Genomic DNA, 144,179 nt, shown 5'->3' on the forward strand with positions numbered 1-144,179 from the left:
AAATAAACCGTTATAATGACGGACTTCAAATTCGTTATTACGGATTCCCAATCCGTAAGTATACGTTCTCACAAACCGTTGTTACGGATCCCCAATCCGCAAAGACGGATTTTGAATTCGCATTAACGGATTGTTAGTCCGCAATGACAGTTTATGTAATCACAGATTGTGAATCCACGATAACGGATTGGAAATTTAATTTTGTTTGCGCCAATAATGGGCTACCGTGAAAAAAAAACCCAAGAAGTCAGACCCTTAAAATTATCCATCTGAACCCTCGGATGTATCAATTATACCAAATCCAGTGGGTATATAGCCAAACGATACATCACATCTAATGTACTTTTCTAAAAAGATGTGAACTATCGGTGACTACAAAATATGACACTAACTTCCCCGTAAGGCATCTCCAGCCAGCGGTTAATCAGGCCCTTCGCTTTAATATTATCGAGAAGGGCAGAAAGCAGAGAGAAAACCTCGCCAGGGACTGGCGAAGCGAGAGAGAAACAACCACTGTAAAATATTGGCTTCTGAACCGACTGGAAATTGTAGCCGTGAGGAATGTATGGGGGAGAGTAAGCAATGCTGGAGAACAACAAAACACTCTGGAACGGGGACATGATTTTTATTGTCGCATTTCGCATTTTTCTGAAAGCAACTTTCCATCTATATAATTGTTTACTTAAAATTAATTTTGGAAAACAAGACACATTTATTTACCGGAATATGTGAATACAAATGTTGGTGCTATCCCATATAGTGACCCTGTATGTTGCATAACCAAAAGAGTATTAATTAATTCAATTCCATTATGATGTACTATGTGCTTGACTATTTCCACGTTTGTTATGTTAACATGGAAGCGGTGGGGAAATAGTTCAACCAAACAAGTTTAACCTTTTGCGACCATGTTGGTCGGTGGTGAACGTTTTTTTTTTCGAGACCAAGGATGTTTTTGCAGATCCTTTGGTATATAAGATCAAAATAGACACAAACCCACCGATTATCAAATTAATCAGAATCCTCAAGAGGAATATTTGTCATCCCGAAATACCCACAGAGTCGGGGGGGGGGAGATGGCTTTTGAAGATCTCACAAGTCACCGTTGCTCTTTTCTGCTTATTGCAATCGGATTAGATGTACTAACCTGCACACACTTCCCGACAACAGCTGTGTGCTAGTTCTTCCCCCAATGAACCAATGAAACGGAATTTAACAAGAATTGTACATGTTATGAGATGCGTTAGTTGATTTATGGTTTATGGTTTATGGTTTATTTCTTGAAAAATGTCGTCGTAGTGCTGAACAATTGCGACTAAATTCACAAGGGTTAAACATTACACTGGTTATTAAATAAATTACAATATAAAATACAATATGAAAATTTGACGAAAACCCCAAACAAAGGTCTGGCAGAGATGTTCTAAGAATTTTATTATCTATACAATTAAAAAACAGAGAATGAAACCATGGTACTTTAAAATGTGATTTAAGTGTTCAGAGATTGGTGGGGTTGCGCAAGGGGGCTGTTTCGAAATCTGTAGTTTTGGAACTATGATGGGAACGAATTCCAACATTAAGAAAGCATACAACCCCCCTTGACACAATTACGATTTCACACACGAACTGAAAGTCTTCAAGGTGTTGTTGTGTAAACAAACATCGAACTGTAAGAAAACAAGCTTTGAAATTTATTAAAACAATTCTCCCCACTACCATGGCCCGAGATGTTGTCTTTAACTAATTACAATTTAGCGGCGCCTACGGTATTCGCTTTCACATCTACGCATCGAGGGGCTGTCAATTCGATAACGGGCCCGTGAAATCTAGGCCAATGTATGAACAACCCCCGTAGAAAGATGCAGGAGGCAGACATGATAAGGGATGGAGTGTTATAGTGTCTTTCGTCAAACTGTCTCTAACAAGTTAACACTTGGATTTTTTGTTTTGCTGATCGGAACTATCTTTGTTTTGAAATTGATATTGTTAAGAATAACGAGTGTCGTGACACGGTGGTGCTTTTTTTTAACGAACAGATCACATGGGAGTAAGAAGTCTAATCGGGATTAAGGGTGTGGGCACAAGTATATTGTTACAGTCATTCTGTATTGTGTTGTTCACATCAATGCAATAATGGACAGCAAGTGGGACGCTCCGAACTCTCCCCGAAAGCATCTCCAACGGGATATTCGTATACAGAGCTGTCAAAGAGACAAAATGCAAAGTGAAAACGGTCAAATTACCCGCACAATATGAATTTGAACCCTATTTTTAAGTTTGTTTTGCCATGTTTGTTTCAGTCAGAGTGGCAACATGATCATGAAGACAAAATGTTTAACATGTGTTGGTTTGAACAAAGAACAAGTTATTGGAGCGGGAATTGAACCAGCGACCTCCAGATTAACGTATCGGCGCTCAACCAACTGAACTATCCTTCCCTATATTTGCGGTCTCCCTATTAGTGAATATCTGTGCACTTAAAGGTGTTTACAAACTTACAAGGTAATCAAGCTAAGAACGATGATTAACACTGAGAACAATATGACAACATACGAAACAGGGTAAACGTTATTGAGGTATCCCTCGACAGAAGTGACAGAACCCACGCCCACCCCTCCGATTAGGCAGAGCATTGAAAACACTCTTTGGAACATAAGGACACAAGGGTCTTGCCACACGAGACAATTTACATCCAGCCGATTTCAGGCAATCTCCATGTAGAACATGCATTCACGTGAATGTTCGCATATATTTCTTGGGGATCGCAAGAATTGTTTTAAATGTCACTGAATGTGCTACGAAAGTAGTCCTGCAGCAAACACTGCAGTTGGTTGCCTCCAAGTTGCCTCACGTGACAAGGCCCATACACTCTTACGGAGCGGCGACTGTAAACTTTTGCAGGCAACCAACTGTAGTGCAGCTGCAGGACCAATTTGGTAGCACTTGAGTATTTTTTCGAACATTGTCTTACAATCCACAAGAAAAATATGTAAACGTTGAAATGTGAATGGCTTTTCTTCTTAGAGATTGCATAGAACTGAATACATGACAATTGCCTCATCTGATATGACCTTGACACTCCTCCGACACCTAAGGCTTGATCAGAAGGGAAACAAACACAAATCCTGTCTCTCCTCTCAAAAGATACAAAACTAACCGAGATTTAAAAATTGTACTAATAAAGGGTAAGTAAATTACAGAAAATATACATTGATTAACAAGTAATCAGCGAGTATAGAAGAGATATCGTGTCGGGGACTGAATCACACATAAAGAAGTAAAAGACAATTAAAAAAGTCCAACCCTTGGGGCAACACATACGCTCTCTAATTTGTAATTAAAAAGAAATTAGAATTGAAGTTTCGTTGACAACACCGAGCCCAACTCACACAGTCTGCTCCATAGGCCACAGAGCCCCGCCATGCCAAGACTGGTGAATTGGTGACAATCATGTAAAAAGAAAATCCCATCTCTTGCTCATCATTATATTTTGTTATCCTTTAATTAAAATCGCGAAATTGGTGTGTAATAACGAATGGGTTCAAACCCTTGAGGCTTCGCAAAATCCTCTCGCTTGTATTCACAGCTGTAACAAATGGCTCTCTTGGTTTGATGGGTTCAACACATTTAACCGGAAATCGAGTGTAGGAATCACACGCTCTGGATACCAGGCTACGGGTTCTTTCCTTCGGCTAGAAAGGATAGAGTAGAGGGAGCTCCGTGAAGCGGAAATCCAATCGGAGCACCGGAAGATGAAATCATAAAAAGGAGAGGGAAAGAATTGAAATCTTCACGCGAGCGGCATGATTAGTATCCACGATCGATTAGCTAGTACTGCGTGCAGCGTACTGATTGATTTTCACTGGGTTCTCATCATTGCTGTGGTTAAAGCGCCCGCGTCGGACAGTCCACGCTGTCTGGTTATGTAGAGCTTAAAGGCACTGGACACGTTTCGGTAATAACTGTCAAAGACCAGTATTCCCACGTGGCGACACCCCAACATAAGCATAACATAACCAAGCTATGACAAATTGGGCTCATTTTGGCCATCAACGTTGCAAGAGAACACTGAAGCAAGAGAACAATGAAGTCAAAAACACCCTTGTTGCATAGTTTCGTGCTCGTTCAGATTCATGGTAAAATGTTTCAGCTGAAGTCTTTTATTGTTTGAGTGAGAAAGTACCTCTTTCTCATAAACTATGTTACTTCACAGGGAGCCGTTTCTGACAATGTTTTATACTATCAACAGCTCTCCATTGCTCGTTACCAAGTAAGTGTTTATGCTAACAATTATTTTGAGTAATTACCAAAAGTGTTCAGTGCCTTTAAATACACGCGGTAACTAGTCTTCATCTTCAAGGACGTCTGTGTATTGGAGATGAAGAAGTTGAATGTCTGGTTTTAGAATTTCCCCCTAAAATTAACCCATAGGGACTTCTTACACTCTTGTTTCTTGTCGTGCACTTAGATAGTGGTGACATTTCAGCCCGAATTGGAGCGCTCCTTGACGTGCTGGCAATTCCTCTGTGTGAATTATAGAGAAGTACCTTTGCGCACTCTTGGGTTTTCAAGTTTGATTTTGTATGCAGAAGATGACATACTCTCGGAAGAGAACATTCCGTTGTCTGAATGTTGTCTGTCGAAAATCAAAGATGCGTCAATAGTCAAGACAACAAATTTATATGTTAGGAAGTTTTGAGATAAAATGTTTGTTTTTGTAAAACGATTTTATCGAATAAAACGGATTTTCAAATGTTTTAATTATTTATTTGCTTATATTATTTAAAGAAAATTAACAGTGGAGTAACACATCTCCCATTATATGAAATATGCCATATTGGTGAACGATAACTTAGTGGTAGCGATAACTGAAACGTTTTTCCAAGTAGATGTACAGTCACCATATTTATGGTTTATGGTTTATTTACTTAACAATTTCATCGCAGCATACTGCTGAATTGCGACAGAATTCACAATCGTTATCAATATTACAATATAAATTACATTGAAAATAGGATAAAAACTCCCCCAAACAAAGGCCTGGCAGAGCATTTTGTAAAGCGTCTTTTCGTGGAGACGGAAGCGCTGAACAAGAGCAAAACCAATGTACAAAACTACAACATTTTTTATTACATCTGATACAGATAAGTTTTAAAGGGTCTATGGAACTTTGTAGGACAGAAAACACAATGTCCACAGATTTACACTAAACTTACACAGTTTGAAGATAATGATAGTAGAAAGCTTCCCTGAAAATATTACGTGCTGTGGTTTTTGGGAAGTGAGTAAAACAATGTCATGAAAATAATTTTCGTCTCATGAGACGAACATTATTTTAATCATTCACAAACGTATTTTAATGACATTGTTTTACTCATTTCTCAAAAACTACAGCACCTCGGTACGTAATATTTGAAGGGAAGCTTTCCACTATCATTATCTTTAAACCCTGTAAGTTTAATGTAAATCTATGGACATTTTGAAAAGGTACCCAAATCCTTTAAGAGATCTTTTGAACAATGGCAAAGAGTTACAATTTCTGATACGTACTGGGAGAGTGTTCCATATTCGGGAGCAACAAAAAGAGAAAGTCCGGTTGTAAACAGATGAGAGTAGAATTTATCTACAATTAAACACCAGAAAAGGGGAGCAATACATCTTGTAAGTAGATGTTCAACGATTGCGCGGGAGTAGGCCTATGAGTAAACAGTATATGAGCATGATCTATGATCATTACTGGATCATGATGTTGGTCATCAATCGTAGTTTTCTATTATAAATAAAAAAGATTTTTTGTTTTTCTTTTTTCTATTCCGATATGCCCTAAGTACCTTTGATAATGCTTGTGATTTGTCTTCCTCGAGATCAAACATGGACTAGTTTGCGTATGTCAAATGTCGCTCGGAACCCGGAGCCAGTTGTGTTTGACAGATCAATAAATTGAACATTATGAAACCAGATGCCCTTCACACATCCTGTTACACTAGTTCAGGTTTCCAACTAGAGCCGTTGGCGTTACTTTTTTCAGATTCATGTTATGTTTTACTTTAAAAAAATGCTAGTCCTGGGTCGTGAGTGTAATTTGAAAACAGATGAAATACAACCCTAGAAAATAATATAGAGTAATCGAAGTACATCGAATGCTTTCTCGTATATGAAGGTTCATCTTGTGATATTTAACACAATATGTGAGCCCCAAACAGCCGAGAGCGCAACATACTTCAGTGTTGCATCTAGTTTATAAATATCACCTTACATGGTGTGACATACACCATAGGATTGTGTATACTGGCAAACATTTGCAGTGTTCTTATAATGACAATCGGATTGGAGTTACAACGTGATTAGATGAGATCCTTAAATCATATTAGGCCTAGTATCATTTGGATTGATCAAAATTATGTTATTCAGCCTTACACCTCTGTCGAGTGTCGACCTCGTACTCTCTAAATGCAAAAGAGTGAAACAGCACTCCGTGAAGAGCCATAATGAAGGACAACTCTTTGTCAAGTGGTCTTCCACTCTTTTAGATTGAAGTTTGCATCTTTTTGAGTGATTTTTCACTCTGTGCTGGAGTGAAACCATTCTAAAAGAGTGAAATAACCACTACTCTTTTTTAAAGAGCCATACGAGGAACAACTCGAAATGTAAAGAGTTATGTTGTTCACTCTTTTACATTTCGAGAGTGGTATATATAGTTCTATACTAATCAAAGCCTTACATTAAGAATTCTAGTCCCAGCCTGGTTGAGTGAATTTTCCTCACGTTGATGTTCCCGTGCAAGGTTTGCATAATGTTTAAAGGGTATATGAACTTTTTTTCTAACAAAAAACACAATGTCCACAGATTTACATTAAACTTACACAGTTTGAAGATTATGATAGTAGAAAGCTTCCCTTGAAAGTTTACTTACTGAGGCGCTTTAGTTTTTGAGAAATGAGTAAAAGAAATAATTTTCGACTCAGTTTTAGCCCGACAATCGTATTAACCAGTTATGCTATGGTTTTGGTATAATATCATAACTTGTTAAGGTGATTTTAAATTATTTTGTGGCTTGTTTTACTCATTTCTCAAAAACTACACAACCTTAGTTAATAATATTCGAAGGGAAGCTTTCCACCCTGATTATCTTCAAACCCTGTAAGTCTAATGTAAATCTGTGGACATTTTGAAAAAGTACCCGAATCCTTTAACATAGTTATCTTCTTTTGTGGAAGATAAATCTTTTTCATGACAGTTTGTAGTGTGAACTCCCCTATATAGACTTCTCCCGATCAATATGTTTTTAGTGTCCGAAATTCCAAAATAAGTAACTAAATTAATTAAGTGGATGTTTACATAAACGAACCACTTACCCAGTAAACAGATTGTCACAAACCCATTATTTATCTTGTGGTTTTTTGCAATGTCTTTAGAAATGATTTACGCAATGTAGTAATGTGTATTGTCTAAAAAAAAGGAACGAACGAGTCTTGGAAAATCGTTACCACGGTTTTATTGTGAGAAGATAGGCCTTAAAAACAACCAAATATATGGGATTTATATAACCTTGTGGGAAGGGGGGGGGTCCATGTGCTTCACAAATCAGATAATTAAGTTACAAATTCAAAGTGGATTCTCGAAGAACGCTCTTAAAACCTGCAGGCATTTATATTTCCTTTTCTATCAAACTAAAGTGGTATTACCTTATGCTATTCACATTTTTGAAATTCAAAGGTCGTGGAATTGCACGCTAGGTGGATAATGTTAAAATATACAGGTAATTAAGAGAGAGATGGGTGCGCAAACTGCTATCAGTTTCAGTCAAAACGTAAGTGAAATTTCAACATTTTTACGAACCGTGATGGAAAAAACTATACCCTCAGGCAGTATACTTTGATTCCCAGTAAAGATTCAGTGACACAACTCGGATCTTTTATGGGGTCGGAACCCACACTTACTAAAAAAGCGAATTCGTTCTTGTCCACTTTCATCCTTTTGTTATCAATAAAACAGTATGACGTCGAGAGGCAAAATTCCTTTCCATGAGACAAATTTCCAAGAGCTCGCGGCAAGACGGGTTGATTTTGAGTTCCGGCTCTAGCGTCCGCATCCTTTTCTCTGAGGTTTTTTCCTTCATTTCTCTAATCAACATCTTTTGGGTCCTTAAGTGCAGTGCCGCCATGAAATAAGTCTTTAATCCTAGAGTCTATCTGGCGGGTCACGTTCGCTGTAGAATGGACATTGGCATTTTGTAAAAAGTGCAAACTTGGTGTTGTACGAGTGTGAGGGTAATTCGAAGCCAATCCAATACTCTATAAGATGGCGTTATTGTGACCGTTCGATTGTTATCTGCGATAATATATTGGACGAGTGAAAAGAAGGATGTTAACACATTGTAGGTGATATTGATCTGAGATTTATTTCTTCAGATGTGGGGGGGGGGGGGGGGGGGGGCATCAGACAGAATGACCTACGGTCAAACTATTCGTTGTGTTGGGTGGATTGTATGGGGGATCTCAAACTATGGCAGAACCGCCACATTTTTAGAATCAGTGGACATCATGATTGAACAAAATCTTTTGCTTCAATATGACTGTCTAGCACTCTTCTCAGAAAGACACGTACACACACGGAAACATAACTTTATAAAGTTTTAGAAATCCTCTTTATGAAAGGCTTCGATATACCTTTGAGGCAGATTTCGATATAAAAACGGACCTGGAAAGATGTATATTGTAGATACTTTGATTCTGGTGCGGTTGTGTATATAAAATTCTAAGGAAATGTTTAAAAGGACATGAACAATATAAAATAAACTCGTGCTTATGACCTAAACATTTTAAAGGCAGTGGACACCATTGGTAATTACTCAAAATCATTATTAGCATAAAACCTTTCTTGGTGACGAGTTATGGGGGAGAGGTTGATGGTGTAAAACATTGTGAGGAATGGTTCCCTCTGAAGTGCCGTAGTTTTCGAGAAAGAAGTAATTTTCCACGAATTTGATTTCGAGACCTCAGATTTAGAACTTGAGGTCTCGAAATCAACCATCTAAACGCACACAACTTCGTGTGACAAGGGTTATTTTTCTTTCATTATTATCTCGCAACTTCGATGACCGATTGAGCTCAAATTTTTACAGGTTTGTTATTTTATGCATATGTTGAGATACACCAACTGTGAAGGCTAGTCTTTGACAATTACCAATAGTGTCCACTGCCTTTAAAACTTAGTCTATGTCATTAGCATGCATCATTATGACTTATATCCTATATGATTGTACATAAGTCTCAACTACTCGTTTGTATGAGTTATTATATATTAAGTCATAACTATGCATTTAAAAAAGTAATAGTTATGACTTTAATTTTAATTTTCTCTCATTGTTCTTTGAAAGCTTCAGTAGCATGTTTTAAAGTTCATTCGAAGCTAGTACAGTAACCCACTTTTCACGTGCCCCCATGACCCCCCCCCCCCCCCCCCCCAATCTGTCGCTGCACCCAAACCCTTGGATTAATTTCTCAGACTGCTGAAATGAATGCCAGACTCGGCTTTCCATGTAGTTCAATTATTAAAATAATTCTCCCATTTCTATCACGATGATAGAGATGCTTTACGATTCTGTAAACTCACACTGGACTCGTGTCATCATTCATTAATTAACACCTCGTTCTTGAAACACATGATTTTCTTTTGTTTTTAATTAAATCGTCACCAGTAGAGAAAACAAATTAATTTCCTGACCATATATCGTTCTCCAGGTTATTTTATCAATTATATTTGTAAGTTTGTTAAGATGTTACCGCTTACAGAGATAAAACAATCTTTTTCAAACTAGTCTTTGAGTTAAGTCCGATGTGTTCCCTTTAATGTTGGATATACCAGTCACTAGGTGGCACTGAGTTATTTAAGCAGCTATCTTGAGCGAATTTTTAAAATGGGAATTGCATTTAAACTTGCTTATAGTGTGATTTTTCTGTCATTTAAAGGCAGTGGACACTATTGGTAATTACTCAAAATAATTATCAGCATAAAACCTTACTTGGTAACGAGTAATGGGGAGAGGTTGATAGTATAAAACATTGTGAGAAACGGCTCCCTCTGAAATGACGTAGTTTTTGAGGCAGAAGTAATTTTCCACGAATTTGATTTCGAGACCTCAAGTTAAGTTGAGGACTCGAAATCAAGCATCTGAAAGCCGTAACCTCGTGTGACAAGGGTGTTTTTTCTTTCATAGTTATCTCTTAACTCCGACGACCAATCGAGCTCAAATTTTCACAGGTTTGCTATTTTATGCATATGTTGAGATACACCAAGTGTGAAGACTGGCCTTTGACAATAACCAATAGTGTCTAGTGTCTTTAAATGTTATTTTTAATTGCCAAACCAGAACAGAGTGCACAGCGGCCTTTAAATCGACATGATGTTTGTACACTTCTGAGTTTTTGGTAATACATGTTCGCGAATCTTTCTGAAAAGCACTGGAAAGTGTTTTCAAAATGAATTTCGGCAGAGATCACCTGTTGACGTTTTGGTTCAAATTTGGGTATTTAATTGTTTCATTGTTGTCGAATTTGGAAGCAGAATGTTTAAGAATTGTGGTGAAGATCATTATAAAAAAATAAAAAATGAAAAGGGCAGAGTTAATATCGGCGTTCAACCAATTAACTTAACAAACGGAGAATGAGTTTTTATTGGAGCTGGAACACATCGTTTTCGAAACATGTATTATTATTAGAATTCAACTGAAAAACAGCTTCACAGAGGCTGACATGAGGCGAGAAAAAGCAACAAACGAAGGAAAGGAAAATAGGTTGCAAGAAAACGGTCTACACTTGTCAGAACTGTCTCGTCGATAGAATCAAATTATGACTCAATTGCTTCGTCAATACTTTCACAGTACCAATGGAACTAAATGCATTTACACACCACGTAGAAAGAGGGCCAATATAAAAAGCCCCCAGGGGACAAGATCGATACGTGGCGAGTGCAAAACGAACTTTTCAGTCACAAGAAATAATATTGTTGTGAAACGTTAGTAGATTTTGTCAATATTCTACTCCAAAAACCATGTGGACGTGTGGCACCGAGAAGAGGCGGAAGCAACCCATAACGAAATAAACACGGCTGCTATACTAAATATAGGATTCCCTCAAACGGAATTCTTCACTGTATTTTGTCAGTCTATTGGAAGCCCAGTGGTGTAAGTTATTTACAGGCTAATTTGCGTAACTTTAGACGCAAAACCAATGGTGACAGAATTTTCGCAGGGTCATTGACACTATCCTTGAGCAGTGGCTTGTGGTAGCACCCTATATCTCTTTTAGAGAATGGGAGTAAGCAGCGTTGGGAACGATGGTTCACAACTTCTTAGGCCTATACTATTTATATATATATTTTTTTTTCTTTATAACTATTTTTAATTTCGAGTTTTTGGCTTCTTCCAAATATCTGCTCTAAAGTAAATAGCGATTGCATATATGCCCCCCCCTAAAACAAAAAGAAAAAGAAAAAAAAGAAAAACAAGAAAATGCTATTTCCAAAAGACTGAACGCATTCTTTCCAATTTATTTACAATTAATCATCTTACTACCCAATTCCAATTGATTTAAAGCAATCAAGGCTCTGCTATTTCTCCATTGACTTTAATTTCCGCTGGATTCCGAAACGTTTTGATTGATTGAGCATCCTCTTCTCCTTGAATAATCTTCTACCTTTCAGAAAGATTTCATCCTAGCTGGGGTACCTTGAAAGGCTTCTCATGAAGACGATTCAAGTATCCGAATAAAAAAAAGTATGGCCTTTTAATGACAGTAACGTTAATTTGATATTGGACGTCGGACATTCATGTAGGTCTGTACAGTGAATGTCTATCTATTACTTTAATAATGGACATTCACATAGGTGTGTACAGTAATCTACCTTGTGCATTGATGTTGTGAATGCCCAATGTCCAATAGCTGTAATTATGTACAAGGTAGACATTCACCGCACAATATGATAATGTTAAAATGTCCAATATGAAACTAACTTTGCGGTCAGTACATTTTAGTTTTTATGAATCCCAGATGTGGTGCAATTACCAGGACGAGGTATGCACCCTACTCCGTAGCCCAGATCTACATGTAGGGTCACAGATTATAGTAAATACTCCCCCCCAAAAAATTACCATAACAAACTGTGTGAGAAGCACTGCCGCTGTTAACAGTATTAACTGTTTCTGGAAAAAAGATTCCCATTTGAAGTAACATGATTTTCAGTAAAGTTGCATCCCTTAACAATTGAATCTGAAAAACAGTTCATGCTTGAATCGTTTCCCAGACTTCTGAGAGTTGATGTCCATTCGCGAATGTATCGGCACTTGATCCGCGGGGGTGCCTGCTATCACGTCACCAAACGCGGATGGACTAGACATCCTTGTGTAAATACCGTGAATATTTTTGCTCTTTTATCGGCAAGTAAACACTGTAATCAGTTGAAACCTTTACACATGTGACTTAGATTGTATTTTTCTTTTTAATTGTTGCCATAGATAAGGCGCACGGTCTCTTTTTTGATGTGTGTGGCTCTGAAAAGAAAAAAATAAGATTATACAGTCTAGATAATGTGACCAAAAGTTCGTCAATACAAACGAAATGGGGAATTTCCATTTCCCCCAATTTTCACAGTGGATCGCGGTAGGAAATCGTTCACCGCGATCCGTGAACCAACTTATCAATTGGAACAGCCTTGTTTATTTAATAAATATTTTTATGATTTCCGTTCGGGCCTACCTCTCAAAATCAAGAATCCCGAATTTTGTCGACTTGAATTACATAACAAGATGTTCAATGCCGTGTTTTGCCCCCCAAAATATATTCATTCATGATGCTAAGAAAAAGCTACTACCTGGGCGTACACGCACCCACCCATTGTTACCAGTACTCCTGGCCGTGGAGGATTAGTCGTGATTAACAAGGGATTAGCGGTGGAACTCTCAGTGACAGCCTGGTGTGGGCGAACTCCTTTGTTAGTTGTAAACCACAGTCAAGTACCAACTCTTTTGTGTTTCACCTGAGTAAGTCTTTCTATAATCTCTGGAAACGATTGCGTGCCGAAACTCAACCGATTGACCCTCTGTAAAGTAATCGTTTGCGGCAATCGTGTGATGGTTGCCGAACCGGCCCTAAATGGACCGCGCGCCTAAGCATCAATTATGTAGCCAAAATCATTGACCTTTAGTGACAATAGTTGACTTGTTTTATAAACAGAGCAATCGGCAGTAAGTCTTTACAAAAACCCATTACAAAAACCTGAATGCTGAACCATAGTTTAACGTTTTTTTAACGACTAACTTAGAAAAAGGAAACATCTAATTTTCGAATGATCAACATTTATTCCCAAATAGCAGTAGAGGTCCGGCTGTTGATAAAACATCACCAACCCTGGGTCTATCAAATTTAAACGTCTTCCTGAAACCGTGTCCGTGTCTGCCCTTTCCATTACACGCTGTCAGTGACGAAATTCAAGACTGGGACAATTTGATCTTGGGTTTTATGGAAACGCACGATTAAATTACTTAAGGGGGAGTCCGTATTGCCTGAACCCGAAGCTTCAGCGTAACAGGAAGAAAAATTTATAGGGGGAAAACTGTATGAAAAAGGGACAAGTGTAAAACACTGGAAGGATTGCAGTACAATGCAATGGAATGGGGGTAAATGCGTTGACGTCTAAGGGTGGATTCGAAATCCCAAACCGTCCAAAAGAAATCCAGTTTAATTTATTTGTTTGTTTATGTGTTATTATTGGTTCTTTATAAGGGCTTTTTGTTTGTACAAGTATTTTTTGGGTAGCCTTTAAAGTAATATATTATTTAACATTTTAATTGATACGCAATTTATGTCTTTGTTATCTTGTTTTAGCCATAAATTTATTCATCAGTCATGAATTTATTATTGTTATGGTTATATTTATAAACGTATAGATCGTTTTAATTTGTTTTATTATGTTAACGCAACCTTTATAAAAAAAGCACATAATTATTGGTTCAAGTGTTTCACTGTAAGCCATTCCTTTTTACATCTACCCTTTATAGGCCTCGACAGTACATAGTTCCATGAGTCAACCCAAGTTAAATCGACGATCAAATAATGCGTTTAGGCTGTCACATCTTTTTACCCGATATATTTGAACATGGAATCTCGTTTGTGGAGGCAGTCCATGGTATAAAGTAGTGTAATACTTCGTTGACACACACACACAGCTCTGTATGGCAGTAACTGTGTGGATTTTCGTAATAGTTCTGTACAATTGAGGAAAAAACAAATCGTCAACACTGTGTGGAAGTGTGTATGTCCACACAATGTTTGAAGTCCCTATTACGTGGACTTGTTTTGTTCTCAGGTTCACATTTCGGAATATAGCGTCAGTACACATGGGTTCGGGCAGTGGGACCAAAGTTTTTAGGTATTATACGGAACAGCATCTGGATTAGGGAAAATGAGGACTTCGAATAACCATAGATTAAATGGCGTCTGTGTTTGATGCCGATTTAAAGGCAGCCGAACAATGTCACCCCAAACATTTAACAATATAATTACATGGTGTTACCACATGATACTAATAGATGGTATCTCCACCAAGCAAAGTTTCTATCCTACCACCCACATGGTGTTACAGCAAACCTTCTAGAATCCCCACCATGCAAAGCTTCTATACCCTTCTCATGTACATGTACATTGACCGTCTGACTGCAAGTTAAGTTCCTGTCGTATCTCCACCATGCACAGTTTCAAATCCTAACACCAGGCGTCTTTCAAAGTTACTCCAACCCCTTTAAAACCTGACCATTAATGGATCGCCACAGATAATGGTTTCCCGTCGATGACACAAGTTGCAGAAAGGCTGACACTTTTCGTAGACCTTTTTATGATTGTCACGATCTGAAATCTAAGTGAAGGAAACAGTTCCAGCACTTTATACGAAGTGCAACATTTGCCGCGACGTGAAAGCTGTAAATAGGTTAAACAAAACCATTTACCAACATGTATGACTCTGCATTGTCTTTACCCGATGCCAACTCATGATGTCCAAAGGACAATGCGTTTCACATCAAACACAGTCACCCAACCTCTGCAGTTAGTTTCGTCTTTCCTAACAATTAATTTAGATAATTATTTTTTTTCAGTTGCGCTCTAAGACTCACTTCAGACCACTGACGTACTAGGTTAGATTCTTCTCAGTTGGTAGAGCGCCGTTTCTTCCGAGGTCGTTGGTTCGAGTTCCGGTCTAGTCATTTTTTTCTTTGTTAAACCTTGAATCGTTGAACTGTAACCAGTCAGTTTCTCTCGTGTTTTTTTTCCTCCTCTTTTAACTAACTGGAATCAAACTTGCATTCTGCACGTAGACTGTTATTAACTTAATTTAATTTCCATTTTGTATTTAATTTCCATTTTGATTAGATAAGTAAAAGTTATTTTCTATAAAGGACATACTTCGCAAGGTTTTCTTCTGCTGTATATTTCACAGAGAACTGCTTCAAACGACGGAAACTTTAACCCAATGGCCATCGACGACGCCTTGTGTGACTTCTAGTACAGCGGCACGCCTTGATCGGTTAGGCGTGTAAAGGTCACTGAGTTCCCGCCGTAAATTGAACCAAAGCGACCGCCACGTGGTCAACCCCTGTGTGGTCGAACATGAACCAATTGCAAAACTCTGAAACCAAGAAATGGTTTAAGTTTGTTTGACTACAGTGCGGGGGCCTCTTTGAAGTTAAGATTCACATCTAAGTCTAAATAAGCGTGAAGCATGCTATATGTAATTGAATAAAGTTGGCACGCTAAGCTCTATAGGCGTGAACTTGGACGACAAACTATACCCGACATAGTCTCTTTGATGTAGACGTGTAAGTCAAACGAATGTATACGTTTGGTAATCGCCCTACAACTATTGGTTCGACGCCTACAGCAGCTTTCAGTTGTAAAAAAAAGATTTTGAGAAATATTTCGCTTCGAAGTATGTTTGACAAAAGTTTTAAAGGGGGAGAGGTTGATGGTATAAAACATTGTGAGAAACGGCTAGAACTTGAGGTCTCGAAATCAACCATCTAAACGCACACAACTTTGTGTGACAAGGGTGTTTTTTCTTTCATTATTATCTCGCAACTTCGTTGACCGATTGAGCTCATATTTTCACAGGTTATTTTATGCATATGTTGAGATACACCAACTGTAAAGGCTAGTCTTTGACAATGATCAATAGTGTCCACTGCCTTTAAAGCACTGTAATTTAGCAAGGCGTGAACTTGGACGACAGGCTACCTGACATAGTATGTTTGATGTACTTGTATGTTTTAAAGGGAAGGTGTACGTTTGGTGTTCACCGCATTCCAGATTTAGCAAATACTTCAGATGTAAATATTTCGATCTTAAAATTGCTACTGTCAGTAACACTTCTCAGATTGAATATCCCAATAGCACGGATTCTTCTTCCTATGTTGACATAACTGCTCCGGATTTTCAGCGATAACCCAACAAATGATATTTAAAAAAGGTCTAGATTTTTTTGCGTATGTATATCTACGTTTCAATAATACTAAAACATTCGAATGGATCCCAAAAACAAATGTATACTTTGCCTGAACCAATTCTTTGACATTAGATCGGAAATAGATAATGAAAATTTATCTTTTATTCACCAAATAACCATCAAGAATTCAATAATTCTTTCTTTGCATATTATTTACAATTTATAGTATAGGTCAAAGGAAAAACAAAGTATTGCAACATTTAAATGTCGATATTATGTATATAGACCTAAAGATAATTAGTTATATGTATTTGTCTAAATATAAATTAATGAAAGACAAATAAGAAATCATTATACTTTAACCTATTAAAATTGTTTTAATTATTTTTTTTAAAATTCAAATTGGATGACCAATGTCAAACAAAAGTTCATATAATTTTGATTCCTCGCTCTTCCCCGTGTTTTTAGATAAGGGGGAAACCCCCAAACTCTACCTAGATGTACATGAACAGAATTTCCCATTGATTGTCTGAGACTATTTTGTAAAATTGTCTCAATTGGCGTACGAATTTCTGACAAGTATAAGTCTTCTCCGCAGTGCAACCCTTCGTAGTTCAATGTTTCACTTTATATAACACCCAAGCAGATCCTTGCCATTTGATTGGAGAATTGTCCGTCACGTGATAGCAAATAAAAGTACCATTGCACGCTGCCAGCGTGCAATGGTACTTTTCGGATGGAACGAAAAAGCTGAGTAAAAACATCACTGCGTGCGCGTTGTCTTCGGTAACGCAGCAAGGCATATTAGTAAAATTACTAGCATTCGTCTTCTACAATTAAAAATTGGAGGCCTACGCTTTGTTTGTTTTGAAAGTTGTATCTTTCAATCAAAATGACAAAGATCTACTTGGATGTTATATAAAACAAATAATGAATGTTTTTCATTCGTGCAATGGTGCGAATATGTTCATTCGTTGAAAGCTGGAATGTCCCATTCAACTCGGCTCCGCCTCGTTGAATAGAACATTCCATCTTTCAACTCATGAACATATTTGCACCATTGCACTCATAAACATTCATTATGTGTATAATATAGACAAAAACAACTGTCACCAGAAACAATCATCCATGCGTACAGTTCACCAACGTGATCCGACATAACCAGCCAACCGAGGGAAAATCACACGTGAACAGTCCCAGACCAAAATATATAAATAGTTTTGTTCAAAATCAGCATTACGCCATTTTGTGAGGTAAACATGACCTTTAACAGTGCATGGATGGGGATGCATCATTTGCTGCATTGCACCTCCGAGTACAAAATCCATAAGTTACTGTCCGTGAAATTTGGTTAAGGATGCAGTTTATCACAGAAGCGGTAAATCAAATCAGATCGCCCGTTGTCACAAACCCCAACAAATTCTACAAGCTTCATTTGACATCATCCTAATGTACTTTGTAATACGAATACGTGGAGAAAACACCGAAGGTTTCTGGTGAACGCTGGTTTCAAATCATTTATAGATAATTTTATTCTGACATCAGCTTGTCAGGTTTACATCATTTTTGTTTCATCGGAACTGTGGACGCGTAAGCAGAAGGGAGTGGGGTTGGGGGTGGGGGGGGGGGCGTAGCTCAGTCCGCTCGGAGCCATTAACACCGCCCCCGCAAAAGAGAAAAAGTTAACAAAATAATAACAAAACTAAAATACTGGAAACAAAACCTAAACAAAAAGAAAAACAGCACCAGATCGCAGATTGATTTCCTTGGTTTTCGTAATTAAATGTTCTTTTCTCGTGTGACCCCTAAACTAATTAGGAATATTGGTTTTGATTCCGTACATAAATTAGTACAGTAAGCAGCAGACATATTTGGATAGGCCTTTGTCTTGCAATTGTTTTGTTCTTGGAATGTTAAGCCCCACAAAGGTTGTCGGACCCCCCCCCCCCGTTTCTATGTTTTGGGAGTTTCAGTAATTTCCATTGTCAATTCAACACAGCTTCGGAAAAAAGGACTTAACATTTTCGTAAAAACTTCCAGTCTTAAAATGTAGAAGCATTTGAAAATTGTTCCAAAAATTAAGACCACTTATAAAACATTAAAATTTTAATCAAATAAGCCATGCATTAAGAATTAGTTTTTGTACATTTCATAAAAATGATACCACATATGTAAAATATGATATAATCGATGGCAATTAAATTATTATGATAGTTTGAACGGAACACAAACGCAAACTTATTCTATTTGCAGCAAAAACAAAGTCCTTTTAAAATGCCAAGAAAATAGCTAAACACAACCAGCATTGTCTCTTGTTTTGTGTGTTATTGATTTGAAAAGCAACGTTTGAACGATTGGAATTGATTCCCAGTCAGTGAAGTAGGCCTATTTGAAACAATAAGCTTATTGCTATACAAGTTTACAAAAGCTTTTAGAAAGAGTAATATAGTTTTATTGTTACACTTTTATTACGTAATAGTTGAACTTAGTTTGAACTATGTTGAGACTATTAAAATGTTAGCCAATGCCCTTAAGCCATTTTGAGATATGGTTGACACAATACTACGCACTATAAATATTATGTTTGGGTGAACTTGTCTGTATACAAATACAGCTGCCATGTACTCTTTTAATGTCAACCATACATCAAAAAGGCTAATTAGCCCAGGTTCAACATCTCATTGACAACATTATTTTGAAAAAAGAATACAGGTTTATTGGTAAATCACACGTGAACACTTGCAGTTTGAAGTGTCACTAATTACAAAGTATAACTTTCCTCATTGCACAGTAAGTATTTAAGCAATTTAACCAAACGATGGCACTTGTAAAATGATACTCATTGTAGCAATGATAGTGGTCATACCAAACACCCACATAAATAGCCTATCGATGATGTAAGCTATTCTCACCCATTCAAATCTCAACTCTTTGTCTAAATCTTCCTCTTCCATTCTGTCCACGATCCTCCCTAGGTTCCCAGCGATTAAATCTAAGGTCTGCTGAAGTTTGTTCCTCCGACCCATGTACAAACCATCCCGTTTGGCTGACACCATGTTATTCATCTCTAACTGATTGCATTCGTTCACATTCTTGAACATGGTGTTGTTCACCTCTCTCATTGCGGGTGCATTTTCGAAGCTTATCCGGGGTACGGTCTGGGCGCCGTGTAGGCTTCGGCAGCTACGGAGGCATAGAACGCGAGCTAGGTAGTCCATTGTGAGCTTACGGAACCATGCTGGTGGGCGACTGGCGTAGGCTCCTCGGTGGTGGATGTGGAGTACGATGACTGTCATTAGCGTGGAGACGGACACCAGGATCATGGTGGTTAGATAGTACTGGGCTGGAAAATGCAAGAGAGTAACAGCATTTATTTAATTTGCTTCTAGTGTTGGACAAAGACAATTTACTAGAGTGGGTTTGAACCAACGACCATTGAGCTAATATGCCGGCGCTCTAACAACTGATCTATCTGTAGCCATGTCGGTGGTCTCCCTATTATATGACATTTCTCACTTTCAAAACTCCCTTAAAACACATCTTTTGAGACTGGCCTTTGAACACATCTGATATTTCTTTTATTGACCTGGACCGGCGCCTTTGAACGTTTTTACAGAGTAAGTGCGCCATACAAATGCTGTGTTTTATTATTATTACTATACGTGTTCGGGCTGCACACATTATCATACTTTCTGGGGATTAGCACACACCAAACTTACAGTTTGTCCGATTCCATTTTGAGATTGTATTTTTGTGTTGTTTTATTCAACACGTAGGATCATCTCCTAAACGTTATCTCAAAATGATTAATCAAGAGCTGTCAGGACAAACCGAAAACATAAGGTGAACAATCGAAAAACCAGTTCTTTGGCCACAATTGTGCCACGGGTGATTTCACAGGTCGCTTAAAAAATAAAAGGGCAGTCACTTAAAGCTGAATTGTCTTCATTGTCTTCTCTACAAAAAAATGGTGTGATGTTTCCATAGGATGCTTTGCCGAATTTATATATCAAATTTAGGTTCAAATTAATTGAGAATAATTATGAAGACTTTAATAACCATCAAACACAAACGCACCTATCAAAGGGATGACATCTGACGTAGGAGGCATGGTCTCAGCCACCAGGAGCAAAAACACAGTAAGAGAAAGCAGTATGGTAATGCACAGCGTAACCTTCTCTCCAGCATCAGCAGGCAGGTAGAAACTCAACATGGTCAATGCAGAAACCAGCATGCAGGGTACCAATAGGTTAAAGACATAAAACAGTGCCCGTCGTTGAATGATGATAGTAAAGTGCAGAAGGGAGTATGGATAGTCGCAACAAGCGTACGTGGCCAACTCTCTCTCCACCGGCATGCCCTTCAGTGTCCATTCCCCATTGTGGATGAAGTTAGCAGTATCCCCGGACGCGGACTTGTTAAGAAGGTCGAGTTGGTTGGTCATGAAGGCCCATGATCCCAAGTCGAGCTTGCATTGCTGCTCATCGAATGGGAAGTATTGGATGTTTATCTTGCAGGAGGATTTGAAGATGGCTGGAGCGTACCATGAGACGTCTCCGTTGGCTGTGATCTCAGCGTTGGTTTTCATTATACCCTCAAATTTGTCGTCTGCACTGTAGTAATAAAGCACGAGTTACTGTTATTACTATGCATGTTCATAAACAATACAATGTGTTTTAGCACACCAAATAACAGTCTAACATTAACAACTCCCTGATCAGAATTTTGCCAGATTTCGGTTCCAATTGGGCCGGGTCCATTCCTAGGTCACGGAATGTGAGTCAAAATGACCAATACGTGGGTTAAACCGACGCATCGGATCCAACATTTTTTTGGGACAGTCTGACCCCAAAATAGGTCGGACCCCTGTTGAGCCTCGAAAACAAACATAGATACATCTAGTTAACTTTCGCACTAGCAGACCAAAACGTTGCGTGTTTAAGTCAATAAATGTATGGTCAGATATACTCGCCTACATTGACAAATAAAAAACTCCCTTCAACAATTTACAAAATTAAAGAACCAACGAAATTGGCAAGAAAAACTAATATTTTCTTGGGTTAGTCTATTGTTCAAGGTCTTTGTTGCCAGCTATGTTATTAATAATACTAACCAGAGACAATGTGCTTTAAAGGACAGTCATGTACATTAATATTTCGAGAAGCAATATTACATTTTAAAGTAGTATTAAATAATGTACTCATACTTTCTTAAAGGAACACGTTGCCCTGGATCGGTCGAGTTGGTCCTTAAAAAGCGTTCTGTAACCGTTTGTTATAAAATCGTTATTGGTTAGAAAGATGTTGTAAAAGTAGAATACAATGATCCACACAAGCATGCCTCGAAATTGCGTGGTTTTCTTTAATAATAGTAAATTAAAAAATATAACTACTTTAATTTATTTCATACAATTATTTATTCTTATAGCCGCCGGTCAGCATATTATTTGTATATATTTTTAATATAACTGATTAATAGCCCAATCAATTACATGCACACTTTCTCCCTATTAAGGTAATATCAACACAATCCCAATTAATTGCAAATTTTACACACTCGGGAACATGCATACCCCCTTACTGAGAATCAATTTACTTGCAACTTCCTTCCAATTTTCACAGCAAACAAATAAACGGCGACAAAAAACCCTCTATCAACGATATCTGTTAAGAGAAAACTGTAAATGAATCTTCTAAATGGCTGAGGAAATGGCGCCCCCCCCCCCCCCATCCCCTCTCATGAGAACACAGGTGCTGGTGCAAGCCATTATGATAAAAGGTGCACAATAACGGGCATCCGTGTCGGGTTGCACTCGTACAACAAGCTCTTAATGAAATTGCGGACTTTCCTAAACGGCGAATTTCAACACCGGATTGATTACAGAAAAACAAATAGGTCTATTGGTGATATTCCCATAGGAACTAGTCCAGACGGTTATTTGAAGACACGATGTATTTACTCGGAATCCATTATTAACATGTTATGTGGTAAGGATGAGAGCATTTCAACAATCGAATCTTTCTGGGGCGGTTGATCCACTTACATTTCTATTAATCTGATTTGCCAAAATTGATATGAGTTTTTATTTGAGTGTATGGCCGTGAACACTATGGATACGATCCAATTAATTGAGTATGAGGGATACTTTGACTGATGTATGGCAGAAAGGAATCGGGGTAGGTGGATAGATTCTCACCAACAGCATTTCTTTAGGTAAATAGGTGTTCATTTTATCTGTGGAGACTTGGTGGCCCTAAAAGAATGTACGGACTGTTGATCATATTGTGCAACACTAATATAATTAAACAAACATAATGTAAAACATAAAATAAAACATATGAATAAAGTTCAAACTAAAGTTCAAAGTTAAAAATAAGAACAAACTTCCGCTCTTGTATAAAAAGCAACTTTTTCCATAGTCCTCAAAGAATTCTCGCGATTCCCCGTACACAATGGAGGCACAAAGAGTGGGATTTCACCCTATAGATACTGAGACCAAAACCAAATTCTAAAGACAAGGAATTTGGTGTACAAATGCTATGTAAGGTTCCTTACTATACAGGGACAAAGGAAAGAACAATGGGGGAGAGGTACAACATGCCACAAACCTATGTGACCGAAACATCAAGTTAGTACGTCTGCCCTGTTCAGACTCAAAGCAGCATCGATGAATTAATTAACACAGACATGATGCCGCTTGGTCATGAACATAACAAACAGCCGATACTTCTACAGTCGCACTATACATAATGATCTACGTACATTAGTCACACGTGCCAATTGTACGGTACTATAACAGTCACACTTAAATATTGTACAGTACTATATCAGTCACACTTACATATTGTACAGTACTATATCAGTCAAACGTACATATTGTACAGCACTATATCAGTCAGACTTACATACTGTACAGTGTACTATATCAGTCACACTTACATATTGTACAGTACTATATCAGGCTTCCAGATATCTTGGGAGGGTAGAGTTATTTTGGAAATGCCGTCAAAGTCAGCAGGATCCCACCGGAGACTGGCATCCGTCCAGTGCTAAAAATGGATACAAGAATACAGTGTGAGTTCAGATCAGCAAGATACTGTTGTTCCAGTAAATATTTTCATTGCTAATGTTTATTTGTTTGTTTGTTTGTTTGTTGATTTGTCAGGCGTTTTAAAACAACCCTTACTGGCTCATGTAAATGCGTCCGTATTTGTTTGCTCCGTATACATTACATTATTTGGTTTTGTTGCATTTCATTTTCATTAATTATTTTCTTGATCTGTTCTTGACCGTCTTAGACTTAAATATTTGTTCTTTTTTGACCAAAATGGAAATACATGTTGATTGAATTTTACCAATTCCATTATATGAATGCAAACATGGAGAAAAAGCTCGCGAACTGTTCAGTGACGTTTCTCCACTACACAGTGGCTTCATCATACTGGTAACTTCGCCACAGCTGGTTTTCTCCCAAATCAGCTGCGATGAAGTTTTAATAACGGATTCCTATTTGGATCTATTCAATAAGTTGAAGGTACTGTTGGTTTTTAATATCTTGTCAATAATAACACCAGAAGATTCCCGCTAAACCGACGTAAGCCCAAATACTTGAAATGGAAACCCACAGAACATCAACAAATTATGTTTGCACTCTCTGTTTTTATGGGGTTCGATTGCCAGCTGTCATCCAGTGGTCAAAGCCAGGTGATTTGGTCGTTTGTGATAAACCCTCTTGCTAAATACCTCTCGAGTTACGTTTGATTTCCGTTTTTTTTGTGACTCGGTCAGCACCGATTACATATTGCATATCACACATCGGTTGTGGTTCAACCCGAATTATCGTCATCCAAACGAAGTTTCCTTTCCCGTAACAACTGTGTTTAAAATCGTAACAAAGTTATCTCTTTGATTAAATTTGTGGTTTGCGGTAACACCACGTGTATGTCCAGTTGCCAGGTGGAGTTTTGCTATAATTATACACCGCAGAGTAGATTTTTCGGATTTTTCAGGAGACTTTTCGGTTCTGAAAAGAACTGTCCTGCTTATTAACTACCACCTGGTTGGAAGGTAGAACATCGGCTAGGACAGTACTACTTTAGCTTATAGGATCGCTATTAACTGCACTACCACGGAGTGATTGCTTAAGTGGTCTCAACGTTCCGACTAGCTTGCTCTAGTCATCGTCAGGAGACTGACGAAATAATCATCTCCTTGAGTTTGCAAAATGGTTTTAACTGTTTTGGTAAAAAGGCAGTGGACACTATTGGTAATTACTCAAAAAAATCATTAGCAAAAAACCTTATTTGGTAACAAGTAATGATGAGAGGTTGATAGTATGCAACACTGTGAGAAACGGCTCCCTCTTAAGTGACGTAGTTTTCGAGAAAGAAGTAATTTTCCACGAATTTGATTTCGAGACCTCAGATTGAGAATTTGGGGTCTCGAAATCAAGCATCTGAAAGCACACAACTTCGTTTGACAAAGGTGTTTTTTCTTTCATTATTATCTCGCAACTTCGACGACCAATTGAGCTCAAATTTTCACAGGTTTGTTATTCTATGCACATGTTGAGATACACCAAGTGAGAAGGCTAGTCTTTGACAATTACCAATAGTGTCCAGGGTCTTTAAAGGCGATGGACGATAATGAGAATCCTCCATTTTGTTGTGACCTTAGACTGTAGGAATTGACCTCAAGGGGATATGATGAACATATAACTACAGACTCAATGTTAAAGAGTCAGAGGATTGTTTTTAAACACGTACAAAGTCATCTCCGAGTTTGTAAAATGGTTTTAATTATTTTGGTTAATAGGCGATGGGCAATAATGAGAATCCTCCATTTTGTAGTGACCTTAGTCTGAGTAGGAATTGGCCTCAAGGAATTACGGTGCACATAGAATTACATACTATAGTCAGAGGGTTGTGTTTTGACTCGTACAAAGTCATCTCTGAGTTTATAAACATGGTTTCAATTATTTCGGTTTATATGCGATGTGCAAAAATGAGAATCCTCCCTTTTGTAGTGACATTATACTGTGGAACTGGCCTCAAGGGAATATGGTTCACATGGAATTACAGACACAAGAAAATAGACAATGGAATGTTTTTAAACTCGTAACAAAGTAATTTCTTTGAGTTTACGAAATGGTTTTACTTGTTTTCGGTTTATATGCAATATGCAATAATGAGAACCCTCCATTAGGTAGTGACCTTATATAGTCTGTGTAGGAGTTAGCCTCAAGGGAATATGATGCACATATAACTACAGACTCAAGATAAATAGTCAGAGTAGAGTCATCGCCCCCACCCCCCTTCCAAGCCAATAATCCATCCAGTCATAACACCTTCTTCAGTCGAATGTCAACGTATACACTAACAAAATCCACCCCTCTGGCTCACGGCCAGAGGAGACGTTGACCAGCCTGATTTATTATTTCTGTGATTTATTGATTAATGGTTGGTTAAGATTACATTGGGTCTTAGATGCTGTGGGGAGTGCAATCACAGAGAGCATAATTCCTGTCATAATTTATGATGGTGTGGTATGTGTGGATCGAACGCTTTGGCCAATGGCTTGATGGACACGTCCATAAACAATGTCGCTCGACTAGACGTTGTTTCGCCCATCTTCCTTTAATTTTCTTGAAAAATTAACTTTTTTTCTTCATATTTTTTAAAGATCTCTGCAATTGGTGATGTTTCTTGAATAATTATATTGTTTCCCTTCTGCTTGTTTGTGGCCTAACTTGATAGAGAAAATGCACTTTGTGCATTCACAGTGCATGCTTGTCAGAACAAGATATTTCCCCGTTGGGTATTGTCTTTTCTTTGAAGTTGCACGATTTTGCATACTTTATAACCTTTAGCCAATAATAGTCTGTTTACAACATAAACTTGTTTACATTAAAGCATTAAAAGGTCAGAGTTCATTGATTAAACAAGGTTTCGGCACTTATGACCTGTTGTTTTACAGCAACTTCTGGCTGACTAAGTCAAGGCACATGCTATTCATTGCACTGCTTTCTTCAAAGCGTAATGTCCTTTGGGAGTCGAATTCTTTGATACCATAGACTGGAATACTCCAAATACTTAAGGGGGGGGGGGGTGTCAGGTCAGGTCAGAGAATGTGTTAATTGTTGTATTTTACAGACCTACCCACCCAGATCTGAACCCACTGATAAGTGGAGCCAACCGTTTTTGCAGACAACCTGTCTAGCAGACCCCTCCTCAAATCGATCAAACTTTTTGGTTTACTAAGGCCCCAGTGTAACATTGTGGACCCTTCCCGCATTTTGTGTAAATATCGGGTGAATCCCTCACCCACAGGTATTAAACAACTCAAACTCGGCAATTTGTTGTGACCTTAGCGTTCTGTGGAAGGGGGGGGGGGTGGTCTTTGAAGGGTGACCACAAAATCAGCACTCAGTCAAGGGAAAACCGAGGCTGTTCCACTGCCAAATTGCACGGCCTTTTGAAGCCCCATCGAATCGTTTTTTTTTTTTTTTTTAATTAACTGGCGGCAATTTCTGCGAATGTTCTTGCACTTGGGTCCTCGTTGGGGGATTGACTCTGTCTGTCATAATGGCCGTGAGAATTGATCACAATTCTTTAATAAAAATCCCATCGGGGAGTTTGACGCCGTTGTGTTTGACGCGATGCCGTCAAACCGGTTGTGTAGGTATACTCGAACAAATACCTCAAAAACGAACCCCCTTCCCGTGTCCCACCCCCACAAAAACATCAAAGAGAATTGGTAACAAATAGATTCAATATAGGTGGATGTTTAAAGCTTTCACAGAGTAAGAGCTTTTACGGAATTAAGATACAATTTTAGAATAATTTTGAACGATTGACTTTAAATTTGTTTAAAATTACCTGTCGGAGCCAGACGTTTGTTGTCAGAATTTGATTTCGCTCGTCCTGTGTAGAAAGGTGGAATAAAATACTAAGTTAATGAATTTATCAAAATAGTGTAAAATAATGTCGGATTTGTTGTCTTTCTTTCATTCTTGAAGATTTTGCGGACATATTGCTTAGAGTACTAATTCGTACATTAGTCTTGGTCACCAACCCAACTCGATTAACTTTGTATTTGTGACCCGCTACGTGAAAATGAGTCGGATGTTTACAATTCCAAGAATTGAGTTGCATGCATGGCTGGAAAGAACACACCAGCAGCAGTAATTTGGTTTATGTCTAAGCTTTGGGGTGTGTCGCGTTGCTGAGTTACTCCCGTTTGAAATTAGCCAATACATCATTTTTTTCTAAAAAACGAATTACAAGTAAAGTGATGTTTTAAACTACCATTCCGGGCAAAAGGATAACAATTTGACATAAGTATGATCACACAGTTGTTGTATTCATTTTTTTTCCACATTAAACTGTCCATAACTTAATAATGCATTGGGCGACATCTGACTCATTTTCACAGAGTGGGTCGCATTTTTGGTATGTCTGGTGTTTAGGTCTTTAACAAACAAAAACATCTAAGGTACTGAGTGTAAACGTAAAGAAGAACGTTGTCGGAAAGATACAAAAAAAGTTTTTTTTTTCAAATGACACAAAGGAGCAAGGTTTTGTGTTGTTTTGTTTTAGCCAAGTATGTCTGCTAAGTTACGGAAATCACTGTTCGCATTATTTAACACTGCAGCTTTTGGCTCTTTTGCTACCTCCTCCGTCCTGTGTTAAAGCCAGTGGACACTTTTGGTAAACAGTATTGTCCAAGGCCAAAACTGCGTGTATCACAACTTCTATATAAAACACCAAACCTGTGAAAATTTAGGCTCAATTGGTCTTCGGAGTCGGGAGAAAATAACGGGAAAACCCACCCTTGTATCCGCACGTTTTGCCGTGTCATGACATTTGTTTAAAATCAATCCGTAATTCTCGATATCGAGAATTTACATTGTTTTACTTTTCAAAACGTAAAGCATTTCATGTAATAGTATTTCAAGAGAAGTCTTTCACCACTACCTTCTGTTATCCCTGTAAGTTATTTGTCAATCTGTGAACTTTTTCCTGTACCGAAAGGGTCCAATGGCTTTAAAGGCAGTGGACACTATTGGTAATTACTCAAAATAGTTATTATGATAAAACCGTTCTTGATTACGAGTAATGGGGAGAGGTTGATAGTATAAAACATTGTGAGAAACAGCTCCCTCTGAAGTGACATAGTTTTCGAGAAAGAAGTAATTTTCCACGAATTTGATTTTGAGACCTCAGATTTAGAATGTGAGGTCTCAAAATCAAGCATCTGAAAGCACACAACTTGGTGTGACCATGGTGCGACAAGGGTGTATTTTTCTTTCACATATATCTCGCAACTTCGACAACCGATTGAGCTCAACCTTTCACAGGTTTGTTATGTTATGCATATGTTGAGATACACCAACTTTGAAGACTATAGTCTTCGACAATTCCCACTAGTGTCCAGTGTCTTTATTATTAATTTTTGTTAATTTGTACATTTTTGCAACCCTCCCAAGGTAAATGGGTATGTCTATTTTGGAATCGTAAAACGAGACATCAAATCAATAATAGTATTGTTCTTATTTTTTGTATTTGTGTGCAACCGTTTGTTTTTAACGTGATATTTATTCATGATACAGTCGGTCTCAGTCTCAGGGCTATTAGTGGAAAGGCAAAGGTAAAGAGAAGGCTCTGGTGAATCGAGGTTGAAATGTTATAGTTGAGCGGATCGGGACATTCTGTCAGTTTGCAGCGTTTAACACTGAAGACTTGATCGATGCACTTGCAATTAAAGATAAGTTCTTGACCGCTAACGATTCTGACAAGCGGAAAAGGGAAAAAATAAAACTACACAAGGGCGACTGGGTTTGTCTTTATAAGGGCAAGTCGACGTCCCAGACATTGTAGATCCATCAATGGTTAATCCCCACCGCCAAGTACAGCGGTCACAATCGTGTAAAGTGCCAGTCCCCTTCTCTCCCTTGTGGTCCGGGAGTTGCTTTCATTATACGCGGGCATTCGTCGCTCGCGGCGGCAATTGGAGACTTGTTTGCCGCGGATGATGGCGAGAGGGTTTGACGTCAAATGTTTCAGCTGAAGCATTTTTCTTCTATTCGTTGGGGGTCGATCAAGGAAAGGAATCGAGTTTGAGGTTTGGGTATAAGGGGGGGGGGTATGAGAGGCAAAGCTGTCTGGTCCTTCTTCTCATCCTGTGAGTGTAGTTTATTGGCAGGGAGGTAAAGGAGCCTCCAAGTAAAGTGCCGAGTTTGAGATGGAATTATTCTGAGCCTGTTATTGTTGGTTTAATATCCTCTCAATCTCTAACACCGTGGCACTCTGCAGTGTGTACATTTGCCACAGTGTCTGGAGGCATGCAAAGGTCTGAGGTGACACGGTTTTATCCAGTGTACTATGCAATATCCTCATTGGATGCATGAATTTCTGTCTAGCGTGTCTGGGTTATTTAATCGAATAGAGTTTTTTGTTCTTTCCATTCAAATGTATTTTAAAGTGAGGGATAGAAATGTGGGTTTACTGCTCCAAAAACGTAATGACCCTAGAAACTTAAGAGCACAGGAGCAGCTGCACAGGAGACTGGATATTAATGTTATGACACCCTTTGAAGTAATGTAGTTTCCGAGAAAGAGGTAATTTGTCATACAAACATTAGCTGAATCTGAAATGAGAAATACTTCATGCCTGAGGCTTTTTGCCGGCATCTGAAAGCACACAATTATGCAACGAGGGTGTTTTATATTTTCATCATGTTCGTGTAACTTCAATAATTGATTCCAAATGTTCAAAGGTTTGTTAATTATGCATATGCATAATTATACACCAACTGATGATAGCATAATGATCTTTTACGTTTATTAAATGTATACCCTGTCTTTAATGGAAATGAAGCCCACACATTTAAAGTATGAAGAGGAAAAGGGAACATTACTAAACACAGGAACAGACTAAACAAACAACAACCAAAACCGGAATTGCTCAAGGAGTATTTTGACCCTTTAGGTGAGAAAACAGAAATATTTGTAAATCAAATGACTGGTGCAACAACACTGCATGACAAAATGCATGCATTGCGAAATTAGTATTTTTGCTTCGAGCATATAACAGGAACTCCGCATTGATTCAGCATCGACGTTAAAGGCACTGGACACTTTCGGTTATTACTCAAAATAATTGTTAAAAAGCATACAAATTTATCGAGCAAATGAGAGCTGTTGATATAATATCACATTTTGAGAAACGGCTCCCTCTAAAGTAACGTAGTCCTTGAGAAACATGTAATTTTTTCACTCAAATAATAAAATACTTCAGGCCTTAAACCTTTAAGTGGGCACCTGAAAGCACACACTTTTTGTGCAACAAGTTTTTTTCTTCCATTAATCTCTTGCAACTTCGATCACCAATTGAGTCAAAATTTCCACATGGATTTGTTATGTTATGCATATGTTGGGATACACCAAGTAAGAAGACTGGTCTTTGACAATTACCAAGGTTGTCCAGTGTCTTTAAGATGACATTCTATGACCGATCTGAAGGGCAGACGTTCCATACTTGGTAATTCAGTTGTGAGTTCCTTTCCCCTCCTTTTCCCATTCGTTCACAGTGTAACCAAATGAAATTCAAATTTACCCTTGCTGAAAAATTCCCAGTTGAGTTTCCATTATATTCCAGACAGCCTTAATGGAATTTTTGATCATGGTGACCTAAGGGAGGTTGATGGGTGTGAAACGAATGACATCGTGTTCAAACAAAACCAAAATCCCCAAAATATGAGAAACAGACAGAGGACAAAATTGTGTATATTTTGCAGTTTTATTAGACCCTTCACGACCAACTTTAAACGGATTAATGTCAGTTTACATGACATTTTCGTTACACAGTTGTGATACAGATGCAAATCGAGAGAGATAACACAAAATCAGCAACACAAATTGAACAACAAAACAAAAGGAAGAAAACGCTGGTGATTTTAGTCTCAAAAAACCTGATGAGGATGAGGATAAGGGTAAAAAAAAATCGTAATATTGCACCCCAGGGATTTCAACACTCATCATGGTGGCCGGACCCAACATTACACCGCGAAATTAACGCTGGATTTATAGCAATTTCTTGTCCCCTAGCACCGTCAATGCAATGCTAAATTGCCCCATTATAATTGACACGTCCGTTCAGGGCCGTCATTGACCGCCGTGACATCGGTTAATATCGTCGGCTCTACGCTCAAGTGTTCTCTCCCGCTCGGATGCATTCCCCGTGAGGACTGTTTGCGATTTGAAAAAAAAAAGTTAATTCCCGCTTCCAGTTTTCCCCCTACCGTAGAAGGGCAGTTGATGGTAGTTGTGTTTTTGAACTCCTCTTTTGTTTTTTAAAATTAAATGTGTTCGAAAATCTGCTGAAATTGTTGAGAACATAGTCTGCTGTGTAAAGAGTAGTTGAAACTGATGTGATGGTAGTTTAGTTGTTGAACTCTTCTGTTGTTTTTCATAATAGTTTACTTTCTCGAAAAGCTTCTGAAATAAATTTTATTTTACGGCTAATATCCTTAAAACTGTTTTAAAAAACCTCGCTGCAAAAACCATATAATAGTTTTAAAGTTGATAACTTGGGATGTTGTTACTTAAAGTCGTTGGACACTTTCGGTAAAAAGTATTGCCAAAAGTATAGGCACACACTTCGTGTATCACAACTTATATATAAAATAAAATAAACAAACTGTGAAAATTAAGGCTCAGTTGGTCATCGGAGTCTGGCGAAAATAACGGGAAAACCCACCCTTGTTGTCGCACGTTTCGCCGTGTCTTGACACGTGTTTAAAATAAATCCGTAATTCTCGATATCGATAATTGATATTGTTTAAATTACCATTTTCCCAAAAAGTAAAGCATTTCATGGAATAATATTTCAAGAGAAGTCTTTCACCATTACCTTCTGTTAACCCTGTAAGTTATTGGTGAACATATCACTGACTTCTTCTCCCAAAAGTGTTATTAAAACCCCCTGCGATGTAAATTTTGAGTCTCTTTGCGGAATCTTTATAGTGTGATACCACTAATTATGATGTTAACACCAGCCAGTACTTGCAGTGTTGGCTGGTGACTTGTCTAAACATCCTATTACAATCATGTATCTTTGGATGCAATGTACAATCCCCTTGAAGACCCCTTGACTTGAATACGTTATTTGATTTCTCAATAAATCGAGTTTGCCGAACATTATTAGACGCACTTGTCTCGCTCCTCTGGACGCGCCTTTATATTATGACGAACCGTCTACCATTGACTCTGAATCCCACTGGATTGCCAATGGGTGTTTTGACTGTAAGAGCTGGACACTGGATATATTAAGGTCTGATGAATAGGGCTATGATGAAACGATAAGCCCAGATGATATGCAATAAAAGGCCAATATAGTTATACCAATAATTCCGTGTTTTCACAGACAACCTTACTGATTTTGGATTAGCAGTATACCTGTCAAATTGGTCATGGCGCTGCATGTGAAGGGTCCATTATGCAATATGCAAAGCCCTTAATTGGACTCCAAATCGGCATTTGATAAAATTTATTGTAAATTGTTGTTCAACTTTGTTGTAATAATGCTAATGATAACAAGAAGGGTACTTTTTGTACGACAACAAACACAATGTCCACAGATTTACACTAAACTTATACAGTTTGAAGATAATGATAGTAGAAAGCTTCCCTGAAAATATTACGTGCTGAGGTGCTGTAAGTTTTGGGAAATGAGTAAAACAATGTCATGAAAATAATTTTGGTCTCATGAGACCAAAATTATTTAAGCATTTACAAACGTATTTTGCATGACATTGTTTTACTCATTTCTCAAAAACCACAGCACCTCAGTGAGTAATATTTGAAGGGAATCTTTCCACTATCGGTATCTTCAAACCCTGTAAGTTTAAAGTCACCTGGAAGTGGTATTTTTTCAAAATAAAGCTTTTGTCACTAATATATGTGTTTTGATGAGTGGAATGTGAATAAACAGTTAACTAAGGTTTTAAAAAATCAGTTCTTATGTTATTTACAAATTTAAGAGTAGACCCGACCCGAGAGGGCGCTGTTCGTGACGTCAATCGAGGCAGACTTTGCCTGTAATGCGTAGAGTAAACACAATTGCAAAGTACATGTACGGACCAAGTCGTGAGTTTGTTCGTTTAAAAAAAAATTGTTTTTTTTTTTTTTCCGGCAATGCCGACCAGGTGTATTGCTGCTGAATGCAGAAAGGCACTTTTTGAAATGTACCAACTCACGACTTGGACGTACATGTACTTTGCATGTGTGTTTACTATACGCATTGCAGGCAAAGTCTGCCTCGATTGACGTCACAAAAGGGGTAGGCGGAGTCAGCCCCCAAACAACTTTATTTATTTTTTAAACATATAAATCGTGACACACAATTACTAAAAAAATTGTTTTATTGTTCGTAAGCATATACTCTTATGTTTGAAAGAAAAAAATTATATTTCCAGGTGACTTTAATGTAAATCTATGGACATTTAAAAAAAGTACCCAAATCCTTTAAAATGATATAAAATAAATAACACATAATATAGCTTACCATATCAATGATTTGTTGTAAAGCCACTCCATACCGTACAACAATAGCATCATCGGGAGTTTCGGCCGGACGAACAACTTTGGAATAGTTCTGCATTAGAGTCGTCACCAGTCGATAGGTTCCAGTGGTACACAGTGTACCTGAGAAGATTGTTCGTTACATAATGTTATAACATGAATATCGAATGGACTGATTCTCGTCTAATATAGTCAATAGACCGTATCGCAAATATTCGATGGGTGCGTTCGTTTAGCTCCCCTGGGTCGACCCCAGTGTGTGGCGGTTTTTGTTCCCAGGACGAACGTGGGTAATTATCTGCACACACTCGTCCTGGAAAAAAAACGCCACACACCGGGGTCGGCCCAGGGAAGCTAAACGAACGCACCCATTACGTGCGTTTTTAATGTTGCATGGAGTGAGGTGCATACTGGTTTAGCTAGAGATCAAATTTGATCCCTTATAGCTAGACCAACATGCACCTCAATCAACAGTTATAGCTTTTTGCACAATGGGTATTTTTCGAAAAGGTATACGTTTGCCTATGTAGAGGTGGTTTGTGTCAAAGAAGACCTCAAACCTCAAACATTATTCAGGAAACTACCAATAGTTATCATTCGTGCTTTAAAATCAGGTGTACGAAGACAATGTCAGCCTGTTAGTAGGAAAGGCCATGAAGTAAATGCGCGGTAAGCGCAACTGTAGACACTAACTGTAAAACACTCAAACACAATGCAACAAACCTATAACACAAACAACAAGACACAGTTGCCAAGAAAAACTGTAAACATTCATTTATCTGTTTTATAATTCTGAAGAAAAAACCCCAGAACAAAAATTACTCAAAAGATTACAATTAAGAACCCGATCTTAATTAATGATTACTTGTTTATGAATTGGATTTTTGTTTGATCGGAGTAAGCGTCGTTTGGCTGAGTATCAACGCAGTTGTTAACTCCTTTTTCCCCCAAAATATGAATGTATAATATTTATAGAGCCTATAATATACCACGCGAACAGTTTTTCTACTTTGAGAATGTGAAAAAGAAAATAATTTTTTTTTAATCAGTTGAGCCTTTAATGTTTTACTTAAGTCCATCATTGAAGCAAGCAGCCTAAAGCATATTTTATTGCTATATATTTCGATGCTACGTTTGCAATAAGTTATGTTCATGTTTCATAATTAAACATTCCTTCTGTTGTGATAAACCACTTATGTCATTCAGTCGGTTTCATTCGTTCCTTCATTCTATTCAAGAGTCCCATTCATTCGTTCCTTCATTCTATTTAAGAGTCCCTCCGCAGGAACAAAGGAAGAGACCTTTCCTCTTAATATTTATGTTGGCTCCTTTAAGACCAAATTATCCTCCTTGCAAAGAACCGATTTTTCTATTAAGTCGGCATCGCTTAAGGCCCCAGTTGTATGAACGAAACGTGTGGTTAATACAAATGAATCGTAGAAATTAGACGCGACAAAGCCAGCACATTTTCCTAGCTGTTTCTCGTATCAATAAAAGTAAAGTTAAAGTCACATAGTCTGCTTGAACAGGAATCGGGTAGGCCTATTTACGATTTTTATGTGGGGAAGCCTTCAAAGTTCGTTCTTTATTTTTCATAATGAAACATTTTGCAGTCATACAAACAACGACAATGAGAACGACAACGACAACGACAGCGACAGCGACAACGACAACGACAACGACAACGACAACGACAACGACAACGACAACGACAACGACAACGACAACGACAACGACAACGACAACGACAACGACAACGACAACGACAACGACAACGACAACGACAACGACAACGACAACGACAACGACAACGACAACGACAACGACAACGACAACGACAGCGACAGCGACAGCGACAGCAACAACAACAACAACAACAACAACAACATCGACGACGACGACGACGACGAAGACGACGACGACAACAACAGGAAAAACTACTTTAACACCAACACCAACTACAACGACAACGACAACAACACCCACAACAACAACAATGACACGAACAACGACAATAATAACAGCAACAACGACAGCATAGGAGATGTAAACAAATGTTTACTGAACTCATCTAAACGTATAATTCCAACATAGCTTAAAGAAAGTAGTTCTACAGTTTTTCTTTAATGCTATAGTACAAACGAAGTGTCTACTTTGTTTGTGGTAACAATGCTATTTTTATTTGTTAATGTTCTCACATATAAACCGTTCCCTTGGTCACATTTCTAAAATAAACCCTCTTCACGGTTTTTTTGTTTACCTTTGCATTGAAGAGTTGAATAATTTAATCTCATTTATTTCAAAAATTGCACACCCTTGTTCTCCTTTTTTCTTTGTTGATTTATTTTCCCAGATATTGCCCATGACCAAGGTGTGTCCTAAACCGATTCGTATGCTTGTATGTATAATATCATCCAACTGTTTTGATGTAATTCCTTTAATCTTTCTCTGCATTCTCCAAGAAAGCATAACTAATTTTGTAAATATATGAGCTCACACATTAGTGTTACCTCTTGCTCCGTTGTCCTTTGGTGCATAGTTTATTTAATTTGTCTACATACATTTTTACTCCCGTGTATTAAAATTAATAAGAATGCTTCCGACTGCGAACTTGGAGTGGCCAAGGTCAAACAAATAAACTAATATAATATCAAGTAACGTGAAGGTGCAATACCAGACATGATAACAGTAAGAAGTGAACTGACATGGTGAGTCTAGCAGTGCGTTAATTAAATCTAGTCTCTAAAATATTTGGCAACTCTGACATTGGAAAGCAGACTCGGCATTTTGTAACAGGTTGGTTCCTTAACTGGTATGTTGCAAACAAGGTTTTTTTTGTTAGTTTGGGAATGCTGACGTCACACTGGGTCCTTTTCGATTCGTATAACCACAATGTTATACTTGGTCTCCATAATGAAAACAAAGAATAGACATTCTTGCTGTTGTGAACTTATGTCACAGCCTTCGAAAAAATGTTTGTTCCCACTTTTCGGTGTACCAAAATTGAGGGCAAACTGGAAACATAGACAACCGGACCAGTTATGCAGTACATTGTTAGTAACGTTGTACCATCACTTACAACTGTTTTAAGGCATTATTGGTTTCGAGTTGCAAAGGTAAAAAGGTACAGGTATTAAACAAATTATTCCAGATACAAAACAAATTGGAAAATGAATGGCCCTAGTTACAACACCGACAGACACCAAATGCTATTGGAACTCATTATTAATTCATATATTCATTCGTGAGGTGAACATCATTCAATAAACTAGATTATGGTGAGTGAAGTTAAGCTAGTTCAACAATACCGTGCATTATCAGATATAGAAATATACCACAAAGTATTCGAAGACTACTAGAAAAAAAGCAGAAGATAATTTTGTGTCGATACTATTTTGAAAATTTGCAACAAGTGAGACAAGCACAACGTGAACATAACAAGAACTGGGTATGTTTGCTTCATTCTCTAAATTATTCTGTTTTCATGCCTGCTGATCATGCCTGACGTTTAAATACAGGACATGTGCAAATGACTTCATGCAAAAACTCAAAACGAAGTTACGAAAAATACGTGCATTCATGAAGCCATTGTATTCAAAGAAGGTTCAAGTGGAAGATCCAATTTCGACGAGTCTGCCCCGTGTCGTTACCCTTGTAAAATGATAAACAGTTTCAATGTATAGATTTCATAGTATGAAACACACTTCTTTAATTAAAGTCAGTGGTTCACTTTTTCTTCACTAAGCTTTGCAAACGCTAGAACCTTTTCATAATGACAAAAGTAGTTAACATTATAAAAAGTGCCAAAATGAGCATATTTTAATGTGTGTTATTCACCGTAGGCCTCTATGCTAAAAAAAAAAAAATAATAATCCCGGCCTGCTTCATGCATTAAGAAGAAGAAAAAAAGTGAAATAAATGTGTCTTATTTTTTCGATTTGATAATTTGGATCAAAAAAGGAAACCAAACGTATTCAAAGTATTGAGGTAAAGAATTGTCAGTAAATTTATTTTAAAATCGAAATTTGAAATTTTATAGGAATGCAAGAAAAAAACAGAGATAAAAGAGACAGGTAAAGATAGTCGGTAGTGAACTTACAGCCATAGGAGAACATCATGGTGTTGTTAGCTTGTTACGTGTATTGGGAATAAGATATATACATGTTATACACTGTGAGGTTAGTAGAGTGAAAATTATTTCAGGTAAAAAAAAAAAAATCAAAATAAAATCCATCATGCGGTCACTGAAGCAGAGAGAAGAGTTTCAGAGAAAGAAGAGTGAGATGTGCTAAAATGTTTATCTGTGAACCACTTGTTTTCAAAAACACTTGTGTGTATACTTCAAGAAAAGTGCAGTGATCTTCTAAAATCCTTTTAATGTTTGCATTTTGTAATAATGTTAATTTTGTTTTGCGGTAGCCTAAACATTACTTCAAAAGTCTAACGAAGGAAAAACAGAGAAGAAAACATGTGAAACTACTTCATCAATCTAAGGAGGTTTTGGACAGATTTATTCGGAATTCCCTCATTGACTTTCCTTGCGAATCGCAACCTATAACTTGAATGTCTTGAATCACACTATGCCAGAATTTACACTGTTTTTAATATCATACTTTACAAAGATCTTGTAAGAATGATCCTCTGCAACATGTTGATGGTAACAAATAAAAAATAAAGCCAATGGCCACATCCCATACACCATTCAATTAAATCTTGGAAAATAAATCTATAGCCTATAACTCAAAAAAAAAAAAAACGGGAGAAAATTTCAAAGGAGAAAAATAACAAAATCACGGTGCATTTTGGAATGTTTTAATTTTGAATATTTTTGAGTGAGGTGTGTTGTTAAGACCAAGAAAGAAAACTGGAAGATAGCAAAAAACGTAAATCAAAGACAACGGGAAGGGGTAAAAATTAAAGAATATACCCTCAACCATCTTTGCATAAATTAACGTGCTTAACTTAACATAATGTGCAGAGTGGTGAATGAATGCATGAGTGCGGCTTATGGATACAAGCAAACTGTTGATAGACATTAAAAACTGACACACAACAAATTTAATTATACATAGTTTTGAATACATTTGCATTGATTAACAAACATCATATTGAATTTCTTTTGTAAAATGTACAGTTTGATGCCGGTAGCAGTTTTTTTCTTCAAATCTTTATAAACACACTACAAAATACACAAAATGCCATCAACGTTCGACACACAAGCAGTGGTTATCAAAGTGTTCGTTAAGGTTGTGCACCAAAAGGTGTTAGAAATGTGCTATGTTGTTACAACTGTTACGAACTAGTAAGCTTAGAGTTTTTGACAATTCAGTACTTATTAGTCATGTTAAAAGGTACATGAAATTCAAGTGAGGATAAAACCATTATTTGACATAAAAACAACAAATAGTTGAACGTTTTACTTACCTTGGATGACATTGAATAGGAATAGCGAAGCAAGAACTGTGTTAAACTGAAACTGATCCATGATAAACCGTTTAACGGCACACTCCCGCTCACAGCACCGTGGTAAAAACACCGTCTACAAAATAAGCCCTCTCTCGCGTACCTCCATAAAGAAATCACCGTCCAAAAGATTATCGGGGTGACGATTTAGCCAACATAAAACAAAAACGGGCAAGTAACCTGCGCTGACTGGAGATGGGGAACGTGACACGCGTGCGTGATGGGGAGGGGGGTCGGGTTTGCCCCTGCTGTAGGTTGTGGCACTCGCCGTAAGATGATGACGGAGTCGGTAGAGGGTCACCTACTTACTCCTGGTATCTCTCTGCAAACTCGGCCACTGCTGACAGCTCGGAGCGCTGTATGACAACTTGAACGCTGGAGTTCACTGCTTGCCTGCACTCCTAGCACATCCCATCAACCCTTGAGCTGACTAGGAGAAGAGGAAGAGGGAGAAGGGAGAAAGAATAAAATCACAGTCAGTCTCTTGGTCGCTCTGATGGAGTTGAATCGATGCTGAAATTATCCATAATTAAATCAATAGATTGCCACCCATTTTTCCCCCTTCGGCGTTGGTGAGCGCTCGGAACCTCATTTAATAAATTAAGATATCCGACAGATGCTAGAATAGTGTGTCAAGGCGAGTGCTAAGTGTCGACATCGATTGCGCCACAATTTTTAGGCAAATGATTGGAGTGATTAGAAGAACAAACTCAAGTGACGATGGATTGATGTTAAATAATGGTCACGTGTTCTTGCATCATTCCCGCGCGCCTTACATAAAACATTGTAAAGTGTCTTTCGATTATGTCATCGCTTGTCATTAAGGGAGGGGTTGCTGTTTGCGAAACAAAGTTTAACATGTTAACCAATTAAAACACTTTACAAGATGACATTTGCATAAGGTGACAGTTAAGATAGCTCAATTGCACATAAATAGAACATGATACCATACAAATACCACTGCCTGCTAGACTAGGTAGCATCCTTCATCACCGAGTCAAGCAAGGACTATGGCTACTTCATTATCTCTCAAGAAGTGTCAAGCTAAGAGTCCTCGAGTGTAGCATTTATACATGTCCTTGTAGAGTTTCAACAAGCGGGCCTCGGTGAGGACGAGACGTATAAATGAACTAAGGAACGGACAGGTTTAATCATTGGGCACTCAGGGAATGTCTCTCTATTTCGTATGGGGAGGGAGGGATTGTTCGGTTAAGAGGAAACTGTCTGGGTTTGGGCATTCTTCTTGAATCTGACCGGAGTCAGTAATTGAATGTTGCGCTTGGATAAATGAGTTGAGTCCGCTCTACTAATCACACAACGGGGAAAGCAATGCTAGGTACAACACAGACATAAACAACATTTGCAGTTGTTTTTAATTTTGCTTTCTTATTTAATTGTTTGTTTATCTGTTGTGTGGTGTAGTTGTTGTTGTTGTTGTTGTTGTTGTTGTTGTTGTTGTTGTTCGTATTGTTTTTCGTATTGTCCTTGTTGTTGTTTATGTTGCTGGTTGATTACATTTGTTTATCTGATATTGTTTTGTTCATGAAATTTATTTGTTAAAGTTTCCATAACGATTTGCTTCATTACAAATACGATGATGTCCCAAAATACAGCTTTATTTGTCATGTTTCCCATCACCGAATTCGACATCAAAAAATGGTGTATGATAAGTTACTGCTATAGTTATTCTGGTACAGAATATGGCCAACTGTATGTTATTATAACATTTTAATATCACAGTTTTTATATGAGTTATTGGGGCATGGCGGATTTAAGAAATTTGATCATCTTTGCAGCCATTGGTTGTATACCTGTACATTATTGGATATTGAAATACTAAAATATTAAGTGGTTCATATCGATAATATACCAGAGTCCGCTCTACTAATCACACAACGAGGAAAGCAGTACTAAGTACAACACAGACATCAATAAACATTTGCGGTTGTTTTTAATTTTGCTTTCTTATTTAATTGTGGGAGAAAAAAGCTTTGCAACTTACGATCCGCTACTGCAGCAGCTATGGAACACATAAATCCACACTAACTGAGAAACTGTGTACAGTATTGTGCGTGACGGATGGTCACAATCGTCACCGCCAAAAGGGACACGTTTATGGGCCAAGTTGTGACATTTCTAATTGGACTCAACATTCGTTTTTCAGACCTTTCGATTTGATTCGATGGAAATTATCTTGAAACCGAACGGGAAAATACAAACTGTGACTGCGTGGGTTTTCCCTGAAAAGGGTTTTACTCCCACGTCTTAAACTGAAATGTCGTAATTGTTTTTACAACAACTTGGCGAGATTTTCTTTTTAAAATGCTTTGCTAACTATGTAATTCAGATTCAGAATCTCTGTGCAATATTAGTGTTACAAAATCGTTTATCTATTACTGCTGCAAATCACCCCCAAATATTAAAGGGGATTTTAGATAAGACGTTTAAGATGCCTTCATGATATAGCTTTGCCATCTTGGCCATAGTACACCTGTCCCTCTGAAACAAAGATCTCTGGCCATGTCCATCCCTCAGTGACTTCTTTCTCAAGAAGAAAACAAAATGAAGCCATCAACTAGATGGATTGCTGGCTGGTGCACTGCTCACCTGGGAGCAAACCTGTATAGATTTTGTTGAGCACCAACGACAAGCTCTCACCAGATCGGACAGGGGTTTTCACAAGATTCATGTTGTCCCGAGGGCTTTCAAAACATGGCGAGTATTATCCATCAGGATCAATATCTACATGGACAATATTAAAATCATGGTGCATTACCATGCACTCTCCTGGCCGGTTTTATAACCCTGACTAAGGGAATTTAGGAGAGTTTCGAATCGATCCGATGAGGGCTGTGGGAGAAATTGAGTTGGGTTTTTAGAGAGGAATCGAATGCAAACATATGTCGAGAAAATAACATCTAGATCCGTCAGTGCTTAACATTATGCAGTTAGGCTCCCGGTGTATTCCACCATGGCCGTGTTCAAAACGTGTCCAGTCATATTTAGGTTGGGATGAATCTTGAAGATTGCTGGCATTCAGTTTGCCAAACAAATATCACACGTTTATGACCTATATGGGTCAGAGTAATAGACCCTGAAGTCATTTTTATGGTGTGTTCAATAATATAATATTGAAGTGGGTCGCTGTAATTGTCTGTGTGTGGGTAAAGCATGGGGGATATTGTATCGGGGGCATCTATTTAGGTCCCACCAGCTTCTCAAATGCTGAGTCACATTTTTTGCTGTGGTGCTACTGATACTTATAAAAATAAAAGGTATCTGCTGAATTTGTAAGTCAGTTTGTCAATGCCACTATATATGGTTTTGGCCTCTCGTCTCAGAAACAGTGACAAAGATTGAGCTTTGGCCTCGGATCTATTTGTATAATTTCAGGAGTAGGCAACCTTCAAACTGCCCTGATTTTTGAAATGGCAATAGTATTTTTTCTTCCATTTGTGGTTATATCTGAAAAGGAAACTACAGACCTATGGTGATATCATCTCTACACAAAATACACAAAATCATTTTGGGAAGAATGAAAAAGCACCAATGATGATTACATTCCTTACATCCATTTGGTTACATCTTTTGTCCTTTCATTTCTTCCCATCTATGTAGGGCCTACATACAATTCACAATGAAGCGCCCCAGTTTGTGGAATTCCCCATTTGGACTGTTTGTTTCCCCTACTTCGGTTTGTCACCGGTCGCCATAAGGCAGCGAATATTAGAACAACAGCAACAACAACATCAATCAGACAAAACGAAACTGCACATTCAATACGACATTATTCTAACTGTGATTATATTTCGCACACTAACTTCAGATGGAAATTGTCAAATTACTTTAGTTCTGGCAATGGAAATTTAATGACCACTTCGAGTTGAAGTCTGAAATCCTCTCTTTAACGATCCACATGTGATTTTGTTTCTCATATTCATTTCTGATGGACTATTTTCCAATATAAATTTAATGAGACTGCTTCGAGTTGTGAGTGAAAGTCTGAAATCTTCTCTTTAAAAATTCGCCTCTGAGGAAAAAGAGAGAAAACAAAAATACAGTTACACTAAATCCGCAGCCGTGGCAAAGCAATTGACTGCAACCACTATACTGCAACCAGAAGCGCGAAACACGGCGTGTCCTTTTCACGCTTAATTATCACTGCCGTGTCCCCGAAGCTAAATCTACACAGCCAACCTCTATACTTTGAGCCCCCCAAGGCCCGGGGATTTCTAGCGACCCCTAATGCTTAGGGTTTCTCTCGGCCGGAAATTGCCCTCTGTACTTGAGAAAACAGAGAGAAAAAAACTGTTTGATCGATCCTAACGCTTGGATAGGGGCGAACGGAGTGACATTTTGTCTTCGTTCATATCACTGAATATACATGTGTAAATATTCTATTTTTATGTGAACGTAGAGGGCGTGAAGTGCATGCCCTTTAAACGAGTGTTTAAGCAACATAAACATAACACAATATGTGTCTTCAAAGTTGGTCAAATACTTTTTTGTAGAACTTGAAGAGAGTTATTCCGAACTTAGTGGCATAATTCGATAATACAGATCAATTATATTGTATACATCTTCAGTTTAAACGCTTGTGTAAACTAGTTAGGATGCTATACTAGATTTTTGAGAGATTTAACCATCAAATTTGATTAATAGTTAATTTAGTTATAAAAAACAAACACATTGCTTGCAGTAGAAAAACAAGTTTATAATTCACTTGAAATACTACATAGCAGCTTAGGAAATGAAACTTTTTATTCGGGTGATTGCCAATCTCAAAAGTACAGATTTCAAATGGGAGGGGGGGAGGTGGGCATCGGGTTGGGGGCATATTTTAGGAACGTGTCCCTCCCCTAGATACACCACTTGCTTCAAACCAGCCTCCTAGTTTTTTCCACTTCCACAATGAACTGCATGTCTTAATTGCTTCCGTCAAACAGTAACAAAAATCATTACCTAGAATTTTACCCCAACCTTTTAATTTGTCTAATGCTCAACACGATCAATTTCTAATCGTGTGTCATCGCTGGTACTTACTTGTGGTCAATAATGAATATCGCCATCCCACTTTGGACAGAGTGACCATGAGTGACCAGCTACATACTGCCAGGATGACCATTGTGGATTGCGGTAGCAACACAAAAAGAAAGATGACGTAACATGTCTAACGGACCAATCCTTTATTCCCGAATAGTTGTGTTTGGCCTACCCGTTACTCAACGAGTAGACACTAGACTTGATACACTTTTAATGTAATAAGGGGTTGGTTTGCCCTAACTGGCCGGATAAGAGAAACATTGGAGAAATAAGGTGGAAACTGGACTTTATCGTCAAGATGTGGTCAGCACTTTTCGTCATCTTTGGTTGCTTCTTATGCGGTAACTATTGTTTGTTCTTGGTTTCATTTGGTTATCTCTGTGTATCAAATTCATTTTCAACTCCTTCCGTTCCGGGACGGAGTTGGCTCCCATTAATTTATTGTTCCTCTACCAATTCTTTCTCGCTCATTATACTATTACAGCGAAATGGTGTGTTTTACTGGTTCTTCAAGTGTTCCAATGCCATTGGCCAACAGACACTAACCATAATGTACTATTTGTAACAGAAAGGTTTGCGCTGAATAGATGTAGATGTAAGAATCTCCTTGGTGGCTTTCATAAGTTGACGCTACTCAGGCCGAACTCTGCTCGTGAGACGTTGTTTAAACCACGGCTTGTTGCAATGTAAAACATTCGTTTGTGTCATCAATGTTTCTTGGTAGTGGTGCTCTGCAGATCACAAACCGGTCCTTTTACATTGGTGATGGTTCGATGACATAAAGTGTCTTACAGTTGATAAAGTATCTCTCAAAGTTCACCCATAAGTAGATATTTTGAACCTATTGAATCGGTGTGTAGTGAAAAACACCACTCGAACAAGTTGTTATAGTTATTTTAACGAGTGGTGAATTTGAACATTGAAGACAATTGAACATTGAAAACAATTAAATGTATTCATCGCTTATGTAACTAATCACATCCTTTATTTTAGAGTAAATAATTATAATATCCAAATTCTTGAGGTGGGACACAAACCTCTTTTATGCCTAATCCAAATAACAGAGTAATCCCACTGGTTGAAATTTGTAAACAACCGTTCTTTAAAACCAGACTATACTTAACTTATATTAGGTATAATAGCAAAGTTGTAATGCTGTTAAAAAAACGTTTATAATAATGTCGCGAGACACTAACTGTTTGTAATTATAATACCAGAGTCCAGCTTTCTCCAGAAGACGATCAGAGCATCTGATCGAAACGTCCAGTTGAAACCAACGGTTCTTTTCGGAACCACCCCAACTCATTTAGGGATAGTCATTACATGGTGTTACCGCAAACCTTTCTATATCATATTATAATGTGCAGTGCTGCTTCGCGGGAGTAACAATGTTGCAGCCATTTGTCTTTTGAGCTTAAGTTCACTCGTGATGGTCCTTGTAAAGTGTTGGGACGTTTGCAAATTGCTGCCCGAAATAAATGTAACAAAAAGTGAACCCACAATATCCACGGGCCTTTCACCAACTCATTGTAGCCATGTTTTCTTTGATTTCAACTGGGGGTTACAAAGTAAATTACTTAGTACAACTTTACAATTCTTTTTTAAAGTGATCATTCTACATCGCCCTCAACCACATGCACGAGACAAATGGAAGTCGCAAAGAAAACATCTTTTTGGTTGTATTTTTTTTCTTTTCAAAAACGCTCAGTGATACACAAGCATGCTCGAGCAACTGTTAGCAGGTAGGAACACATGATGTTCAACGCAACTCGTTGAAGGATACTGGTACACATATTGAAAGAGAACATAACAACTGTGTTTACAGTCTAAACACAAAATGGTGTTCCAAACTGTTAAACATGTTTAAATGATAAACAAATGATAAACACCTGCTTAAATGGTTTGTGGGATTCAGACCCACACACACACACGCATCTGAGCAAGTTTTAGTTTAACAATGTGACAAAGTGGGTGCTAAACTTATGCTTAGAAATGTGTTGAAAATCTAAACACTGCTTTTAAAGTGTACTTGTTCCTGATTGACTTATTGTACCTTTGTCAGTAGGCTGGAACGCTCGTGATGTTAATAGCTTCAGATTAACAATATGTAAACTTATAGGCCCACGACACGACGGATTCCATTAAGTGGTTTGTGTCATACTTTATATACGTGTACTGCAGCTGAATATGGTTTTAGTAAATCGAATTTCCTTTTTGTCGTGTGTGCTGGCTGTGAGATGCAAAAGGGATTACAGACCCTTAATAATAGAGAGTTACACCAACATTAGCATAACCGAGAAGGGCTCTTTCATGCGAACCAATCCGGGTTATCATTAAAGGAAATACCAATCCACAATGCCCATGGGTTGTGACGGTCTATTGTCCTTCTCTGCTCATCCTACAATACTTATGGATTTAGGCAGCGATAAGAACATCATGGCGGTTTGTATAGCTAGCCATGGAAGGTAGAAATAGCCGACTATCCTCAAAGACCAACACAAAATACCATCCAATTAGCAAGGGGTGGGACAGTGTATCAGCATTGAATATTTGAATGTATTGTTACCATTACGTATTTCTGGTTATTTTACAAATGATGTCTCATAAATGAACTTAAACATTTAGCTCACAAGACTGAGGAAATAGTCATGTAAACAAGGGTGCTTGCTATGAGAACAAGAATCCCCTCTTCCACGATAAGTGTTCTGTGTTCTTGTTTACGTGTAGGCATACAACTAACCGTAGTAGGCACGGGACCTTCGGCTTAATGTTCAATCCTAAGAACAAAGCAATTATTGTAAAGCATCTTGTTCAATGACAAACATTTTACGACCGGTGTCAGATGCAATTTTGTCCGCCATGCAATACTGTTCGCTCCGGACACTTTTGCATATGCAATCATGTGCGGGGCTATGCAAAAACCGTCGGCAGACATGTACGTGACTGTACATGTATGTGCGCGCGTAGGGAGCGTGCATACACCGAACCTACGTGTATATTCACTACACATAGAAAGGTTTGCGGTAACACCATGTCATGACTATCTCTAATGAGTTGGGGGTGGTCTCTGGGAAGAACCGTTGGTTTCAACTCGAAAGCTTTCTCCATAAGACGATCAGAGCAAACTGATCGAAACGTTGCAGATGTGGGGCAACAGATCTACGGATCATAGTATGTATTTGCTTTTGTTGTCCCTTGCCCGTCTTGGGGTATAATGATGTCAATGTATTTTGTTTTGTATTGTTATGGCGAATAAAATAATAATAATAATAATAATAATAAAACCAAGGGTTCTTTTCAGAAACACCCCAACTCATAAGAGATAGTCATTACCCTTTCTATATCGTATTTCTACCATGCAAAGTTTCAAATCCTACTTATGAATATTCACGTATTTTATGATTGCAGCGATTACCAAACGGCCGAACATTTCCCATGTCATTCACGACATGCACTTAGCTTGTAAAACAATGGCGAACGTGTTCCGTCGACCAAGGGCGTTTATTGAATGTCAGACAACTCGTCCGTCGGACAACTCGTCCGTTCGACCAACTCGACGGTAATCGTCGAGTTGTCTGAACCGTCGAGTTGTCAGAACGGACGAGTTGTCCGACGGACGAGTTGTCTTGTCTCCGTTTAATTTACTATAAGGACAGTTTTGCACGGGGGCGGACACAACTGCATATGCAAATGTGTCGGGGTGGACACAATTGCATTATGCAGCAGCGTCAGGGCGGACACGATTGCATATGCAAAACCGTCCGGCGGACAATATTGCATATGCAATACTGTCCTCCGGATAGTATTGCATAGAGGACATAATTGCATGCGACACCGGGACTCACCCACACTCTGCTGATCAGAAACACCAGAGCTTGAGTTGGATTCTTTTAACTGCCCGGTATGACACAGCACCAAACTTAAAAGAAAGGGAAGCCTTCCTTAAAACTAACTTGCAAAAAGACCACTCCAAATATTTTGTTTGTGCTACATGAAATGCAATGGTATCTAAACAATTTTGTTATGATGTAGCCTACGTCGATTAAGTTTCCCGAATGGTTTTCCTTGATATCTTTTCAAAGTTGAACGTTTTTTAGGATTGACTAAACTGCTCGCTCGAGTCCCGTTACCAACAAAGTTCGTGAAACCAAAATGAAAAAAAACATTTTTTTTTTCAACATTACGGCTGTCCACCATTTCGCTTCTCCTTTAACCAACACTGGTGTCAATGATTTTTGTGAAATATTTTTGCATTGTTGGATGAAAATCATCTCACAAAATGAGTAAAATTCGTACTTCCATGATTAAAAGAAATAACCAAGTGAGTCTTGGAACCTTTTCAAAGTGGGTCTGTTTTATATGAGTTTTCCAGATATATTATAACAACAGTTCCGCAACACCCGCTATAACACCAGTCAGATTTATGCACGCAAAATGTATTGTTAAAATATAACAGTATAATATAAAATATACCCTCTATAGCAAATACTTGTTTGAAGCAAAACATAGTTACTGGCGTGAAGTTTCGACCTCACTAGAATCTTTCTCGAAAGCTAGACATCGTTAGCCTTCGAGAAAGAACCTGCTAACGTCAGGCATGTGTGTTGTTCCCATTCATACCGTTCGCAAAAGCTAATTATACATTATTTCATTTTCTGTTGAAACTCAACAAGTTTCGCCCTAAAATTATTGTATTCGTATTAAAGAGCAAGAAAATTAAGTTACATGATGAGTGTCTGCAATATACGTCAATATCACTCTATTGGACGTACACTAATATTGAGTTGTTGCTATTTGCTTGGGCAGATAACAAAGCCAACTTGGCACAGCGTCTTGGGGATTAGGACTACCTAAGTAACATTCTCAACCCAGTCGCCATTCTATCATTTTCTAAACCTCTCGAGGAACCGTTGCAGAATAAGAAAAGTCGATAGTATTTGTCTTATAACTGAAAAACCGTCTGCTCCGTGCACTGGATCGATCGAAGGCCAAAAGTCTTCGAATAAGAGGTAGTCTTTTTATGAAGTGGCTCGTGTTTGTAACACTGTGGATTTACATGTGTGTACAGTTGTAATCTTTTTGTGATTTCATCACATCAGAATAAAAAAAAATTTAAGTTGTATTTCCCCTTTTTTCTGATTCTGATTGTGGTAAAAAGGGCTTCATAAAAGTTAATAAAAAGGTATTTAAGAAAGGCAATATAATTTCGTTTTCAAGTGTTTTTTTTCTGAAAGGTTATGAGGCACCAAATGAACAACATTATAAGTATTGATTTAATAATTGCGAATCTTGTATTTGACAAACTCATTGTGTTCATCATTATATCGGTGGTTTTAAACTTTTGTTCATAAAATGGACACGAACAAAAACGTACCCAAGATGGAATGGCTGTGCACATGGTCCAAACAAAATCTTGTGTATATTAAAATAATAATAACTATAAAAGTACTTTGCTCTATTTATCTGAATTATTATAAATTTTGTTCATCATGTTTATTGATATCTTCTTTAATTGCAATTGCATTGTTAACGCACCAAATTCACCAGGGTGTGGATTTTACGATTTTGCTTTTCTCAATCATTCACCAAGGTTTCCATCTCGATGGCATTGTGGAACGATAATAACTTTACAATTGTAGAATTGTCATGCTTGCTTCGAACCAAGTCGATATCTGATTCATTTTATGAATGTGGGTTAGATCGATCGTCAGTTTGTTGAAGACGTCATGGGGTGCCTTTTCCATCATTTGAAAGTCCAACCTACAGGTGCATAGACCATCATACGAAGATTATCGGATGAAATTATTAAATCGAATCATGTTTGGTTAGTGGATGGTATACACTGTACCATTTTGTCTTCGTGTACTTACGACTCTATACGAATACAAGCTTTCTCATCAGCAATCTTCATTTATGATATCGATTCAACCGAGAAGAAGAAAGTGTATAAAACAATTGCTTCCATCTGTGGAAAAATTACCTAATAGCGCTTACAGAAGAAATTGAATGCAAATTAAATTGATTGACCAAATTAATTACTTTGAACGTATGACGAGCAGTCGTCATACACCTATTTCTCAGGTGAGTCAGCATCCACAGTTGTATTGAAGGTGTTGTCTTGAAAATGGACTATCATACCCCCCCCCAAAAAAAAAAAAAAAATACCCCCCCCCCAAAAAAAAAAAAAAAAAGTAAAATAAAAATCATCCCCAAACAAAACATACAAACAAACAAACTTCCCATCAAACAAACAACAGATCAAGGATTTGAAAACAAGAAGGTGACGATACATTTAGGTTAGATTTGAATTTTGAGTTTTATTAAAATTGACAGACTTCGTGACCCGAATGACAAATTGCAGAGTCTTACAATAGTTTTAAAAACAATAACATATATAGTTTTTATGACATACGGCGACACCATTATAGTAAGTCCCTTTATTAGGTTAGGTGGTTCTAAATACTTGCTGCTTTTCAGAAACACCATGCACAGCTCATGAGAAATGTATAATATACATATCCGTTAATCTCACTTGAGCATCACCAAACAACAACAGAAGAAAGAAGAAATGAATATATAACATTTATTGTGCACCATCTCTTCATTAATGTTTTGTTTCTGTTATACAGGTGCACATGGGTCTCCTGAAGAGTATCAGTTATTGAACGATATGTTCTCTAGCTACAGCCCAGTCATCCGACCTGTCGCTAATTCAACCGATGCTGTTCAAGTCAAGCTGGGTGCAGCACTTCAACAAATCATAGAAATGGTAAATATAATACAATGGCCGTGACGTAATGATTAGTGACGTATGTGAAACGCTGCATTTGTTTCGCCATTGTATTTGGGCGCATGTGTTGAACATTATTTATTTATTAGCTGAAGAGATTCAAGCTATCAATTGCCGACTTCTTTATCCAAGCAGCCAAACTGTACACATTACAATTATCCACTTTAAAACTGATAATACATGACACACATAGACTAATGCAGGGTATTCTTTTGGTAATAATATGGTGAAGGACCAGTATGTTAAAGGTGTATCCAAGCATTAATGCTGTTAAACATAACACACATGTGAAAGTTTGGGGTCGATTGGTCATCGAAGTTGCAGGAATTGAAAGATAGAAACCCCTCGTTGCATGAATTTGATGGATTTGCATCAGGCATGAAGTTTTTCTCAGATTCAAATTGAAAAAAAAAAAAAAATGCATTTCTTTGAAGTCGTGTATAAGTTTCAAACATTGTTATTATTTATCTCCACTTGGTTCCCTTGATAACTTTCCCTCTAAAGCCCGGTTCATACTTCCTGCGAATGCGAATGCGAAGCGAATTTGACGTGAATGAGACGTCACAACCCTCCTTTCGCAGCAATATTCGCAAGTGAGCTGAGCAAAGTTGAACTGCTGCGAATAATTTGTTGCGAATTTGTGACGTCAATATTCGTATCGCATTCGCATTCGCAGGAAGTATGAACCGGGCTTAAGTCAACAGGACGACAACCTGCACCACACACTTCATGTCACAACTCCTTTTTAAGAACATACTACACATGGTCGAATTATTGTCTCCCATTAGGACGATTATGTTTATCATACAATTACAAATTAAGGTAAATATTTTGATCTGGTATTATTTTTCTCTTTCAAAACAGGATGAGAAGAACCAGGTTATAACAGTCAACCTGTGGATGCGAATGGTAAGTTATTAGCCAAACAGGAAGACTTGCATGAGTGAATGTGTTTTAAGGGATTACTTATTGTTTATTTTGTGTTTATCAATGACAAGTATTTTATATGTTATAATGATATGTAAAATTCTGAATTTTCCGTAATTATTGATCACGAATGTTGGTTCCAATATCAGTCCGCCACGACGCATCAGTTGGCAGACGTTTGTTGCGGACAACAATGTCAAGTTTAGATGCATCCATCAAGGACATCTTCCTCTCCTCATATTGTTGTCAGTTTGTTGGTGATCGTGTCTCATCCCATCATACAGCATATACATCCAGCTGGAGCGGTGGCTAGCCTTCTGAGGCCGTGATGTTAAAGTCTACCAAATCTCTCTTCAAGACATCTATGAAACGTAGTTTGTGACGTCCAAAATCAAGGTTTTGAAGAAACTAGAAGCACATAAGCCGTTAACGTTACGCGTCAAAATGACAACACCTTGACGAAGGTCCATTTATTTGTAAACGATTTAATCATTGTTATTTTGTTTGCTTACTCATACCAGCAATGGACAGACAGCAACTTCATCTGGGATGCTGACAATTATGGAGGAACAGACAGACTGATTGTTCCTATTGACTCTATATGGAGACCGGATATCGTGCTGTACACAAAGTAAGACTGGCAACACTTTGGGTTTGAAATATTTTAACTTTAAACACGATTAGTTCTTACAAATTGGCCCCGTACTTAGGGGAAATACGAGAAGTGTCACTTAGTTCGGTTCTCGAGGTAGATATAATTCCAGTATTTAAAGGCACTGTAGTCGTTTGGTAATCGTCAAAGACCAGTATTTTCACTTGGTGTATCCCATCATAATATGATGACATAACAAGCCTGTGAAAATTTGAGCTCAATCGGTCATCGAAGTTGCGAGAAAATGATGAAAGAAAAAACACCCTTGTTGAACGAATGTGTGTGCTTTCAGACTTCTGCCTAGGAGTCTTTTATTATTTTAGTGAGAAATTACCTCTTTCTCAAAAACTAGGTTACTTCAGAGGGAGTCATTTCCCACAGTGTTTTATATTATATAACACCCAAGCAGATCCTTGCCATTTGATTGGAGGATTGTCCGTCACGTGATAGCAAATAAAAGTACCATTGCACGCTGAGTCACTCGCCGTGCTTTTTCGTTCCATCCGAAAAGTACCATTGCACGCTGGCACGCTGCCAGCGTGCAATGGTACTTTTCGGATGGAACGAAAAAGCTGAGTAAAAACATCACTGCGTGCGCGTGTCTTTGGTAACGCAGCCGGTGTTACTGCAAGAAGGCATAGTAAAATTACTAGCATTCGGCTTCTACAGTTGAAATTGTTTGTTTTGAAAGTTGTTTCTTTCAATCAAAATGACAAAGTTCTACTTGGATGTTATATAAAACAAATAATGAATGTTTTTCATTCGTGCAATGGTGCGAATATGTTCATTCGTTGAAAGCTGGAATGTTCCATTCAACTCGGCTCCGCCTCGTTGAATAGAACATTCCATCTTTCAACTCATGAACATATTCGCACCATTGCACTCATAAACATTCATTATGTGTATACTATTATTATTAATATTATTATTTATTTGGCAAGTCACATAAAAATACCAAAATACAAATAATTTATACGTAAAGGATAAAACTCTTAAAAACATTAAACAGCACTCCAATGCTCGTTACCAAGTCAGTTTTTAAGTTAATATTTGTTTTGAGTAATTACCAAACGTGTACCTTCCCTTTAAATACCTAAAGCAGATCAAGCCCTTATTTTGGAACTTTAGCGTTTGGGAAATGTGGGAAACTTAATAACTTATTGATAATAACACTAATTTGTGTCATGTAAAATTACATCAAAATCACATTTTACCCTTTCCCCCAGTGCCGACTCTGGGTTTAGTGGTATGATGGAGACCAATGCAGTCATCACAAACACCGGCATAGTCTATTGGAACGCACCGGCCATCTACACCAGCACCTGTAAGATTGACGTGTCCTACTTCCCATTTGACGAACAGCACTGCCCGATGAAGTTCAGCTCCTGGGCTTACAACGGCTTCCAGATCTTCCTGTCAAACCGCTCAAGTTCCGGGGACGTCTCAGCCTTCATCGACAACGGAGAGTGGACCCTCGTCGGAATGCCGGTCAGAAATAACATCGCGTACTACCAATGCTGTCCGGAACCGTTCCCTGACGTCACGTTTACCATCGTCATCAGAAGACGCCCTCTATTTTATATGTTCAATCTGATGATACCGTGTATGCTGATCTCATTGATTACTGTGTTGGATTTCTACTTGCCGGCTGACTCTGGGGAGAAGGTGACTTTGGGGATCACCATCCTACTGGCCCTCACTGTGTTTCTTCTCCTAGTGGCTGAAACGATGCCGCCTACGTCAGAAGTGGTGCCTCTTATTGGTAAGGCTTAGAACAAAAGTTTCGACTGTAGACAATTTTATTGTATGTGCGCTTCAGAATTACTTTATGCATTAGGACATAGCAGCCTACAATTCTACACAATTCTTTACCCTCAAATTGAAACATTTCTCCATCGGGTACAGAGGTGGTGCCTCTCATCGGTAAGGGTTAGAAAATCGACTGTAGAAAATCGCTTCAGAATTACTAAAGCATTAAGACATTCGCTCGGCCCCAGCAGTCTATCCAGGACCACTGGGATGGGTTAATCAGCTTGCACAGATTCTTGTTCAGGAAGTACGTCATACATGTAGTTCATTGCGGTGTAAGTGTGATGCATGATGGGACATTTTCTAGAAGGACCAATGCGCGTGCTTGATACGTTTGCCAACCCCAGCGCCTTTGGTGATCAGGCAAGGCGCTGGGGCCGAGCGAAATTTAGACATAGCAGCTCACGATTCAGTTTAGCACAGTCCTTTACCCCAAAAACAATTTAAGCGTTTCTCCATCCTGTCCTGCGTTTATGACCTGTACGATTAATATTCAAGCATAAATTACGATTTTACAAAGTTACTTTGGACAACAACTAAACACATAACACATTAACACTGACGATTCAGTGTGTTGACGAGCCATAGTGGTGTATATTCGCCCTATCCTTAAGCACTGTTGCAAGTTAAAGCACCCTTTAACATTGATTAATCTACGGGAACAACTGGTTTTATACACGTTAGATGAAAACTTACACACACGATTAATATTCTTATGATAAACTTACAAACATTAATTAACAGACGCAATTTTCTTGAAGACCATACCGTGCCTTGTTGGTCGAAACTTCGAGTTGTTACACATTTCTTATTACATAATCATCAATCTCAACCCATCGATTTTTTTGTATATTGACTTTATGTTTCCTTAGACCATTATGCTCTAGATTTACAATGGAAGTTAAAATTACGGAGTCCCCCACGACAACAAAAGTCGTACGTCGCTTTAAGGGAAACTGAAGGCTTAAATCAAAATAAAGTTAGGTTGATATTGAACTTATTTGATTTTGTTTGTTCTCCTTGCAGGGCAATATTACCTGGCTACAATCGTACTAGTCTCAACGTCCACAGTCATGACAGTCTTCGTCCTGTACCTGCACTACCGTCTGCCCGGTACCAAACCAGTACCCGCTTGGCTCCGTAACCTATCCTTCAACTACATAGCCAAGATACTTTGCATGAAGAACACAATGAAAGTCGCTCCGGCCCCGCAGGAAACAGTCGTCGAGAACAACTACATCACTAATGGTAGTCTCGGGAGTGAGAAGAAACTACACAATGGTAACGAGAACCTTAACGTGGTATCTACGATTCATCCCGCATCAGAGCACTTTGATAAGACTGTGAGCTCCATCTTGGATAATCTTAAGTTTCTGACTAAACGCGCTAAAGATGAAGATTCGGATGAGGAGATTTTGACGGAGTGGAAGTACGTGGCTCTGGTGTTCGATAGGATGTTTATGTGGACTTTCTTGGTCACTACTATTGTTACCACTGTTGGAATCCTGTGCCAACCCAAGCCGTACACTTTGGAAGAGGACTTGTTCTAACTTTTCCCCTTTTTTACGGAACAATAAACCGTGGAATTAAAATATAAAATAAATGCTCATAATAACCAACCATGTGGTCCCGCCATGGTAGATAAAATCGCTATATAAAATCTTTTGATAAATTATTTGTGAAAAGTGCTGGACAATCTTAAATTTAACAAAATTGTATCTTATTTTAAACGAAACTTTGCCTCTGCGATAAACAATTTTAACGTAAACTGTTTTGGTTATAGGCGAAATCGAAATGTTATATAGGTAGAAGCTATAGGCAATCTATACTTTAACAACTAGTTCCTACAACATTTTGTTAACTTGTTTAGTTAATGATTGTTTGTACGTGACGTCATTGAGCACCATCTTTGATAAAACGTGCACGCGTGAAAGTCTATCATTGGCTGAGAGTTGTTTATCATCAACTATGGCGGTCGATGACGCTATGTGCAATCCATCTTTAACAACACATAATTAATGTTGACTGCCGAGTCGGCCATATTTGATTTGCATTCACCAACATGCATACACAACCTCGTTACCATGGACAGTGTGACGCATCGATACATCTTGCCACAACCATCGAAGCACCATGTTTGCGACGAGATTGTACACCACTGGGAACGAGGTTAATGAATAATACGTTACTGTTTTTTAATTACTTCTACTATGCAAAATATTTGTGTCCATTTATTATTACCAATTGTCTAACTATAATTTGTAGGATTGTAATAGATGAGTTTTGTTAGAAGAGGCATGTTTAATCTCCCTCTATCGTTTTGGAAAAGTGCAAAACCACATGCACAGGTGGAGATCCGGGTCCTTTTTCAAAACCTCGGCTTGGTCAACAGCTCCGGCCTGAAAAAAGGCTTTAGTATAATACCATTGCTGATTCTTTCCTTTTTTATGTTTTATTTTGTTTTATTAGATTGCAGCTTTGCTTCAAATAGTACAAAAAGAGTGAGACATAGTTGTAAATTTGCCCCATCTTATAAAAAGAATGTATAGATATACAATGTATATACAAATATAGGTCGTTAGTTGAGATGTATCAAGCTGTTAATACGATGACATGTAATAAATATTTGAAAGTAACAAAATTCTCAGACTAGTTCAATGATGTGTACAAACCCCAAATAATAATAAAAATAATGGTAATTATCTAGTATCGAACCGCGCTTGAGTATTTGCAGATTTTGTAAATGTATTGGTCAACCATATTCAACTCGGTGTTCATTCACCATGTCTTAACCGTAGTTATACCACCTTAAAGACACTAGTTCTGGACACTATTGGTCATTGTCAAATACCAGTATCCTCACCTGGTGTGTCTCAACAAATGCATAAAATAACAAACCTGTGATATTTTGAGCTCAATTAATTGGTCGTAGAAGCTGCGAGATAATAATGAAAGAAAAACTAAGTCACTTCAGAGGGAGCCGTTTCTCACAATGTTTTGTACTATCAACCTCTCCCATAACCTCTCCCGTCACCAAGTAAGGTGTTATGCCAATACTTATTTTGAGTAATTACCAATAGTGTCCACTGCCTTTTAGGCTGATGAGAAGAACACACTAATAGTTTAAATAAAGCCGTGGATCTACTGGTAGTACCCCTTAATCGTGGCAGGTTTCAACATAGTTTGGGTTACAAATAATTCTCTTAGATGATACCTTCTGTCTCATCCAACCAAGACCCAACCTCAAAAAGCCTGTGAGCAAAACAATTTGTCAATAACAGACAAATATAGCTTAACTGGTTACCAGCCAAAAGTCCAAAAAAATGTCGAATTGTTACGACTGGTTACTCATTGTTTGCTTGGCATAGAAATTTGCTAAGCAGTGTTTTCTGCTTGTCAGCTTTATGAGACTGGGCCCATGGTTACCATGGAGGAAGACCTCCGTGGTACGCAATAGGTGAAGCTTCTTGTCTGAAAGACGCCGCGACTTGATCGAACAAGAGATTAGACGCGTCCATTGTTAGCCACCCATTTGGAGATACCAGGTGGTATCTATCACCTTTTTCATCAATAGACCACACCCATTGTACCCGATCACCAATCCATGACCAGATTGATGATGCAGAGTCAATCTGATTGAATGGTCTTACATCACTGCAACCCTTAAGCTTCATGTGGATTTGTATTGCGAAGTTCAACATTGGCTGTAAACACTACAAGCGGATTTATTTTGCTGCTGTTTTCCGTGTCTGAACATACCAATCGACGATGATGCGTCTGCTAATATTTGTGTCAACATTTCTTCTCACACTTCAAGGTAAACACTTACATTTTAAGTATCTCTAAAAATACCGTGTTAGCACTATTTGTGATTTCCAGTGCCAAATTCCTACCTCAATGGTGCAATGTACAACCACGGAGGTAGAGTTAATGTACAACCAGCCAAAACCGCTTCTGCGTAACAAAGAGAAAGACTATGCTGGGATACCGTAAGAGTTGAAATGTCGGAAACGTATATAAGGCCATTAACTATCTTTTGCAAAAACAAACATTAAAGTTATGCAAAGTTCACGTTAAGTACTTCTGGTATGCTTCGTTTTTGAAAGGGCAAGGGGGAATGTTTCCGTATGCACCACCACTTTTTCATTCGACATGAAATAATATAGTATCTAATTTACCTAAATGAGATTTCCCTTTTTGTTAACGTTAGTTAAAAAGTGGTGGCATGATACGGACAGTTACCCAAAAGCCGGGCCAAGTTTCACACAACTAAGTAGGTAGACATTTTGCTCGACAAACTAAAATGAACCAGTTTGTAAATACACATGAAATAAATAAAAGTTCACTTAACATGGTATTTTGGCTGGATGGGAATATCAACCCTGGTCTTGGCTTACATTGTTGATTTCAGTGCAATAATCTCTTCTGTATGAAATAGGTTAGACCATCCAGGCTTAGGCATACTTTAATCTTAAGCATGTTACTTTAAAACTCACCAGCAAGAGTAATTTTAATGATGAATGGAATGTCCAGCTTAATGTGATAATGTACTCGGTTTACAATAGGATGGGGACAAATTAGAAAGTATCTAACCTCATGTTCAACTGGTTCAAATTACCATGGTATTCAATACCCTTTCATTGCAACTGTCAACATGCTTTGACATCTTTCTGATAAAAATAGGTCTGTACATTTATGACGTCACTCGAAAGATGACGTCATTTGGGTTTCACACCTACTAAGTCTTTGATTTTAAAGAAGGATTTTTCCACCAGTCAATATGTAAAATCAGGGCCGTATTTATTGTACATAATTTTGAAGTAAGGAAAAATAACAAAGAGATCCCCGTACAAAACATGTAGGCTCCTACGTATACAGACCCGTTTTACAAATTCACGTAACACATTATGTGTCTTTGTCATGGACAAATTTATCACTTGATAGGTGTTCATGTACATGTACCTGCATTGCATCTTGCTTTATTGATGAATCGTCTTATTGAAAAACACATAATAATTGTCAATGAATGCCTTATCATAACATTGGTTAGAGTGAGCATAGTATTCACAGATTTGCACATAGTTTATATTGTTTCAAGATAGTCTGGACAACATTTGGAATCGTTTGTTCGAAGTGCATGAGAATGGAATCAAACCATCGGTAAGGCTAATCCAAGTCTAAAACTCAATATTTGAAAATAGTGAACACAATTTCAATTATTGTTTGTTCTTCTCGCCATTTCTGTAACCGAGTGAGCCTTTAGCTTTCACATGTTTGGTATGTCACCCCAATTCATTTAGAGATTATTATTACATTGTGTTACCGCAAACTCTTCTATATCCTATTTCCACCATGCAAAGTTTCAAATCCTACTTATGTCATGTATTATTTTGAGTCACATATAACGTGGATACTTTGCCATTGATTCTTACCAATGTTACACATGTCCCTCAAGCTGTAAAAGTCTAATCTTTAATCCAGTAAAACAAAGTCCCTGATAAGCACGTGTTGTTTTGTACTCACATCAATTAATTGAATTTCCCGCAGGTGTAATTGCAGGGTCATACCAGGTAGAGTCGCACGAGGCACGTCTTTATCATGACTTACTGGACAAACACAACCCTGAAATCAGACCGGTTGCTAATTTCAACGAGACCGTCGTAGTTACCTTTGGGGCAGCCTTGCAGATGATTGCCGAAATGGTACGTTATGGTGAAGAAATTACAAGAGTGTTTGAATTGTATTTGTTAAATTTGAATGGGGGTACAGAATATTCACTTTGATTTTACCCTTACACCGTTGTGCATCGGTGTTAAAGTGGTGTTACATGTATTGTTATATTGGTTGGGGTCGGGTACAATTCCACAGATTTACATAACGTACCTGGTCTAGAGATAATAATAGGAAACATCTCTTGAAATATTACTTGCTTAGGTGTACATGTAGTAGGTTTTTTATAAATGGTTGAAACAACTGCACCAACAATTGTGTTGATTATCCCACCCCTTTTTATAATAATAAGGTTATATATAATGAATAGGGTAGGTGGCCTTAGCTTTCGATCCAAACCGGACCTTCTTCAGAGGATAAGGTTATATACATATTGCAAAATGATTGCGCCACAAAACCCAAGTTGACGCTGAACCCAATATTCAATCTGCATTCGTTTCACAATGCATTAAACATGTAATTCCGTAGCTTCCAAAAGATTGTGTTAATTGGCTGACCTGTAAATTCAGACGCAACCCAATCTTGCTGTGGTCAACTGACGAGGTCACATGACGAGGGAAATCCCTCCAGGGATAGCCGGCTGATTGCAGTGAAACACAAAAATGTAGATTTGTTTTGCAATGCACCAAGACAAAAGAACGACGGAATACAAACCACTGATCGTCTCCACGGACTTGCTGCATGATGCGTAATTCTCACTAACTTAAGCTCGTTTTTCACTCTTTCACAGGATGAAAAAAAGCAACAGATTACAACCAGCTTGTGGCTACGGTTTGTAAGTACATAAGTATTTATTAAAAGAACACAACAATGTATAGGCTTATAACAACATTTATTATAATAAGGCATGACCAGCCATAGTTGCATCATCCAGTATTAGGAAACGGAGTAACAAACCTTCATTCTACACTAAGAGATGTTACATTTGCATCGGGGATAACGAATATTAATTTTGGTTTTTACCCATACACCGATGTGTGTTAGCACTGTATACTCAGTACTTTCCCCGAGTCCTGTGAACAAAATATCACAGGCATGTTACTCTGTGGGATTCGAACCCATGACCCTTGCAGCAATCCTTCATTCGTTATCTTGTTCATGTTTATCGCACAAACCTCCTGCTTATGACGTCATTTGAGTAGAGCGCCCTCACCAAAAAGGAAGTTGTTCATTGGCCTCTTTTTGTTCTGTGCGTATACTGTGCATTTCCAGAGTTTCATCAGCGTGTCTCTAAGATGACGTCACTGCTAAATGACGTCACGGCATGCAGTTTACACTCCAATAGTAGACATATTTTACTCTTAATGAGTTGACTGTAATACCCTTGCTAAGTTTTGCTTTTACTTGTATTTTAACTGACAAAACTTATTTGTGTATTTTTGTTTCCATTCAATTTGTAGTCGTGGCAAGACGCATTCCTGAAATGGGATCCTGCACTGTATGATGGCATCGCCCATACCGTTCTACCATATTCGACCGTTTGGAAACCAGATGTCGTGCTCTACAACAAGTAAGTTGTTTATTCAACATAGGTTGTCCCGCTCATTTTCGGCAAATAATGTGGAACTTTGGGGACTCTAGGTGGCAGCAGATTTAACCAGGTATATCAATTGTTCTTTATTCTGTGCACGTACTTCTATTCCGCGCTTTTAAAACCTCCTCAACTTAAGCAGCACTTTTGCACAAACCTCCAGATGCGGTCGTCGGTCGTCGAAGACAGAAAGAAAAAACCTATTGTCACACGAAGTTGTGTGCTTTCAGATGCTTGATACCTCAAATTCTAAATTATGAGGTCTCGAAATCAAATTCGTGGCAAATTTATTCTTTCCCGAAAACTACATTACTTCAGAGGGAGCCGTTTCTCACAGTGTTTTGTACTCTTAACCTCTCCCCATTACTTGTTACCAAGTAGGGTTTTATGCCAATCATTATTTTGAGTAATTACCAATAGTGTTCGCTGCCTTGAAGTGAAAATTACGGCAGATTTATTGTATCGAACAGGAGACTAAGAACGAATTTGTTTTGTTTTTGTGTTCCTTCCGCCGTACACCCGCCATTAGTGCAGTCAGGTACGGAAAATGGAAATCACGATGACTCAGAAGTTATCTTAACAGTTTTCATGTTTATCATGTTTACCGCATGTCATTTAAATGATGATTTAAACTTAACCATTCAAGATGGCGTAACCCCAATCAACTTCAACACTAGAGGTCGCACTATTGTATTTTATTCCAAGAGGACACAACACCGCAAGTAAACGTTATATTTATAAAATCTCTATTTTCAGCGTGGATCTTGAATATCATGGGCTAATGGAAACGGGTATCACAGTCACAAGCACAGGGTATGTTTATTGGAACACCCCAGCAATCCTCAAAAGCTCCTGCAAGATTGACGTGTCCTTCTTTCCCTTCGACACCCAAGCGTGTGCAATGAAATTCGGTTCATGGTCCTACAGCGGCGCCATGATAGACTTCGACAACACTTCTGCGTATGGTGACATTTCTGCGTACACTGACAATGGAGAATGGAACCTTAACGCCATGAACGTTAAGAAAAATGTGGTTTACTACCAATGCTGTAAAGACCCTTATCCAGACATCACGTTCACTATCATTATCAACAGAAGACCTCTATTCTACGTGTTCAACGTCATAATACCATGCATGCTTCTCTCTCTTGTGACGTCATTTACATTCCTCTTGCCGGCTGACTCCGGTGAGAAGATAAGTTTTGTTCTTACGTCTCTACTGTCACTGATTGTGTTTCTTCTGCTGGTTGCAGAAACAATACCAGCCTCATCCGAACAAGTGCCTCTTATTGGTGAGTTAATTTGGTGTAAAGGTATGATTGGTTAGATCTGCTTGTTTCTCGGTTTGCACTATACAATTACATGCATGGTCTTAACAGCACTGGATTTTCTGGGGGAAAAAATCAAATGAAGAGGTAATTAATAATGATGACAGAAATACACTACAAGTTGCACACATTTTGTGCAACTTGAAGTGTTTTTTCTGTCATTATTTTCTTGCAACCTCGATAACAAAATGAACCCACATTTGCACAGATGTTTTATTTTATGCAGATGCTGGGGTTTACAAAGTGGGAATGCATGAACTGGGGTGGTTTTACCAAAGATTTAAGACTAGTCTTGTCTCGAGTTGGGACGAGTTACTTGTGGTAACTTACTTGTCTTGTTTTTAGTATCTCCTAGGACTACTCCTAAGTTAGGAATAGTCAATTTTGTGAAATCGACCCACGGTCTTTGATAATTACAAAAACGTGTTAAGCGTATTAACACCACGCAATGATAATTCACCAAAACTCAATTGTACAAATTTTTATTGTTCATCTTACCCAAAGGTCAATATTTTGTAGTCATCATCGGCATCACCTCGTCCTCAGTCGCACTCTCTGTCTTCGTCCTTCATCTCCACAATCGGCTCCCCAACGACAAACCAGTCCCCGTCTGGCTCAAGAAATTCTTGATCTGCTTGTCGCCCATCCTTGGCTCAATGGCCTACCCCCACGGCAAACCGCTAGGTGCGTTTTTGGTGTGCAACGGCAACGATAATGCTGGCTACGACAGCGAGATACTGGACGAGAAAGCCAAGCTCGCCAAAAGGATGAAGAACTTAAAATTGGCCATCTCCACTGATGATATGTCTGAGGTCTCTAAACTGGAGAAGGCAGTGATATCCATCAATAACAACATGAAACTGCTAGCAGGGAGATGCAACGACCAAGATGTGGATGAAGAAATACTGGCAGAGTGGAAGTATGCAGCACGCGCACTGGATAGACTCTTCTTTATTCTGTATTTACTTATTACCATTTTTGCTACTCTTGCAATTTTGGCCCAACCAAAAACACACATTGACGACGAATAAGTGTCCATGTACAAGTAATAACATATTGGTGATTCTAACGGGTTCGATGCTTCATCTGCATGGTTCGTGGCGTTCAAGAATTGGTTCCATTAACTCAATTGGTCAATTGTAAATTTTCAATTAGCATTCTATTGATGTAACATTAACTTTAGCAAAAACTACAAACTAAGATTTTATAGTCACCACAATAACATTTTTTTCTAGGTTTACCAGTTGCACGTTTTTGTTCTATACATTTTTGATGGATTTTGAGTAAAATTAAATGCTTACCGTTTGTCCTTTTTTGCATACTTTTGACAAGTGTTGAAACTGTCAACAAACTTAACTTTTTCCCTTCATATTTTGGGTTTAATATCGAGTAAACACCCCTTGCTTTCTTTTTGTTCTCTTTGTTTTTTTTCCGTTCGAATTGCAAGGTTTGACCCTTGCCCCTGTTCAGATTTGTTGTACATACTTAATTAACATGCAAAGCTTTGCCTTTTAAGAGTTTTGATAACCATTGGGTACCACGCAGGACTTAACTTTTGTGCTGCTTTATTAAGATTTGATGAATTCAGTAAAATTGAAACAGCTATCCCTTGTACATCTTGCATAATTTTGGAGAAAAAAATGTTGACTTAAAGATTTGAACTTCTTTCATTGTTGTGGTAAATATAACTAACACATGATTTAACACTTGTTTCGTAATTTCGTAATTTCGTACATGTTCTTATCGGTATGTTTGATATAATTATTTTGAGTAAAGTTGTAATAGAGGCATACCAAGACACTGATAAGTTTTATTGCTGATACAATGTTCCCATGGTGCTACTTTCATGATGTTTCTGATACAATATGAGTGTTATTTGCCTTGATTTGACATTTTGATGAGTGCTGAGTAAAATAAAATGCTCAACCCTGTACTCAAGCCAAATTTGTGAAAATACTGTCTTGTTCTGGTACTTTGTTCGAACATTAGATCAATTTACACTGTATTGAGAAAATTGTCTTGGCTTTCATATTTTTAAGAACCTTGAATAAGAAGCAAGGCAAAGATGGGCGAGAAAACATTGATAGTACACAATGCTATAAATGTACACCTTATACACATTTTCTGGAAAAATTTGCTTAATTCACAAGAATTGTTTTCAGGCAAAATTTGCTAAGCACACAAGGTTGTACACATTTGCTAAGCACACAAGGTTGTACACATTTTCAGGTACAATTCGCCCAGTAAACAATAGCCTTGCACACAACTTTTCAGGCAAAATTGATTGTTTAGTACACAAGGTTATAGCCTTGTACACAATTTTTCAGGCAAAATTTGCTTAGTAAGCAAAGGCAAATTCTGCTCAGTACACAACGCCTTGTTAACGTTTTCAGGCAAAATTTGCTTAGTACACAAGGTTATAGCCTTGTTAACATTTTCAGGCAAAATTTGCTTAGTACACAAGGCTATACAGAATTGTACAAAATTTCTCAGGCAAAATTTGCTTAGTACACAAGGTGCCTTGTACACAACTTTTCAGGCAAAATTTGCTTAGTACACAAGGTTATAGCCTTGTTAACAAGTTCAGGCAAAATTTGCTCAGTTCACAAGGTTAAAGCCTTGTTAACATTTTCAGGCAAATTCTGCTCAGTACACAAGGTTATAGCCTTGTACACAATTTTTCAGGCAAAATTTGCTTAGTACACAAGGTTAAAGCCTTGTTAACATTTTCAGGCAAATTCTGCTCAGTACACAAGGTTATAGCCTTGTTAACATTTTCAGGCAAAATTTGCTTAGTACACAAGGTTATAGCCTTGTTAACATTTTCAGGCAAATTCTGCGCAGTACACAAGGTTATAGCCTGATACAGAATTTTTCAGGCAAAATTTGCTTAGTACACAAGGTTATAGCCTTGTACACAATTTTTCAGGCAAAATTTGCTTAGTACACAAGGTTATAGCCTTGTTAACATTTTCAGCCAAAATTTGCTCAGTACACAAGGTTATAGCATTGTAAACATTTTCAGGCAAGGTTATATTTTATAGCCTTTTTAACATTTTCAGGCAAAATTTGCTTAGTACACAAGGTTATAGCCTTGTAAACATTTTAAGGCAAATTCTGCGCAGTACACAAGGTTAAAGCCTTGTTAACATTTTCAGGCAAATTCTGCTCAGTTCACAACGTTATAGCCTTGTACACAATTTTTCAGGCAAACTTTGCTTAGTACACAAGGTTGAAGACTTGTACACAATTTTTCAGGCAAAATTTGCTTAGTACACAAGGTTAAAGCCTTGTTAACATTTTCAGGCAAATTCTGCGCAGTACACAAGGTTATAGCCTTGTTAACATTTTCAGGCAAATTCTGCTTAGTACACAAGGTCATAGCCTTTTACACATTTCCAGGCCAAATTTGCATATTTTTGATACATTTTGAATAATTGAAAGGCTTTACCTGCCTTGCAATTTTTATTTTTTTGTTTAATGAAGTTTGAATGAAATGCGAGGCTTATTATTGACAACAATTAAAACAAATAAAAGGCTTACCCTCTGTACTTGTTGCATATTTTTTGTGAATTACGTGATAAAATGCAAGCTTACCCCTTGCGCGCTTTGAATCATTTATTTTTTGTAATTAAATTCAAGGCTTACCCCTTCATTTTTTTTTTTATATTTGTGGTGAATGTCTAAAGAAAATGCCAGGTTTACCCGTTGCACTTTTTTCTTATTTTGGATAAATTTGTAATAAAATAGTAAATAACCGAATACTTACAATTTAGGATCTCAACTTTAAACAACTGATAATTCCAGAAATTACACCAGTAATGGTTTCCTCACGTTTAGGAGTTATTATTATTTATAAGCGAAAAGCATTATAAAATAAATTAAGTACAACGTGTATTTGCCTATACAAATGTCAAACAGCAATATATTATTAGAATTATACAACTACAATACAAATCGTTAATGCAGGTCATGTTTGGAAATAATATTTCTAAAATTATATTATAAATATGTTCATACAATGAGTAGGGTAGATGGCCTTTGCTTTCGATCAAAACCGGACCTTCTTAATTCTTGTTTATTTATAATTATAATGTTATTCTATATTATAATGTTGAATGAATAAACACACAATTCTAAAGCCCTATAAAGCCAGACTGAGGAGTGCATATTTTATTGATAATATAAATCGCGAGCACTAACAAATGGAACGAAGGTCTATGTATAAAAGGATCTCAAGATTCAACGGGCTTACTTTGCGTCATCTTCAGTAGAATAATCAGTGACGTCATGATTATGGCCATAGCAAACAGGGCCATAAGTACTCTATCTAGAATGACACACATATCAATCCATTGTTGCTGGATCAGAGATTTCTTCTCCTGTAGCTTAGACCTGTTCACCAGCCTATCAATGCATCCTCCGATCTGCTGCACAGTGGACCCAATACTTAGATCAGTCGCGTCACTCCCGTAGTCAGAGTCCGACATATAGCCCTGCTCCACGCTGTCTTTCGGTCCGTTTGAACCGCCCTCCAACTGCAGCTGCTGCAGGAGACTGACACCGAGTGTCTGACAGTTGAATATAGAGTTCTGCTGGTCGAATTCAAATGGGTCGTCGGTTTGGTGGGCGTCAGCCTTTAACGTTTCCTTCTCAAGTGTGAGGTCTGTGTATTCTTCGTGGAAGGCGTGGCGTCTCCCCGTCATGCGGAGAGCGAGAGCGAGCCAGTCAAGGATGAGCTTACGGGCCCATCGAGGTGGAGGGCTGGTCGGGACATGGTGGTGAAGACGGAGGATTATGACCGAGCCGGCAGTCTCGATGGACATGAGGATGATAATTGTTGCCAGCAATTGACCTACAGAGAGAAACATGAGCAGAAATGAAATAAACTGTACATTTTGCGTTCTCTCCCTTGCATATTTTTTGTTAAACCCTTACCATTCGGGTTTTTAACTTATCGGGGCGCTTTAGTATAATAGTCTGTAGATAAAAGTAAAATCAAAGAACTGTTTGATGTAAACTTGTTTTGCTGCTTAAAAGGCAGTGAACACCATTGGTAATTACTCAAAATAATTATTAGCATAAAACCTTAATTTGTAACTAGTAATGGGGAGAGGTTGATAGTATAAAATCTTGTGAGAAACGGCTCCCTCTGAAGCGGTGGAGTTTTCGAGAAAGAAGTAATTTTCCAAGAATTTGATGTCGAGACCTCAAGTGTAGAACTTGAGGTCTCGAATTCAAGCATCTGAAAGTACACAACTTCGTGTGACAAGGATGTTCGTTTCTTTCATAGTTATCTCGCAACTTCCGACGACCAATCGAGCTTAAGTTTTTACAGGTTTGTTATTTCATCTACATGTTGAGATACACAAAGTGAGAAGACTGGATTTTGACAATTACCATTAGTGTCCACTGCCTAATAACAATAGATATTAATGCAAATGTCTTCACACATTGGCAACAGTAGCAGCAAAGGCACAACAACACCAACACGACAATCAAAGGACTTACCAAGCAAAGACACAGTATCCGATGTTGGAGGTAAGAGTTGCGCCCCCAAGAGCAAGAAGAACACCAGTGAGAGTAGCACAGTGATATTCAGGCCGACCTTCTCACCGGACTCTGCCGGGAGGTAGAAACTGAGGAATGAGATGAGCGACATGAAGATGGAGGGAAAGAGGAGGGTGAAGACGTAGAAGAGAGCCTTCCTCTGTAACTCTAGAGTAAAGGTGATGTCCGAGAAAGGGATGGGGCAACATCCGTAGACTTCAAGATTTGACTTCACCGGCATGTCCAGAAGTTCCCATTGGCCGTTAGGAGTCATCTGCGTCCAATCACCAGTTTCTGTGGTGCGTGTATGAAAACAAAACTAACATTCAGTCATACGGCAGTATTATTAATTATAAAACAATTGATGTATACAACAACGTATCATTGCGCTTTACATTTGTGCCCTGGGCCCAATTTCATAGAGCTGCTTGACGGTAAGCAAATTTTTTCGCTTAACGTAGCAAAAATAATTGCTTAAAACCATTCGTATTCCATGCTAAACGTACACGAGCTTAAGCACGTAAACAATCTGCGCGCGGAGATTTTAGATCGTTTGCTTAAACAAAACAGAAAAAGGCAGTGTATTTTGCACTGTGTGCATGGCCTAGGGCTGCTTAACGGTAAGCAAATATGTTGGCTTAACGTAGCAACAAAAAATGCTTAAGCGTAAACCTATTTCACCAGCGGTTGCTAGCTTAAGCACGTAAACAAACTGCGCGCGCAACATTGTAGATCGTTTGCTTAAGCGAAAAAGAAGAAGGTGCTGACAAAATGGCGGGCGAAATAAATGCGGAGTGCACTCGAGTGGCGATAAAAAAAATTCATCACCTTCTGTGTCTGATATGTATTATTTGTAATGGTTCAAAGTGCCCCTCGAAAGGTTTACACACTAACTTGAAAGTAAACAAGAAGATAATACATTGTACAGCATGATTCTGAGGCATTATAGACACTCGTTTATTCGCTACACCTACCATACAAACGCACGTACAATCACCGCTGTGTCGGCACAATAACATCGTTTGCAATGAGTGTTGCACCATGCGCTGTGTGAATAGGGTGCTTAAGTAAAATAGAGGCTTTAATGACCCTTTTTGTTTGCTTACCTATGTAAGCAAAAAACCTTGCTTAAGCAATGGTATGAAATGAACAATTTGCTAGGTGCGCCCGTTAAGCACAAAATCGACCGTTACGGGATGCAGCTCTTTGAAACTGGGCCCGGCGCTTAAACAGGGTGCTTAAGCAATGGGGCTTTAAGGACCCTTTTTGCTTGCTTAAGCAAGGCTATGAAATGAAAAACTTGCTAGGTGCACCCGTTAAGCACAAAATCGACCGTTAAGCAGCTCTATGAAATTGGGCCCTGGTCATTGGGCGTACATGGGACAAAAAAACAGCCCTAAGACTAGTCCTAGGCATTGCTAAGAGATAGGACTGGTCCTAAATTATGACCAGTAACTCATCCTAACTTAGGACTGGTCCCATCTCTTAGCATTGCCTAGGACTAGTCCTAAGTTAGGACTACCTTTGTGAAATCCACCCCTGGGCTTTCGTGGCATTCGACATTTTCAAACACAATATCAACCTCTACCCTCGCAGATACCCCTGGGTGGAGAGACATGAAGTGTCAAAACTAGGATTCAAACCGACACCAGAGCTCGAGTTCGATGCTATAAACCGCTTGGCCATAGTATTCTTGTAGTCATTTATTTTAGGATTGTTTAAATGATGATTCCATTTGCTTTTAGTATAGCCGAATTGTGTCTACGTGTCCACACGTCTTGCTCTGACATTCAATGGAAACACATACCAAATTTAAGAGATAATCAAAGATAATCAATCAATTTGCAAGATGAAAATTTCAAGCCCGGTCAGCAGCCACTGAGACCCGAAGCCAGAAATTAGTATGGTCTCTCTGTATATTTTCACTAGCGGTGTATTGCTAACCACTAGGGACCTAACACATTAGCCAGCCGTGTGTAATGAATGTCTAACGACAGTTCACTGGCCTCTCATACACGCTCCTTGCCCCCGAGTGCTCTTCAAAAAATGCAAGCTAACTTTCTTGGGTTGAACAAATCGTACCGTCAGTTTTGTACTAAGATTTATAAATGGTGAATGGCTCACAGTCGCCAGGTTTTAAAATTGAAAGTGTTGATTTTGCAGAAGCACCTCCGTGGAGAAGTACAATTAAATGGTAGGAAAGGGTAATCTAACAGTTTTCACGGGATCACACATTTTCAAGTTTTTACTTATCTTTTTTTTTCGAGCCTTCGAGAAAGACTCGTTTGAGGTCAAAACGTCAGGCCATTAACTATTTACACTATAGGTCATTTTGGTTGTTAAGAAGTTTGCAACAGCTAATTCTTATTTTCTCATTAAATCCATCTGAATAAAACATTATTTCCTTACCGTGTTCAGTTTTCATGACGACTTCGGTACTCTTGTATGCCCATGGTCCAAACTTCAAACGGCACGTCTGCCTATCGAAGGGAAAGTACGTGATGTCCAAGGAGCATGAACTTTTAAAGATGGCGGGAGCTGCCCAGAATACTTCACCGTTATATGAGACGACTGCATTGGTCATCATGACGCCTGTGCCTGGCTCTTTATCCACATCAGCACTAAGGGAGTTAAGAAAAACAAAACCTTAATTTGCGAGAGGTTAACAATGCATTTTGGCACAAGAACGCAAGATCATTTGTGGCGACTTATTGTTTGATTCATATCTTTATTCGTCAACAAAGGAAGTCATGCACAAATTTAGGAATATCTACAACAAAAAGATGAACTCAGACTTGGGGAATATAGGGAATAATATGCTTTATAAAACGAAACAAAGCTTTAGCCATTATAGGGGGTGGGGGAATAAAAGTTGATCAATAACCTAAGTACAATTTAATAAATTACAGTAAAGCAAAACAATTGTTACTGAGGAGTATCGGTTTTGACAGTAGGTTAAACAAAAGCAAACATTACCAAAGCGAACTTATTTGGAATCAATTTTGTCCATTAAACCGAGGATTTGGTCCAAATATCCATGTCATCCACTTGATGTGTATGAAGGCATGTTCGAACTTATTGTCAGTTCACATGTGGGTTAACTTATTTGTTAAGGGAAGGGCACAAACACCGTTTCCAAATGAGCGTTTCAGCATAAAAAGATCAAAACACTTAATTCTCTTGTAAAATCAACTGACCTGTTATACAGCACCGTGTCTGGTATCCACATCTTGCGAGTTGGGATGTTAATGGTGGTGATGTTATCGTAGTCCAATGGATCCCACGTTAGAAAATCGTCCGTCCATTTCTAAGTATATCGATGACAAATCATTAATATATCACACTGGCAATTATTCATACTTAAACCATTAAAAAACAAGGAAGATGTCAACCGAATCTTATAGTTTTGTTCGGCACATGTGTGATTTGGTGTCAAGCGTAATAAAAACATTGTCGTACAACTTATCACAGTTTAAACCCCAGCAAACTCTTACTAGATACAAACTATTCAAAGACCTTTTCAATTTTAATATCAATTTTATTACATAAGTAATGTTTTCTTTTATATTTAGACAATGTAAAATACATGAACTTCATTCATCTTCCCGAGGAAGTGTTTTTAGCCATTTTGAGACTATTGGGCATTATATTTCAAATCAGTAAAATAATCTGAGATGATCTGAACGCATTTGTCAACTGTTTTTTGAAATATCTCGAGTGCAATCATTTGCGTTTTATTTATCAACCCATCCCCTTTATAACGGTGTTATTTAACCTTCTCTGTTCACCTTATTAAAACATTATCCCTGACAATAATTGCAGTATACACTGTAAAGACATGTTTTTCCCCATAACATAAAGGTACTCACAACAGAAAGCATCTCCTAAACTTTGTGCAATTTGTTAACATCACACCACATTAGTTCTGCTTTTACACTGTTGCTGTTAGTAACATGGTTAGTCAATGTGCTAAATAACCAGAGGTGTTGGAACTCACGCAGATGAAACAGTTAACTGAAACGTTTCAGTAGAATAATGCTCTGTGTATCGATAGAATAATCAATACCGTCATACAATGTCTATGAGATCATAATTGTGTTAAACTCACATCATGAAATTTCTGACCAGGACATGTAGGACAGGCCCCACTATGACTAGGAATCCAGGCCAATTCTGACCCGGGATTGTTTTGAGTGCATTGCGGAAAAGCTCCATTATCGTAGAAAGAGGCTAGAGCAAAACAACATTTTCATGTGACAATTAACACCTGTTATCGCAATGTAATTCCATTGCAAAAAAAAATGTAAACTCAATTGAATCATGCACAAACCAGAACACTTCGGTGCTGATTGCCCCGGACGGCCAGATTAACTGCTAACCCAATAAGTTCAATGGCAACACACTTATCGGTGAAAAGGAGGTATTGTTTCTGAGCTTTTTGTTGCGAATCTCTTGAACTTTACCGTAAATAAGTAAGTTTAGAGGAAGTTATCATCTATGTGCTCCCAACACCTCTGCTAATAACATAAAATCAGGTGATCCTGTTCTATCATACCTGCTCCAGCCATATTGCTGTCGTCAGGATTTGGTTTCTCTCGTCCTACACGTCCACGATGTGCACAAGAAGTGATGACGTATGCAACACATTATTCAAAGGGTGGGGGTTAAAATGAGACAAAGAGAACATACATGCTGATTGGTCATGCTTTATACAACATACTTAATATTCAATCGACGGATTAGAAATACGTTTGCGTGATGACAGTGCGATGGTAGCCGGATAACATATATTTTATATTTCGGTAATACCCCTACATGGATCAAATAAAAGGTATTTTTAAGCACCTTTTGCTTTGGGAACCGTGATTGTTTAAAAATTAAATAAAACTATAAACCCTTGAAAATTTCAAAACAAAAGGTGGTGTCATATTGGGTGATATCGCCCAAAATCCAGAGCGGTTATGTCCACGAAAGAATAAAATCTGTAATTTGAATACACATCCGGCAGTAACGCTTCTCAGAAGCAAATATAGGGGCATGACAACTGATCATTTTACATAAACAATTACTTTGTAGTGAGGTGTTTCACAATGTGCTTCATACTATCGAGCGCTACTGTAGGTTTCTAACCAAAAGGTTGTTTCTGCATTTATTTATAAGTGATTACCAAACAGTGTGGCAGTATAACATTAAACAGCTCCAGTAGATGGAACTTTTAAATTCTTGAAAAGATCGTCGGCAAACAATTCTAAAATTATCAATCCATGGACATTTCACACTCACACAATCTTAAAATACATGTTTACAAATTATGCATATAATTAACCTTGATGTAGTATTATTCACTTGTAAATCAGCCTAGCCCTGGTTGGACTCGCATGCGAGACTCACACAATCACGGCCAATGTCAAAATGGCGTCATACCATGCCCTTGCCATTATAGGTCCAACCAGTGCTAATCATTATACCATGCAGCGTGTGCATCAATGCTGTGCGAGTGATGACAGTTGCAAAGAGTGAGCGTGCAAAGAAACATGCAAAATACGAAGAAAAGAAACACAGTCCACGATGCACGTTTTTTGTTTGTTTCCTCTTTAGGCTTGGAAATGAAGAAGCTACCTGCTCAAGTCTAACCACAGTTGTCATGACTTGATTGACTTCATCCTTCGGGGATAGAAGACGTCGAGAGAGGGCGGAGAAATAGATAGTAAATCAAACAGAAAAGATTGAGGAGAGAATAGGGTGCATTAATAAACAATGGCAATTGCTGATTGATCAAAATCAAATATAGAACACCAAGAATAGAAGAAAGATAAATCAAATTAAGGCGGCACACCTAGATAGCAGTCAAAAATTAGTCAAAATTTAAATAAGATAAAAACTACAAACTTGATAGTCACAAATTAAAATTAGATTTAATTAAAATTAGATAAAAACTACAAATTTGATAGTCACACATTACATCCGATCTGATTAAAATAAAATGAAAACTACAAAATTGATCGTCACAAATTAAGATGAGTGGAAACATGATAGTCATAAATTAAGATGATTGTAGATAAATGGTAATACGTGAAAGAAAGTTGTGGGGTCAACTGGCTCGATTTCACAAAGCATATACATGTACTAAGATAAATCTAAAGACGCCATCTCGTGTTTTTTTTTTTTTTTTTTTTTAACCAAACTTTGTGTAGCAATTAAAATTGATACGCGATTAGTCTCAAATCTTTGTGAATTTGACCCTGCAAAAACGAATACGTAAGTCAAAATTAACTAAATAACGCACATTTTGCAGTAAGGCCTATTTAAATACATTATTATCCAAAGGCTTCACTTAAAATCTCAGGTGTTTGGAATGTAAGGAGTGACGTGTGAAGCACCCCTCCCCCACTCCAGAAAACCCACCAGAATAAATAAATAAATAAACACATGCACAAATGAGAAAAATAATAAATAAAGAACATTAGAAAACATTATAAAATTAATTTAAGTACAACAAAAATGAGTCCAATATAATGTATTTTTCCTTCAATTAACTACAAGTTATAGACGATGTGACCTGTGACATCACATGTTTACAAAAGAGCCACAAAGCCTGGACTTCCTGCAGGCAGGATTTGTACACAGCCTAATGGAACATTAATCTTATATTTTATGGAAATTGCACTGTCTAATTCTTATCAACTTTTGGTAGGCTGAAAGGGAGCACATCTCAAAACTTGTCCAGCTTTACTTTCATAATTCTTTGATTTGTGTGGAATATATGACACAAAATGTCAACTTTCCCATAGGACCTGTGTAGTATTGTGCCTGCCAGAATACTGAAAGAATCAACAAGGTCACACTTATTTTAAACAAAGTTCACATGATCTATAAGCTGTTTGCTCATCATCGTTTGCAAGAATTGCAACTAATTAATATTAATCTTGGACTCATATCAGCCACAGCTGTCGGAATGATTTTTTTTTACCGGTTCTGTTAATTGTTCGTGGTAACATTGAAAAAAGTTTGTTTATGTTTTCGTTTTGATTATAGTATGTCACAATTCAAGACAAACGGTTCTACGATTTTCTTACGGCAAAATATTGGTCACGCAACTTAAACACAAATTTAACCCATAAAATCAACGGTAAATTTTCCCAATAAACCCATTTCTGGCATTGCACTAACACAACGATAGTATTTGTTTCCACATTTTGTACACATGTGCTATCATGATCGTTTCATCTGTAAGTCGTATATTACACATAACATTATCTGCAAGAAAACACTACATACCATTATTATTAAGACAGAACATAGATCAATTATCATAACAATATTACTCAATATTGTTCAGTCTTCATAAAGCCAAATATCATTTGCGTGATCATGAAATCAAATCAATCAAAATGAAATCAAGACTAAAACTTACAATTTTGAGGATTCTCGAGAGTCGAATGTGGTAGAATATCTCAATCTGTTTGCTTTCATTGAGAACTGGTCTGACATATCGGCTGTACTCCGTCAGTAGGTCCTTCACTAGCTTCTCCTGATACCCCGAGGGATGTTGCAGTAAATCGGTCGCTGGGAAGAAATAATCGGATATAAATTTAGTTTGAATTTATAATGCTTTCAATGGTAGATACCAACAAAACAAAAACATCGAACATGTTGTAGCAAAATATTTCGTTGGTTCGAATCCACTCTTAGTAAATTCTTTGTTCAACCCCCCAAATCAGCAAAATGTTACATTGAAGTATACATAAGCAAATACACACAGAATCAGCTCCATGTTTAAAACACAAACTGTGTCAACAAAACATATTTTATATGCCCCATTACAGCAACATACTAAACCTCACAACCATAAAAACTAAAGTAGTCGACGATTGTTTGTTTGTTTCTCTTTTGTATTATTATTGTATTCATTGGGACGAAATGTAGACGCCAGAAAATCTCTGGCCAACCATCTTGGCTCATTTTGAATTAAGCTTAACATTCAAATGAACGATGTAGACCAATGTCAAACTGAATAATGTCAAATGTATGCTAAACAAGATGTCGCATAAACTGCGTGCTTGATTTTTATGTTAAGAATACAGTGGCAACCGAAGAGGCAGATTTGCTTAACTACACAGGAATGTGAATTTGCTGCTTATTTGCCGTAACTGGCTGAGAATAATAATACACTTAATATACAGCAACGTCAGCACCAGAACTGTGTTCATAACTAAACTATGCTTATCTCCAATGGAAAAATATTCAAGAAAATTAGCTTACCATCGCCAGGTAAGGCGTTGTACGTTAGCAGCAAAGCAACCAACACAAGGAATCCCCGTTGAGCACCACTGTCCGCCATCTTGTTCCCCTTCCAAATCGCAGAACCCGCAGCCAGGGCACGCAGATCAAGCAATTTCACCACGAACTGCTAAAGCAAATTTAAAATTCAGCGATTTCTGAAATTGTATTCGTAGTGCGGTGTGCGACTACGTTTGGTGTGAGATGTGCGAATAATGTTAATGCAATGCAGAAAGACACACACTGCACCGACAGACGGTCACTTACGCTCGATCGATGCTTGGGAAGAAGACTAGCACAGCCCTGACTGCTGTGTTTTAACTTCATGATGTAACTTCAACATGTTTATAGATTTCTTAACATCTTACTTTGGAAGATAATTAAATCGGATCAATCTGGATTAATGGCTTATGCTAAGATTTTTTTCACCAAGCACTTAATAACTCCGGAACGATCGAAGAAATCAGTTACTTAAGGTCGTTCCTTTAAATCGATGTTGGCGTGCATGTATGTTAGGTAATGAATGCTGAGTGAATTTAAGCCAAACAAAATAAGAACACAAATAAATAAAAACATTCCAATTTTAGGGCCCCGGAAAATCAAAAATATATTAACATAAACACTACTAAAGAGAAGCGGAGAGCTGTTGATATTACGTTAAAAAAAAAGTATAAACAGCAAAAATTTGAAGTTTCAATTTTGTCATTTTTTGATTGTTCCAAAAGTTGTCTAGTTGTGTCTGATTCAGGTGAGCGAGAGAGATGGGCCTACCATAAATACATATTTGTTTTCCATCGTTTCTCATATCGCCAAACTGAATGAACTTTAAAAATGAAAACAATAACACCCAATTGTGCAATACCATACCAACCAATTTCAAACCACGTCATTCAAGTACCCCCTGCAATCTCCAAACCTTCGAATTAGTTCCGACAAACTCTGCCTCAAATCATCGCTATCGGCATCTAGCAATTAATTGATGTTCCATTAATTGATTTAACACCACCTGTCTTTCCATAAGATCGTTGACGTAAATGGCAAGTCATGGGGCACATAACGATTTAAGCGATAAAACCATCGATAGTCAAACCTTGCATTCTAGGCCAACATACATGAATGATTGTCATTTCCCTCGTCCTCCCAACACCCACTGCGATACCACATGGACCGCGTTTTGAAACGTCGAGGGAGTTCCTCTTCACTTTCTCAAGTGATCCATCTCGCGATAGTACGGAAGTGATGTGATTGTGTCTTTGTTTATGCAAGTCTGGAACTCAGCCAGCACACCCATATATAACGAAACAGATTACCCATAATGGCCATCAAAGATTTGTCATTATTGTAAATAAACTGTAATTTAGGGTTGAACGCAGACAAATTTACCAGAGCGGAATTTGAACCAATAACCACCGGTGAACATGCCGGTGCTTAACTATTAACTGAGCTTTCTCAATGCAGTGACTGATATTTTGAAAATAATATAACAAAAAATAACTAAAACTAGTTTTTCTCAAACATCTGCGATGGCTTTATTGTAGCCAAATATATTTTTATTGATGAAACCTAAGCGCCAAACTTAAAGCCGTTGGTCACATGTGTTGTGTAATGCATGTAAAAGATCACAGTGCGCATATCGAACAAATAATGGGATCGCCCGTGTTCCTGGCTGTGGCTGCTTAATGCGCCATAGCACCTTGTAAACCCTTATAAGGTGCTACTTAATTGGGTATTATAATTCATTATTTAAATAACACATCTTTCTGAAAAATTGTATATACTCAGCGCCTTGAGTACCTTGTTTGGTAGATACGTGAGTTATATTAGAAGACTTCGATATTATTATTATTATTCATTTCCACAAAACAACATTTTCCCTAAAGCTACCCCACAAATGGCAGTTGTCCAAGTCATAACAATTTCCGAATGAAAATATCATTATCAAGAAAGCAATACAACTTCATTAAATGATTTGCTTAACATTTTATATTATTTATTAAAATCAAACACAAAACTAAATTAACAGCCATTTCGATTGTCTTAATTACTTATTTCTTACATTTCGTTTCTACAAAAGGTGACACGACTCCAAGGCAGCCGTGAATTAGATTTCTCACGGAGACGAAATTAGTACACTTTGTTTCTCAAACTTTACGAGTACCTCAACTTCAGTTCTGGTTAGTACCAGCAATATGCACGCTAAGCAGTATAAATAAGCATAATTATTTCAGATTGTAGCTACTATTATATATTAACTTACATGTCACGGGTGCGATGCGAACCCCCCACGTTTATTGTTGTGTTACGTAATCATTGCTTTAACTTGCATGGCTAGCGCCCTCCTGCGGGCTGCTTCCCGTCCAAGATTATTCTATTTTGGGCCGAAGACTGATACTGACGTCTTAAGTGTGTCTTCACCCAACAGATTCACCGTTTTGACTGTAAAAACTAAAGAGCTACTTCTATTACACTTGCCGTCTCTGTCCGTACTCACTCCAATGGTAACATACATAACTATAACATAGATAACCAAATTATTTATTGTTGTTAAAGTGCTGTATTATTTAGTTCGGATATAAAACGAAATGCATGAGAAAAATTTCACGTTGGTTTGAAAGAAACAATCTAGGTATACTACAGTAGTCATGGTTGACGTGATTTATGGTAGTTGAAAACGCCCAGAGAGGAATATTATTCACGTGACGTAGCCAGATGGGTGTGTAGGTGTCTTTTTGACAGCCTGCTTTGAATTTGGACACCCTGTGTTACCTGTCATTAAGGTGAACAAACTTGTTTTCCATAATGTTATCATGTTTCGGTGCGCATTGTATAGTATAATGACATAGGGGGTTATCAAAGATTGATACATGAATATTAATAAACCACAAGCAAAAGTAACGAATAAGACAACAGCTTTTCCAACCCAGCGCTTTCTATTAATCGCAAATGAACGTGGGTTCACAACGATACCTTTTCGTCCTTAAAATAAGAATCCCCAAACAGCTTTGAGCAGTTTAATTTCCCCAAAATATTGTATTATACATATTTTTTAAAGTCAACCATTGCCAACAAAGATCAAACACAATCAACAGAACCAGGTGACTATGCCCACAAAATAGTAGAAGGCAAGAATGAGGCACTAAACCAATAGAGGGCGGCATTGCAATTTACAGTTTTCTTCCTATTAACAATGTCATCATGTTGGCCTTATACCGAGTACCCCTTCCCCTTCACGGAGAGCATATTATATCGCAAAGTCACAGCCCGAGTGAATTTTTGTAAGGAAAGCCTAGAATGCAGAATGCAAAACACAAACAAATGGCCGCGATTTGTAACAATGTCACACAACTATTCGAAAATAGTGTTGAATTTGGTGAAAACAAAGCAATTATAAACAATCATGGACAAGATTTAAGTTAATTGACAGTTCATAAAAAAAAAAAAAAATTCAGAACATGTGTGTGTTTAAAAACCCGATTGTTTGCGATGCTTACATTCTGCCGTTCCTGCAAACCAGCACGGTTTGATTATCAACAATGGAGAGGTCTCATGGAGGAAAGGTTATAGCGCCCCTAAACGAGACGTTCACTTCCCGTACTCGACTGGACATTTCTTATTGGGGCAACACGCCAAATGGGACAGTACGGTCAACAAACTTATTAACGTCACCATATTGTTCATTTTGTTTAAACCCCCTGTGCAGTTACACTTAAAGCCATTGGACCCTTTCGGTTCAGAAAAAACAAATCACAGATTTACAAATAACTTACAGGGTTTACAGAAGGCAATGGTGAAAGACTTCTCTTGAAATATTATTCCATGAAATGCTTTACTTTTTGAGAAAACAGCAAAAAAATATAAATTCTCGTTAACGAGAATTACGGATTTATTTGAAACACATGTCATGACACGGCGAAACACGCGGAAACAAGGGTGGGTTTTTCCGTTGTTTTCTCCCGACTCCGATGACCGATTGAGCCTAAATTTTCACAGGTTTGTTATTTGATATAGAAGTTGTGGTACACAAAGTGTGGGCCTTGGACAACACTGTTTACCGAAAGGGTCCAATGGCTTTAACAAACACATTTATAGTAATACTACGAAAATCAGGTTTAGTAACTAACTTTGAAGACCAGAAACGTTGTTCTGCAAGGTATCAAAACAACTTCAATGCAGACGTCTGATAATGGAGGCAAAGTGCTGAAACACTATGAATCCAAGCAATGTTGGCAAATAACTCGATGGACACTTGGCAATCCTCCTGAAGAGAGCATATTTGCTTTCTTAAAAGCTCTATAAAAGCGTTGAAGGAACACACAGTCATGTCAAGATGTTAGCATGACTTACAAACCAGTCTTTTGAGGTAACATGCAAGTAGTTATTTCCCCTAACGTCCACGATGAAGAATCAACAAACAACATGTTTTTCTGTCCTTTAAAAAAATGATTAAGTTTCAGATGTCAGAGAAGACTGAGGGTGCCTGTGACTTGATCTACTTTGCTAGCAGGTCCAAAAACAGATAGAACAGTGACGGATTCGGGCGCAACCTGAAATGAAATCATTGTAACTCCGGATAAATAAATCCCTTAAAGGCAGTGGACACTATTGGTAATTGTCAAAGACTAGCCTTCACAGTTGGTGTATCTCAACATAAATAACAACCCTGTGAAAATTTGAGCTCAATCGGTCATCGAACTTGTGAGATAATAATGAAAGAAAAAAAAACACCCTTGTCACACGAAGTTGTGTGCGTTTAGATGGTTGATTTTGAGACCTCAAGTTCTGAACTTGAGGTCTTGAAATCAAATTCGTGGAAAATTACTACTTCAGAGGGAGCAGTTTCTCACAATGTTTTATACCATCAACCTCTCCCTATTACTCGCCACCAAGAAAGGTTTTATGCTAATAATTATTGTGAGTAATAACCAATAGTGTCCACTGCCTTTAAAATGTAGATGCATTTGGAAAACCTACGCCATGCATGAGCAATGGGTGGGTTTCCAAACTTTAGTCTGATGAGAACAGCTGAGGTAAGTAATGCTGTTGGCATTCTTATAACAAGCTCAACAAAATCAAACTGCATTCACATGCCAAAAATCCCCCCAAAAGAGTTTCTTGGATTCACTAAATACCTTCAGTGTAACTAGCCTACATTCTAGTTATGTTCAAAAGTATTCTAAAGCAGTAGGCTTCCAATCACTTCTTCCACTCCACTGTTTTTTTTAAATTTATTTATTTTTATTTTGTATACCCAGAAGTCTGCTGAACATCCGATAAATATAATCCGCGGTAGTAGAATTATATAAAGACAGTTCTCTAAGAACAAACTCTACCTGGCAAGTAGATACACACATGGTGTTACCGCAAACCAAATGTATTGATAGCTCACCATGCAATGCCTCATATCCTATATTTTGTATATGTTTTCTTGTATTCCCCTATCGATCGAATGGCCATCAATGATGACACTCAACGAAAGAAATACATGAGACAAAACATACAAACAAAAACTTCCTTGTGTTTGAATCTTTTTGCATGGTGCGCATCAACATACAAACTATTGTTAGTAGTAGCATTGTTAGTACAACCATGCATGTAATTCTTGAGAGGAGTAATGGTGGTTCTGAGATGAACTGATGGTCTCGACATTTCAAACAAAAACTCTCTCTCCTAAAGGTGATAACAGTATGTTGTTCAAAACGTCCAGGGCCCAATTTCATAGAGCTGCTAAGCACAAATATTTGCTTAGCATGAAATTGTTGCCTTGATAAAAACAGGATTACCAACCAAATAAATGTCCACGTGATTTTCAGGATAAGCAAACAACAGCTGAATACCAGGAACAAGCAATTTATGCAAAAAATGTAAATTTGGTTGGTAATCCTGTTTTTTTCAAGGAAGAAATTCTATGCTAGGCAAATTGTTGTGCTTAGCAGCTTTATGAAATTGGGCCCTACACTTCTCAGAACCAACACGCCTCCCAAAAGAGTGGTATGGTACAGGGTTGTACCCACAAGTTAGCTGCTGTGGTTTGGCCACCGTCTCCTTGTGATGTTGTTAGTGAACCAATCACCGCCATTTTGTGTTAGTATTCATTGCTTTTAGTCTTGATTTCAATACTCTCTAGTTATGTAGTTAAAAAATACAGTCACCAAAAACTTTATCATCACAAGAGGGCGCTATCATTCCTGCAACTTCCATCACTACACAACTGGAATAATAACACCCTCTTGTGACCTGCAGTTCTCGGGGCAATAGCAGTTTAAATAGCAGTTAGTGTTTCATGTCTATATGTAACAGTGTGTCGTGACTACACACTTTGGTTCAGCTTAAAGGGACATGAGTTGCCTAGGAAATTAGTTGGTCTATGAAAAGCGTTTGAGACCATTTGTTAAAAAATGCAGTTGGAAAGATGCTCTAAAATTTGTTAGTAGAATATAATGATCCACACATATGCCTCAAAATTGCACGGTTTTCCCTCAACTAACGTCGTTTTCCTCAACTGACGTCGTTGACTCCACAAAATAGCAGACTGTGTTAGTTCGCAAAGTAAAAGAAAAACAAAAGCAACTCAGAGGCATATTTGTGTATTTGGTTCATTGTATTCTACTTTTAAATCACCTTTTTTACAGGATTACAGGATTACAAACGCTTTGAATAGACTCCCCTGATCCAAGGCAACATGTCCTTTTAATAGCCACGATAGAAAACAAAGATTTCCTCTCACCTGTGTCCTTCCTGCATCTCTAATTAGATAACACGGTAGACCCACGAGTGTCGACCTCTTCTGCAGATCCATGAGATGGTTCGCATCAGAACCGGACAGTACTACACTTTTTTCACTGCAAGTTGACACATAAAATCAAAAAGAAAACACACTTTACGGGAAACTGACTTTGTAAATAATTGTGAATATCTGTTGTGAAAAAAAGACTAGAGTCTGCTTTGAGCCAATGACCTCCTGTTTAGTGTTTGACCGCACTCTTTCAACTGAGCTATCTAGCCCTACGTTGGCAGTCTCCCTATTTTGTTAATTTCTTTGTTTTGGGTGCCCTCAAGGGCTCACACCCAAGTTTATGATACAATCTGGGAAGCAGCAGCAAGGGATCACCAATTATATAGGACCCGTCAATTTCAAATATAAATTTTTACTTTTGAATTTAAAATACAACATAATAAACCCCTGACCTTTAACCCTCGGACAGCTATAGTACAGTAGCTGTGAATTGACTTGAAGGGAAACCACAAGCTCGAGGGGCAAAGCCACAAGGCCTCTCTAACTTCTCCAGAAATTATAATTATTGCCTTATTCTCTTGTCTCTGCTATCCTCCATTGAAACGGTAAATCAACTTAAAAAAAAGCCTTGTGGCTCTGCCACCCACAAAGGCAAGTGTGGTTTTTCCGTTCCAGAACTACAGCTTCACATCTTTTCTTAAAGGCAGTGGACACTATTGGTAATTAATCAAAATATTTATTAGCATAAAACTTTACTTGGTGACTAGTAATGAGGAGAGGTTGATAGTAAAAAAAAGAAGGAACACTGCTCCCTCTGAAGTGACATAGTTTTCAAGAAAGAAGTAATTTTCAACGAATTTGATTTCAAGAGCTCAGATTTAGAATTAGAGGTCTCAAAATCAACCATCTAAAAGCACACAACTTTGTGAGTCAAGGGTGTTTTTTTTTTTCATTATTATCTCGCAACTTCGACGAACCAATTAAGCTCAAATTTTCACAGGTTTGTTATTTTATGCATATGTTGAGATACACCAAGTGTGAAGACTGGTCTTTGACAATTACCAATAGTGTCCAGTGTCTTTAATGCACAAAGGCCTTGATGATGAAAGGAGATGGCGTTTTGTCTCAGCAACAAATGCCTTGATGACGAAAGGCCAGCAGGCCTTGAACTTGCCTCTTGAAGGGCCACCTCCATTTTTCTCTGAAGGGGCACTTGGATGAGGACAGTGTAAATCTCTGTTGTAACTTTGCAAAGGGCACCACAGCAAAAGCACACGACAGCCACTGCAATTGCAGTGGATGTCGTGTGTTATTTCGAGACCTGGGCTACCATTGACACAATTAATGGGAACACAATTTAGCTGATATCATTCTTGACTAAAGTTCAACAGTTTGGTCAAAAGTACGTAGAGTCGCCAAAGCATGTAGACTGTGTTGAGTCAATGTGTAATGTACTCATTACCAAACCATTAAAGCATGTAGACTGTGTTGAGTCAATGTGTAATGTACTCATTACCAAACCATTAAAGCATGTAGACTGTGTTGAGTCAATGTGTAATGTACTCATTACCAAACCATTAAAGCAGGTACATTTCACTTTCTATGATTAAAGAACACACATGACAAAAGTAATGTGTGGGAGGCAATCGTTTCAATTTGCTGACCTTTCTGAGAAAAAGAAGAGCGAGACAATCGTTTAAATTTGATGACCTTTCCGTACAAGTTTCTGAGAAACGAACAGCGAGAAAGCGAACCCCCCCCAAAAAAAAAATAAAAAAATACAAAAAAAAAAACACCCCAGAACAACGTCTTTTTAACTCCCTTAGAACAAATTGTGACACAGTATCTTTGATCCAAAGGGTAATAACCTTTGATAAGGGGCAACGGCACAAGGAGAAACTACTCATTTTGTGTTCTTAGTTAAAAAACAAAAACAACCCTCTCCAAGTGTTTTTGCTCCCCCAGGTCAGAAGCACTTTCCGAGGGAGCAATGTATTTCCGAAATATTAGTTCCACGGCAGCAGGGTTACCAAAAAAGTCTTTCAACATAATATTTCGTCATCAGCAATCGATCAGTTTGAAATCTCAGCTTATCCAAATATTTTTCCTAGCATCGGCAGCCAATTCATGATGACTCCCCGTCTGATCAAATCCCAGTGGGAGCCCACAGGAGTGAATCAATATCATGTGAGGTAAAGTGGAGAAAAAGAAAATGGAAACAGATAAAAAAAAGCCCCCCCCCCCCCCCTTTGCAGACCACACACACAGTCAAATAATCAAATGAAATAAAACTATTATCATAACAAAACTGCAACCCGAAACGAAAGTAACAAAAGAAGCAATGCCTTTCAAATGCAGATACCCTGGTCAAAGTCATTGGGAGCAGCAGAATAGGAAATCAATAATTAGTTTCCTTGGACTGTTTTCACACTGACTGAGGATGGAACCAGCCTCTTACAATAACACCTTACAATTTCCTTGAAGGTTTTCTTTGTCTTTGTTTCTACGCAAGTCCCGCGTTGTACAATTGTCCTCGGCACACACAAACACACTTACAAGGAGGCACTTTGTGTGTACAAAGACGGTAGGTGCACTTTTCATGTGATTGTAACAGGTTTGTTCACCCTAAAGTCCAGTGTAACCCACTTTTAAAAGGTTTGGGTACTTGGCCGATTCCTTTTAAATCCACCCCCCTGTTTTTACTCTGACCAACATCGGGTGTTTTCTAGGCACTCGGCTTAATACCTCAAAGTGCATTACAGTTGTTATGAAAACCCTGTTATTATGCAGGAAAATGAGACAGAGTTGAAATGAAAACCCTGCTAAATGCAGCAACATGCAACGGAGGATTCTGCTGCAAAGTGAAGTGAACTTGGCAAAATTTCAAAGAGCTGCTTTACCTACATATTTTGTGCTTAGCAGAAATTAGCAGGACACCAGTCAAAAATTGTGCATGTGACATATGGTATTTTGGCTGGTAACTTTATTCACTGAAGTGCCTCTCGCTCAAAATCATAAACGAGAAAGAATTTTCAGCAGAGTTTCACAATGTGAACTGTGTTCATTTGAACAAGAACCGCATAAAGAAGCTGAAGAGTTATCTCATTTGCAGTAAACGTTTTACTTGTATTATTTCAACATTTAACACAATTGAAAAACAATCACAAGACTTCATTTACACAGTGGGATATTATCATTCAATTGAAAACAATTTGTAAAACAAAGAGATGGACGATTCAGGGGTGAGAAAGGACTTAAGTGTCTTGCCATGTTATCATCTAAGATGTTTCAGTTACTGGTAAGTGACACTAGCAAGTGTGACAATGTCAAGTTATGAGGTTGCTGACCCTACTAGAATGGTCATGTCAGACATGTCAGATAGAGGTAAACTGACCCCCCCCCCCAGTGTAACGATCACGTTGATGTAATCCACACCTACATCATAGGCTTTGTACCATGCATGGATATGTTTTATCATGGACAGGATGGAAGAAGGTTTTATCATCTAAGATGCTTCAGGTAGGGGTGAGTGACACTTGCACATTATGACAATATCAAGTTGAGGTTAATCACATTGAGGTAACCCACACCTCTATATCAAATGATTTGTACTATGCATGGATATGTTTTCCTTGGTTGAGCACCCCCCCCCCACCTCCCCAATGGTCTTTGTATATGAATTCATTTCAACAAAAGTTCACAGCCTACAAATGCAGTACTATTGTGAACTGATACTTTCAACGGTTTCATATTTCAGACAAGAGCATGAATGAAAGATGATGTGAATCATAAAGTCAAATAATGGAGACTACACAATATCCATAATTCATATAAAAAATCGACTTAATGCATCATGTCTGTATGCCATTAAGTTGAGGGCTAACTATGGCACCATTATGGTGAAACAAATGCGAAGACTCTCAATAAGTGTTTAGAAAATAAAAAACAGTGCTTGAGACATAAATCTTCTCATGCAGAAAAGTTGTATCAAAGTTGTCATTTTGAGAACATTTCGATTGCTCCTCCAAGTACATGTACAGAACAACTTTTGCAACGACGGCTGATGATTGTAAAAAATTGTTAGAAGGTAAATATTCCACAATTATACTCAGACCTTCAGGGTAACCTCAGAATATATTACAAAAATGTGACATTGACAATTCTAGGGCTTTTTGAAGGGCTGCACTTGCCCATCTGGGCATACATCCTCTCAGAATGGTGTTAAAGGCACTGTACACGTTTGGTAACTACTCAGTATTTATATCTAAGCATAAAACCTTACTTGGTAGCGAGCAATGGAAAGATGTTGGTAATATAAAACATCGTGAGAAACGACTACCTCTTTATAAGTAACGTAGTTTTTAAGAAGTAGGTAGTTCTCACTAAAATAAGAAAATACTTCTGGCTAGAAGCCTTTCATTCTTACTGAAAGCACACTATTTTGTACAGCAAGGGTGTTTTTTCTATCATAATTTTCTTGCAACTTCAATGACCAATTGTGTCCAAAATTTCACAGGCTTGTTATTTATGCATTATGTGGGGATACAACAAGTGAGAATACTGGTCTTTGACAATTACCAAACGTGTTCAGTGCCTTTAAAACACAATTTAATTTTGGGGTCATACCAATGTATGACCCCACCCTTCATGATTTATATATTGTTTCAATACATACCCTAGAGATCCCCATTGAAACAGCAGTGGAGCATACGTGACTCCATCTTGAATCAACATTCGGTATAGACCTAAACACGCATGGGCAACCTGTAACAAAATCAAGCAGAAGATACAATCAAAGACAACATATATGTACTTGTATTTGGTTAAACTTATCTTTGTGCAACATGATTTAAAGAAGTTGGAATCCGGAAACTTGCTGATGAAAAAGTTTGTTTTGGTATCAAAGGTCTACTAAACAACAAATAAAGGGAAAATCTTTGGGTGGGGGGGGGGGGGGTGGGGGCGTGGTTCAAGGAAATGCACTTTTTGTGTCCAAGGGGGCACTTCTGGCCAATGAAAACTGTAGTTTCTGTTTCAATAAGTCGGTGCTCTTAAAGGCAGTGGACACTATTGGTAATTACTTCAAATAATTATCATCATAAAACCTTACTTGATTACGAGTAATGGTGAGAGGTTGATGGTATAAAACATTGTGAGAAACAGCTCCCTCTGAAGTGACGTAGTTTTCGAGAAAGGAGTAATTTTCCGCGAATTTGATTTCGAGACCTCAAGTTTAGAATTTGAGGTCTCGAAATCAAGCATAAGAAAGCACACAACTTCGTGACACAAGGTTTTTTTTTCTTTCATTATTATCTCGCAAATTCGACGACCGTTTGAGCTCAAATTTTCACAGGTTTGTTATTTTATGCATATGTTGTGATACACCAACTGTGAAGACTAGTCTTTGACAATTACCAATGGTGTCCACTGTCTTTAATAAACAAATTACTATTTTCTATGAGATAGGCCTAATCTGACATGGAGATACAAAACAATACATTTTCTGTGTGACAGAAACATAGTTTCATAATAGCATTTTTTTAGTTACACTGTAATTAAGAATTTCATCAGAGACAAATTTTATGAGATACAAGTCATGTCAGGACAAATATTAAGAAGCATTCATTTTTTTCTTGATAATGTAATTTCACCAGGAAAAAAAGCCTGTGCTTCATCTTGTCATTATATGTGCAGTATAACAGACTCACTGCAAAAGTGTTGTCGAGGTTATTTTTTGAGAACCAAAAGGACCGAGGGAAACAAATATATAAAAAAATAGCTTGACCTTTCAACCCAAGCCCTCTAGTAGGGTCAAAACGTCAGGCCAGTAACGCTTTTGTTTGCAAGGTTATTTTTACACAAAATTGTACCGTTACCAAAAATAAACTAAATAAACTTAATTCAAATTACCTGCGCTGCAGTCTTTCCAATTCCCATCTTCAATTCCATATTGACTACAAAAACCATCTTGACTTCTTCTCCCTCGAACGAAGACGTAGGAGCAACTGAGGCTGTAGTTCCTCCCTGAGGGAAATGGGATCAACATAAATGTACAGACTAGGTGAGTACAATGTCATCATCCGTATTAAGGCATTGTGCCTTTTAGGCGGACATAACACTAGAACTCCTTTTAAAACACTATTGGTAATTATTAAAATAACTGCTGGCATAAAGTTTACTTGGTAATATGCAATAGAGCAGAGCTGTTGATAATATAAAAACTGTATAAAAATGAACCTCCATATTAACTAGCCCGACTCAACTACATTTGTATCTAGCTTATGTTGCCGATCTCCCTACTTTGGCATTATATTTGTTCGGGGTGTCATTCAGAAGCCATATAATAGTTGACTCGCCAGGGATCACACTCAAGTCAACGATGAAACCCGGGAAGCTGCAGCAGAGGGATCACCTTATGGGGGTTACGACTTTGAATTTAAAAACTCAAGTAGTAAATCATAAAGGAAACCAAGTTTTCCCTTGTGGTTTATTACTTGATATAAAGAAAGAAAAAAAATAACAACAACACTAATAACAATAACAACAAACTAATACTAATAACAACAAACCAAATAAATATATAACAACAATACTAGTTACAATTTGTATGATAAACTCTCAAGAACTTGGAGATGTGTTGTACCTGACCCACTCTTGCAAGAGCTCCACTTTCCAGGTTGAGATCGGTCTCTTCAGTCTCCTGCATCTCAAAATACCAGGCTGCGGCTGCTTCAACCGAATTAGAACCAGTAATTAACAGAGCCTAGAAAAAGGAGATTAATTAATTATTACTATACAATTTGCGCTTAAAGGCAGTGGACACTATTGGTAATTACTCAAAATAATTATCAGCATAAAACCTCACTTGGTAACGAGAAATGGGGAGAGGTTGATGGTATGAAACATTGTGAGAAACGGCTCCCTCTAAAGTGACATTTTTTTGGAGAGAGAAGCAATTTTTCACGAATTTGATTTCGAGACCTCAAGTTTAGAACTTGAGGTCTCGAAATCAACCATCTAAACGCACACAACTTCGTGTGACAAGGGTGTTTTTTCTTTCATTATTATCTCGCAACTTCGTCGACCAATTAAGCTCAAATTTCCACAGGTTTGTTATTTCATGCATATGTTGAGATACATCAAGTGAGAAGACTGGTCTTTGACAATTACCAATAGTGTCCACTGTTTTTAAAGTTTAAGTTTGTTTGGTTGTTGTGAATAAGTGTCTTTGCTTCATCAACTCTGCTCAAACACATTTGTGCAGAAAGCAACGGAAGGTAAGCATGCCTTCCGAATCGTAAAGTAAGCAAAGAATCGGCCGTTAAGCAGCTCTATGAAATTGGGTCCTCATCACTAATTGGTATTATTTTTGCATCGTCTGCACATTGGAGAAGACGTCTGGGCTGGGTGAAGATGGTTCATTACCCAACAACACTACAAAACTATCACCTAAGGTTACTTCCTCATGCTTAAGGTGTTCAAAACATGGTTGATTAGCAGAGGAGACATTGTCTCTCATTGAAGCACTTTACGCTTGACTTGTATTTGAGGTGTCATGAATACACATGGAACGGACGAAAATATGTCCAAATTACCTACATACACTGACATAATGCTTTTCTAGGCACTGTACACTATTATCAACAATGTTCATCAATATTTAAAACAATTCTTGAACTTTCAAAACTATGTGAGCATCTCCATCTGTTCAACCTCAACAATACATTAATGTTAGAACAAAAAGGGTTAGTCCAACACAATACTGTCTAAGCCACTGCAGGCTCCACTTAGAGACACTGGGTTAAGAGAACCAATTTATGGTTAAAAGGTCTTTCTCATAGAAAAGTGTCCTGACTGGACACAAACCCACTATCCGATGACTAAATCGTCCGATTAGGTTGTCATTGATGGTGTTATCTGGATGGTGTTATTCGTCGACCAATTAAGCTCAAATTTTCACAGGTTTGTTATTTCATGCATATGTTGAGATACATCAAGTGAGAAGACTGGTCTTTGACAATTACCAATAGTGTCCACTGTTTTTAAAGTTTAAGTTTGTTTGGTTGTTGTGAATAAGTGTCTTTGCTTCATCAACTCTGCTCAAACACATTCGTGCAGAGAGCAACGGAAGGTAAGCATGCCTTCCGAATCGTAAAGTAAGCAAAGAATCGGCCGTTAAGCAGCTCTATGAAATTGGGTCCTCATCACTAATTGGTATTATTTTTGCATCGTCTGCACATTGGAGAAGACGTCTGGGCTGGGTGAAGATGGTTCATTACCCAACAACACTACAAAACTATCACCTAAGGTTACTTCCTCATGCTTAAGGTGTTCAAAACATGGTTGATTAGCAGAGGAGACATTGTCTCTCATTGAAGCACTTTACGTTTGATTTGTATTTGAGGTGTCATGAATACACGTGGAATGGACGAAAAGATGTCCAAATTACCTACATACACTGACATAATGCAGTTCTAGGCACTGTACACTATTATCAACAGTGTTCATCAATATTTGAAACAATTCTTGAACTTTCAAAACTATGTGAGCATCTCCATCTGTTCAACCTCAACAATACATTAATGTTAGAACAAAAAGGGTTAGTCCAACACAATACTGTCTAAGCCACTGCAGGCTCCACTTAGAGACACTGGGTTAAGAGAAGCAATTTATGGTTAAAGTGTCTTTCTCATAGAAAAGTGTCCTGACTGGACACAAACCCACTATCCGATGACTAAATCGTCCGATTAGGTTGTCATTGATGGTGTTATCTGGAATCTTTTTGAATTACAACTAATTTAAACCTGTGAAATCTGATCTAAACATTTTGTCCACAGGTTTTCATGAGAAAACAAAAAACTCTGTCCGACAAAATGAACCAAAACCACAAAGACCAAAGTGGTGGTCAGGAGGCATACCACTAGGGATGAGAGATTGTGAAAAGGGCTTACTAATTACCTGTTCTGCCAATGGTTTCGGGATGCCCATTCCACAGAGTGTTTCTACATCTTCTTTTTTGATTGTCTGACAACCCTCCGGCTCTTGTCTAACCCCAGAGGGCCTCGTTGACTCACTCATCCTGGGCACAGGGAAACAAAGATAAATGTAATTTATAAGTATAAAAATGTATTGTCAGTTTGACTGATCTATTACTAAACTCATGGGAGTGCATGCTTTTAAAAGATAACAATGATTTGGGGTTGAACATAGGAAAACTAAGTAAAGCAGGATGTGACATAGGTTTATAAGCCACCATGGGCTATAAAACGGCTATAATAGGTCTAGATGGCTCAGATGGCACATGTAATGCGCCAACAAGTTAATCCAGAGGTACTTGACTTAAATCTTGCACTGGTCAATGTGTCTTTGTTGAACCTCTAATCATATACAATTTACCAAGTCAGTTTCCTTGTTTAATAGTGTAAACATAAAGGCCTAGTATTATGTTTTAATGATAATGCTCAATCCACTCAAAATTTCAAAAGGCTCAAGATTTCTGCAAAAAACTAGGGTACTTTTTATCTATAAAATCATCACCATGTTTCTTGTCAGACCTTTGTGACCTTTACTAATGCCTGAAACAAGGCAATATGTACAAAAGCTGAAAGTATTACTAATATACAAACTATTGGCTTCATCAATAAAACATACCCTGTACTAATACTATTAGTACAGGGTATGTTTTATTGATGAAGCCACGAGTTTGTAAGGCTTCAGAGCAGACAGTATTAACTTGAATTTATCATTTTGTAAACCATTGAAATAATCATGTATGATACTTTGTCTGTAGTAAATGATATCTTTAGGCTATTTATAGGACCTTTCATATTATGCGAAAAACACATTTTGAGTTGAAGGCGCCGGTCAGTAGATCTGTAACAGAGCACTAGGTCTATTTAATAATAATAATAATAATAAGACTTGTAATGCGCACATATCCACCCTGCTGGGTGTTCAAGGCGCAGTAAAACCAAAAACAAAACAAAAACAAAACATAACACAAAGAAAAACAGACACAACAAAATTAGTCATTGAAAACCTGTGACATAAGATAAGTTTTGAGAAGAGACTTGAATTTTGCAGTACAAAGACAAGATCGAAGATTAAGTGGTAGAGAGTTCCAGATGCGTGGCGCGGCTGAAGAAAAAGACCTGTCACCCCATGAGTGTCGAGACTTGGGTTCAATGAGGAGAAGCATAGAACTTGATCGAAGATTCCTTGATGGAGTGTAAACTTGAAGCAGTTCAGAAATATAGTGGGGAGCCTTGCCATTAAGAGCTTTGTGGACAATGAGCATCAGCTTGAAGATGATTCGTTGAGAGATAGGGAGCCAGTGTAGTTGTTTCAGAATGGGGGTGATAGAACAGGATTTTCTAGACAGTGTCACAATGCGGGCAGCAGTATTTTGGAGCCGTTGAAGTCTGGAAATCTGGTTGTTAGGAAGACTGTAGAGAAGAGCATTGCCGTTGTCAAGACGAGAAGTAACAAATGCGTGAATGACCTTTTCAGTGGCACTTTTGTCCAAGTACTGGCGAATCTTACCTATATTCCTGATGTGATATGATGATAAACGAACAATGTTGTTGATGTGTGGCTGAAGTGTCATTGATGAATCAAAAATAACCCCTAAGTTCCGAGCTTTCAGCGAGGGAGCTATCCGAGCATCACCGATGGAGATGTATGGCACTGAAACCTTAGTTAACTGTTGACGTGACCCAAATAGAAGGAACTCTGTCTTATCATCATTTAACTTCAGGAAGTTTTGTTGTGTCCAACGTCGAATCTCTTGGATGCATTTCTCAAGTCTTGCAATAGATGCATTGGCGTTTTCTTGAGAAGATTTAAACGTGGATTTAGGTGGATGAAGTGGCACCAATCCATTTACTTCACTAAGATGACATAAAAGTGTCGGATTTGTGGACTGTTTCAATCAATCATAACATTTTTAGACTTAAAGCCATTATACACTTTCGGTACAATAACAAACAAACAAAGTTCACAGATTTACAAATAACTTACAGGGAACAGAAGGTAATGGTGAAAGACTTCTCTTGAAATATTATTCCATACAAACAAATTAATGCTTTACTTTTTGAGAAAACATTAAAACGATATCAATTCTCACAGAGAATAACAAATTTATTTTGAACACATTGTCATGACACGAGGAAACATGCGGAAACAAGGGTGGGTTTTCCCGTTATTTTCTCCCGACTCTGATGACCGATTGAGCCTAAATTTTCACAGGTTTGTTATTTTATATAGAAGTTGTGATGCACGAAGTGTGGGCCATTGGACAATACTGTTTACCGAAAGTGTATAATGGCTTTAATAGAGACTGTCTGACAATCACTAATTATTGTCAAGTGACAATTGACATGGTCAACCCGACATGCCTGACCACCTTCCTCAATGACGTTATCACCGTCACTGAGTGACACTGTGACAGGTCAACCAAACTGACGACTGAACTGGTCAATAACAAACATAGTTATCCTACCGTACCGGCATGTTGATTGATAAAAATGTTTGTTTGGAACACTGACAGTGACACTGTATCTGTGTGTGGTGTACTGACTGACACTGTCCCTGTGTGTGTACTGACACTGACACTCTGACCTCTGACTAGTGACAGTGACACTGAACGGAAAAGTAAACATCATAAATAAGCACTTATATAATAGGAATCACTTCCAATTTTTTGTTATGTTACCTAAATACTTGACACCATTGATTGCTAGAATATGAATTTACAGTCTAATAACTTACGTGAGTGACGACAGTTGTTTGGGGAGATCAAACCATAATAAACAACGTTAGACAGGTACCCTAAAAATTAAGTCTATTATTATTGCGAAAGTACGTCTGGGAGCTGAATACCGGTAAAAATGAAGAGCGCCCTCACTCGTTTGCTTAGTCAATTATTATTATTGTTTCGACTCAGGGCGTGGGGGATGGGCCGTCGCCTACTAACACAGTTATTAGGGCTACAAAAAAAGAAACGTTATAATGTTCGGGTAGGCCAAGTGTGTGAGGGATAATAAATCAATCATTATAGTCACATGTTGTAATGGTCTCTTATCGAAGACATTTCATGTTAAAACATTTTTTTTTGTATCGATCACCGAGTCCTTCTACACTAAAAGTAGCGTAATTTGTTAACCTTCGACTCGGCGAGACACATGGATAGTTTGTGGGTGAATCAAAGTTCCACCTTTTTGGGCAGATGGTACTGATGGTGCTTTTGACGTATGAATGTTGGCCCCAAAGGTAACGTTTTGGGCCACCCTCTCATCCAACGAAACAGATTTTATTTCCCGGATGGTTCGCGCATTTGTCCATACACACCGAAATTTCGCCAACGAAAAAAAAAAAAAAACCCAAAACATTCAAAACAATTCTAAGGTGTGTGGTGTACGTATTTTGCATGGTTTAAAAACTACATCATAAAATCTCGCCACGATGTTAGGATGCATACTCCTTATTACACAAGTCATATTGTGTAAGTCATTCCTTTTGTGTAAAAGATATACTCATATCGACCAATCAAGTAACATGTGTCCAGTTTGAAAATGCAGGATAGTGATCGGTGCAGCTCCTCATCAAGAAGGGATGACCCTCCCATGCCCCCAATCTATTCTCCTGTGATCACAGTCCATTGTTGAATAATAACCAACGGCTATAGATTATTGAAATCCGTCAATTCTCACTCACCTGAAGAGTTTAATACATGATACCCCCCCCCGACTATTACCGTGAAGTTCGGTAGTGGTTCCTCCCCTGGGGGTATTACCCTAGCTGAAACAACAAGAACAATGATTAGAACTATGATTGGCAGCATTGAATGAAATTCTTGTCACGTATAGGACTAGTGAGAATGTTTCGTCTTTTTTTTCGTCTTTTTTTCTCTTCTAGTCAGGCCCAATTTCATAAAAATGCTCAAACACAAACATTATGCTAAGCACAACAAAATTACGCTTACCACAAAAAGGTCAGCCAAACTACCATGTCGCATGTACAATTTGTCCCCTAGGCTTTTTGTGAGAATTGTTTATGTTTTTCTTCTAGTACAGGGTCCATTTTTTTTCAAAGAGCTAGCTGCTAAAGCACGAACATAAAATTATGCTAAGCACAGCACAATAAGTGCTTATCATAGTAAGGTTACCAGCTTAACCATTCACATGTACAATGAAGATTGTGTCATGTTCATCTTCGTCGCAGAAAATTGTTTAGAAATCTGCTTAAAGGCAGTGGACACTATTGGTAATTACTAAAAAGAATTATTAGCGTAAAACCTGTCTTTAGGCAGCTGTGTGATATTATTCTCTTGTCTCCCATCCCAGAAGATGATGTCACAGTATCATGTTTCTGGTAATGTTAAGCTGGAAGCCACATTGGCTCTATGTTAATCAGATCGGAGCCTCAAACCTCATGTAGCCATCATTTTTAGTGTTAATAATTGTCTTTCCTGTTCACAGACGAAAAGAGCCTCTGAGGATGGAACAGATGCTGTGCTATTATTTTTTGGATGTAGACATTACAGTACAGTTTTACACTACAAGAAAGCATGTCTCAATGGCTGATTTTATTCAGAGGTTTTAGTTTATAAAGTTGGCCCGCGGAAGAGGTTTCCCCATAAGGCACTGAACACGTTTGGTAATATTATTGTCAAAGACAAGTCTTATCCCAACATAAGCATAACATAACAACCCTGTGCAAATTTGAGCTTAATTGGTCATCGAAGTTGCGAGAAAATGATGAAAGAAAAAAAGGAAAACATGTTGGACGAATGTGTGCACTTTCAGATAGGAACAAAAGACTTCTGGCTAGAATTATGTTATCATTATTTAATGAGAATTTACCTCTTTCTCAAAAACTACATTACTTCAGAGTTAGTCGTTTCCCACACTGTTTCATATTATCAACAGCTCTCCAATGCTCGTTACCATTATTATTTGTTTTGAGTAATTAACCTATCTCAGTGTACGACTACAAAATGTACACGTTTGGTTTTTAGATCGTTTATAGACAAAAGTATTCAGTAAACACTCGTTTGAAAAAATGCGGTTAGTGTTTTTTAGATATCGCAAAAATCAGGTAGACAGATTTATTGTAGCTGGAATTTCTGAGAACATATCAAACCGAATTAGTTGGGATAAAAATGGGACTTTTACTCATAGCCACGTTGACTTGATTTCCAAACATCTGTTATGCTTTATTATTTGGACCAAAACCCAACCGAAGCACGGTATAAACGAAAGCGCCCCCTGTTGGTGATAAAGTCTGGGCATACCGTGGTTTTACATCTTCTTAGTTTTATCAGCCGCACAACCAACATCATAACCAGCAGTCTATCTACTTCATACATCCCCCAATGCAACTGCATACTTCCTTGGTGGCTAGTTGACCCACTTTATGATAGTGCCCGAGAAGCCATTAGGTAAGGAGGAACTTACCAAAAGTTTGTCACTGGGGAAATAAAGGAAATCAAACCAAATAATAGCAAAAATGGTTCAAAAACAAACAATACCGTCCTTTCTCCTTAAACATGCTCTCTTAAGGCCGGTTTATAGTCAGTCGCGCGATGATCACGCAATGGAAATCTTGACGCGCGATTGCGAGCAAGATTTCCATCGCGCGACCGACTATAAACCGGCCTTAAGACAACACGACGATGCAGCAAAAAAAGAAGACAGCGACGGAAAAAAAATGTTTGTGTGTGCCAAACATGCTTCGCAGTATTTGCGTGTAATTATTAAACAAAACAAAACAAAACGAAACGAAACGAAATGGAACATTTTCTTACTCAAAAGAGAATAAGACACACAAAGTTAAGTGGAACAAAAAAAAGAAGATCGAAGGAGGAAAGAACGGCACAATCATAATATAACTTTGTGTGCATTCCTCGGGGATAGATCGAGACAAACCAATGTAAAATTCTTCCTGTACATTAGAGACAATGATGCCTTTAGGTAGCCTTACTGGCACCCGTGTCAATATTAATTTGATTGTTCCCAGGGGGTACTTTGTGCACAGATAACCTGGGCAAGTCACCCCTGGTATTTAGTTTTAGTTTAAAGGGTGGAAGATTGGCAATGGTGATTCTGACAAACTGAATTTGGTACCCGCTGCCAAAACATAGGATTCGAACTGCCTCTAGCTACCGGGCAACCTCGGTAGTCTAGTTGGTAAGACACTGCTCTAGAATTCGAGGGTCGTGGGTTCGAATCCCACCCGAGTAACATGCCTGTGATATTTTTTCACCAGACTCGGGAAAGTACTGAGTATACAGTGCTAAAACACATCGGTGTATGGGTAAAAAACTAAAATTTATATTCTTTATCCCGATGCAAATTTAACATCTATTGAATTTTGAAGATTTATTCTTAAGGGAAAAAGAAGGGTAAGAAGTTCCGAATACAGAGTACACAACTTACCATGTTAACTAAGTATCAATTAAACATAAACACATAACACATTAAAACAAAAGACTTCAACTATGAGAATGATTTGGTCACTAATAGAGCTTATAAAAAAGAAACATTGAGGAAGCGCGTCATATCCAACAATATAGTTGCACAAAATAAAAAGCTCTTCAGAGTGCATTAATTTGAGAGAAAGTTGTTGTCAACAGACATCAATTTTTAACGCCGTTTTAAGAAATCGCAGAAGATATTTTCATTGTCAACATAATATGAGGCCATTCAACTTCCCTAGGGGACAGGCCTGAAAGGAAGCCAGCTGTTTTAGCTTTAATATCGACCAAACCGGAACAGTGCCGGAATGAGCAATTTCATTTTTTTGGGGAGTGCGGTCCTCAACGAAGCCTGCAAAAACAAGTTGACCGTTTGATTTCTACTGATAGAATGGTCGGGCGTGAAATTACATGTGTCTCGTGGACACAGCCATGTACGTGGACTGTGGGTGATTGTATTTTTCCCGTCTCCCGTCTTGTTCTTGTGGTTGTTGGAGACAGTAAAGGCTTCCTCGTTAATCGAGGAAACTGAATTTTGACAACTTGCCCATAGGCTTACATCAGGCGGCTCCGTAAACACGATGGACGGACAGAATGTTACACAATAATGAAAGCCAAAGGAGATAGCCGAATTGCAATCAGACATTAATACTTGTTGTCTATTCTTGAATGATTTGACGCGATCTTACGGACGTATGAACCAAAATACCACGACAAATTCCTGTGAAGGATCAATTTAACTTTTACTAAAGACCCGAAGTTTTATTGCAAACGTCAAATGAAACCTTTCTGTGTGTACGTATGTGTTGTTTGTTTTGTAGCTTTGTCCATCTTGTTATTAAAACAATAGTTGCTTCATTCTGCATAACAATGTTTCAGTAACACAAGGCATAGTCATGGCTACTTTCTCAAGTTGCGCGACTGTGGGGAGTTATAGAGCGTGATTTGCAGAGTTGTCCAAAATATAAAGTGGTCTTTAGAACACGCAGTGTAAACACGGTAATTTAATTATTGTTAACTTCTGTCGTGTATTTTTGCGATAATTTAATAGACCTTATTGAATGAATGAATAAAAAATTTCCACCAAATTCACCCACACGACATCGTGAATGCCATAAATTAGAATGAAATGCTTCATTCTGTAAAGGTTGCAGTGCCACAGGGTGCAGTACAGTCATGGGTACTTTTTCAAGTTGCTATAGACTGTGTGTAGAAACATGGTTGTGGGCATGCTTTGCCGAGTATTACCCCTTGACCTTTAGAACTTGCTGTATCATTGCACCAAGTTCACTCACAGGACACTATGGACGCAATTATTATAATTCAACATCACATCGTCACTCAAACTAAAGACAATTCCCGTTAATTCATGTTGTAAAGGTTGCAGTGCCACAGGGTATAGTCATCGGTAGGGTATAGTCATCGGTACTTTTTCAACCTGCTTGACTGTGTGCAGTGTAAGACAAGCGAGTGGGCCACGTCGATTTGTCCATTCCCTTGACCTCCACAGCCTGCTGCATGCAACGTCATCAAGTTCACTTACAGGACGCGATGAACGTCAGAATTAGAAATAGATTTATCCAAACTATAGACAATAAAATGCGTCTTTATTTAAAGGTTGCAGTGCCACATGGCATGGTCATGGGCACTTCACAACCTCGACTGTATGCAATATTAAAGTGCCAAGCGAATCGGCTTCGTCGAGTTGTGCAAATGCCCCTTGACCTTTATAACTTGCAGTGCAATGTCATCAAGTTCACTCACAGGACACCATGGATGCCGGAATTAGAAATCACCATCACATTTTCAGCCAAACCATGGACTGCTAAGTGTAAGACAAGTCGTTCTCGAAAGTCTAATATTGGACAGACTCGATGAGCCCTCTTTACAGTGCTATTATGGGGGTACACAGTTGCCGGCTAAATGGTTTGATCTGTAAAACGAGACATCTTCTAGGGTGTCAGCAGGGCCAATACATGAGATGCCTGCCTCATTTTGGACCAATACAGTCTTGGAATATTGCATTCCTGACTCGTGACTGAAGTCAGGAAATATTTGTTTGCGAAACTCGAGCGAACCCACACAGTGTGATTTGCCGCGTACTGTACATGTATGTCTGTCTAGTGAACCGGCACAACCATGGCAAGAACACATGCATGGTTAAAATGGATGGTTAATGTGATAAACAAGTCTCACTGCATGTGTTTAGCCACTGAGCGAATACTTGTGTAATTAATTAATCTTTTTTCAATTATATTTTACCCACTATATTGTTGTCAATATGTTTTTATGTAAACAATCCTTTAATTATCTGGTAAAGTTGAAGTGTAAACGGATCATACACAAATTATTTGTTGATCTTAGTTCTTCAAATAATTTGTTCCAACCAATTCCCTTAATTGTTGGAGTAAAAGCTCGAAAAGTTCGATTACAGCTAATATGAACTCGAGTGGTGTTCATACATTATATAATGGAACTACAAAATCACCCCGACGTTGCACAAATTAAACCATCCAGATATTTGTGACCACGCTGTTGTTCAATCGTAGTGTAAACTATCATGTGACATAGGCTTATCATTGCCTTTTTTTTATTTTTTTATTTTTATTTTTTTAATAATGGCAACAAATTGCACTTATAACATCAACCGAAATCAAACGACTACTCTACAATATTGCCATTAAATTTAACTGTCAAGGATTGTACGCGATGTATGCCCATTCTTATAAAATCCCCTAGGATCAAAATCTGGCCGTAAAAAGAACATCCCTTCTGTATAGAAGACTTCAAAATTGCTGAGTCTTTAATTTCATCGCAATTTCTAGCTTCGGAGTAGGATTTGGTTAGTTTGCTCTGAAAATGCTCAATTCAAAACCAGTGAGTATTCTGAAGTGTCTTTGGTTTGTCTGGAGGACCGTGTTTAATAAAGGACTTATTGGCGGTTACCCGGGAGTCAACCAATAACGTTGCTCGCTGTGTGTACAGCTGTACAACAAGAAGTGTTTTGACAATAGTGTAAATCTGCTGCAGACTGTAGTCAAAATAATTGCCCTGAATGTAACCCTATCGTGTAGTGTCATCACCACAGGCCGCGGCGAGGAGGTACATTTTTAGGCACAAGCAATTTCTTCCAAAAGAGGTGATTTTGTACGATACTAGCGAAAGGTGCGGCTTTTGCTATATTGAGTGTTCCTTACTCACTCTATGCGATTGTCTTTTTCCGAAATTCACCGCCCTTCACGCTGGCCCGGCAGCTTGGCAAACGTTTCTGCCGCCGGTGGGACCATCTCACATAGATGCTCGTAAATCGCCGTGTTGCATAACATTAATTGTTGAGACCCAAAACAGAAAATGTTCGCAATAAAAAAACAAAAACATAACTGCTAAGGCTAGTATTTGAATTTTATTAGAAGTAGGTTAACTAGTTTTCACACACGGAAACTTGATGCCTTAAAACTTCATAACTTGTCACTTTTTTTCTGGATTTGTTTAAATGCTTCACGTACTAAAATAATTATGCTGTATTAAACACACTTCTAGGCAACCTTAACATGCAACGGAAATGCGGGTTAAAATCTGACCAATGGATGGTCAAGTGAATACTCCCTTGCAAGGAGGAACCTGATTGGTGCGTTCGATACTCATGTAAGATAAAGTGATCCTCCCTTTTGCAAACAAACCATTCATAAAGCCAAGTAGTTCAGTAATGGCATGAAATGCAGCGTATTTTATTCACAAATCTGTATCCATAAATTGAAAGACTGATTTCAGACTTCCCGTTATCGAGTTATACATTGATTGTCAAGACCCCGACAGAAGGAATTGATTGTGAATTGTTTGGGAAATTCACTTTTCTCCCTCTTCTCAGTGAAGCCGACTGCCATTGCAATTAGGTCATGAAATATGTCATTGATTTTCTATTTAATTTTGCGCGGGAAAAAGTTGAAGATAATTGAATTACTTCGGTAAGGCGCACGATTCCCCCTGTCTCGGAGTCTTATAAGTGTGTTAAAATTGCACCGCCATTTCTAAACCACACCCCCCTTTTTGTATAAATCGGGATACCCGTTTAGAATTTATTTTGCTTGGCGGCTCCCCTTACAACAATCGATGTGGTTTATATGGGGCGGACATAAGAACAACATCACATAACGACACAGCATGTGCAAAGCTATTGCATTTAAATAAACCTATTAACACTGGCGCGCTTTTTATAAGCGCAACCTTCTTCCCCCGACACAGCGGTAGGGACTTATGTCACTTCGACAACGCGAACGCTGCATGGTATGCATAAAGGTTGGCGCCGTGTTGATTGTGTAATCTAAACGGTTGAAATTTACATAATCTGTCGTAAGTTGGGATTTAATTTGTTTAAGGAATAACTTCACAAGGATATCATCTACAAAATAAATAAACATTGAGGATTATAATGAAAACTTTTTGTACATTCAAGAGGTCATGCATAATTGTCAACTTATTGCAATGATATTAATTACAATTCGTGAGGACGACCACGCACAAAATTAAAGTTATTTCCGACGTTGGTTTAGCCTATAATATTAGTATTTCCTTTATTTATCCAGGGTGAGCCAAATCAGTAAAAAAAATGGTTTCCATTTGGGCCCTGCGAACAAACTAACATGTTAAAAACGTCCCTATATAGATGTACAGGATCTTTAATAGAATTTGATTTATATGAATGTACAATAAATAAAAGGCGAGAAAAACTGCCAAGAAGTACAAAAAAGCGACTCACAATATAGTGTTCTTCTTTTCATATTTTTCGCAAGTCCAATGTAACCAATTCCCTTAAGATTACAAGACCCCGAAACTGTTCGGCAGAAAATATTGCTAAGCAAATATCTTTGCTGAGCAAACAATGAAATGGGCACAGTCACACCAAAGCAACATCTGGCTAAAGAAGTTTTACTGCTTTCAGGCTTAATGCAATATTGGGCACTGCTGTGATACTTGGAAAGTCTCTTAGCTTGCCCCTTTAAGACTTCTGTTTTGCGTCTTGATTCTTAAGAATTATACACATGTGTTATTAGCTACAGGTAAGCATATAATGGTTATCCATAAGACATAAGATTAAGGATTGATGCATACGTGTTTTAAAACATTTCGACAAAACCTGTGTGGTATTTCTTTAACGGTGATCAATGTGTGAGGGCTACACTTTACTGATTTTGGCTATCGACCCAAATCAACTGCCACCAGGGGCACGTTGCCATTTACTCATGGGGCAGAACAAATAAACTTAAAAAAGGCAAAATTAGGCCTACTGTCCAAAATACAGAGTCTCGTGTAAGCACAAACTTATTTAACAATAAGTTAAACTTAAATCAGATAGATTGAGGAGTTCTTTATCCAAATATGTTTGTGCTAAATGTTGAACATTCTGTCATCGCCGTTACAATTTCCCCAATTAAGTTGGACCTCTCCCCTTGCGAGGCAATATGTACACCCCCAAAAAGTTAGCACATAAAAGGTATACTATTACAATGGTTCAACATCAATACCTCAGCCGTTGTGTCCTAGTGGTGCGATTTTTAAGATCAACTCTGCCAATTTAGCGGGGCAGGTTTCGTTCTGGCGAACTGGACAGCGAGCGATTCGCCAGATGTGATCACGGTAACCCGAGTCTCAGGTCCAGTAGGAGAACCCGTTTGCAAAGATTGCATTTCTCTTTTCCAATCGTAATTCTTAGTTTGATAGATGACTTCGCGAGCAGCCATTCTGTCTGGGGTTTGTGATTTGAGAAAGCATTTTGAAACTTGCCGACTGTAAAAGTTCAACTGATTAAGTTCCGGTAATTCCTGAATACCTATGCCGTTTCTTCAATATTTTCATTTGTCTTTCTTAAAAGACAAATGCCAATACCACGTGGTAAAAGGTAAACGAAGGGATGTACTTTTAAGCATGCCGATCCCGGCTCTCATTGTGAAAGAAAAGCTTTCTCTCCCAACATCTAATTGCATTCTTAAACCATGGGAGAAAATAAAGCAAACACCCGGAGGACATCTTAATGTAAATGTTGACATAAGTAAACATTCAATCCCGTGTATTCAGCAAGAACGTATACACACTCGCAATCTATCTCCGCCTTTTGAGTTACACTGTTGATTTAAACATTCTCAACTTTGTCCAACTTTAGAGATATTGATTAAAAGAAACACATGATGAATTCAGGACTATTTAACTTTAACATTTAAGGCTCTGTTTAAAGTTAATGGAAGTTTTTCTATAAACACGAAAAAGAAGTGATCTGAACGGTTGACTCCCTTGCCTCGGTCGCTCTGACGTACGTACGACAACAGCTCATATCGAGGGACCGGTAGCTTGCTTCCTCGGGCCGTTAAAACCTGTTGTTAGAAGGCCAAGAAATGTTGGACTAAACGACACTGCCCGAGATGCCGACAGACTACCCCCAAAACCTGGCCGTGACATACGCAGAAAGAGACAAATTATCCACGTACACCTTCGGAACTAAATATCCATCAGGAAGAAAAATCCCCGTCCTAATTTCTTTTTTTTTAAACGACGGGGATGTTTTGAAAAAGCACGGGGCGGACACGTTACCTGGAGAGAGGAGGCGATGGTGATTATTCGATTAAAGGCACTTTTACCTCCGGTGTACTTGGACGAAAACTGCATTTTATGACTGCCCCTTGGGTTCCATTTACACATTTAACCAGTTTTGACTATTACTGTCACTAGGTGTAATATGCCTACTTGCAATTTGCCAGATAATTCTCCCATCTTCTGTTTTGGCCAAGTTTTTAAACATGCTATTTTCTCTTCATTATCGCTGCTGTAGTAATTCGATTGGGAATGTGGCCTCCTAGGGATCTTCTTATCGATTCTTTGTTGAGTGGTCAACGTAATTATTCATAATAAACTGAAGGTATTTCCCTTAATGGACATCAGACAAAATGACACCCATAAGTCAGTAAAATATTAACGGAGTGTTTACTACGATGATGCATACCAAACAAGTGTTTCTTAATCAATATTTTCTTTTTTAATTTTGAATCATAAAAGCAAGACATGTTGTCAATTAAGACGATTACTGTTAAATACATCATATAAAATATGCCAACGAACATGGTGTGTATAAACTCTAATGAAAATTCTGTGTGTTTAAAACAACAGGGTACACATGTTGTGTAACAATTGGTCAGTATTGGGTAAAAACAAGTACATTGTTTTGTTTGTCTTACCCCTCATGCGTGTGTCAAATTCAATCCACAATGGAAAAGGCAATGCAGTACCCCAACAAAGGGTGGGCAATCAAAAAGCATAACCAATGTCCAAATCACCAATGTCCAAATCACCCAAGACGTAAATAAAACACCCTTTTTAACCTCAGGCAGTTTAACTTTTCATACGAAAACTTCTCCATAATATGAAAACAATTTGATTCACAATGTAAATGGGTATAATATTGTTTACAACCTCGTTCTCATGGTCTCATCCGTAATTCCCATTAAGATTTGTTGCTCAATTAGCTCCGATTTGTTTGAGACGAAATACCAAAAGTTCGCGAGTGCTTGAAAGTTCACTGGGTTATTATAACACCATTGTACTGTAAGCTCTTCCAGATGACTGAGCCATGATGCGCGATACTAGGCCAACTGTACTTTGTAACTAGGCTACATTTCGCATCCCTAAATCCCTCATAAAGGGGGGGGGGCTACTAAATCTGTTGATTTGAAATAAGTCTGGCAAAGCAAGCAGGCTAACATAATCTATTCGTCAACCCATCAGCAATGAATTAGCTGTTAATCTAGCGGAAAATATCTACTTGGAGCCAAGATTTGGTTTTAATAATGCGCATGGTATCATCTGATATGTCATAGGACCCGCAAACGACATATTTTCTCCAAAGGGTGAACTTAGACGGCTATGCCATCTGGAAAATTATTAGAACACCAAAAAAAAGCTGTAATGCCCAGTGGTTTGACAACTTAAAAGAACACCCGAGTAGATACAATCACAACCGTTCACTTGATGATACCATAATGTGTACGAATGTACTGGGGTCCCAACAGGAGAAGAAACCATGCAAACCACTTTCAAAGAGCTGGGCTCAATTTCATAGAGCTGCTTAAGCACAAAATTTTGCTTAAGCAAAAAAATCCGTGTTTAGTAAAATCAGATTACCGGCCAAGACTCCACTCAATTGTTATGCTAAGTAAACAACAGCTAAACACCAGTCACAAGCAATGTATATGGCATGACATTTTTTTCCAGTAACATGTGAGAAATAAGCGAGCTATTTGTGTGCTTAAGCATTTTTTTTGCTAAAGCAGCTCTATGAAATTGGCCCCTGCTTGATGAGCGTGCACAATACATAGCTCAACAAACCCCTGTTTATAACAACATTAGCTGAATACCAGTTACAAAATGGGACGCTGAGACATAGTGTTTTGGCAATATTAGCTGAATACCAGTTACAAAATGGGACGGTAAGACATAGTGTTTTGGCAACATTAGCTGAATACCAGTTACAAAATGGGACGCTGAGCCATTGGGACGCTGTGTTTTGGCAACATTAGCTGAATACCAGTTACAAAATGGTACGGTGACACATAGTGTTTTGGCAACATTAGCTGAGTACCAGTTACAAAATGGTACGGTGACACATAGTGTTTTGGCAACATTAGCTGAATACCAGTTACAAATTGGGACGCTGAGCCATAGTGTTTTGGCAACATTAGCTGAATACCAGTTACAAAATGGGACGGCTAGGCATAGTGTTTTGGCAACATTAGCTGAATACCAGTTACAAAATGGCACGGTGACACATAGTGTTTTGGCAACATTAGCTGAGTACCAGTTACAAAATGGTACGGTGACACATAGTGTTTTGGCAACATTAGCTGAGTACCAGTTACAAAATGGTACGGTGACACATAGTGTTTTGGCAACATTAGCTGAGTACCAGTTACAAAATGGTACGGTGACACATAGTGTTTTGGCAACATTAGCTGAATACCAGTTACAAATTGGGACGCTGAGCCATAGTGTTTTGGCAACATTAGCTGAATACCAGTTACAAAATGGGACGGCTAGGCATAGTGTTTTGGCAACATTAGCTGAATACCAGTTACAAAATGGTACGGTGACACATAGTGTTTTGGCAACATTAGCTGAATACCAGTTACAAATTGGGACGCTGAGCCATAGTGTTTTGGCAACATTAGCTGAATACCAGTTACAAAATGGGACGGCTAGGCATAGTGTTTTGGCAACATTAGCTGAATACCAGTTACAAAATGGCACGGTGACACATAGTGTTTTGGCAACATTAGCTGAGTACCAGTTACAAAATGGTACGGTGACACATAGTGTTTTGGCAACATTAGCTGAGTACCAGTTACAAAATGGTACGGTGACACATAGTGTTTTGGCAACATTAGCTGAATACCAGTTACAAATTGGGACGCTGAGCCATAGTGTTTTGGCAACATTAGCTGAATACCAGTTACAAAATGGGACGGCTAGGCATAGTGTTTTGGCAACATTAGCTGAATACCAGTTACAAAATGGGACGGCTAGGCATAGTGTTTTGGCAACATTAGCTGAATACCAGTTACAAAATGGCACGGTGACACATAGTGTTTTGGCAACATTAGCTGAGTACCAGTTACAAAATGGGACGCTGAGACATAGTGTTTTGGCAATATTAGCTGAATACCAGTTACAAAATGGGACGGTAAGACATAGTGTTTTGGCAACATTAGCTGAATACCAGTTACAAAATGGGACGCTGAGCCATTGGGACGCTGTGTTTTGGCAACATTAGCTGAATACCAGTTACAAAATGGTACGGTGACACATAGTGTTTTGGCAACATTAGCTGAGTACCAGTTACAAAATGGTACGGTGACACATAGTGTTTTGGCAACATTAGCTGAATACCAGTTACAAATTGGGACGCTGAGCCATAGTGTTTTGGCAACATTAGCTGAATACCAGTTACAAAATGGGACGGCTAGGCATAGTGTTTTGGCAACATTAGCTGAATACCAGTTACAAAATGGCACGGTGACACATAGTGTTTTGGCAACATTAGCTGAGTACCAGTTACAAAATGGTACGGTGACACATAGTGTTTTGGCAACATTAGCTGAGTACCAGTTACAAAATGGTACGGTGACACATAGTGTTTTGGCAACATTAGCTGAATACCAGTTACAAAATGGGACGGTGACACATAGTGTTTTGGCAACATTAGCTGAATACCAGTTACAAATTGGGACGCTGAGCCATAGTGTTTTGGCAACATTAGCTGAATACCAGTTACAAAATGGGACGGCTATAGGCATAGTGTTTTGGCAACATTAGCTGAATACCAGTTACACAATGGTACGGTGACACATAGTGTTTTGGCAACATTAGCTGAATACCAGTTACAAATTGGGACGCTGAGCCATAGTGTTTTGGCAACATTAGCTGAATACCAGTTACAAAATGGGACGGCTAGGCATAGTGTTTTGGCAACATTAGCTGAATACCAGTTACAAAATGGCACGGTGACACATAGTGTTTTGGCAACATTAGCTGAGTACCAGTTACAAAATGGTACGGTGACACATAGTGTTTTGGCAACATTAGCTGAGTACCAGTTACAAAATGGTACGGTGACACATAGTGTTTTGGCAACATTAGCTGAATACCAGTTACAAATTGGGACGCTGAGCCATAGTGTTTTGGCAACATTAGCTGAATACCAGTTACAAAATGGGACGGCTAGGCATAGTGTTTTGGCAACATTAGCTGAATACCAGTTACAAAATGGTACGGTGACACATAGTGTTTTGGCAACATTAGCTGAGTACCAGTTACAAAATGGTACGGTGACACATAGTGTTTTGGCAACATTAGCTGAGTACCAGTTACAAAATGGTACGGTGACACATAGTGTTTTGGCAACATTAGCTGAATACCAGTTACAAATTGGGACGCTGAGCCATAGTGTTTTGGCAACATTAGCTGAATACCAGTTACAAAATGGGACGGCTAGGCATAGTGTTTTGGCAACATTAGCTGAATACCAGTTACAAAATGGTACGGTGACACATAGTGTTTTGGCAACATTAGCTGAATACCAGTTACAAATTGGGACGCTGAGCCATAGTGTTTTGGCAACATTAGCTGAATACCAGTTACAAAATGGGACGGTAAGACATAGTGTTTTGGCAACATTAGCTGAACACCAGTTACAAATTGGGACGCTGAGCCATAGTGTTTTGGCAACATTAGCTGAATACCAGTTACAAAATGGGACGGCTATAGGCATAGTGTTTTGGCAACATTAGCTGAATACCAGTTACAAAATGGTACGGTGACACATAGTGTTTTGGCAACATTAGCTGAATACCAGTTACAAAATGGTACGGTGACACATAGTGTTTTGGCAACATTAGCTGAATACCAGTTACACATTGGGACGGTGAGACATAGTGTTTTGGCAACATTAGCTGAATACCAGTTACAAAATGGGATGGTGAAACATTATATTGTTTTGGCTTGCAACCTTAATTTGATAAGCATTAGTTGTTTTGTGCTTAGCTAATTTTGCTAAATACACTGAACACTATTGGCAATTGTCAAAGACCAGTCTTCCCACTTGGTGTATCTCAACATATGCTTACAATAACAATCCTGTGAAAATTTGAGCTTAGTCGGTCGTCAAAGTTGCGAGATAATAATGATCAAAAATCACCCCTGTCACACGAAGTTGTGTGCTTTCATATGCTTGAGTTCGATACCTCAATTTCTAAATCTGCGGTGTCGAATTCAAATTCGTGGAAAAATACTTCTTTCTCGAACAAATTATTACTTCATAGGAAGCCGTTTCTCACAATGTGTTATACTATCAACATCTCTCTATTACTCGATACCAAGAAAGGTTTTGTGCTAATAATTATTTTGAGTAATTACAAATAGTGTCCACTGCCTTTAATCAGCTCCATGCAATTTGACATTGGCTGCAGTTGTTTCTTTGTTTTGTTTGTTCTTTAGTGAACAAGTGATAATGGTGTATTATTGCGCAAGGAATGTCTGTTGTATTATAAGTTATACTTTACTACACAATCAACCTCTGACAAGCAAGCATGCTGTAAAATTCCATTTTAAAGGGAAGGTACACGTTTGGTAATTAATTAAAACAAATATTAACTTAAAAACTGACTTGGTAACGAGCATTGGAGAGCTGTTGATAGTATACAACATTGTGGGAAACGACTCCCTCTGATGAGGTATCGTAGTTTTTGAGAAAGAGGGAATTTTTCACTAAAATGATAGGAGACTTCTAGCTAGAAGTATTTTATTCATCTGAAAGCACACGAATTCGTCAAACTAGGGTGTTTTTTTTTCATCATTTTCTCGCAACTTCGGTGACCAGATGAGCCCAAACTTTTTGATTGGATACAGCAAGTGAGAACACTGGTCTCTGACACTTACCAAACGTGTACAGTGCCTTTAAGGCAACTCCTTGTCTGCCATGCCAAGAACCAGATAACCACATCTTTCCAAAATCAAAAATGCGTTTTTCGATTGGTTAGAGGGAAGGACGGGTGTTGATTAGCAATATCCAACAAGATCGAACAGATTACATTGCACGGCCTGATAACGGAAGCTTGTTAATATCATTGATGATATATTTACCTGCAATTCCCCTTGGGAAAACAAATTCCAATGAAAATTAATTTTATCGAGACATCTTGAGCCCGAAGGTTCGTAAGACGATTAACAGTGCAACTGGAGAGGGGAAGATCAGATTCGTGCATAAGGGATGCGAGGACTTATACTTCTGAACCTCTATCGCAATAGACAAGTTTTACTGTAAATCGATGCTACAAGATCAGTCGATGGATTTAAGTCATTGCAAGTTGAGTATAATTATTAGTAATCTTGCATCAAATCCCTTATTAGTTAATCCTACCAGATTACTTCCGATAATTAATCTGCTTCAAAGAGGTGTTGGCTCTGAGCCATCAACTTTTTTTTTTTTTTTTTTTTAAACCACACCTCTTCAAAAATTTTGTTTGACGTAGATTCCGATCAGCTAAAATCTCATTTCTAGCTAGTTTTTTGGGTCATGCCACGCCGAGACCCGGAATCTTGTTAAAATCTTACTCGGGAGATGTTTTATACATCTTTAAAAAGTGCAGAAGTAACCAACAACACAAAACAAGCGTACTATGGAACAACTGATACATCTCAACAACATAATGGCGTCTTGATTTTGTATACGATGTAAGACACATGGCAGAACTGATCCCAATACCATTTTCCTGTTCTTTTGAGACGTAGTGTAAGAGAAGATTGCTTAAAGACGCTGGGGTTTAATGAACACATTAAGACAAATCCTACCCCAGCAGACTAATTACCACAGATAGAACTGTGGGATGTTTACGATCAGAAACAAAAGTGCACTACTTTGGCAATGAATGATCATCAGTATTTATAAAAAAATTACGACACATTGGATACAGATCATACTAAGCTATAAAGTTGAGTACAATTACAAACGGAGAAGACACAAAATGAATTGAATATTATGGTTAGGATGCGGTTAAGGTAAGAACCCGAGCGGTATGATTGACTGGGGTGGGGGGGGGGTTGTAGAAACAAATGCCAACAAAATCACGTTTTGAAATTAAGAAGGAATTAGAACATTGTAGCCACCTTTCGCCCTATTAAGCATTACTCCCCTTATTGGTTATTCAAAAGTTCTTGTTTAATTTGTATCAAATTGATAATTGGTCAACCAAGCGCCTTCGATACCGACCTGGTTGAAATTGATAATGTACTTATGCATTCAAGTCAAGCAATTCACAAGCATGAATCACACGGATCGAATCCCATCAGTTCACGGCTCTCTCATCAGCAGCGAACCCCCGCAAATAAAACAAACCCCCACTATTATTACCAGGACCCTTTTCTACCGGTTTACGATCAATGGAAATCCGTTTCTTCTAATTACTGGAAAGCAGATAGGGTTACAATTCCCATGGTGCTATTGCCAGGCTATCCCGTGGGTTTATCCCCTCTGCCCCCTCATATTGCTGACATCGTGTATCTCGACGCATTGTGAGTGCATCTGATTTTACTTTAAACGACATCGAACTATTTTTCTTGCCAAGTTTCGATGACCAGTTTCCTGTGTCCATTTCCCAGACTGAAATTTATTCAAACATGGCCTCGTGTCCGGTTCTGGTGCCGATTCTTAAAAAAAAATTCGAGTTTTTCTGAGACGTAAGTATTGATTGGTTTAAGTGACAAAATATGTTGCTTGCGTGCATAGGAATACGTAGTTTGGAAAGTTCAAATACTCCTAAAAAAAAAGGAGGGCACGAAGCTATCATTTTCCAAGTGCTTTGCAGGTGTATACGCCAACTCGTTTTCTGCGCGCGTGTACTGTTTTCCATTTACACATTACATAAGTCATTCTATAAACAACCGTCGCCATGCTTGTTGAAAACAAGTGCAGTACTTTATGAATTAGGGGTCAATTTTTCTAAACCCTAAAACTGAGGGACACTTTATTTTATAAAAAGAAGTATGGTCTATACTTTTTACAACATGACGGCTTCGCTTAGTGGTTTTAGGTTTGAGGGATCGCTGAAGAAAACCTATTTGTCAAAGCTGTCGCCAGAAGTCGACTTTGGACCGTCAAAATAGATGCACTTTATGCCCGTCTATTGAAATTTTGCAAACATCTTTGTATCGAAGTCAATGATAACTACATGCAAACCAAGGAAACCGTGGATTAAAAATGGTCTGGTTCCGCATTGCTGCAATAGTATGTGCGTATTCGTGATTCACCTTTCGTACAGGGAACATGACACGGATGTCTGTATCCCGACCCCAGACTTCAAGAGAAACCGGCCCAACTGATCATATATCTCAAGATGTTTGATTTTTGAAAGGTGAAGCAGATTTTCTTCCCTGGTGACAGCCAACTCCTTTCAATGGAGCAATCAATATTTAATAATGGTATATGCATCAATGGGACCGTTTATTTGATTTGTTGATGTGGTCCAACATCCCCCTCCCTCATGCAAGGCACACATAATTAACGGCAACCACATGTTAATGAAAGTACATTACGAAGTATGCTCTTCAAACAGTTTGAAGAGAATTAGATTTTGAAATCGGCGTATTGAATGAAACATAAAGTGCAAAGAGCTGTTTATTTTGGAGCAAAATATGGAGGGGGTGTTTACTCTTATTTCGTAAGACCGCTATTATAACTGTTCCGGAATGTGGTATAAAACAGTTTTTCTAAAATTTTTGTTTTTAAGAAACAGGCGTTAAGTTATTCATTTTGAGACACCGATTTGTATCACCACTGAAAACTTTCCTGAGATCTGTGAAACAAATCAAAGGCGTAATATAATTTGGGTAGAATTCGAACCAACGATCTTCGCAATTCTTGAGCATAGTCAACCAACTTGACCACTGAAATTAAGAACGCAACAAACATAATATATCGCTACATTTAAAAAGCCAAAATATTTGAGCATTTTTCTATAGAGGCCTAACACAATGAAATTATTAACTATTCAATGAAAAGAATCATTTTGCGGTAAATGGTAATTTATTTTACGATCTCTGCTTTCTTTATAAAAACAAAACAACCCCAAAATGTTGTTTGACATTAATGATATTCCCCGCAATGACCTCAAAAAACGGGTGATTTGATTCTTTCAAATAGTGAAAAAACAAAACAAAAAAAAACACGATAAAAGTACACATTTTTATTTTTGTTTTTCCATAATGTGTCGACCGTAAAAACAATTAACATTCATTACAGTTAGGACACCGACGCTTTCTACGCCCGATCAACACCAATGATTCATTGCATTTTCAGCATGAAAATGTGCTTTTGTTTGTTTCTGGACAAGATTGCATAAACATAACATACATAATCGATGTTCTACGCGATCTAGCAAGCCGGATCGTGCATAAATACAAGTGATTCAAATTTCTATACATGTTAAAATTTTGTAAGACCATTGACGTTTTCTCTTAGTCCCTTTTTATTCAGAACCGTGAGAACTTGACAAGTTGTGCTAATCTGACTCAAACAAAGTGTTATCGACAAAGAGATTGACCATTTGGACCGGTTTCAACTCGTCAAAATTGTTATTGCGATTGAATTCATCCACAGTTTAAAGGAAGGTATCAACTGTGCTCAGAAATTTTTTGAAAAATTAATATTATATCCGTTTTTGACACAAACTGTCACCAGTATTGTTACACATCTGTCAGCAATACACCAATCAACATGTTTTAAACTACATGGGTAACTGTTTGGATAAGACAAAATGACATGACCGGAACTTGAAACAACGACCTATTGTTTAATTGTACACGGGTTATTTAGCCATAGATGGTCTCCTCAGGTGACAGGTTATTAACTCTTGTTGGTTGCTTTTTCACATTTTGTCAATGTCTGAGTACAATTTCACCTTTAGCCATTTTTCGGCTTTTTTTTTGGTTTTTAAGGTCGCCTAAAAGCGACTCCGATGCAGGTATATATTTTGTTGTTCAATTGTCTGTCACAAAACAAAAACACCGGTAAAACCATTGTTAAGGTATACATTTTACCAAGTCTGGAAGGCGTTGCTTGGCAACGGGGTATTTTTAGGGGGGAAATTGCACAATTTGCATGATCGAGACTTTGCTGGACGTGCCTAAAGAGGAGAAACTGGAAAGGACTTTGGCGAATGGATTGGTTAACGGTCGAATGGACTCTTGTTCCAATGCAGAAAGAACCAGTCAATGCTACACGGCTCAAAAGCAACACTTTCTGTGGAATCGAACGCACGATAAACACAGAGTGGAAAGTGGACTAGAGGTACACACGTGCCTTAAAGGTAATCCAGTTATGAAATTCATATTTATGAAAACCGCACTCACAATATCAAGCCAAACTCTTTCATAGTAATCATCTTCCAAGTGAGTGAGATAACATGAAATGATCAACACATTTTCATCGGAAATAAAACAGATGGGACAATTCAGTAAACTACTCATGACCAAGAAATCGAAAACAAGATATTACTTTTAAAGGTATGATGCATGATTGTTAGCTCTGCAAAGAATAGTCGCAGGAGAAAACCTTAAACTATTTTGCCACAACCCGACTTCCAAGTGAAACAAAACTTTACTTCCTAACCTAATTCTACCTCCATGTCTTAACCAAGTAAGTTTTTACTGCCATAAGTTTTAAGAATGATCACCAAACGTACACATTCCCTTAAAGTAAGTGGACACTATTGATAATTACTCAAAATAATTATTATCATAAAACCTTCTTGATAACGAGAAATGGGGAGAGGTTGATAGTATAAAACATTGTGAGAAACAGCTCCCTCTGAAGTGATGTACTTTTTGAGAAAGACGTAATTTTCCACGAATTTGATTTCGTGACCTCAGATTTAAAATTTGAGGTCTCGAAATCAAGCATCTGAAAGCACACAGCTTCGTGTGACCATTGTGCGACGGGGTGTTTTGCGCTCAAATTTTCACAGGTTTGTTTTTTAATGCATATGTTGAGATACACCAACTGTGAAGACTAGTCTTTGACAATTACCAATAGTGTCCACTGTCTTTAAACTCTCGAACAGTACTATACTCATAGTATTCATAGGGAAGTATATCACATATAAATTAAATTACAGTCTATAAACCGTTTAATCACCAAGCTAAGCTTTTTGTTGTTGCTGTTTATCCTCACTAGTTCAATTCAGACTAAAAGCCTACTTTATAACAAAACGGCTACAATAATTTCAAACACTGAAACCAGACAGGTATAAAACAATTCACTAATTCACTAATTCACCGCAAGGGTCGTGGGTTCGAATCCCACCCGAGTAACATGCCTGTGATATTGTTTTCACAGTACTCGGGAAAGTACTGAGTATACAGTGCTAACACACATCGGTGTATGGGTAAAAAAACAAAATTCACTAACAAGTGATTCTTTTGTATCCAGGGAGAATGAAAGTGCTCTTTCATAATTACTGTCATTATTTTAATCGGCGTCCATACCTTTGTTGACCGCCTAGCCAGTCTAGCAACGCCAAGCACCATTCGTACACTTAAACTAGACATGTCAATGGAACAATTGACACGCCCCAGGAAAAAAAAGAGCCGGCATGGATTGTCTTTAAAGGCACTGGACACTTTTACTAATTACTCAAAATAAATGTTTGCACACAAAATTACTAACGAGCAACGGAGAACTGTTGATGGTGTGCACCATTGTGGGAAACGGCTCCCTCGAAGTAACCTAGTTTTGAGAAAGTGGTAATTTCTCACGTACAAAAAAAACAACCCAAAAAAACAAAACAAACTTACTTCAGCCGAAGCTTTTAAATATACATGTGAAAGCCCACAAAGTTGTGTGCAAACATTATTTTTAATATTTTTGTTTTTCATTAGTTATTTTCTTGCAGCTTCAATGGCCAATTTTATTAAGTTCAAATCTTCACAGAGCTGTTCTGCACATGTTGGGATCCCCCCAAGTATGAATACTTGTCTTTGACAATTACTTTCAAGGTGTCCAGTTCTTTAAGCCCCTTTTTGACAACCCTGGATGATTATGGGATCGTGTGTTTAAAGTGGGACTTGAGGTTGCAGACAAATTGGAACAAACACCACTGTACCTAGACAGCGTAAACTAATGACGATGTCAATGCCACTCTGTTTTACTTGAGATGTTAATGTGTAATGATTTGACTGTTTATTTAACTTGGTTTAGATTTCACCTCAGCGTCCTTGGTTACAGAACTATATTCAAGGACTTACTCTAGATGGTTGTGGAAATGACCATATTTCTGTATAGTAGCTAAACACAGAGTAAAACACTCTTGGACCCCCCCCCCCTTTAAAAGAAATAGTACAAAAATAACGTAACAATGAGTTCGATGATTATGCTCTTTATGCATTAACTGTAGGTCATATGTGACTTCGCAACATGAAAATAATATTGCTGAGGGCAGAACACATGATCAACAAATATAAAACATGGGTCAATATTACGAAAATCTCCAGACAAACAGTTCACATAGTCTGTGACATTAATGCGTAATTTAATAACACGGTAAACGTGGCAGCAGTAAAGATTACTTGAATTATTGTTTCAAACAGATATCCATATGATATGATAGTCTTTACTCAAATTACTGACTGTGCTGTCAAATGCGTCTTATAGACGTGACTGGAATTCAAGGTGATGTCACATTGAGTGCATTAAAGAAAACTGTTTACCCTTGGGTTTGGACCCGTTTGATTGTTTTAATCATTAAGTTATACATGTCGATGTATACAAAACATGATATTTAACTTTCATTTCGAAGGGCGGTGGCCTTGTTGAGATATAGCCGAACATCCGGAGCGAGTTTGTTTAGGCAGGATATACAGGAACATATAATCTACAAAGCGTTACTGCAGAATCGCTTCTCATATTCAAACTTTGGGGGCATTCAAAAGCAACTATTTTGTATAACCTTATTGCTTCGAAGTGCAATGGTTATCAACATGCTTTATGCCATCGAAAGATTTTGTATGCCTCTATCCAATTTATTATACCACCATTCATTTTAAAAGTGATTAGCAAACGTATACCTCCCTTAAAAGACCCACACAAAATGAACTTACCAATGACATTTCTAAAGCTCCTCTTGACAAAAGGCAAGCATCCGCTGATCAAATAATCTGCACTCTTATTCAAAATGGCTATTTGTGCACTCCTATTTCGCGACGAGAACAAGTAGACAGACGAGCGAACACGGACATCCGATAATATCTACTTGAACGTCGATAGCAACAAGTAATATTTGATGATTTTTTTCTTAGGATAAAGAAACTGAGTTTACATCGTTTAATCAAATTACCAACTGAGCTATTCTAATAATATGTTGGTTGTCTTCCCAAATTGTCAAAATCTTTGTTTGGTTGCAATGCTTAACTTTAAGGGTAATTTTAGCACCATCTACTGTAAGCAAAAACTTAAAATGTATGGAAGTTTTTTTTTACGATGAACCAATACATTTTAGCGAGATTGAAAATGTACTTAGACATCGGGCCTACAGATAAACTAGTACAGTAGAGCACCTGACACATGCGCTTCTTGTAAAAGTCTTTCCAGTTAAAAAAAGCAATCCCCAATCGAACAGGATACACTCAGAAATCTGGTGAACACTGTTGTCCAAGTGACCCATTTATCATGTTGGAACTGGGGTAAGTTTACCACTCGATAGCATTCTACATAATTCATCGAAATGTTGCCAAATCTGCAACATGAACCGTCCCCATTAAAATAAACTTTTATTCGAACCCCCCGAATACGATACACGGCACACCATTGATTCCCTGTCACACTGCATGGAAACTAATCGTTGTGCATTCACGCCAGGGGCGACTTGCGAAGGCAATTCGTACACGTGAATCTAAGATTGGTGTATTGGTAATTGGCTAAAATTCATCCCCAAGCCCCGCGGTCGTTAGAATTCCAAGCACTACCTCGACAAGATGCGTTGGTATATTCAGTAGTCGCATGTCTATGTACCTGACACCGTACAGGCTTGTCGTCCTCCTATATACTCCCTAATAACTTAACAAAGTTACACAATCCGTATTCAAGCTTTCTCCATTTCTCCACCCGAAATAAAGATGGAGTTGCGAAAGCAAAATAACTCGAGAGGTAGAGATTAAGCAATTGGCAGCCAGGAGCTTGATTTACAAGTCCAGTAGTGGAGGTTGATGTTATTAAGGATTAACTACTTTAGATCAGTTTGCATGTTTTACATCAAGCTAGGAATTGGACAAAATGATTCTGATCCATGAAGTGAGGATATCCATTGATCCCCGGTATGGTTTTGACCTAGAAATAACATCATCCATGTTTTCATTCCGTATTTGATTTCGTGGTAAAGTTCTAAGCAAATGAAGAGCATTTTTTCCCAGGTCTTCGAGGGACGCCCGGAGGTTCCTTGTGTGAACTTCGGTTCAGTAAAAACAAACTTGAAGTCAGTGCCCCTTGACGACACGGGTTGAATATAAAGTAGTGTAAAATGTAATCGAGTGAGTTAACACCAAATCGGTGGGAATCAGAGTGCATGCTATGTGTACATTCCGTCTTCAACGAACATAGTCATATGGTTATCCAAAACTGACCCATATTCCATCAAATAAACAAAGACACGCATAACGAATTTCGCTAATTACGACAATGATATCGACGAAAACGAAAAAAAAGAACAACGACAGCGACAACGACAAAGACAACAGCATAAGCATAGGTGGCAGCGATGGCTGCAGCGACCAACGACGGTACCAACGACGGCAAGGCCTACGCCTAATGCAAGCGGAAAACAATTTTTGTTATCGATGTGAAAAAATATTATAACGTGAATGACCTGACCCACTTTCATCTCAATTTAAATTCAGAACCCACAGACACTCCAACTCAATAAAGATCAATCCAATTTTTACGCCCACCCATATTCATTAGCGCAGTTTCTCAGTTGTGCTAGAAATCATGGCTAAAACTATACCTAATTGGTGGATAAATTGAGTTAAACTTGAATATCACGCTTAGAAAGACAAAAAATATATATATAAACGAGCGGAGATTCTTATGGGTGCTGCAGATTTGGAGAGGGAAATTAAACGAATTAATTTGGCGTCAGAAAAAAATGTCTCTCATAGACGGGTCAAAATAAGAATTCCTGCTAAATTATTTCGTGAACTGAAAACAAAAGTGTATAGCAACGTCGCATCAACTTGTGAATTATTAGGTATTTTTCACTTGCTCGGACCCTGGGATGACACATATTAAATGCACTTTAACACCGTTCAAAGTGCGTTTTACAAGAAGGGTTCAAAAGTAACTGGCACTTGCAGGATCATTGTTTTGGAACATCCTAGCGCAGGACGACTGTTAATTCGGGACTTTTCTACTGCACACTTTCATCAAGAAGGGAAACATGTGTTGTCCAAGTGATTCGCCTTGGAAAGCAATCACTCATCGCTTGTTTACTCTGCCGTTTGGTTTTTAACAATTTCTAGATTTCTAGAGCGTGTTTTGGGTACAGATTCATGTGCAAATGCAGTCGTTTACCTAACAAAATGCGCTCTATGCTACTGCAAAATAAAACTCAAAAGACTTAACACAGAGCTAGGTTTTCACCAAACACTTTTTAATAGAGACTGAAATTATGGAGTGCAATTCTTTAATATTACAACTCTAATCTACATTCTTAATTAACATACTGGTGGGTTGTGATGACTTTAATTATTTGTAAACAACATATCACAATAATAACAATAATAACAATAATATAATTTGTTATTTACATTATATGAATACAATTTACGATTTGTTTTTACACTTTTATGTGATTCATTAAATAAATCCTGCACTCTATAAATACAACAGAAAACAAGGAAACCACGGGTTAGGGTTGAACCGGTCTCTGGATCACATCGGATCTGAACCAATTATGGGTCAAGCTGAGACAGATCCGGGTTTAATACTGATCCGGAAATTTCTCACACCTGGATTTCGGGTCAATTCGGACCAAGGATCTCGTTCTTTAATTAAAGTCTAGGCATATTGGTACAGTTTTCAAAAAAATTTGCGAAAAACGGATATGATACAAAATAGCAACAAATCGAGTAATAAAGTGGGGAAAAAAAATAGTATATAAAAGTATAACACGCTTTCGAGTGAGGTGGATTAAATCATACACGTGACCACTTTGCTTGTCTGAGTCTGGTTAATGCCAAACCCATTATCCAGTCGTTTGACAATAAAATGCGTGACTTTGTCTTGAAACGTTTGGACAGGACGGACTCAGCAGTAGTTTGCATTGACCAGTTCCATGATGGATCAGATCAAACCTGAAACCAAAATAAGGAGAGTTCTTTCCTGAACTCGAAAGTACACGGTATGTGTTCAATACTACACAATTATAATAAATTATTACAAACACAATGCTATACTGTTCTAAATAATTTCAAATAATATTATTTTGTCATATTCTGGACAGCAGAGCAGTTCGTCTACCGTGCAAACATGCTGATACATTGAAACGACAATGCAAATACTGTTTACTATTTTAAGTTTTCTAAAAACACGACAGCATAAGTGGATATTATTTTTCATTTAATATACATAAATCTGTGAAAATATTTACATTCGTTAAACTCTGGGCAATGTTCCCAACTATAAACTATGTAGAAATATACATTTTACAATATTGCAAGCACAACATCAATATTGGACAAGGTGTTCACACTTAAACGAGTATTTTAAATACAGTCATGTTACAAATTGATATGTCAATAAATATTTCAATCCCCAAACCGAACGCGATACGCATTAAAGGTACTGTGCACGTTTGATAATTGTCAGTATAACAAATCTGGCATAAACAATGCAGCTAATATGATATGTTTTGAGTAATAACCAAACCTGTCCAGTACTTTAACTAAAATCACTTCTAAATTTGTTGAATCAGAGCTGGTCAGAGCTCCGTACGGTAAGCCACACGCTCCACACCTCCTTAGAAATCCACAATCAAACGTCAATAACAGCAATTAACATCCTCTTAAGTGCTATCGACAACACATAAATTTAACTGGGGTCTCTTGCTCAACTTTAGCATGGTTGTAAAATGTAGCAATGTCTTACACATAATGTTACAAAGTTATTAGAAAGTGCTCTCGTGTGAAAGAAGCGTCACACGTCTAGTCGCAAACAAAGAAACACATTATTATACAAACCCGAAAAAAAAAAAATGGAAAACGAAAAAGGAAAACAAACGGTTAAGCCAAAAAAACAAAACAGTTTTGAAATAATTATTTGACTGAACAATATCAACGTGAACTTCATTATCACCATAAACACTTAATACAAATAAATATTAATAATATGAATAAACACAAATAAATGAATACATAATAAATTTAAAGCAATTTATAGTAAACCCAACAAAGGAAATCAGAATTAAACCAATCCACTACTGCGACTATTGGTGCTAGCCATTGACAATAGTTTTTCTACAACTCTAAAAGTTGTGAAATCATTGATCATCAATCAAAGAACGCTAACTATTTTCAATGGTTTTTATTTTACATCATTATTCTCATGATTCAAACCAAGCCCTCACTGTCTCTGCACGTCAATCACCAACATCAACATAGACACACTGTTACTGAGCTGTAAATGTTACATTCACATGCTTCTACATACAATAATCTACAATGTGCAACTTCATATACAGCTGGCATCCGTCAAAATCCGCCATTAAACAAGAACATCTTTAACACACTTTTAAAATCATCCACCAAAGACCTGTTGGGTTGCATTGCAAGTCATGCCAGATTTAACTTCTCAACTAGCTAATCTTGTGAGAAAACCAACATGCAAATTCTCCGTTCAATCGCAAATTCTCCACTCTATTCAAACCTCTCTCCGCATTCTAATTATTCTATTTACTAGTTATTTGTTTTATATACAATCATGTAGATGTTTTAACTCTTAATTTGTGTATTTATTAGTTTGTGTATTTATAATGTAACAAAGTTTTTGTGCAATAATATTTTTATGTTTTCATTTTCCTATAATGTATAAAGTTTTTATGCTTTAAATTATAATTTCTCATTTTCAAATAAGCATAAGAATAATATACAAGGTGTTCGGGATGCTTTCGATGTGATTTATACTTTTTACTTTATTTTAAGTTTCACTACAATTGAACAGTTTATAGTGTTCAGTGTTTATTGTTTCATTATCGTATTGGAACATTGTGGGGCAATCACATCACTTTGTTGTTTCAAAATAAACATTTACGAGATTTCCCGAGGAGGCCTACCGGAACTTCGTAAAAACCATAGTCAACGAACCCAACTTAGTTGACAATAATAACAATAAAAAGTCCCTCGACAACATGTGTAATTTATCAAGCTTCCACATGAGAAACATGTATCAAATTCATCGGTATTAATAAAGAATACGCCCAAACGACGTCATGCAATTGTCTTTGCCAATATAAATGACCGGTGCGCTGGTTGTCGATAATATTTAATTTCGCTAAAACCAACATACGAGGTAATAAAACACCGCTACTTGTTGAACATCATTCCAACATTCCGTACACAACATAAATATGTAAGGCTATCTACATATCAGTTGATAGTAACAAAGTGCTGCTTAGTGTATAGTTTTCAGTAAAACAATACATACATCCATACAACAAGTAGCTTCAAAAGCTGAAGACCACGTGTAATGTTTTCGAAGGTGAAATAACTATTTTTATAAGGACCGTAGTGGACGAGGCTTTAAAACGTATCCAGTTACAGGTGCAATTGTGGGGAAGAAAATAATTGCCTTTTACAGTTGCAGAAATTCGATGATAGATTGTTTGTCTTTCTATTTACAGATCTTACCTGAGAAAAGTAGTTAGGAAATAGGACCTGCCAGCTGTCAGCTGGTAAACGCAATTAAAGTAACAGCTCACACAGCAAGCAAACAATACTCCGTAAATAATAGTCTAATTACATGTTGGATTAATATTTATGAACCAGTTCAAACCATGTTATTATGTAGTTCATTGCACTGTTCTGTTCTGTATAAACAGTTTACCTTGAAACGGCTAGGTGGGGATTTTATTTTTTTTATTTTTTTTATCAATGGGTGGGATTCAAAATTGAAGCCAATCATGTTAATCCGTAGTGTCTTGATTGCAAAAAGACCGCGGGTGAGTACAAATACAATTGTATGTGACGAGATGAGGTTAGGGTTAGAAAGTCAAGAAGGGGGGACGACTAGTGAAGTCTCACGTTATGAACATGATGAAACGACCAACAGGTACATGGTTCGGGAATGATGAAAAGGTTACATTAATACACATAAGGACAGTCTTCAATTTAACAGACGCTCAATACATTCATGACATCAATGCACTGTTAAGCGTTTTTTTCCCAGATGTAAAAATTAGTGAGTTTTAAGTTGTCACGCTTGTCGATAAGTGGGAGCAAGAGCTCACTCAAGTACACGGCAAGCCGCAATTTTAAACTCACGTAAGTTGATCTTCTTTTCGGGGTAGTAGACCTCATCCGATAACAGGGAATTTGCCTTTTCTTCCTCATATTACAATTCCATGTCAAGGGTAATGCCTTTAGTTTATTTTTATGTGGAAGGTTTTTGGAGGATGGTTTTTCAAATTATGTCTGAGAACGCAGAGTGGAAGTAAACAAGGTATGAGGAAATCAAACTAATGTCACACAGGAAACCAAGAGTTTGTCTAAATTAATACATATTTCAGTTCACGTTTTCCTTCAATATATACCTTGACAAGCCTCGGACAGCAAGTCAACATGCCTTCATTTTCTACGAATTTGTTTTCATTTACATAATTATTTGCTACAAATGATATGTGACACAAACAGTTGATAAGTGATTGGTTTAACATGGTACCTTCTCGAATAACATTTTACTTAAAATAATGTTGAAGGGGGAAAATACAACACGTCAAAACCTACATTTAACATTCAAATAACAGTATCGACTTTCTATCGTATTTCATTCTCTTGCTAGATTTCCATTGTCTTGCTAGAGTTCCATTGTCTTGCTAGATTTACATTGTGATACTTGATTTCTTTTGTATTTTTGGTTTATACTGTCTTGCTGGATTTATATTGTTGGGCTTGATCTTATTTGTCTTGCCAGACGGTAAGTTAAGTTTGCACATGTCCAAAATGACAATTAGTTCCAGATTGGAAAATACGACAACCCAATTCGAAAGCATATCCACGTTATAATTAACATCAAACATTTGCTCTGGTATTATTCAAACATTTGGTATCCACTTGTGTGGAATAAAGCGCCTCTGACGTGGTCGAAGGGGATCTTGATGATAATTGAATAATTAGATGGTTTATTGAAAACTTTAAGAACAATGCGATCTGATTTAAACTCGCAACTAGCGTTAAGTTATTTTCTAGCCAACCAGGGCCATAATTCATAAAGCTGTTTAGCAGAATTTACTGCTCGAAATTGTTTTTCTCAGTTGAGGTTACCAGTCGTAACAATGAACACTTCATGGAACGTTGGTTGGTAGCCTGTGTTGTTGCTAGGCATTATGTTCATGTACTAAGCAGGTTTTTGTGCTAAGAGAGCTTTCTGCAGTTTGGCTCGGCAGGGAGGCAATGCCAAGACCACACTCAGTAGTACCACATATTAAGCACGGCGATAATTATTAACCAAAGCTTTGTTTTGACGTTTGATATTTGGTGATCGCGAAATATGGATGCTGTATTTGTCCCTTGTATTTAGCTAGCATCATGTTGTGATTTTTTTTGCTACGTTGTGATTTTATTTTTATCTAAGCTCTTACCCGTAATGTTAAATTTATTTATTTATTTATCTTTTATTTTCAAAATTGTGGTACATGTTTAGGTTAATAGTGTTTTTTTGAAAAGTCTTAAAACCATTTTATTGTTTGTTATTGATAGCTCCTTTAATATGCAATTTTCGTTGTTTTCCAATGTTTGTTTACCGAGGAATAACATTAAACGAAACGAAATGTGTTACGTTTGCACGAATGGTTGTTATATTATGTTATTGCAGACCGAATAAAACTGCCAGCGACATGTATTGATTTGTTTTCTTATTTATTGTGTATAATGAAACACATGTTTTTTTTTTTACCTCTCAAGCACTGACATACAAATTATTTTAATAATGAATAACAATGTACGTTGTTTACATTTTCGAAGTTTTACTACTTCAATAATCACAGGGCATTTATCACAACAATGCGTGGGAAAGATGAGTTACTGGTATAACAACCAACACACCAATGGTGACAGTTGTCACGGCCTTCTCAAATACAATCATCTCATTCATTTTCTTGTCTGTATTACACAAACAGACAACCGTATCCTTCGCACCCACTCACTAAACTCCACTATAATTACAAAACAATTAACTTACGGCGTGTATTTACAATTGGTATAGTTGTGCTGTTAGTGTGTGATTATCTATCCTCTCTCTGTGCATATACTGTCAACTTCTAGCCGGCAGTAACTCAAACCATCTGATTAATGTCGTTGTGTTTGGCTTTCTGCTGCGACCGATTTAAGTGTCTCCTCAAAAAGAGAGAAACAAAAGAGATGCCATTGCACGTACTAGCCGTGCAGGAATTTCTGTGCAAACAGTAACAGAGACTTCGCCAATGGTTAGCCTTTCAACATTTTTATATTACATTTCTGTTGTGAAGATGTATAATATAATCCATTTTAGCGGATCATGACAGAGTTGAATAATTTAAATGTTTCATATATTTTTTTTACAAAATGTAATTGTACACCCGTCTAGACAAAGTGAAGACTTATGTACACAATATCCAAGGATATAGTTTATGAATATATACATTAGTAAAAACAAAAACCATTATTAATGACAATAGTGAATATTTATGTGCACACACCCACCTTCATATGAAACTGTTACTGAATGTTGTCTATTCTGGTGGCCCTGTAAAATGCTTGATTTTGTGTAAAATTCATGGATTTCCAGTGATATACAAATAGGCCGTGCTTTAGAAATACAAAAAAATGCATTAACGTGTTTTATCTTTAACTTATTTTTTCATAGGTGAATACTTGCTTTGATTCGCTTTCTATTTTTTTTACCACTTTGGTATCTGACTAAAAAATATGTCAATCCTTTCAGGAATTTTTCAATTTTGGTTGTTATTTTCCCCAAATGGGGTCACGCTAAGCGAGGCAATTGATTCCTGTTTCTTTGTAGTTATTCGTACAAGAAGATTTAATGGCGATTTATTGTCAAATCGTTCCATTAATACGGCATCAACCACGCATAATCCCGCCATTTGCGCCATTTGATTCTCAACCATTCAGTACCAACATACGCAAAGACCCTGGACACTATTGGTAATTGTCAAAGACCAGTATTCTCACTTGGTGTATCTCAACATATGCATAAAATAACAAACCTGTGAAAATTTTTCCTCAACTGGTCATCGAAGTTGAAAGAAAATATTGCAAAAAAAACAAAAAACATTGTTGTTGCACAAGTTTGTGTCCTTTAATATGCTTAAAGGCAGTGGACACTATTGGTGATTGCCTTCACAGTTGGTGTATCTCAACATATGCATAAAATAACAAACCTGTGAAAATTTGAGCTCAATCGGTCATCGAACTTGCGAGATAATAATGTTGTGTGCGTTTAGATGGTTGATTTCGAGACCTCAAGTTCTAAATCTGAGGTCTCGAAATCAAATTCGTGGAAAATTACTTCTTTCTAAAAAACTATGGCACTTCAGAGGGAGCCGTTTCTCACAATGTTTTATACCATCAACCTCTCCCCATTACTCGTCACCAAGAAAGGTTTTACGCTAATAATTATTTTGAGTAATTACCAATAGTGTCCACAGCCTTTAATGAAATGCTTCAGTCCCTGAAGTCGTTTAATTTTAGTGAGTGGGAATTAAGCTTTTCTAAAATTGTACGTTACTTCAAGTGGAGTCGTTTCTCACAATGTTTTATTTATACCATCAACAGCTCTCCACTCCACTACACGTTATACCAATTGAGTAGTTAACAATAATGTCCAGTGCCTTTAATACTATGAAATTATAAAGCAGTCATTATTCACCCTCACACACACACTCCAACTAAAAACGTAACGTTCAAATAAATCACACATTGGCGATGACGTATTTATACCAAACATTACGAAGGGCTAAAACATTCCGTAAATTTTCAAGACGCTATGAGTATTTACGATGTTGATAATTCTCCCCAAGTCCTATCTTTCTTTTGGAGAATAAAGGGGACAGTTAAACATCGAATAACATAATTCAAATAATTACGACAACCCTATCCTTTGTGAATTCGAATTGTGTAACTTCAGTTTTTAGTCGACTGACAACAAAACTTCAGTTGAACTCCAGACGGTACAACAACAGCAACACCACAATAAAGGGGCTTTAATTTCCCAACATTAACTTTAATTAATATTTATCGTCCCCCAGTTTCGATCACTCTTCTACATACCATACAGCAACATATTTCCTTTCAGAAATTGCTTTATTGTTATTGGTGTTTCGAGCCAAATATCAAAATGCTTGAGGTGTGACAATAATGGCAGCGCAGTGAATAAATACCGGCGCGGTTTTCAAGCAATCGGAGGGTGCTCCAAACTAACCCTGTCCGCGTCCACTCGGTGCTGTTTTATTGGACTGTAGCTCGAAGACGAGCCAGGGGTAGATGTTTTCGCTGAGTGCAACGCCCCCTATGCATCTTTAAAGGGTTGTAAACGTTTATTAATGACTCTGAAAACTAATGGTAACACAACCTTACTTGATGAGAAGCAGAAGTAAATCCACTTCGGATAGTACAATGCAATTTTGGAAATTGCTCACTTCGAAGTACTGCGGTTATAACAAACCAAATCAGTTTTTTATCCCCCAAAGTTTGAATATGAGAAATGGTTAATGACAAAAATGTGTCTCATATTGTGTTCTCCAGTGGCAGATAATTCTTCATGCGTGGATTTGTCGGCAATATATTAAGAAAACGCTACCACCATTTGAACTGGTATTTATAGAGGTTAGTTTATGGTACCTAGTAATAATATGAATGCTCTATGGGAATGCAACGAGCAATGGGTTCCACTGCCACTTACCAAACGTATACAACCCATTAAGGAGGAGGTACCATGCTATACACACCATTACATTAAGATAAACCATGACATAAGTATTGTTTGAAGCTTTGCATGGTGTGGACAAAAAAGAAGAGACTAATAGTAAACTTGCGGGTACGACCATGTTTAAATGTCTCTGGTGTGAGTGTTGCCTCTGAAAAGAGCCAGTGTGGTCTCGACGTTTCGAACATTATACTTTGATCGTCTTCATTAGAAGACTGGGTTATATGAATGAAATCAGCATACGATTCATAGGTTCTTTTGATTTTGCTTTGAACATTAAACAAGTAGCAAAAATGTCTCTTGAAGAATGAAAAGCCTGGTGTTTTCATTTGAGAAAGACAACAGTGTAACCACGGTATCCGCCCTATATACAAGCGCCCATGGCAAACACGGTTGTCAACTATGCTGACTGGGTTAGGAGACTGGTTTGGTTATGTAATTTAATAAAGTTATTAATACGCGTAATGAAATATTGACGGACAAGTTGAGTGACACACAGATTTAACTACGACAAATGTAGTGCTGGTCTCAATGAGGGTTTACAACGAATTTGGTCAGACTGGCATTGACCAATAGACCAGGGCAACATTTAGTTGAGCTCAAAATTGTTACGGTCAAAACATAGCTAAACACAATATAAATATGCTTACCAGATTAAGATGGGCATCCAAAATACCATACCACATGTACAATTTGTGATGGTATCCTGCTCATTTCGGCTTAGCCAACCAAATGTTAGGAATATGTTCTGCTAAAGCAGCTCTATAGAAATTGTGCCCTGGGCAAGTGTTAAGGCTCTGCTTACTGTAGGCAAATAATCAGCGCTTACGGAAGCAGGGTAATTCACGGGGTTTGCTTGGAATTGTGTGCTTCAGCGCCTGCCGACTCCGCGTTAACCAAGCATTATTTGCTTACACAGTTAGTGCAAAAACTAGGTGCTGACTGGGTAAGTGGAGAATTGTGATCGTAAGAGCCATGTCGCATGGGGCAATTTACAAGCAACCAGATCTAGGCAATTTCAAAGAAGAAAATACATTCACATCGGATTGATCACACATTTTTCTTGGGGATCGTAATACATTGTTTGACACAATGACTAATAATGCCCCACCAGGGTGGTGTCTCGTGTGACAAGGCCATAAGTGCATAAGTCGGAGGTAAGCATGCAGATCCATGAAATTGGGCCCATGAATATGTTCACGATATTGTCCACTTTTTACAGATTTGGGTTACAAATTGAAGGGTGTATACACTCCGAGTGAGTTAAGGTATTCGCAATTCGCAATAAAATTTGATTTTTTTTTACCAACAATGTCAGTAAAACCAATGACAACGACCTGAACAAAATTGTTCAACCCGTACACTGCCTCCGAGTCATTGTTTTCAGTAATACCTGCAGTTCAATACCTCCTTAAGCTCTCTGATTTCATACAGTACACATAGCCAAGATTTATTAAAACACTATTTGAACTATTTCCAGCTCACACCCGACCCCGACCCCCCCCCACCCCTCCCAACAGTGCTGCCCCCCACAAAAACAAAATAAAATAAAATAAAATAACAAAACAGTGCTTGATCCTTGGTTCAACAGCTGTCACAGGGTATTTTAAACCATGCCAACGAAACGTATTTTGATAACACATCGAGGTTGTTGATGTTTTAAAAACAAATCCTGCCCGCTAAAAGGTTATTGGTCCTTCCCCCTAAGATCGATTGGGAATACATCGACCCCTTGGATTTTTCACACTTCAAGTTTGGATGAAGCACGTTCACTAAACATGACACTAGTGCAGTATTTTTCTTCTAAAGTGCAAAGTATGTACAATAACTTTGTAGGAAAACTACGCTTTCGATCAAATCCAAGATCACTAATATTATACAGATACTTTATGAGTTTAGTATAATACATTATTACATGATTATTCAAATTTTGAATTGTCATTATGAAAACTAAATACGCACAACAGGTGTAAACAAATAGCCAATGGATGTAAAGATGAACAACTATCAAATAACTATGATTTGAGACACCATTTGACGCTAATTATTACTCTAGATATCAACTAACGAAGCTCATCGAAACTAAGAGCATTCAATACGGGTAGCAGACAGTGAAGTAGTTCACAGGGAACACGATGGCCGCTAACCGCATGATATATTGGTAGTACAAACAATTCGCTCGCTTTGTGTACGATTGTGTCCAACAAGTTTTGATCTTTTAAGGTGATTGGTCAACCCACACTTTGCCAAAAAGTACCCAGCAACTGGCATGGTAAAGTGTTATCACTGACAACTTATCAATTCCCCTTTTCACTCTTTCCCGCACGAATTGTGCGTGTTATTATTTGAAAACGTGTAGGTCTGGGTATTTGCCGGTGCCTCTGTGAACGATGTGGCGTCGGTGATAGCCGTTGCATTGGTGGCCATTGCGGGTGGGCTGGCCGGTGCCTCGTGCTGAACGGAATGAAGACGAAGTGTCCCACCTCGGATGTAAGTGCTGCTCTCCCGGTTGGAGCGATACCTGTCCAGTTTGGTATCGTCGGGCGATGTACAGAACGGACAAAGATGCATGACATTCTTCTTAAAGTTCTCCCCTATAAAGGTGTAGACGATCGGATTGAAACAACTGTTAGTGTAACACCATAGAGAGCTCACAGCGTAAGCAATCGAGAACGCGTGAGATACCTCAGCCGTGGTGAACTGATGAAAGAGTTGTACGACGTTATACGGCAGCCAGCACACTACGAACACAACGATGACTGATACGGTGAGGATGAAGACACGCTTGGAGGCCCGCTGAGCTGTGCCGGTCCCATCGGAGCGAATTCGGAGTTTACTCCCGAGGATCTTAAAGAGTAGAGTAGAATAGCACACTATGATGATGGCGAGGGGAATCAAAAATCCGAAACAGGCGTAATACAATGTGTATAAGGTTCCTTCCTTATCCCAGCTCGGTCCTTTAGCAATGCAGTATGTCAATCCGTAACCCCCATCTTTAAGTTCCATGAAATACCAAGACGGAGTACACAGGATGAACGAAATGAGGAAAACCACTCCGCAAACAATGCGGGCTGTCTTCTTGGTGCGATACCGCATCGATGAGAGGGGGTAGACTACCGCAACGTAACGGTCAGCGCTCATCATTGTCATTATATTTACGGACCCGAATTGGTTAAATCCATCAATACCAGGCACTAGTTTACACATGAAGTAACCGAACGGCCAGTTATTGGTACAGAACTGGTACCCCACCATCGGGAGACTAAGTACGAACATAAAATCCATCAGGGCTAGGCTCAGGATATACACGTTTGGTATGGTGCGCATGTTGGCGTACTTTAGCAGAACAATGATCACCAAACCGTTGGCAACGATTCCGACAATGGATATACAACCGAAAATCAAGGGGGCCAGGAATCTCTGAAACAACACACTTTGTATGTTTTCGGTTGCGTTTGAGATAGCGTCCGATGAGGAGTTATCCCAGTAGTCAGTGTTATTCTCCCCTTGGTAGACTGGATGTTGCGTTGTCAAGGAATACATCTTGGCTGAAGATACCTGGGTACTCAGATCAGAATGCAAGTTACCCTCCATCTCTTTGTCTGGTGTCCTTTTTTCACAAATGTGCCTCGTGAAACTTGCTCATAAAACACAGGAGATAACTACAACAAGACCCACCGGTGAGATACAGCTCAAAAGAGGACCGCACAGTCGTTTCTAGAGAGACTGAAAAACAACACGACTAGAGACGAGGTGATATCTTCGGCTAGATAGTCTATTTGTTCACGTACAGTTTGTGGTGGCTCCTTTGTTTGCCGATGAAACAGAGCAACTGACTAACTGTTTAATCATACCAGTGGCAAGACGGATCATTTCCCGGATCGCACTGCGCTAAATGCACATTGAGACACCGGGGTATGTCATCAGCTGATCACCGCCAATCACTGTCGACCACGGCGGGCTCTAAACCCCGACGAAGGGCGCCACCGTAGCCCGGCCTTCCCAAAGGTTGGATAGTGTAAGCAAGGGGGAGAAACTGCACTGATTTGCTGTATATCACGGTGGAGTTTTTTTTTTATATCTTTCTATCAGAACACGTAGCAGTTTTTCACTTGACAAAGTCCTTCAGCTGTATTGGTTAAACTCAAGCGGCAAGACCTAGAGAGGGAATCGAATTATTGAAAGCGAATCACCCGATCCGATACTGTTGGTGTTATACTAATTGGAATTATGCAAAAAGACAATGATGAAATATCGATCGCGTATTCAATGCCACGAGGCTTATTTTCACTTAATAAAGTAAAGACTGCTTCTTCGGTCGGTTTTTGGGTGAAAATAAAGAGGGTGTTTGGCGACATTTTCTTTTAGATGAGGGTTATTGAGTTTACTTGCTTTAAATTTAAATTTGCTTTCTTGGCAACAACTTAATGAAAAAGTAAACGAGTCCGGGTTCTTGTTAAAGGAGCTGGACACATTTAGTAAAATGTTAACGAACAGTATTTAATTTAATTTAATTGTATTAAGTCCAGTGTTTTTCCCTATTTCGTAAAAACGTCACGCTGAATTGTTTTTATTTGTTTATGTGTATATACTTGTATATTTATTTAATGTTTGTTTTTGCTATGTATAGCAGTAGTTATTGTGATTCTTTATTAATGTGGATTAAGACAGTGATGTATGTTGTCGTTTGTTGAATAAACGGAGTAGAATAACTCCACTCGAAAGAAAATAAAACAAAACGTATGCATAAAACAACAAACCTATGGACATTTGGACTTCTGCTAATCACCACGGTTGCAAGAGACAGAACAAATAAAACACACTTGTTGCACATTTGTGTGCATTTAGATACCTAATATTTTAACAGGCCTGATGTCCTTTAATTTTTGACAACGAAATTTACCTCTTTCTCAAAGCCATTTATCAAAATGTTGTATATTAACATCTCTCCATTGCTCGTTACCAATTACGCTTTTTATGCTTAATGTTTTTTTTTTTTTTTTTTAATTGTTACACAAATTGTCCAGTGTCTGCAACGATGCCGAACGCATAATAGTTGATGTCGGAGCAGTTTTTGGAAAAGACAGAACTAACTCACATAACTAAAAAGAGCCTATCCTTATAATAATGCCCTTCAAAGTGCTTTGGACACATTTCGAAAATCAAAGCATAAATGCTCACAACTGGCGGACACTTAACGTTCCTCCGTAACTATAGACCCATCGACAGTAATTAAAGTGATATTATATACGAACAGAGTCGGCAACATTGTAAGCATAGCTGGGTCTGACAGATTTAAAGGGGGGGGGGTGACGGTATGGAAGTGGGGTTGTGGACAATGCGTAATGCGTCTCACAATATACTTATGAAATACACCTTTTTTTATCTGAGTCAAGGATGATTTACAGCAATTTCATACTCAGAATACTTCTTATCGAAGGTCGATGGAAAAGAACGTGAAATACCGTGGATATGTCTCATGCATACATTAGATTATATGTTAATTTCAACAGATATCAAATAATAAACCACAGATAAATACATTTAAAGTTTGGCACGGGATTCATGACCAAGTATTTGTTGTTATTTCTTTGTATTTTTTGTTTGTTTAAATGCAGACACTAATTAAAGCGAACGAAGATGGAACAATTTTTTGTATTGGTTTTCGATAAGGTTTTGTATAATAAGTCGTTTAAAATGTGTTTTATTTGGTTGTGTATACTCAGATAAGTATGTTCTTAAAACAACATAGTTATCTGGCATTCTGTCCAACACAGGTTTGTTAAAACTAAATCAACTAAAAGATGCCCTGAACAAAACATGATTTCCCATACAAAACACAACGTGCTGTTAGCATAAAACTATTGGGAAAAAATGTACTTATGAGAACTAGACGATTGCCGTTGTTTGTGCAACCACTTCTAGGGACAATGGATGGGACACAAGAAAAAAAAAGAAAAAATGCATATTCCATCGCTATGAAGTTTTGTATCAGATACTTTGTACCAGTATAGATGAACAAAACGGGATTATTTGTCTGTATGCATAATTTTCTAGTGAACAGTGATACGGGACAAGTGACGCAATGACGAGAATGAGTTGCAATTTTCAATGCTTTATTTAAATTAATGTTGTACCAATAAAACTACTGGTATGCAAACAATGCCGCCGATGCTGTCTATACAAGTCAGTTGTTTTTCTTCTTGAAATCGACACAGTCAAACAAAAATAAAATGAAAAGCGACGACATTCGATTTTGTTCGTATTGAACAGTGAACTACACACTAATTAAGAGACGTACATGTACAACACAACACACTTGAATAAGTGAGAATAGACAGAACTGCGTTTCAGAATCGCAGTGGCTTTACTTTTGGATCCAGTTTCATGGAATTGCTTGTTAACCAACGCAATTTGCTAAGCTAAACAACGTTATACTTACTACACTATAAGGTTACCAGCCCAAAATACCGCAATGAAACTGGTATTCTGCTTAGTTGTGCTTAGCAGAACTAAATGTTAAGTAATACTTTCTGTTATGGCAGCTCTATGAAATCGGGCCATGTTTAAACCTGGAGACCGGGTTCGGTCAGTCCGTCAATTTGACGAGAAATCAATCAAAAAAAGTATTGGTATATCACCGATAAAACGATACACAGCATTGTTTCATTTTTCATCTTACGCGGATTTGCCAGCGTCGATGTAGGGCCTCAGCAGACCGACTGCCCGAGGCGTCGACATAGGTCCAGGTAACTGGAGAGAAACCGCGGGAGCGATATAAAAACATCATCTCAAAAATCAATACAATAGCGGATACATGGACACCATAGAGTTCCAGTCAACAAGTTAATTGTAAGCATATGTGAGAGATATCGAACCCTCTTTCAATAGACGGATTGCCTCCCTTTTTCCTGGAATGTGATTTTGAGAGTTAACAATAATACTGAATATTTTGGGTCAGTCGAGATTTTGAAATGGAAACGTAGGGGGGGGGATCGATGTGTAGTTGTGACGAAGGGAGTGACACCTTAGAACATAGCCCCGGGGTAACATGACATTTTTGTCGGGTGCTTTCATTAAACATGTCTGCAGAAGTGGAGCTTTGGCTTTTTAAGAATCGTCCGTTGAAAGGTCAATCTTTTCGACCGATCATGGTGCCGATTTAAAGAAACAATCTTTTTTGATAAAACAAGTCATACATGTACTCGGGAAGTTCCGGGAAGTTCCGGGAAGGTAGAGGTGACTAAAACGGGCCTTGTGCTTGCGGGGGTGCCCTTGTGGGGCTATTACACATTATTACAATGGACCCCACAAGATGTTTGCTCTTGTTTGATAGACTTTGCTTTGATCGAAACGTCAGGCCATTAACCATGTTTGTGTGTATTTACACAATCGGTCCTTTTGGTCGGTATAGGCTGTCGCAATGGCTATTATATTTACTGAAGATAATTATTAGTTCAACCCGAACACCACACGAACAATGCTACCCAACAATGTTTTACGTCAAACCTATGAGCGTCTGATATCTCATGTACCACAAGAGTGTCCTTGTGTTTATCGATGCGCCGCTTTCATAATTATTGGAGTGAATGATTTGGAATTGAAGCAACGCGTTCCTCAAGTGCACTACAATGAAAGACAAAATTAAACCACAATAGATTACTAAACTCTGTGTGCAAGAACAACTCAGCATTAATTTATTATTAAGGAGGAGAAATTATAAAACAACCAACGATGCTGATGACGGTGCAAGGTTAAGGAGTAATAATAGTTTCGGCTTTAATATCCACTATATGATTGCAAAGGAAAGAACTATTGATTCAAGATCACAACAGAAGCATTATTAATGTTTTATCAACAATCTGAAAGTGGTGCTAGACATCGTCGACATTCGAACAAAAGTGTGTGAATAACAGTCTGGTGCTGATTAAAATAGCACCGTTTTTTCCTGTTCCCTTTTGAGTGTCTGTGGCAGTAATTACAACAATCAAACCGGTGAAACTCTATGATTGTTTACTTCAAATGTTGATGAATGGGAAACACGATCGGACATTTCAAGGGGAAGGTTCGGGTGCCGAAGCAGGGAGGGGTGGGGGGGGGGGGGGGGTAGCATAGACTTCGGCGGTACCGGTATTCGCATCTCGTCTATCAGTGTCTCGCACGACAGGCGCACACCTTGGTAAAACAATTATTTGCAGTAGTCTCGACTCGTGCGTGTAGAACAATGGCTGATCCAGGGTAGCGAGTAATCTGAGCTGATGCATGAGGTGATGGGAGGAGTAAGAGTGAGGGAAAGGGGCGAGGAGGGAGGAGGCGTTTACACATAACACGGGCAACTAGTGAAACCAAACGTATAATGATTTGGGGGAAAATATAGTAGAGCGGGATGTGAACCAACGACGTCCGGTTTAAAGTGGTATCTACTGAGCTGTATCTGCCACTACGTCGCACACTCCCTATTATGTCAACGTTATTGTTCGGGGTGCTAGTCAGAAGCCGTACCTCCGTGTAGTCAGGGAGCACACCCACCTTTATGCGGGCATTTCAGATGAAAATAATTGCACACGATGCTTATCTACCATTCCAGTATATAGTAAGACAGCTTTCAGATATAAAACAAAACAGCCACCTTTGTGGGGGTCATTACAAAACGACGTCCCTGCTATTAAACCGTGAAATGTAGTGTTTTATTATCCATTATTTCAAAAGAAGATATTTTTGTTGTTATGATGGCAAACAAATTAATCCTCAGCAAGATATAATGGATCAAGGATTAAGATAAACCATAATTTAGAATAACCACTCGGCGTTATTAACGAATAAGAAGAGTCACAAAACAGAATCGATACAGTTTTAATTTACATGGCTCATTTCAAGTGATGTGAGTGTTTTTTGATTGCAATCTACGAAGTATGTGTGTAAACTGAGTCCATTTTGCTGGTCTTTGCTGATGGAGATGATTATTCAGGTATTATGAAGTGAATCGAATAAAATCACTCATCTCGAAATGTATATGTTGAATGATGCGTAAGGATTTTAAAGCGAATTACAATGTGTCATTGATGAGGAAATGCAGGGGAATGAAGACTTCAGAGTAACCGATGTTATTGGAGAAACTTTTAGTAATTGAAGACGCAGACTTTGCGACCACTAAACAATGTTGTGCTTTTCCTTGTCTGTCTGTTCTACATGGTTTTCTTTGAAAGTAGGATTTGAAACTGCGTATAGTTGAAATATGATATAGTATAGGCTTGCGGTAAAACCATGTAATGGTAATCTCAAATTGTTTTGGGGTGGTTCTGACATGAACCGAGATGTTTCAACTCAGCGATTCGATCTGTATGCTCTGATCGTCTTCTGGAGAATCATATTATGAATACATATAACGTTATCTAATTTAATAACAATATCCGATCGCATGTATTTCAACGTATTGGTTTATTTTAAATTCCGGATAAACATACCGGCCTATATATTCAACATGTTCCGGATCAATACAACGTTTCAACAACTGTCATCATACCTGTGTCAGACCCAATTATGATTGATTTGATGTGACAATAAGCTCCGAAAGTAGCTTAAAAAAATTGCAACAGTAGTTACCTAAAACTGTACTGAATTTATATTACGGACCTTTTTAGGCGTTGCATGTGGCAATGAACTCGTTTGTTTTTGCTTTTATTTTTCTCTACCAGGGTTACTATTAACCTGACGGTGAGAACGGTTAGATTTACGAGTAATTGAATGATTGCCATAAGTTCAAATCAATTCAATTAATCAGAATGAACGGCTCAGCTTTGACAGTCACCCGCTGTTATTATTGTATTTGGCCATCTGTTGTGATTGCTATCCGTTTAGAATATTGTTGCAGCGATATAAGGAAAGATATTTATATATATAGAGAGTGAAAATAGTAATAAATGTATACAAAATCAGAGTGATTTGCCAGCTAGTTTGTTATTAGAGCTTGTTGTTGGATGGCAGTGGACACTTTGTGTTAGAATTTCGAACGATCGTTCACCTTTGTTACTGTTTAAATTTGTTATTCCATTTAAAATGGAATAAGATCCCATCGGAATTCAGTTATTATTCATTATTTTATTCTCCAAAAACAGATCAAATTTCCAAATGGTATAACTGCGTCATCATGATTGCCTATACGGACAAAACAACTCAACTGTAATAGTCCTACTTTTGGTTGTGCTATTCACAATTGGGAATACGAACTCGGAGGTTGCTTGTTACGATAAGACGACGTCGACGTCGTCGTCGTCGTCGTCGTCGTCGTCGTCGTCGTCGTCGTCGTCGTCGTCGTCGTCGTCGTCGTCGTCGTCGTCGCCGCCGTCGTCGCCGCCGTCGTCGTCGTCGTCGTCGTCGTCCGTCGTCGTTGTTAATGTTGGTGCTGTGGTTGTTGTTGCTGTTGCTGTTGTTGTTGGTGTTGTTGTTGTTGTTGTTGTTGTTGTTGTTTTGCTGTTGTTGTTTGGCTGTTGTTGTCACTGTTACTGTTGTTTTTGTTGCTGTATACAAGGCACATACGAAGTATTATCAGTAGTTTCGTAATGTTTGAAGCTGGGTAATACTTATTATTATTAGTCTTGTGAATAGATTCGATTCGCGTCCATATTCTTGTAGAAAAACACATTGGTTAAAGAAGCTGTTGACTGGTTATACTATAGTTATGGATGCTTTGACCTGGTTCCTATTAGCCTACATGGGGAAAGAGGGGTGGTCCAGGACGGCACTGTAGCCAGCTTAAGTATCACACACCAGGGACACCCTCGATTCAATCAAATTTCAACCGGTCGAAAATAGGGACAGTTGTGAAACACAAAATAGAAGAAGTTCACCTTTAGAGTTGGTGAAATTACGTTCAGATGATCCCCGGGGAATGGTGGTAAACAGGCCAGTAGGATTGTCTCTAATCACATCGACTACATCTTTAGTGGCACTCCCTCGTCCCATATGGAATGTCTTGCAGTTGTATTGTAACGCTGTCTTGAGACGTAATGAGATAGTGTTACGGATGCGTTTGAGATATGGTATCAAAGCGATTATAGGACAAACTATGGGGTTGGTACATATGTATAAGGGAATGAAAAGGGTATCCAATTCCCCACAAAATTACATTTTGTGCAGATCATGGCATTATAGATGCATGAAAACAAAATATTGGAGTATTTTACATATCGAAACAGTATCAAATAAAGGGCTACTCCAGGCCATCATGGCATGGTGGGGGTGGGTGTTGGTTGGAAAAAGCAAGGTACTGGAACAGTTGCGTCAGCAACAGCTAAATCAGAAGCAGGAGCAGCGACAGTAACAGCGAAAACTTTATTGACAGCGACGACTACAACGACATATACAGCGACATCTACAATGAAAGTAACGTCGACAACGTTATTGACAACGACAACGACATAATACCATGACAGTGACAATGACAATGTTAGCGACACCAAAATTTAAAACGACAATGACATCGACATTGACAATGAACATGACAATGGCAATTGCACTGGCAACATCAACATAGGCATATGCATATATCAGCAGCGGTAATAACAAACCAACACCAGAAACTTAAACAGAAGATGCCGAGCAAAATCGGGCAGATATGTATCACCGACAAGATGATTCTTGTGAATGCAAAAAACACTCCTTTTTTGCTGGACGTAGTGTGATCTTATCCAACCTTGATTCTGAGAAATAAATTGTTAAAATAATCTTCTCCACCGAAATTCTCATCTAGTAAATGTTGCACTCCAACCAGCCCTCATCAACAAGTCTCTAACCAAAGGGATGAAGTGCATTGACTCTTAATGCTCGATCGCCCGTGAAAACGCCATCTCTTCCGTAACAACACACGCTCTGGATTCTCCGTGTAGACGCCATGATGCGAAAATAATTAAGATGCCACAGTATTGTGTAGTTCGTGTTCGAGAGCTGCGGGGAAGGAGGGTGGTACCGATGTCTTGGAGAGCACGGGAACACTAATGGCTGCTTCCTGCTAAATTGAAATTGGAACTGTAAAAAGCCTCTGGGTTCTAGTGGAGTTGAACTAATGCAAATAACGTGATCTAGATGTGTTCCACTTGTTACCTTTTGCATCAGAAAAAGTAGATGTTAGCTAGAAGGAACAGTTAATGGCATTTATTGGTATCGCACTTCGAACCGGTGGCCGTTTTTCTCCCAGACGTGTTTTGCCCTCCACATTATTCAATGTCGTTTTCCACAAAATCGGTTGTCAACATAGTCGAATTGTGTGTGCTTTCTGAGCAAGGTGGTTTTTCTAATTACCAGTTATTGAAGTGCATACACTTCCCGACATGAACTTTAAGCTTTCTGTCTCATTACAAAAACATTCCAGGAAAGATGAAACTACCTCAGTTAAACCTGTGTTTGTGACGCTTTGCTTTTATCAAACTTCATTTAAATAACATAGTGTATTCAGTCTTCCAGTACTCTGCCTATTTTCGGTTGTGTAGTTTTTCTAAGATTGCCCGTTCTGTCGATGTTCTCTCGCTTGACAAGAGACAAACTCAACAGTAATAAGCTTCTTTCTTTCCAGTAGTGTTGATTAAATCTGAAAAGTTATGATGCATGTACCTTATACATGTACTTTGTGTTGACAAGTTAAAGATAGATCAACTCTAACACTAATATGAAAGCATGTGTACACCGTTTGAATGAATAACGACTCGGCATTATAACTTTAATACGCGTGAAGAGGCTAGGTCTCAGTTTGGCTCTTCAATATTTTTAAATGTTGATTGAGAGTAGTTTCGATGCTTTGATCAGCAATTCATCTAAAATCCATCATGGGGACATGACGGTAGATCAGCAATCCATCCCTTATTCATCTGCGAAACACAAAGGGACAATCATCATTATGTGAGAGTCGGCATAGAGATGGCCTAGCATTTAATCCGAATGATATACAATTATAAGCTGAACTTTCGAATGATTGTTTAATTTAGGTTATCCCAATTTATAGAGACTTATGAAGCGGGAGAGAGGGATGGATGAAGGGTAGTCGGGTAGAAGCAGTGATGTCAATACCAATACGTCGTACTCTGTCTCCTAATGAATTAAATCCAGTTAATATACGACCCGAACAGTCTCAGCGACCATGGCCAAAGTTACGGGGTCGTTTTTTTTTTCGCCGCGTGAAGAAGACAACAAAAAAGCTACCGTTCGTGATACGTGGGATGCGCCCCTATATCTATCCCCCAATCAGTCGATAGTGTAAACCACGACCTCTGGGAATGAGCCAGCTACGCCAACAGAATACGTGGACCCGTTGTTTGTCTGGGACTCTCTTCGCTTTTCTCGTTTGCCCAGATTTATCGATTCGTTGTCTCCCGAGAACCTCCTATAAACATATAGCTTCATGACACTAAATCTAATGAAGTTAAATATCTTACCGAATTAATTAATGAAATAACTGATTTGGGAGGGGGAGGGGGTTTACTTTTCCATGGGAAATGAACAGAAAACCTGAAATTGTAGGATGAGACGTGAAAGGAAATCTGGTAAGACTAACACTTGTGAGGCGACCCGGTGTATGGTCAATGAAAGGTGTGTTTATCCTTGCTTCTTGAACGAACAGGTGTGCTATTTTTTTAATGACTACTTTGTAGAAACAAGATTCAAGTGAATGTGTAAGCGGGAGCTTCGCTGAGGTGTTACAAGTCTTATTATTATTATTATTATTATTATACAATGTTCACTTTGTTCAGGTGTTGATTGTTTAGCTGTGAGTATTATTACTATTATTTTTTCGTCTCATACATCAAAATTGTTAGCATACAAACATTCTTAGTAACCAGCAATGGAGAGCTGTTGATATTATAACACATTGTGAGAAACGGCTTCCTCTGAAGTAACTTCGTTTTTTGGGGAACTTGGTAAATTATCACTCAATTAATATTAAAAGACTTTATGCCAGAATTATTTTACAAGCATCTGAAAGCACACACATTTGTGTAACAAGGTTTTTTTTATTTCACTATTCTCTCGCAACT

The 144,179-nt window shown here is 38.1% G+C and overlaps 4 protein-coding genes across 6 annotated transcripts; 1 reads left to right on the top strand and 3 right to left on the bottom strand.

Moving 5' to 3' along the window:
* Positions 1–17,510: 17,510 nt before the first annotated feature.
* LOC117295963 (neuronal acetylcholine receptor subunit alpha-10-like) lies at positions 17,511–40,574 on the bottom strand. 3 transcript variants are annotated; one of them, XM_033778778.1, is made up of 8 exons: positions 40,494–40,574; positions 39,497–39,965; positions 38,172–38,201; positions 34,056–34,195; positions 27,369–27,413; positions 23,431–23,540; positions 20,569–21,104; positions 17,511–19,834 (listed from the first exon to the last, which is right to left on the bottom strand). In XM_033778778.1, the coding sequence occupies exons 2-8, from the start codon at positions 39,555–39,557 to the stop codon at positions 19,299–19,301; spliced, it is 1,458 nt and encodes a 485-aa protein (XP_033634669.1). In that variant the 5' UTR covers positions 39,558–39,965; positions 40,494–40,574; the 3' UTR covers positions 17,511–19,298. The 3 variants fall into 3 exon arrangements, with proteins under 3 accessions (XP_033634669.1, XP_033634668.1, XP_033634670.1); XM_033778777.1 differs by lacking the exon at positions 40,494–40,574 and having other exon boundaries at positions 39,497–40,188; XM_033778779.1 differs by lacking the exons at positions 38,172–38,201; positions 40,494–40,574 and having other exon boundaries at positions 39,497–40,187.
* A 4,218-nt stretch (positions 40,575–44,792) lies between these two features.
* LOC117296108 (neuronal acetylcholine receptor subunit alpha-3-like) lies at positions 44,793–66,036 on the top strand. Its single transcript, XM_033778979.1, has 11 exons — positions 44,793–44,919; positions 51,208–51,347; positions 52,233–52,277; positions 52,817–52,926; positions 54,174–54,709; positions 55,783–56,304; positions 60,304–60,458; positions 61,217–61,261; positions 61,887–61,996; positions 62,774–63,309; positions 63,850–66,036. Exons 1-11 carry the CDS (start codon positions 44,877–44,879, stop codon positions 64,374–64,376), a joined length of 2,769 nt encoding a protein of 922 aa, XP_033634870.1. The 5' UTR covers positions 44,793–44,876; the 3' UTR covers positions 64,377–66,036.
* A 264-nt stretch (positions 66,037–66,300) lies between these two features.
* LOC117295508 (neuronal acetylcholine receptor subunit alpha-9-like) lies at positions 66,301–95,717 on the bottom strand. The gene is made up of 13 exons (XM_033778195.1): positions 95,678–95,717; positions 92,867–92,987; positions 90,552–90,671; positions 89,819–89,932; positions 88,584–88,672; positions 83,900–84,014; positions 77,158–77,305; positions 76,310–76,461; positions 73,451–73,495; positions 72,093–72,202; positions 71,305–71,516; positions 68,857–69,189; positions 66,301–68,200 (listed from the first exon to the last, which is right to left on the bottom strand). Exons 2-13 carry the CDS (start codon positions 92,984–92,986, stop codon positions 67,581–67,583), a joined length of 2,178 nt encoding a protein of 725 aa, XP_033634086.1. The 5' UTR covers position 92,987; positions 95,678–95,717; the 3' UTR covers positions 66,301–67,580.
* Positions 95,718–131,693: 35,976 nt separating this feature from the next.
* Positions 131,694–134,102, bottom strand: LOC117295875 (somatostatin receptor type 2-like). Its single transcript, XM_033778659.1, has one exon. It carries the CDS (start codon positions 133,747–133,749, stop codon positions 132,466–132,468), a length of 1,284 nt encoding a protein of 427 aa, XP_033634550.1. The 5' UTR covers positions 133,750–134,102; the 3' UTR covers positions 131,694–132,465.
* Positions 134,103–144,179: the final 10,077 nt, after the last annotated feature.

Source organism: Asterias rubens, chromosome 10, assembly GCF_902459465.1.
Source record: "Asterias rubens chromosome 10, eAstRub1.3, whole genome shotgun sequence".
Taxonomy (NCBI): Eukaryota; Metazoa; Echinodermata; class Asteroidea; order Forcipulatida; family Asteriidae; genus Asterias; species Asterias rubens.

What these genes read in the sequence shown, in the direction of transcription:
- LOC117295963 (XM_033778778.1), bottom strand. Translation starts at nt 39,557, where the DNA reads ATGGATCAGTTTCAGTTTAACACAGTTCTTGCTTCGCTATTCCTATTC. An exon ending in CCTATTCAATGTCATCCAAG is followed by an intron (nt 38,202 to 39,496) that starts GTAAGTAAAACG and finishes ACACGTAACAAG; the next exon opens with CTAACAACACCATGATGTTC. An exon ending in AGATGTCATCCCTTTGATAG is followed by an intron (nt 19,835 to 20,568) that starts GTGCGTTTGTGT and finishes TGCATTTTCCAG; the next exon opens with CCCAGTACTATCTAACCACC.
- LOC117296108 (XM_033778979.1), top strand. Translation starts at nt 44,877, where the DNA reads ATGTGGTCAGCACTTTTCGTCATCTTTGGTTGCTTCTTATGCG. An exon ending in TTTGGAAGAGGACTTGTTCT is followed by an intron (nt 56,305 to 60,303) that starts AACTTTTCCCCT and finishes AATTTCCCGCAG; the next exon opens with GTGTAATTGCAGGGTCATAC. An exon ending in GATGTCGTGCTCTACAACAA is followed by an intron (nt 61,997 to 62,773) that starts GTAAGTTGTTTA and finishes CTCTATTTTCAG; the next exon opens with CGTGGATCTTGAATATCATG.
- LOC117295508 (XM_033778195.1), bottom strand. Translation starts at nt 92,986, where the DNA reads ATGAGTGAGTCAACGAGGCCCTCTGGGGTTAGACAAGAGCCGGAGGGT. An exon ending in TTGGAAAGACTGCAGCGCAG is followed by an intron (nt 88,673 to 89,818) that starts GTAATTTGAATT and finishes ATTTTGTTACAG; the next exon opens with GTTGCCCATGCGTGTTTAGG. An exon ending in TTTCAATGGGGATCTCTAGG is followed by an intron (nt 84,015 to 88,583) that starts GTATGTATTGAA and finishes GTCAACTTGCAG; the next exon opens with TGAAAAAAGTGTAGTACTGT.
- LOC117295875 (XM_033778659.1), bottom strand. Translation starts at nt 133,749, where the DNA reads ATGGAGGGTAACTTGCATTCTGATCTGAGTACCCAGGTATCTTCAGCC.